This window comes from Delphinus delphis, chromosome 16, assembly GCF_949987515.2.
Source record: "Delphinus delphis chromosome 16, mDelDel1.2, whole genome shotgun sequence".
In the NCBI taxonomy this organism is placed as follows: Eukaryota; Metazoa; Chordata; class Mammalia; order Artiodactyla; family Delphinidae; genus Delphinus; species Delphinus delphis.
The window spans coordinates 26231486-26371158 of NC_082698.1; the positions used below are offsets into that span (position 1 = coordinate 26231486).

At 47.3% G+C, this 139673-nt stretch overlaps 8 protein-coding genes, 3 non-coding genes and 2 pseudogenes across 26 annotated transcripts in view; 7 read left to right on the forward strand and 6 right to left on the reverse strand.

The window, feature by feature from the left end:
• Positions 1 to 1712: 1712 nt before the first annotated feature.
• Positions 1713 to 3362, forward strand: PITX3 (paired like homeodomain 3). The gene is made up of 3 exons (XM_060033580.1): positions 1713 to 1842; positions 2016 to 2218; positions 2775 to 3362. The coding sequence occupies exons 1-3, from the start codon at positions 1725 to 1727 to the stop codon at positions 3360 to 3362; spliced, it is 909 nt and encodes a 302-aa protein (XP_059889563.1). The 5' UTR covers positions 1713 to 1724.
• Positions 3363 to 4608: 1246 nt separating this feature from the next.
• ELOVL3 (ELOVL fatty acid elongase 3) lies at positions 4609 to 7448 on the reverse strand. The gene is given in 5 exon segments (XM_060033581.1): positions 4609 to 5036; positions 5295 to 5396; positions 5399 to 5445; positions 6084 to 6215; positions 7162 to 7448. Coding segments are annotated over 5 exon segments (810 nt in total). The 5' UTR covers positions 7263 to 7448.
• Positions 7449 to 10810: 3362 nt separating this feature from the next.
• LOC132439164 (formylglycine-generating enzyme pseudogene) lies at positions 10811 to 11921 on the forward strand (annotated as a pseudogene).
• Positions 11922 to 28093: 16172 nt separating this feature from the next.
• NOLC1 (nucleolar and coiled-body phosphoprotein 1) lies at positions 28094 to 59752 on the reverse strand. Of its 9 annotated transcripts, none has more exons than XR_009522399.1 (16): positions 59608 to 59752; positions 57361 to 57416; positions 57107 to 57246; positions 56880 to 57010; positions 56313 to 56478; positions 54845 to 54975; positions 54571 to 54715; positions 54126 to 54254; positions 53746 to 53856; positions 53012 to 53653; positions 52722 to 52828; positions 52455 to 52547; positions 52095 to 52280; positions 50597 to 50642; positions 37821 to 37953; positions 32717 to 33483 (listed from the first exon to the last, which is right to left on the reverse strand). XR_009522399.1 is itself a non-coding variant. In XM_060034200.1 (13 exons), the coding sequence occupies exons 1-13, from the start codon at positions 59725 to 59727 to the stop codon at positions 52122 to 52124; spliced, it is 2130 nt and encodes a 709-aa protein (XP_059890183.1). In that variant the 5' UTR covers positions 59728 to 59752; the 3' UTR covers positions 49846 to 52121. The 9 variants fall into 9 exon arrangements, 1 of the variants encoding a protein (XP_059890183.1); XR_009522394.1 differs by adding an exon at positions 42585 to 42687 and having other exon boundaries at positions 32718 to 33483; positions 50597 to 52280; XR_009522396.1 differs by lacking the exon at positions 32717 to 33483 and adding an exon at positions 28094 to 28328 and having other exon boundaries at positions 50597 to 52280.
• LOC132439676 (ubiquitin-ribosomal protein eS31 fusion protein-like) lies at positions 54983 to 56268 on the forward strand. The gene is made up of 2 exons (XM_060034202.1): positions 54983 to 55251; positions 55547 to 56268. The coding sequence occupies exons 1-2, from the start codon at positions 55029 to 55031 to the stop codon at positions 55819 to 55821; spliced, it is 498 nt and encodes a 165-aa protein (XP_059890185.1). The 5' UTR covers positions 54983 to 55028; the 3' UTR covers positions 55822 to 56268.
• A 1558-nt stretch (positions 59753 to 61310) lies between the features above and the next one.
• Positions 61311 to 75927, reverse strand: PPRC1 (PPARG related coactivator 1). Of its 4 annotated transcripts, none has more exons than XM_060034205.1 (14): positions 75737 to 75927; positions 71693 to 71881; positions 71003 to 71149; positions 70790 to 70882; positions 67732 to 70666; positions 67389 to 67442; positions 66510 to 66567; positions 65665 to 65735; positions 63939 to 64662; positions 62824 to 62973; positions 62647 to 62713; positions 62402 to 62523; positions 62006 to 62157; positions 61311 to 61701 (listed from the first exon to the last, which is right to left on the reverse strand). In XM_060034205.1, the coding sequence occupies exons 1-14, from the start codon at positions 75887 to 75889 to the stop codon at positions 61598 to 61600; spliced, it is 5019 nt and encodes a 1672-aa protein (XP_059890188.1). In that variant the 5' UTR covers positions 75890 to 75927; the 3' UTR covers positions 61311 to 61597. The 4 variants fall into 4 exon arrangements, with proteins under 4 accessions (XP_059890188.1, XP_059890187.1, XP_059890186.1 ...); XM_060034204.1 differs by having other exon boundaries at positions 65665 to 65732; positions 70781 to 70882; XM_060034203.1 differs by having other exon boundaries at positions 70781 to 70882.
• A 1785-nt stretch (positions 75928 to 77712) lies between these two features.
• Positions 77713 to 77832, forward strand: LOC132440113 (small nucleolar RNA SNORD22). Its single transcript, XR_009522518.1, has one exon. It is a non-coding gene; the product is annotated as a small nucleolar RNA SNORD22 (small nucleolar RNA).
• A 1318-nt stretch (positions 77833 to 79150) lies between these two features.
• TRNAR-UCU (transfer RNA arginine (anticodon UCU)) lies at positions 79151 to 79223 on the forward strand. The gene has a single exon. It is a non-coding gene; the product is annotated as a tRNA-Arg (tRNA).
• An 8076-nt stretch (positions 79224 to 87299) lies between these two features.
• Positions 87300 to 100723, forward strand: LDB1 (LIM domain binding 1). Of its 3 annotated transcripts, none has more exons than XM_060034208.1 (11): positions 87300 to 87710; positions 95672 to 95774; positions 95900 to 95944; positions 96053 to 96128; positions 96224 to 96326; positions 96500 to 96672; positions 97207 to 97329; positions 97564 to 97647; positions 97740 to 97863; positions 98068 to 98216; positions 98928 to 100723. In XM_060034208.1, the coding sequence occupies exons 1-11, from the start codon at positions 87686 to 87688 to the stop codon at positions 99156 to 99158; spliced, it is 1236 nt and encodes a 411-aa protein (XP_059890191.1). In that variant the 5' UTR covers positions 87300 to 87685; the 3' UTR covers positions 99159 to 100723. The 3 variants fall into 3 exon arrangements, with proteins under 3 accessions (XP_059890191.1, XP_059890192.1, XP_059890190.1); XM_060034209.1 differs by having other exon boundaries at positions 98068 to 98210; XM_060034207.1 differs by lacking the exon at positions 87300 to 87710 and adding an exon at positions 92600 to 93106.
• Positions 100724 to 118540: 17817 nt separating this feature from the next.
• On the reverse strand, positions 118541 to 118990 carry LOC132439165 (large ribosomal subunit protein eL32-like; annotated as a pseudogene).
• Positions 118991 to 125984: 6994 nt separating this feature from the next.
• On the reverse strand, positions 125985 to 128554 carry HPS6 (HPS6 biogenesis of lysosomal organelles complex 2 subunit 3). The gene has a single exon (XM_060033582.1). The coding sequence runs from the start codon at positions 128552 to 128554 to the stop codon at positions 126143 to 126145; it is 2412 nt and encodes an 803-aa protein (XP_059889565.1). The 3' UTR covers positions 125985 to 126142.
• Positions 128555 to 128860: 306 nt separating this feature from the next.
• ARMH3 (armadillo like helical domain containing 3) overlaps positions 128861 to 139673 on the forward strand; it is a 176497-nt gene continuing 165684 nt past the window's right edge. For 2 of the 3 annotated variants that reach the window (XM_060034210.1, XM_060034212.1), the window contains exon 1: positions 133322 to 133419. The gene's annotated coding sequence lies outside the window, so the exon portion shown is untranslated. Of the gene's footprint in view, positions 128944 to 133321; positions 133420 to 139673 lie in introns of those variants that run through there. The other variant, XM_060034211.1, reaches the window with a different exon arrangement.
• On the reverse strand, positions 135228 to 135300 carry TRNAR-CCU (transfer RNA arginine (anticodon CCU)). Its single transcript has one exon. It is a non-coding gene; the product is annotated as a tRNA-Arg (tRNA).

The following is a 139673-nucleotide window of genomic DNA, read 5'->3' on the forward strand; positions in this document are numbered from 1 at the left end:
AAGCCTCTGGCTCCAGTCCTCATATCTGGAAGGGGAGGGAAGCAGAGCAGCCCCACCCCTGGCCTGACTTCTCTCCTTCCTTCCCGGGGTTCCATTCAGCCCTGCTTCTCCAACCCTAGGAGAGGGTCCAAGGTCTAGTCCTCTCTGCCTGTGGAAAGAACAGGGACTGTTTCTCAACCTCCTGCCTTGACCTCTGACCCATCCCCAATCTAGCTTGAGAGGTGGAGAGGTGGGGGGACAGCTGTCATCTCTGAGCTTGTTGAAGGGGGCATTACCATGTGCAAATACAGGCCGCTGCCCATCTGCGCCTCCCTGAGAAAGGCTCCTAATAAATTCAGAGCAGCCAAGTGACACACGTCTCAATCTAGGCTAATCCTCCACATTAATGCCACCTTGCACAGCCTGCATTAAGTCCCTGTTAATGGGGAGGCAGATGGACCCCTCCTACCCAGCTTTTCATCCCTGTTTCTCTGTCCCCAGCCTCCTTTGGTTCTCCTCTGACCAAGAGGCATCTGGAGTCTTGAGCCCCACTAGTGCCCTTTTCCCTTCCCCCCACCAGAGGGGGCCTGGGAGAGCCAGAAGGAAAGGGGACCCTGCAGGGGAGACTTGGAGGGGGACCCAGGCAGGCTCCTGGGCAATGTCAGGTAAGGTTTGGCATAGGGAGTAAGGGTAGGAAGGGGGTTTTAAGAAGCCCACATCCACAGCCTGGGGTGGGCCAGCAAGAAGCTGTGCGTGACAGTGGTGACTGGTAGGGTGCAGTGTGTGTCTGGGCAGGTATAGAAGCAGAGAGTGATTTTCAAACTTGTTTTTGATCATGGAAGACTTTCTTCAAATGAAATCTCTCCAGAAAGCATAAACAAAACAGACAAAAGCAGGGCTGCCCTAGTTGAAGTAGACCCGAGTAAGATCAGGCTAGATCTCTGTCCCTGAGGTTAGCCCTAAGTTCCAGTCCCTGAGGGGGTTTGTGAGGAGGGCCCCAAAGAACACAGTCTGAAAAAGCAAACCAAGAGAAGCAGTTTAGGAATCTCCCAGACCTGGTTCAGATCCCAGCTCCACTGCTTACAAGCTCTTTAACCTTAATCATTACTTCAAGTCTCAGTTTCCTCACCTGAAAAAGGGTGATCATACCTAATATTGATGCATTCTTGTGAGGGGAGAGATAATGAGGTGAAGACACATAGTAAGTACTCATAAATGATAGCAGTGATTCTCCTTATGGGAGACATATAAGGCCTGGTTCAAAATCAAATCTGTCCCACTGGAGAGTGAATAACACAGGTTCAGACTGCGTCTCAGGTGTGACTGGCTGAGAGGCATGTTTGAGTTTAAGGGGATATTGGGCACTCGTGTGAGAGGGAATTTAATTTTTGAGTATGTGGTGTATGGTATGTGGTATGCAACAGTGTGGTTTTCATTAATTCAATAAATATCTGTTGAACACCAACAGTGCACCAGGCAGGGTTCTAGGTGCCCAACACTGAAGAAATCAAAGTCTAGTGTGTATAACTGTGTATAAAATCTCTTGAGTATACACCTCTCCCCGCCTTAGGCTGCTGTTTCACCATTCTATCCTAGGGCACCCTACACAGGGGTAGCTTTATGTCGGTGGCAGAGAAAAGGGGCAGAGAACTAGTGGGGAAACACTACTGGGAACCGGATAACCCGGAGATTTTCTACCCATTAACCAGGTCTGTGTCTTCGCTTCCCTCCAGAGTCCTCCCCCCATGGAGTTCGGCCTGCTCAGCGAGGCAGAGGCCCGGAGCCCCGCCCTCTCGCTGTCAGATGCGGGCACCCCCCACCCCCCAATCCCGGAACACGGCTGCAAGGGCCAAGAGCACAGCGGTGAGCGCGCCACCTTCTGGGGGGTGGGGGAAATAACAGCTCCATCCCTAACGAGGGTGGGACCCGGGAGTGCAAGCCCAGGTGGGAGTGAGGGGCCCCGCCGAGGAAGTCCCCGAGCCCGGGAATCCGCACAGGCAAGAACGCGCTGTGACCGACCCCACCCCGGCTCCCAGACTCGGAGAAGGCCTCGGTTTCGTTGCCCGGCGGCTCCCCCGAAGACAGCTCGCTGAAGAAGAAGCAGAGGCGGCAGCGCACGCACTTCACCAGCCAGCAGCTGCAGGAGCTGGAGGCGACCTTCCAGAGGAACCGCTACCCCGACATGAGTACGCGGGAAGAGATCGCCGTGTGGACCAACCTCACCGAGGCCCGCGTGCGGGTACGCCGCCCCCCACCCCCAGAGCCGCCACCCTCACTCCATCCCGGGCCTCCCTCTCGCGGGCCGCTCCGCAAGTAGCTTCGGAACCAGCATCCTGTAGTTCTGCCCTGCCTGCCCCATCCTCGGACCCAACACCCGACGTCCCCCGGCCCCGGCCCCTGCCCGCACGGCCTTCTTTCCGCCAGCCTCCAATCTCTGCTCTTCCTGCATCCTTTCACTCCAGACGGCGCGCTCCCTCTCCCCTGGCACTGTCTCTGGTTCCCCTCTTCACCTCTCCTAGACCCGATCCTGCTGCCCACCCCCGCAGCCCTGTCGCCCCCGACTCAGTTCTGCGGCAGACTGTTTCTTTCTCAGCCCGCTGACTCCGTGAGCTCTTCCCTCACCCCGACCGGCTGCTCTACCACCCCATTCCCGTTTCTGGGTGGTTATGCTCCACCACCTCCTCTCGCTTATGCTCCGCCCGGCCCCGGACCCCGCTTGGTCCCCTGCCTGGGCGACCCACCCACCAAACAACTGCGAGGGCCGGGCCCTGACAGCCTTTCTCCCACGCCCACAGGTGTGGTTCAAGAACCGGCGCGCCAAGTGGCGAAAGCGCGAGCGCAGTCAGCAGGCGGAGCTGTGCAAGGGCGGCTTCGCGGCGCCGCTAGGGGGGCTGGTGCCGCCCTACGAGGAGGTGTACCCCGGCTACTCGTACGGCAATTGGCCACCCAAGGCGCTGGGCCCGCCGCTCTCAGCCAAGACCTTCCCGTTCGCCTTCAACTCGGTCAACGTGGGGCCTCTGGCTTCACAGCCTGTCTTCTCGCCACCCAGCTCCATCGCCGCCTCCATGGTCCCCTCGGCCGCGACTGCCCCGGGCACTGTGCCAGGGCCCGGGGCCCTGCAGGGCCTAGGTGGGGGGCCCCCCGGGCTGGCTCCGGCCGCAGTGTCCTCCGGGGCAGTATCCTGCCCTTACGCCTCGGCCGCCGCAGCCGCAGCAGCAGCCGCCTCCTCCCCCTACGTATATCGGGACCCGTGTAACTCGAGTCTGGCCAGCCTGAGGCTCAAGGCCAAACAGCACGCCACTTTCAGCTACCCCGCCGTGCCCGGGCCGCCCCCGGCCGCCAACCTCAGTCCGTGCCAGTACGCAGTGGAACGGCCTGTGTGAATGGCCCCGCCCGTCGATCATCCCTGAGGGCGGGGGCGATAATTTACGGCCTCTACGGACTGGGGTCGTCTTGCCTGGCTTGCCCCCGCCCCGGGGTCTGAGAGGGGTGCTGGGGCAGTCGGGCTTGGGGAGGCGGCCGGTTCAGGAGAGAGCCTTCCCCCTCCCAGGCCTGAGGGGTGGACTGGGCCCTTAGTCCGCGCCCCTGGAACTGAGGCCAGGAACAGGGACCAGTTCCCCGGGGGGCCAACTCACCCTTGGTCCACCCCGCCTTCTCCAGACTCCCCTTCCCCGGTTTTCAAAGATAAATGAAATAAACGTGCGCGGACTGTCAAAGGCCTGATGATTCAGAGTTGCGGTTGAGCCTTCTCCCCTTATCCTTCCCCATGTCTAAAGGAGAGCTGGGTGTACAGGAAACAGATAGGGGTCCAGGCTTCTAGGGCTTCAGTCCTCCCCAGGCCACCATCACCAAGACGGGGAAGCCTGGGGATTCCTGGAGCTGAGCGGCGCACGCATGCGTGCGTGCGTGTGTAGGTGTGTATGGCTTGGACAAAGCTGGTACTGCAGCGCCACCTCGTGGTCTCATGGAGGATAACTGGAAGGTCTGATCTCGAATGCTTACTTAAAGATGTCAATTCTGCAGCTTAGGAAGCCTATGACTTTAGAAAAAGTTACTCCACCTTTCTGCAGCTGTTTCTCACTGTTCCTATGAGGGGCTTGGGCCTCTAACAGCAATAAACTTCTGGTCTGTAACAGACATTTATTAAGTGCCTACCAGGCCTAGTATTCTTATTGAGTGTCTGTGTGTGACTCATCCTTCCACACACCACACCCTCTTAAGCTTCTCACCCACTGCCGGCAGCCCTCCTCCATCACAGCAGTCCCCTTCATCCTCAAAATCCCCAAACCCCAAAAACCTTGTTGAAATCTTTAATTTAAAAAATAGAGCAAGAAGAAGAAAGATTTCTGGAAATATAGATCACTCAGCTCTGGGGAGCCTCTTCAGTCCCACTCCATCCCAGGGACTGTTTGGCCTTCACATTAAAAACAGAAACAGCAAAGTACTAGATCACACCCCCACCCCAGGGGTGACACTTCTTGACTGTCATAACCTCCTGCCACCTTGGGGTACACATCCCGTGGGGAAACCATGCAGAAAAGGCATCCTAATTATTTTCCCAAACCTAAGCTCAGCCCTTCAGTGCCCTGGGGAGGAGAGAGCTCAGGGCTCCTTCTTTTCTCCAACCCTTCACTGGCTCTTGGTCTTGGCCTTGACCTTGGTAATTACATAGTTTTGGTGGAAGAACTGGACAAAGAGGAGGAAATAGGTTGTATACAAGATGAAGGACCAGAAGAGGTGTTCCTTTGTTGTATGGCATCCCTGTTCCTGTCTCCAGATGTAAGTCAGGATACCGACCGTAGCTCCCATAAACATCTGCAGGATTTGCAGGCTGGTGACGAGCATGGGAAACCACCTGGGGGGCTTTACTTTGGCAGCCTTCAGAGTATAGTAGGTGTACATGATGGCACGTACACCGTAGTTCATGGTCATGAACCAGCCGCCTGCAGCCACCTTGTTCTTGTATCCAAAGCTCTTGTACACTAGCTCTGTGCTGTGGTGGTACCAGTGCACAAAGATGAGTGGCCATTTATACAGGATGATGAAGGCTGTGTCTCCTGGGAGATGGGGAGTCATAGCTGGCATACCACCCAGTGTTGGGACCACCCTCCGCACTGGACGTGGGGGCATATGGGGAATTGTCAGGGCAGGGAGAGGGGTTTTTGTGGCAGAGAATCTAAGGAGGGGCTTGGGTGAGAGGTGTTGTTAGGACCCAGGGGTGGGGAAGGGACTTTCCATGTGATGGGTAAGGCGGGGGGGCCCTGAGGAGGGGTGCAGTTGACTGGACACCAGAGAGACGAAGCCTTGCCACTCACCAAGTTCAATGATCTTGCTGAGAACAAAGTGGCAGGATCAGAATTTGATTATGGGATTATCGGTGAAGATGAAGAAGCATACAGTTTTCTTTAGGCTCCCCTAAGTAGCACAGTCCCCGTATAGCCCCATGTCCTCACTGCCCCAAGGATACTGAAATGGGACAGAGGAAAAGGGTATAAGGGTCATTCCCAGGCACCAATCCACGCTTCACCTGGTCAAATTCCACCACCTCCCCCCGCTCCACAGGGGATGGGTCACAGCTTCTGAGATTCTGTGGCCAACCTGGTAGAGCCAACCAGTAATCTAGAAGACATGAAGGCTAGAGAAGGACCAGGGAGTGCTGGAGGTTGGGACTGAAAGTTGAATTAGGGAATAGGGCTCATGGGATGGGAGGAGATGGGTGGCAGGATGGGGGGTGATCGAAGGAGTTTGGGGGGGCGGAATATGGGAAGAAGGGGCTGGGGAAGTTATTGGGAGGTCTTGGGATAGGGTATTAGATGCAGAGAGTATTAGAGGCTGGGGAAAATGTTGGAAGTACCAAGACTCCATGAGCACAAGAGGACTTGTGAGAGAGAGCAGAGACAGCTAGTTCGGGGACTGGAGAAGGAAAACGGGAATATGGGAGGAGGGTGGAACCTGAGGAGAGAGTTAGAGCTGAGAGAATGGGATAGGAAGAGAGTTAGGGGGCAAAACTTGGGGAGTTGATACAATTGAGGTTTCTAGAAAGTTTTTAGGGATAGAATGTGGGTCTAGGGTCTATAAGATGGGTTGTGGGGGGGGGGTCTTACCTGAAGATTGCAAGGCAGAATGACCAAAGGATGAGAGGTCCCTGCAGGTTGAAGCCCTTCCGTGCCCTCATGTAGTTCTGCCCCACAAAGATGAGCAGCAGGTAGATCAGAGCTATGGTGAATGAGGTTGCCCTGGCAGGCAGAAGGGAGAGGGGATGGGCTTATGGGTAGGTGCTGGTTAGAGGAATGCCCACTCATATCCCCAGGTGAGTGCTCTGGGTTGGAGTCCTACTTCTGCCATTTACTAGCTGTGTGACACTGGAAAAACTACTTAGTTTTCTGAGCATTAGTATTCCCCTTATTTTGTAAGAGGGGAATACCACTCCTTTCCTGACAGTGTTAATATATACAAAGTACCTAGCACAGGGCAGGGGCTATGTCCAAGGTTTCTTTGATTACTGCTCTCTCAATGGGGTTGGGAGCAGGTGACAGCTGCTGACCCATGCCTAGAAGCAACCCAGGACTGTGGTGTAAGAAGAATGTGGCAACAGCTTCTGCCTGGTTGGGTCATGACAAATTGGAGCACAAAGTCAACCCACAAACACCTCTGAGGAGCTCTTGGGCAAAGCCCGAGGAAATTTTGGAAGAGTATCTAGATTTTGTCTCCTTCTCCACAGCAGGGATGATGGAGCATTTGAGGAACAAGATGATAACTGTGAAGGGAAGGCTGTCCCCGGGTACCAGCACTATGCACGCATGCGCACACATGCGGCCACAAAGGATGGAGAGTCATCTATAAGGTGGGTGCGAGTAGGAGTTCAGATCAACTCCATTCTTCAGAGACCAGTTCTCACTACACTCTTTCCTCTTGGTTTCTGTCTCCTCCCACATTCCTCACCCCATCCTCTTATTTCTGCCTTCCTTTCTTCCAGACCTAACCTCTCTGAGGTGCCACACTACCTGCACCTTGGACAACGGGTACGTGAAGCCAGTACTGGGGAGCCCGATACCTTTGCTCTTTAGCAAAATCACTGTGGGTATTCTGTGTATCGCCCTCCCCCTCTTCCGCCAATCCCCCCAAATAGCAATCATCAGAGTTGGGCCCCTGACACGGCTCTTCCCCTTCTCCAGGTCTCACCAGTACTCCTCCAAAACGGGCCTTATGTCCTGGAACAGCTCGAAGTTGTAGGGCTGGAACATCTGCTCTACTTCATCTGAGACATTCATGGCTGTGACCATTTCGTTCTGCAGATGCTGAGGTCGGGAGCTTAGGGAGCCGGACGAGAGTTAGGGGACCGAGGATGGAGCGAACCTTGGGGCAGGACTGACCAGACCCAGAACCCAAGGTACTACGCGGCAAGCCGAAGAGCGTCAGATCCAGGCACGTGCGCTGCAGTCCAGCCGGCTTCCACCACCGCCGCCACTGCGGTATATAACGCGGAATTGCCAAGCAGCAGGCCTCGGAGGCTCGCGGCCCCCTCCCTGCGCCCGGCCAATCTCGACCAAGATACGCCCCTGTCCCACCCCTGGGCCGCAGCCCGCTCTCTGATTGGTCATTCAATGGATGAGGCTCCCCCCAGAAGCCTCGCACTACAGTTGGCCTTCGCCACGCCCACCTTCCCATCTTTTTCTCCCGGCAACACTTCCACTCCCACCTGTTTGGCTTAGCCATTGTGGCCTTGCTAGTTACCGAGACAGGCCAGGCTTCCCCTGGCACTGCGGACTATAACTTTGGCTTCAGTTTGCTTTAATCCTGACCTACCTGGCAGTGAACAGAGAATGGAGGTGTCCTCAGTCTCTGGTGCCAGACATAGGGGTGTCAGTTTCCCACCTCCCCGAGACGCTGGGAAAACCAGGCCTGGGATGAGGCTGGGTCAGGCTGGGGAAGGAGCAGCAAAGAGCCCCTCCCGTAGTCCCACCTGCCTCCCTCAGGTCTGTAGTTGTGGGTGGGAGGGAGATGAATTATAATGAGTTTTATTGTGGAGGTAGGTGATGTTTGTTGAGGCTGTTGTGGTTTCTTTACAGTTTCCTGAATTCCTGAACTGCTCCAGCCTGACACCCAGTAATAACCCTGGGGAGGGAATGGGGTCACCCTCTGGACTTCTGGGATTATTGTCTTCAGGTTTCCTGGAGACCTCCTGCGATTTATAGAAGAGGAGATGCAGTGCATCTCCCAGTGTCCTGCGTTCACCCCTAGTCTGTGCTTATCTAATCAAACCTACTTTTTCCTTGCCTGTATACCCAGCCCCAAGCAAATAAATATTTTAAAACTTTTAAGGCCTTATTTATTTCTCTCCTAGTCTTTATGAGAGTGAGGGAGAAATACAAGGCTTGAAGGCAGTTTGAGATAAGATGGAGATTTGCAAAACAAATGCTAAGATAATTAAATGTAAAATATTTAAAACCACAAAGCTGCTATAAATGGCTCTGTGCAGTAAAGCCCACAGGCTCTGTAGCCAGAGGACCCAGGTAGGAATTCCAGCTCCACTTCTCAGCTACTGTCTGAGCTGAGGGTGGAGTGAGAAGTCCTGCCCATGCTATCTAAATGACTCTCAAGTGCATCCCTTTGTCTCTGTTCCTCATCACTTCTCACCGGGTTACTACAGCCACTACCTTAGTCACAATAACTGGTTGCATCACCACCTTCTCTAATATAGTGCTTTCTATTGCATTAGAATCAAAAAAGAACACCCAAACCTGGCTGATCATAGCATTCCTGAGCCCCAACCCCAGAGCCTCTGACCCAGTATGTGGTCTCGGACCATTCTTTGAAAACCACCACTTTCTGTCCTCTCAGCCAAAAGAGGGTTCTCAAACGTAAATTGGATCAAGCTGCTTTCCTGCTTAAAAACTTACTGGCTCTCGATTGCTTCACACATAGCCTGACACTCAGAAGGTGATCAGCACATGTTTGATGGATCAATGAACAAATGAAAGAATGAACATTGCAAGAATAATACCAGCTAGGGACTTCCCTGGCAATCCAGTGGTTAAGACTCTGTGCTCGTAATGCAAGGGGCACAGGTTTGATCCCTGGCTGGGGAAATAAGATCCTGCATGCTGCACAGTACAGCCAAAAAAATTAAATTAAATTTAAAAAATTAAAAACATAGGTGTGGCCACCTGTTGGGATCTTTAATAATTGAAAAAAGAAAAACAAAACAAAACAGCTTAAAAAAAAATAATTCCACCTAGGTGTTACAAGACCTGGATTCAAATGTCAGCTCTACCATTAGTTATGCGATTTTAGGCAAATTACCTAACTTCTCTGAGACTCAGATTCTTCAATAAAATGTAGATAGTCATACTTGCCTGCCTACCTCACAAGGTTGGGGTCAGTATACAAGTCAGATAATATCAATGAAAGGATATTATGGACTAGACACATGGAAATGTCAGGGTGAATCATTTGGGGAGGTTTACAAATGCATATGGGTATGTATACACAGTCCTGGGTTTCTCTCAAATAAAGATATTTTACATTGCCTTTCCCTGTGAAGTTTAATGGTGAGGCTTGAGGGAGGGGTGTGTGTAAGAAGGGAAGAAGAAGAAAAACCTCCAGAAATTATTTCCTAGGGGAAACCTTCCGTGACATTTGGACTTGGTCTGCTACTCCTGTTATATATAAATTGCTCTCATAGCATGGCATTTCTTTCGTTCAATGAGAGTTTATAATTATGATTTCTTGATTAATACTTGTTTCCCCTACTAGTCCTTGAGCTCCATAAATGCAAGGAATATGTCTACCTCTCATTAGCTACCAGAAAGGTCTTTCTAAAACATACATTAGATCATGTCATTCTTCTTTAAGAACAAAAAAATCTTCAGGACAAAGTCAGATTCCTGAGGTTAGCCCTAACTCTTTCTTTATAGCCAATGTCCCACCATCCTTCAGCCGCAGCGTTCCACATTTTAGCTATAATGGAAGAGTTGCAACCCCATAACACAGCACCATATTTTCAGACTTTTCAGCTCCTTTACCTCTCTCCGTATTGTTCCCTCTCCCCACACATCATTTTCTCACCTGGACAAATCTTATTGTTCCGCCCTAGCTCTGAAGTCACTTACCCTGCAAAGGCCTAATCTTTTTCAGACAGGGACAACCCTTCTCTTCTTTGTCTTCCACCCACAGGACTTTGCCCAAACAGCCTTCCAGGATTGTGCTTCTACCGAGGGAGTACAGTTAACCATATATTTCCTATACTATTCTGGCTCCCACACCCTATCTCAAAGGGTCGTTTTTGTTAGGTCACTCCCCCTCTGAGGGATGCACACAGCTCTTGGCACAGAGTGGGCACTCAAAATATGTCTGTTGCTTTGAATTGAGTAGGCACCTAAGAGGAAAAACAAACAATAAACATGTGTATTTTAAAAAAGACTCAATTCCTTAGTAATTAGGGAAATGCAAATTAAAGACTGTAAGCATAGTATGGTTCCAATTAACAGCCATTAAACAGAGTAAAAATTAAATACCCAGCGCTGGTCCAAGCTTTGGGTAACAACAGATACATTCACACCTGGCTAGTGGCCAGGTAAACTGCCATAATCCTTCGAGAGGCACACTTAGGTCACACTTAGCAAGAGCCAGCTAGTTTGCTTTGACCCAGTCTCTCATCTAGGAACTTAAAACCCAGAAACAGAACAAAAGAAAAAAAATATCTATGTGTACTAAAATACTTACGTCATTGGGACTTAAAAGGGCTGCAAACAATCCACTAATGAGTGCTTAAATTATTAAATACTATACTACATACTAAGATTACAAAACAGCTTGCAGCTACCAGAACATGGAGAAACGTGAAACCATGTTTGTAAAATAACGTGAAAGAAAAACAATATTTAAAACTGTATCTAGCTCGTCCTTCTGCCGCTGCTCTTGGGCCGGGCAGCGCGTGGGGGAGGGGGGCGAAGGGGCCGGGGAGAGGCTTCGGGCGCGGCTTCCCTCGCAGGCTCCTGGGGTTCTGGCACTCCCCAGCGGCCCGGGGCCCATGGCAGCTCGGCGGCAGCGCACCGGGAGGCCAATGTCCGGGGCTCGGTCCCCAGAGAGCCGCCGTTCCTACGCTCCAAGGTGATCCCCATCCCTGCCGGAGTATTTACAGTGGGCACCAATGATCCTCAGATAAAGTAGGATGGGGAAGCACTTGCGAGGAGAGTTGCTATTGATGTCTTTTACATGGATGCCTATGAAGTCAGTAATGCTGAATTTGAGAATTTGTGAACTCAGCTGGCTAGCTGACAGAGGCTGAGAAGTTCGGTGACTCCTTTGTCTTTGAAGAAATGTTGAGTGAGCAAGTGAAGTCTAATATCCAACAGGCAGTTGCAGCTGCTCCCTAGTGGTTACCTGTTAAAGGCACTAACTGGAGACACCCAGAAGGGCCCAACTCTACTGTTCTACACGGGCCAGATCATCACGTCTCCTACTGCACGTGGATGGGGAAGTGGTTGCCCATGGAAGCTGAGTGAGAATACAGCTGTCGACGAGGCCTGTAAAATAGACTTTTCCCCTGAGGCAACAAACTGCAGCCGAAAAGCCAACATTATACCAACTTCTGGCAGGGTGAGTTTCCTGTGACCAGCACCAGAGCGGACGGCTTTCCGAGGAACCGCGCCTGTTGACGCCTTTCCTCCCAATGGTTATGGCTTATGCAATATAGTAGGGACGCCTGAGAGTCGACTTTAGACTGGTGGACCGTTCACCATTCTGTTGAAGAAACGATTAACCCAAAAGGCTTTCCCCTTCTGGGAAAGACCGGTTGAAGAAAGGTGGATCCTACGTGCGCCATAAATCCTACTGCCTATAGGTGTCGCTGTGCTGCTCGAAGCCAGAACACACCCGACAGCTCCGCTTCGAATCCGAGATTCCGCTGAGCAGCCGACCGCCTGCCCACCACCGGCTAAGAGCCAAGAAGAGCCTTCCCGAATCCGAGAAGTCGTGTGTAACCTGCACACGGCTTCCATCAGAACGCTGAACAATCTCGTGTGAAGAATTCCCGCCCCGAGGTGGGTTACATGCCTGCCCGATGGCCAAAGGAACGCCATTGCCAGACCAAATCGCTGACTTGCATCAGCATGTGTGGTTTATCGTGTGGTGTATTTCACGTTACCTTTGAGAGTCTTTAAGAGGAAGGAAGTGGAGGGCACCCTGAGCTAGGCTTCAGGAGGCCTGCCTTCTCCCCCTGCGGTTAGACCCCAGAGTCCCACACTTGACCTTCCTGGGCCTCAGTGACCTCATCTGTCCAGTGAAGGGATACATAACACGATTTCTGAGGCTCTCTCCCGCTCACAGATTCTCTGAATATATCAGATTCTGTTGTGATTTCATAGTGAGAATTTATGACTGATGATTTTTTACCTATTTTTTTCCATTTGTGAACCTTGGGTGATACTAACCATGTACAATAACTGTTCTCTTATGTATTATTTTCAGAAAAGGATGGGGGTGGTGGTGGTGATGAGTCTTTATATTCATACTGCATTTCTTTTTGTCAAGGAAATCAGGGTCTTTTACATTGTTATGATGAATCCCACTTGGGTCAGTGATGGTATGCTCAAGTTCAGCAATCTAAACACACAGGAATGTCTGCGGGGTGACTCTACTGTGCTTTATCCTTTAACATTAAATGCCTGTGGTTCAGGGGGGCAGTTACAAGCCCCATTTCCCCCGTCCCCAAAGCCTTTGGTGAATGTGAAACGTGTGCTACACGGAGAAACCTGTTTAATTCCAGACGTACGAGAAAAGTAACAAGCACCTTGAATTAACTGTTTTCAAGGTATCCAATGTTTTGTAATAGGGAAGCAGGAAATCTTACTGGCTGTGGAGTATCAGATGATTTGGATCATGCACTGTCAAATAAGCTGGTATCTGCTAAATAAGAAAAAAAATTTAAAAAAGAACTCTCTATCCTATCACCTCAGTTATCTAAAAGTGATGATGTCCGTAAAGTTTGAAGTCAAAAAGAAACACTAAAATATGAAATCATTTGATGGGATGGGTGAGATTATAGGAAAGAATTAGAAGCATTTAAGGTTTTTTTCCATGATATTTTAAAATTGATCTCATAACATTTTTTAATGCTATGCACCCAGGGAATTATGCTTTTAATATAGGAAATGATCAGATATAATGTTAAGTAAAAAAATGTAGGATATAGAATGTACATGTAATATGGTCTCAAATTGGTGGAAGAAATGTAGATGGAAAGAATATTTGTAAACTTTTTGTAGAGAAAAAATATGGAAGAAAACTATGTTGAGAACCAGTATTGGAAGGAAATTCACCAAAATGCTAATAGAGTTTGTCTGAATAGTGAAATAATGGGTGATTTTTATATTATTTTTAAAATCAGTAAATGTTCAAAACTAAAATGAATGTATTGAAATTCCTTGGATTTCAGTCTTTGCCATGTGTTCTGTCACTAATTGGCTTCTCTGCTTCTACCTTCCCTACTCTAAGGTCCTGCATGTCCCTATCAGGTTCATCTCCTTTCCCCAGTATTTTTACTGACTTGGTTTGGCTTCTAGATTTCTGCTGTGCCTTTACTGATGCTTCTTCTCATACTTCTCACTTCTTTAATGATGTTCTTTCTTTCTTTTTTAAAAAATATTTATTTATTTGGCTGTGCTGGGTCTTAGTTGCAGCATGCAGGTTCTTCGTTGCGGTATGTGGGATCTTTTAGTTGTGGCATGCAGGATCTTTGAGTGGCGGTATGCAGGATCTAGATCCCTGACCAGGGATCAAACCCATGCCCCCTGCATTGGGAGCACGGAGTCTTAACCACTAGACCACCAGGGAAGTCCCAATGCTGTTGTCTCTTAAAGTCCTGTCCCATCTCTTTCTCTCTCACTCTATACTCTCTTTCCTGGCTATCTAATTCCCTCTTAGGGCTTTACCTGTTCCTTCTACTTGGATGACCCCACATTACTTATCTTCTATATTGACCTGTCTTCTCTATTCTTGCTCACATTTGCAGCTGCCCATTGGACTTCTCCACTTGATGACTTGAGTTACAGACAGCTCACACTCAGGTGTAGAAACCCAGCTCATCTTTTACCCAGACCTGCCTGTTCATTTCGCTAACTTATTTCCATTAAAATCACCACCGGGCTCTAGGTTCCTAGGCAGGATTGGCTACATAATTTGCAGGGCTCGGTGCAAAATAAAAATGTCAAGTCCCTTGTTCAAAAATTATTAAGAATGTCAAGTTGGCGGCAGCAGAACCTCAACCAAATGCAGGGCGCTTCTAAGTGTGGGGCCCTGTGTGGCTGCACAGGTGGCACACCTAGGCTTAAATCTAGGGGTCATCTTGGACTCCTCTCTCTCCTTTATTTTTATTATTTTTTATCATTTAAAATTTATTTATTTTTTTATAGAGCAAGTTCTTATTACTTATCTATTTTATACATATTAGTGTATATATGTGAATCCCAATCTCCCAATTCATCTCACCACCACCCCACCACCCCCGCCACTTTCCCCCCTTGGTGTCCATACATTTGTTCTCTACATCTGTGTCTCTATTTCTGCCCTGCAAACCAGTTCATCTGTACCATTTTTCTAGGTTCCACATATATGCTTAATATATGATATTTGTTTTTCTCTTTCTGACTTACTTCATTCTGTATGACAGTCTCTAGATCCATCCACGTCTCTACAAATGACCCAATTTCATTCCTTTTTATGGCTAAGTAATATTCCATTGTATATATGTACCACATCGTCTTTATCCATTCATCTGTCGATGGGCATTTAGGTTGCTTCTATGACCTGGATATTGTAAATAGTGCTGCAATGAACTTTGGGGTGCATGTGTCTTTTTTTTTTCTTTAACATCTTTATTGGAGTATAATTGCTTTACGATGGTGTGTTAGTTTCTGCTTTATAACAAAGTGAATCAGCTATACATATACATATATCCCCATATGTCCTCCCTCTTGCATCTCCCTCCCTCCCTCTCTATCCCATCCCTCTAGGTGGTCACAAAGCACTGAGCTGATCTCCCTGTGCTATGTGGCTCCTTTCCACTAGCTATGTATTTTACATTTGGTAGTGTATATATGTCCATGCCACTCTCTCACTTCGTCCCAGCTTACCCTTCTCGCTTCCTGTGTCCTCAAGTCCATTCTCTACATCTGCATCTTTATTCCTGTCGCGCCCCTAGGTTCTTCAGAACCTTTTTTTTTTTTTAGATGCCATATATATGTGTTAGCATATGGTATTTGTTTTTCTTTTTCTGACTTATTCACTCTGTATGACAGACTCTAGGTCCATCCACCTCACTACAAATAGCTCAATTTTGCTTCTTTTTATGGTTGAGTAATATTCCATTGTATATACGTGCCACATCTTCTTTACCCATTCATCTGTCAATGGACACTTAGGTTGCTTCCATGTCCTGGCTATCGTAAATAGAGCTTCAATGAACATTGTGGTACATGACTGTTTTTGAATTATGGTTTTTCTCAGGGTATATGTCCAGCAGTGGGATTGCTAGGTCATATGGTAGTGCTATTTTTCATTTTTTAAGGAAACTACATAATGTTCTCCATAGTGGCTGTATAAATTTACATTCCCACCAACAGTGCAAGAGGCTTCCCTTTTCTCCACACCCTCTCCAGCATTTGTTGTTTGTAGATTTTCTGATGATCCCCATTCTAACAGGTGTGAGGTGATAACTCATTGCAGTTTTGATTTGCATTTCTCTAATAATTAGTGATGTTGAGCAGCTTTTCATGTGCTTCTTGGCCATCTGTATGTCTGCTTTAGAGAAACGTCTATTTAGGTCTTCTGCCCATTTTTGGATTGTGTTGTTTGTTTTTTTAATATTGAGCTGCATGAGCTGTTTATATATTTTGGAGATTAATCCTTCGTCCATTGATTCGTTTGCAAATATTTTCTCCCATGCTGAGAGTTGTCTTTTCATCTTGCTTATGGTTTCCTTTGCTGTGCAAAAGCTTTGAAGTTTCATTAAGTCCCATTTGTTTATTTTTGTTTCTATTTCCATTACTCTAGGAGGTGGATCAAAAAAGATCTTGCTGTGATTTATGTCAAAGAGTGTTCTTCCTATGTTTTCCTCTAAGAGATTTATAGTGTCTGGTCTTACATTTAGGTCTGTAATCCATTCTGAGTTTATTTTTGTGGATGGTGTTAGGGAGTGTTCTAATTTCATTCTTTTACATGTAGCTGTCCAGTTTTCCCAGCACCACTTATTGAAGAGCCTGTCTTTTCTCCATAGTATATCCTTGCCTCCTTTGTCATAGATTAGTTGAGCATAGGTGCGTAGGTTTATCTCTGGGCTTTCTATCTTGTTCCATTGATCTATGTTTCTGTTTTTGTGCCAGTACCATATTGTCTTGATTACTATAGCTTTGTAGTATAGTCTGAATCCAGGGAGTCTGATTCCTCCAGCTCCGTTTTTTCCCTAAAGACTGCTTTGGCTATTCGGGGTCTTTTGTGTCTCCATACAAATTTTAAGATTTTTTTGTTCCAGTTCCGTAAGAAATGCCATTGGTAATTTGATAGGGAATGCATTGAATCTGTAGATTGCTTTGGGTAGTATAGTCATTTTCACAATATTGATTCTTCCAATCCAAGAACATGGTATATCTCTCCATCTGTTTGTATCACCTTTAATTTCTTTCATCATTGTCTTATAGTTTTCTGCATATAGGTCTTTTGTCTCCCTAGGTGGCTTTATTCCTAGGTATTTTATTCTTTTTGCTGCAGTGGTAAACGGGAGTGTTTCCTTAATTTCTCTTTCAGATCTTTCATCATTAGTGTATAGGAATGCAAGAGATTTCTTTGCATTAATTTTGTATCCTGCAACTTTACCAAATTCATTGATTAGCTCTAGTAGCTTTCTGGTGGCCTCTTTAGGATTCTCTTTGCAAACAGCAAAGTTTTACTGCAAACAGCAACAGTTTTACTGCAAACAGCAACAGTTTTACTTCTTCTTTTCCAATTTGTATTCCTTTTATTTCTTTTTCTTCTCTGATTGCCGTGGCTAGGACTTCCAAAACTATGTTGAATAATAGTGGCAAGAGTGGACATCCTTGTCTTGTTCCTGATCTTAGAGGAAATGCTTTCAGTTTTTCACCATTGAGAATGATGTTTGCTGTGGGTTTGTCGTATATGCCCTTTATTATGTTGAGGTAGGTTTCCTCTATGCCCACATTCTGGAGAGTTTTTATCATAAGTGGGTGTTGAATTTTGTCACAAGCTTTTTCTGCATCTATTGAGATGATCATATGGTTTTTCTTCTTCAGTTTGTTAATATGGTGTATCACATTGATTGATTTGCATATATTGAAGAATCCTTGCATCCCTGGGATAAGTCCCTCTTGATCATGGTGTATGATACTTTTAATGTGTTGTTGGATTCTGTTTGCCAGTATTTTGTTGAGGATTTTTGCATCTATATTCTTCAGTGATATTGGTCTGTAATTTTCATTTTTATAGTATCTTGGTCTGGTTTTGGTATCAGAGTGATGGTGGTGGCCTCATAGAATGAGTTTGGGACTGTTCCTTCCTCTGCAATGTTTTGGAAGAGTTTGAGAAGGATGGGTGTTAGCTCTTCTCTAAATATTTGATAGAATTCACCTGTGAAGCCATCTGGTCCTGGACTTTTGTTTGTTGGAAGATTTTTAATCACAGTTTCAATTTCATCACTTGTGATTGGTCTGTTCATATTTTCTATTTCTTCCTGGTTCAGTCTTGGAAGGTTATACCTTCTACAAATTTGTCAATTTCTTTCAGGTTGTCCATTTTATTGGTATAGAGTTGCTTGTCATAGTCGCTTAGGATGCTTTGTATTTCTTCGGTGTCTGTTGTAACTTCTTCTGTTTCATTTCTAATTTTATTGATTTGAGTCCTCTCCCTCTTTTTCTTGATGAGTCTGGCTAATGGTTTATCAATTTTGTTTATCTTCTCAAAGAACTAGCTTTTAGTTTTATTGATCTTTGTTATTGTTTTCTTTGTTTCTATTTCATTTATTTCTGCTCTGGTCTTTATGATTTCTTTCCTTCTGCTAACTTTGGGGTTTTTTTGTTCTTCGTTCTCTAGTTCCTTTAGATGTAAGGTTAGATCATTTATTTGAGATTTTTCTTGTTTCTTGAGGTAGGCTTGTATAACTATAAACTTCCCTCTTAGAAGTGCTTTTGCTGCATCCCATACATTTTGGATTGTCGTGTTTTCATTGCAATTTGTCTCTAGGTATTTTTTGATTTCCTCTTTGATTTCTTCAGTGATCTCTTGGTTATTTAGTAACGTACTGTTTAGCCTCCATGTTTTTGTGTTTTTTACGTTTTTTTCCCTGTAATTGATTTCTAATCTCATAGTGTTGTGGTCGGAAAAGATGCTTGATGTAATTTCAATTTTCTTAAATTTACCGAGGCTTGATTTGTGACCCAAGATGTGATCTATCCAGGAGAATGTTCTGTGTGCACTTGAGAAGAAACTGTAAGCTGCTGTTTTTGGATGAAATGTCCTATAAATATCTATTAAATCTACCTGGACTATTGTGTGATTTTAAAGCTTGTGTTTCCTTATTAATTTTCTCTCTGGATGATCTGTCCATTGGTGTAAGTGAGGTGTTGAAGTTCCCCACTACTACTGTGTTACTGTGGATTTCCTCTTTTATAGCTGTTAGCAGTTACCTTATGTATTGAGGTGCTCCTATGTTGGGTGCATATATATTTAGAATTGTTATATCTTCTTCATGGATTGATCCCTTGATCATTATTTTGTGTCCTTCCTTGTCTCTTGTAACAGTCTTTATGTTAAAGTCTATTTTATCTGATACAAGTATTGCTACTCCAGATTTCTTTTGATTTCCATTTGCATGGAATATCTTTTTCTATCCCCTCACTTCCACTGTACGTGTCCCTAAGTCTGAAGTGGGTCTCTTGTAGACAGCATATATATGGGTCTTGTATCCATTCAGCGAGCCTGTGTCTTTTGGTTGGAGCATTTAATCCATTCATGTTTAAGGTGATTATCAATATGTATGTTCCTATTACCATTTTCTTAATTGTTTTGGATTTGTTTTTGTAGGTCCGTTTCTTCTCTTGTGTTTCCCACTTAGAGAAGTTCCTTTAGCATTTGTTGTAGAGCTGGTTTGGTAGTGCTGAATTCTCTTAGTTTTTGCTTGTCTGTAAAGCTTTTGATTTCTCCATTGAATCTGAATGAGATCCTTGCCGGGTAAAGTAATCTTGGTTGTAGGTTCTTACCTTTCGTTGCTTTAAATATATTGTGCCACTTCCTCCTGGCTTGTCGTGTTTCTGCTGAGAAATCAGCTGTTAACTTTATGTGAGTTCCCTTGTATGTTATTGGTCGTTTTGCCCTTCTTGCTTTCATAATTTTTCTTTGTCTTTAATTTTTGTCAATTTGATTACTATGTGTCTCAGCATGTTTCTCCTTGGGTTTATCCTGCCTGGGACTCTCTGCACTTCCTGGACTTGGGTGGCTATTTCCTTTCCCATGTTAGGGACATTTTCGACTATAATCTCTTCAAATATTTTCTCAGGTGCTTTCTCTCTCTCTTCTCCTTCTGGGACCTCTATAATGCGAACGTTGTTGCGTTTAATGTTGTCCCAAAGGTCTCTTAGGCTGTCTTCATTTCTTTTCATTCTTTTTTCTTTATTCTGTTCCGTGGCAGTGAATTCCACCATTCTGTCTTCCAGGTCACTTATCCGTTCTTCTGCCTCAGTTATTCTGCTATTGATTCCTTCTAGTGTAGTTTTCATTTCAGTTATTGTATTGTTCATCTGTTTGTTTGTTCTGTAATTCTTCTAGGTGTTTCCTCTTTAATTCTTCTAGGTCTTTGTTAAACATTTCTTGCATCTTCTCGATCTTTGCCTCCATTCTTTTTCTGAGGTCCTGGATCATCTTCACTATCATTATTCTGAATTCTTTTTCTGGAAGGTTGCCTATCTCCACTTCATTTAGTTGTTTTTCTGGGGTTTTATCTTGTTCCTTCGTCTGGTACATAGTCCTCTGCCTTTTCATTTTGTTTGTCTTTCTGTGAATGTGGTTTTCATTCCACAGGCTGCAGAATTGTTCTTCTTGCTTCTGCTGTCTGCCCTCTGGTGGATGAGGCTATCTAAGAGGCTTGCGCAAGCTTCCTGATGGGAAGGACTGGTGGTCGGTAGAGCTGGGCGTTGCTCTGGTGGACAGAGCTCAGTAAAACTTTAATCCAGTTGTCTGCTGATGGGTGGGTCTGGGTTCCCTCCCTGTTGGTTGTTTGGCCTGAGGTGACCCAGCACTGGAGCCTACCCGGGCTCTTTGGTTGGGTTAATGGCAGACTCTGGGAGGGCTCACGCTAAGGAGTACTTCCCAGAACTTCTGCTGCCAATGTCCTTGTCCCCATGGTGAGTCACAGCCACCCCCCACCTCTGCAGGAGACCCTCCAACACTAGCAGGTAGGTCTGGTTCAGTCTCCTATGGGGTCACTGCTCCTTCCCGAGTCCTGATGTGCACACTACTTTGTGTGTGCCCTCCAAGAGTGGAATCTCTGTTTCCCCCAATCCTGTCAAAGTCATGCAATCAAATCCCGCTAGCCTTCAAAGTCTGATTCTCTAGGAATTCCTCCTCCCATTGCCGGACCCCCAGGTTGGGAAGCCTGACATGGGGCTCAGAACCTTCACTCCAGTGGGTGGACTTCTATGGTATAAGTGTTCTCCAGTTCGTGAGTCACCCACCCAGCAGTTACGGGATTTGATTTTATTGTGATTGCACCCCTCCTACCATCTCATTGCGGCTTCTCCTTTGTCTTTGGATGTGGGGTATCTTTCTTGGTGAGTTCCAGTGTCTTCCTGTCGATGATTGTCCAGCAGTTAGTTGTGATTTTGGTGCTCTCACAAGAGGGAGTGAGCACATGTCTTTCTACTCTACCATCTTCAACCAATCTCCTTTATTTTTTTTAATTAAGTTTTTTTTTTGGTTTTGTTTTTTTTGGCCATGCCACACAGCTTCCAAGATATTAATTCCCTGACCAGGGATCAAACCTGTGGCCCCTGCAGTGGAAGCACAGAGACCTGGACCGTGAGGGAAGGGTAGATAATGCATCCACTCACAAAGATGGGAAATAATGGGAGAGGAATACATTTGAATAGTGAGGTGAGAACGGAGATGAGTTCATTTTGGGTCCTATGAATGCAAGGTGCCAGTGGAACTTCCAGGTCAGAAGATCCAACAACCAGTTTCTAGATATCAGGCTGTCAGTAGAGGCTCAAGGTAGAGGGTATCACTGAACTACTGTTTTGAATGAAATTGGCCATGGAGTGAAGGTCAAGCAGGGCTTTTCAAAGTGGGGTCCATGGATCATTTATATTGTAATCTGAAGCTTGTTAAAAATGAAGTCTCTTGGGCCCAACCCAGCCTTCTGAATCTGAATATATCTGGAGGTAGAAAGGGCTTGGGAATTATAGCTTTTACAAGCTCCGCTGGTGATTCTTATGCTCCTTAGAATTTGAGAACAATTGATGTGAGTGAGAAGACTAAAGCAGCTACAACACCAGAGGAAATGTCAATATATAAAGTAGTGGCTTTCATACTTTTTTGACTGAGACATGGAAGGAGAAATACATGTTGTATTGTAATTCTGTACATATTTGACACAAAAAATTTTAAAGCATACGTATCTTTACCATATTGTGTCTGATATTTTTTTCTATTGTATTTCATTATTTATTTTATTTTATTTATTTATTTAGGTTGCACCAGGTCTTAGTTGCGGCATGCATGCGGGATCTAGTTCCCCGACCAGGGATTGAACCCAGGCCCCATGCATTGGGAGCTCACATTCTTACCCACTGGACCACCAGGGAAGTCCCTGTATTTCATTATTTTAAAATGCCCATCATGACCCACTAATAGCCTGCATCCTATAATTTGAAAAAAAAAAATCTGGTTAAGGAGTTATCAGAGGGAGAGGATGTTGCTAGTGAAAGGGAAAAAATAAATCTAAACTCTCCACAGGTTCTTCAGAGTCTAAACTACATTTCAAAGCTTTTGAGAGCAGGCCTGCATCTGAGTCATCTTTGAAGAACTCTCTGTGCTTCACATGTGGTAACTGTGACTGGATGAATGAATTCACAGAAGCCATGGCTCTGCCAAGAGCCCACAGTGACCCCCGCTGTCCATGTCAGCAGCCCAGGTCACAGGGAGGCTGGTGCCTACTAGATGTAGTGGCTAGAGAAGCTGCCCTGGCTTTGGCTCTGCCAGCTGCTCACCAGTCCTGCTAGGATTGCTTCTGTCTTCTGGGTGGCACCTGCCTTCCTTCTCAAAGGCCTCCGTGACCCCAGCCTGTCTACATCATCACCTTCTCTGATTAAGAGCCCAAGAACTAGTTTGAGCCTAAGAAAGAAAAAGGAGGTCCTGAAATCCAGGAATTAGTCTGACACTTAAAGCTAGATCTCAGTATTGTTAGAAGCCGGCCTGGGGCTCACAACTGGGCCAAGTTATTCTGCTCGACATAAACAATCTCATAGGCTATTGAACATTAGGCAAAGTCAATCTGAAGTCATGATAGAGTGAGGCAAAACAAAGCTACTACATAATTGTGTCTAAGCACAGGGACAAGGTCACTGTGCAACCCACAAAATCCTAAACATCCCCCTCCCAGCTTATGTGAATAGCACCTGCTTCTTAAACAGCTACAGCTTTATTCCCACTCGTTTGTCCTCCCCATAAATAAGATCTATTGGGATGAAGATGAAAGAGTAGGAGGATGTGGAGTTCAAGTCTCCTTACAACCAGGGCACCTACCAGGCATTGGTGGGGGACCTCGGACACCTAAGGGGACAGGAGGAATCCCCGTGTGACTGGGTAGGACGTGGTGGGGAAGGAGGGGAGAGGAAAAGTGGAGGAGGGATGGGACCAGCGCCCCTGAGGGGCGGCTGGGGGAGGGGAGGGTTTCCCATGCTCAGAGGGGCCCACTCATGGTGAGGGGATCAGTAGGGAAGGGGAGAGAACTTTGGGGGATCGGGGGAACAGAGGGGAATGCAGTCAGTGTCTCCCCCACCGCTCAGGCCCTCGCCAGCCTGCTGGGGTCCTGGACCTGAACCTTCGCCCTCCAGGAACCCCTCCAGCCACGCAGGTCCTGAAACTAAGCCCCCCTCTGGGTCTTTTCTGGCCCCATGGGTGCTGAGCCTAAGCCCCCCTCCCCCCACCAAGGCCTCTTCCGGCCCCAAGGGTCCTGGCCCTGAGCCCCCACCCCCACAGCCAAGGCTTTTTCTGGCCTTTTTTTTTTTTTTTTTTTGCTGTCGTGGTTCTGTTTTGCTTTGTTGTTGTTTCATTTTTATTTTTTATATTATACTTTTTATTTTTCTAATTTTATTTTACTTTTTATTCTTTGTTATTGTTCTACTCCTTTTTGTTTGTTGCCTTTTTTTTTTTTTTTTTTTTTTTTTTGCTGCTCCACACAGCTTGTGGGTTCTTGGTTCCCAGGCCAGGGTTCAGGCCTGAGCTCCTGTGGTGGGAGTGCCGGATCCAAACCGATCCTCTGGACTAACAAAGAACCTCAAGCCCCAGGGAATATTAATTGATGTAAGCTCTCCCAGAGGTCCTCAGGCCAAGCAACCAGCAAGACAGGAACACAGCCCCAGCCATCAAAAAAAATGAGATGATGAAAAAATACCTTACAGACGAAGGAGCAAGGTAAAAACCTACAAGACCAAATAATTGAAGAGGAAATAGGCAACCTACCTGAAAAAGAATTCATAATAATGATAGTAAAGATGATCTCAAATCTTGGAAACAGAATGGAGGCACAGATGGAGAGAATAGAAAAAATGTTTAACAAGGACCTAGAAGAACTAAAGAACAAACAAACAGTGATGAGCAACACAATAACTGAAATGAAAAATACACTAGAAAAAATCAATTGCAGAATATCTGAGGCAGAAAAATGAATAAGTGAGCTGGAAGATGGAATGGTGGAAATAACTGCTGAGGAGCAGAATAAAGAAAAAAGAATGAAAAGAAATGAGGACAGTCTCAGAGACTTCTGGGACAACATTAAATGCACCAATATTCAAATTATAGGAGTACCAGAAGAAGAAAAAGAGAAAGGGCCTGAGAAAATATTTGAAGAGATCATGGTCAAAAACTTCCCTGACATGGGAAAGGAAATAGCCACCCAGGTCCAGGAAGCACAGAGTCCCATACAGAATAAACCCAAAGAGAAACACGCCAAGATACCTATTAAACTAATAAAAATTAAATTCAAAGAAAAAATATTAAAAGCAGCAAGGGAAAAGCAACAAATAACATACAAGGGGATCCACAAAAGGTTATCAGCTGATTTTTCAGCAGAAACTCTGCAAGCCAGAAAGGAGTGGCAGGGTATATTTAAAGTGATGAAAGGGAAAAACCTACAATAAAGACTACTCTACCCAGCAAGGATCTCATTCAGATTTGATGGAGAAATCAAAAGTTTTACAGACAAGCAAAAGCAAAGAGAATTCAGCACCACCAAAACAGCTTTACAACAAATGCTAAAGGAACTTCTCTAGGTAGAAAACACAAGAGAAGAAAAAACCCCACAAAAACAAACCCAAAACAATTAAGAAAAGGTAATAGGAACATACATATCAATAACTACCTTGAATGTAAATGGATTAAATGCTCCAACCAAAAGACACAGACTGGCTGAATGGATACAAAACTAGACCCGTATATATGCTGTCTACAAGAGACACACTTCAGACCTAGGGACACATACAGCGAAAGTGAGGGAATAGAAAAATATATCCCATGCAAATGGAAATCAAAAGAAAGCTGGAGTATCAATACTCATATCAGATAAAATAGACTTTAAAATAAAGACTGTTACAAGAGACAAGGAAGGACACTAACTACCTTATGATCAAGGGATCATTCCAAGTAGAAGATATAACAATTATAAATATTTACGCACCTAACATAGAAGCACCTCAATACATAAGGCAAATGGTAACAGCCATAAAAGGGGAAATCGACAGTAACACATTCATAGTAGGGGACTTTAACACCCCACCTACACCAATGGACAGATCATCCAGCCAGAAAATAAACACTTGGGCTTTCTCTAGTTGTGGTGAGCAGGGGCTACTCTTCATTGTGGTGCGTGGGCTTCTCATTGTGATGGCTTCTCTTGTTGCGGAGCACAGGCTCTAGGCATGCGGGCTTCAGTAGGTGTGGCGCACGGGCTTAGTTGCTCCACGGCATGTGGGATCTTCCCAGACCAGGGATCAAACCCATGTCCCCTGCACTGGCAGGCGGATTCTTAACCACTGCACCACCAGGGAAGTCCCAAAACACAAGCTTTAAACAACACAATAGACCCAATAGACTTAATTGATATTTATAGAACAATCCACCTGAAAGCAGCAGAGTACACTTTCTTCTCAAGTGCACACAGAACATTCTCTATGATAGATCACATCTTGGGTCACAAATCAAGCCTCAGTAAATTTAAGAAAATTGAAATCATATCAAGCATCTTATCTGACCACAACACTGTGAGATTAGAAATCAATTACAGGAAAAAAAATTGTACAAAAACACAAACACATGGAGGCTAAACCATATGCTACTAAATAACCAAGAGATCACTGAAGAAATCAAAGAGGAAATCAAAAAATACATAGAAACACATGACAATGAAAACACAATGACCCAAAACCTGCAGGACAGAGCAAAAGCAGTTCTAAGAGGGAAGTTTACAGCAATTCAATCTCACCTCAAGAAAAAAGAAAAATCTCAAATAAAAATCTAACCTTACACCTAAAGCAACTAGAGAAAGAAGAAGAAGAAGAACAAGAAAAAACAAAGTTAGTGGAAGGAAAGAAATCATAAAGCTCAGAGCAGAAATAAATGAAATAGAAACAAAGAAAACAATAGCAAAGATAGTAAAACTAAAAGTTGGTTCTTTGAGAAGTAAACAAAATTGATAAACCTTTAGCCAGACTCATCAGGAAAAATAGGGAGATGATTCCAATCAATAAAATTAAAAATGAAAAAAGAAATTACAACTGACACTGCAGAAATACAAAGGACCATAAGAGACTACTAGAAGCAACTATATGTCAATAAAATGGACAACCTGGAAGAAATGGACAAATTCTTAGAGAGGTACAACCTTCCAAAACTGAACCAGGAAGAAATAGAAAATATAAACCGACCAATCACAAGTAATGAAATTGAAACTGTAATTAAAAATCTTCCAAGAAACAAAAGTCCAGGACCAGATGGCTTCACAGGCAAATTCTATCAAACATTAGAGAAGAGCTAACACCCAACCATCTCAAACTCTTCCAAAAAATTGCCGACAGGGCTTCTCTAGTGGCGCAGTGGTTGAGAATCCGCCTGCCAATGCAGGGGACACGAGTTCAAGCCCTGGGCCGGGAAGATCCCACATGCCACGGAGCAACTGAGCCTGTGCACAACTACTGAGCCTGTGCTCTAAAGCCTGTGCTCCACAATGAGAGAAGCCACCGCAATGAGAAGCCTGCACACCTCCATGAAGACCCAATACATCCAAAAATAAAAACAAATAAATAAATTTAAAAAAAAATTGCAGACAGAGGAACACTCCTAAACATATTCTACGAGGCCACCATCACCCTGATGCCAAAACCAGACAAAGATATCACACACACACACACACACACACACACACACACACACACACACACACAAATTACAGACCAATATCACTGATGAACATATATGCAAAAATCCTCAACAATATACTAGCAAATCAAATCCAACAACAATTAAAAGGATCATAGACCATGATCAAGTGGGATTTAGCCCAAGGATGCAAGGATTCTTCAATATATGCAAATCAATTAATGTGATACCATATTAACAAATTAAAAAATAAAAACCATATGGTCATCTCAATAGATGCAGAAAAAGCTTGTGACAAAATTCAACACCCATTTATGCTAAAAACTCTCCAGAATGTGGGCACAGAGGGAACCTACCTCAACATAATAAAGGCCATATATGACAAACCACAGCAAGCATCATCTTCAATGGTGAAAAACTGAAAGCATTTCCTCTAAGATCAGGAACAAGACAAGGATGCCCACTCTTGCCACTATTATTCAACATAGTTTTGGAAGTCCTAGCCACGGCAATCAGAGAAGAAAAAGAAATAAAAGGAATACAAATTGGAAAAGAAGAAGTAAAACTGTTGCTGTTTGCAGATGACATGATACTATACCTAGAGAATCTTAAAGAGGCCACCAGAAAACTACTAGAGCTAATCAATGAATTTGGTAAAATTGCAGGATACAAAATTAATGCACAGAAATCTCTTGCATTCCTATATTCTAAAAATGAAAGACCAGAAAGAGAAATTAAGGAAACAATCACATTCACCATTGTGACAAAAAGAATAAAATACCTATGAATAAACCTACCTAAGGAGGCAAAAGACCTGTACTCAGAAAACTATAAAACACTGATGAAAGAAATCAGGATGACACAAACAGATGAAGAGATATATCATGTTCTTGGACTGGAAGAATCAAAGTTGTGAAGATGACTATACTACCCAAAGCAATCTACAGATTCAATGCAATCCCTATCAAATTACCAATGGCATTTTTCACAGAATTAGAACAAAAAATTTTACAATTTGTATGGAAACACAAAAGACTGAATAGCTGAAACAATCTTGAGAAAGAAAAACGGTGCTGGAGGAATCAGACTCCCTGACTTCAGACTATACTACAAAGCTACTTTAATCAAGGCTCAAAAATAGAAATATAGATCAATGGTACAGGATAGAAAGCCCAGAGATAAACCCATCCACTTATGGTCACCTAATCTATGACAAAGGAGGCAAGAATATACAATGGAGAAAAGACAGTCTCTTCAATAAGTGGTGCCAGGAAAACTGGACAGCTACATGTAAAGGAATGAAATTAGAACACTCCCTAACACCATACACAAAAATAAACTCAAAATGGAATAAAGACCTAAATGTAGACCAGACACTATAAAACCCTTAGAGGAAAACATAGGAAAAACACTCTGACATAAATCACAGCAAGATTTTTTTTTAAGTTAAGATGTACACATTTATTTTATTTTACTTATTGATTTTTGGTTGCGCCAGGTCTTAGTTGCGGAAGGCGGGCTCCTTAGTTGCGGCTGGTGGGCTCCTTAGTTGCGGCATAAGAACTCTTAGTTACAGCATGTAGGTGGGATCTAGTTCCCTGACCAGAGATCAAACCCACGTCCCCTGCATTGGAAGGAGGATGCTTAACCACTGCACCACCAGGGAAGTCCCAAGATCTTTTTTGACCCTCCTCCTAGAGTAATGACAATAAAAACAAAAATAAACAAATGGGACCTAATTAAACTTAAAAGCTTTTGCACAGCAAAGGAAACCATAAACAAGATGAAAAGACAACCCTCAGAATGGGAGAAAATATTTGCAAAAGAAGCAGTTGACAAAGAATTAACCTCCAAAATATACAAATAGCTCAGGCAGCTCAATATAGAAAAAACAAACAACCCAATCAAAAACTGGGGGGAAGACCTAAATAGACATTTCTCCAAAGAAGATATACAGATGGCCAAGAGGCACATGAAAAGATGATCAGCATCACTAATTATTAGAGAAATGCAAATCAAAACTACAATGATGTATCACCTCACACTGATCAGAATGGCCATTGTAGATCAAAAAATCTACAAACAGTAAATGCTGGAAAGAGTGTGAAGAAAAGGGAACCCTCTTGCACTGTTAGTGGGAATGTAAATTGATACAGCCACTCTGGAGAACAGTATGGAGGTTCCTTAAAAAACTAAAAATAGAACTACCATATGTGACCCAACAATCCCACTCCTGGGCATATACCCTGAGAAAACCATAATTCAAAAAGACACATGCACTCCAATGTTCATTGCAGCACTACTTACAATAGCCAGGACATGGAAGCAACCTAAAGGTCCATCAACAGATGAATGGATAAAGACGATGTGGTACATATATACAATGGAATATTACTCGGCCATGAAAAGGAACAAAATTGGGTCATTTGCAGAGATGTGGATGGACCTACAGTCTGTCATACAGAGTGACGTAAGTCAGAAAGAGAAAAACAAATATCATATATTAAATCATATATGTGGAATCTAGAAAAATGGTACAGATGAACCTATTTGTAGGGGAGGAATAGAGACAGAGACGTAAAGAATGGATGTGTGGACACGGGGGAAGAGGAGGGTGGGATGAACTGGGATATTAGGATTGACATATATACACTACCATGTGTAAAACAGATAGTTAGTGGGAACTTGCTGTATAGCACAAGGAGCTGAGCTCAGTGTTCTGTGATGATCTAGGTGGGATGGCGGGAGGGTGGAAGGGAGGCCCAAGAGGGAGGGGATATATGTATACATATAGCTGATTCGCTTCATTGTACAGCAGAAATTAACACAACATTGTAAAGCAATTACATTCCAATCAGAAAAAATTCTATTGGGATACCCAATCATAGAATTGTCCTTGTTTTCTGTCAGCACCCAATCTACAGCAAACCTCTGTTTCCTTGCCCTCCCCCACCCCACTGCTCCAAATCAACCAACAAAGCCCACATCTTAGAACAGTCTTCCTTCTAACACCCCCTTACCGAGACATCCTGTGATTCTCTTGGTGTATGTTCTCCCTCACTGTGACGAGTAGTAAACTCCACTTATTCAACTACAGCTGTGTTCCTGGAGGTCTTTGGCTGGATTGCAATGACAAGACTACACAGAAACCACAAGACTTCCCCATGTCCCTGTCTCCTCCTTCTCCTCCTTTTTAGCCTGCCTCAAGTATTCTCAGGTGGCTCTGCTGTGACTCTTCTCCAGCATCATCTTCTGCCTCTCATCCCCTTTCACCTCAGAACTCTGCATTTTATTTTTCTGCTGCATGGTTTGCGGGATCTTAGTTCCCCAACCAGGGATTGAACCTTGGCCCTCGGCAGTAAGAGCACAGTGTCCTAACCACCAGACCACCAGGGAATGCCCTCTGCATTTGGTATGTTGTTTTTGGGTTTTTTTGGTGGTACACGGGCCTCTCACTGTTGTGGTCTCTCCCGTTGCGGAGCACAGGTTCCAGACGCGCAGGGTCAGCGGCCATGGCTCACGGGCCCAGCCGCTCTGTGGCATGTGGGACCTTCCCGGACCGGGGCACGAACCCATGTCCCCTCCATCGACAGGCGGACTCTCAACCACTGTGCCACCAGGGAAGCCCGTTGTTTTTGTTTTAATTAATCTCAAACTATTTTCTAATTTCTCTTGTGATTTCTTCTTTGACCCATTGGTTATTTGAGATTGTGTTATTTAATTTCCACATATTTGTGAATTTTCCAAATTTCTTTCTGTTATTGATTACTAGTTTCATTCCATTGTGGTCAGAGAAGACACTTTGTACAATTTCAAATGTATTAAATGTATTGAGATTTGCTTTGTGACCTAACATATGGTCTGTCCTGGAGAATGTTCCATTGCAATTGAGAAAATTACGTACTCTGGAGTGTTCTGTAAATATGTTAGGGCTTGTTCATTGTTCAAGTCCACTTTTTCCTTACTGATCTTCTGTTTAGTTGTTTTATCCATTTTTGAACATGAAGTACTGGAGTCTCCAACTATTGTTGTAGAAATGTCTATTTCTCTCTGCAATTCTGTTTGGTTTTGCTTCATATATATTGGGGCTCTGTTGTTAGGTGAGTGTATGTTTATAATTATTATATATTTTTGGTGGATTGACCCTTATCTATAAATAATGTCCTTCTTTGTCTCTGATAACACTTTTGGGTTTAAAGTCTATTTTGTCTGATATCAGTATAGCTACCCCAGCTCTTTTTGGTTACTATTTGCATGGAATATCTTTTTCTATCCTTTCACTTTCAACCTATTTATGTCTTTGGATCTAAAGTAAGTCTCTCGAAGATGGCATATAGTTGAATCATTTTTTAAATCTATTCTGCCAATATTTGCCTTTTAATTGGAAAAATTAATGTTTACATTTAATTACTGATAATGAAGAACCTACTCCTGCCATTTTGCCATTTGTTTTCTACACATATGTTTTAATCCTCAGTTCCTCTACTACGGCCTTCTTTTGTGTTTAATTTTTTTCTAGTATGCCATTTTGATTCTCTTCTAATTTCTTTTTCTGTTTTTGTTTTTAGTTATTTTCTTAGTGGATATCTGGGTGTTACACGTAACAGCTTTGGTTGATAACAATCTAGTTTGAATTAACCCAATTTAGCTTCAATAGTATACAAAACTCTGCTCTTATGCAGCTTTGTCCTCCCTTTCTTATGTTGTTATTGTCACAAATTACATGTATATACATTTTGTGCCCATTAACATAGATTTATAATTATTATTTTTGTGTTTGTCTTTTAGTCATATAGGAAAAAAAAAAGAGTTACAAACCAAAAATACAATAGTACTGGATTTTATACTTACCTATGTAGGTACAATTACTGGTGTTCTCTATTTCTTCATATGGTTTCTAGTTACTGTCTAGTGTCCTTTCACTTCAGTATGAAGAACTCCCTTTAGCATTTCTTGCAGGGCAGGTCTACTAGCAATAAAGTCTTTTGGCTTTTTTAAAATCTGCGACTACCTTAATTTCTCCTTCATTTTTTTCATTACAATTTTTATTTTTTTGTTATTATAAAAGTTCTATGCATTTGTGCTTTAAAATGTTAAAAACTGTCCTGTGTATATATTTTCCATTTTTTTTATTGTGATAAAATACACATGACATAAAATTTACCATCTTAACCATTTTTAAGTGCACAGTTCAATGGTATTAAGCACATTCATATTGTTGCACAACCATCACCACCATCCATCTCCAGAACTCTTTTCATTTCACAAAACTGAAACTCTATACCCATTAAGCAATAACTCCTCATTCCCTCCCCCACCTCCAGACCCTAGCAACCACCATTCCATTTATGTCTCTATAATTTTGACTACTCTACTCTAGGTAGTCACCAACAAGTCACACCAGGAACATGGGCCACTATTCCCAAAGCTGACACCAAGTTTTACAATCCTTCTTTCCATGTCCAGAATGTCTTCTGAAATTATCAGAAGAGAGGACACAATGGTATTTTTTTCCCATTACAAATACACACACACACACACACACACACACACACACACACACACGTGAGACTGAAGTAAGTAGTAAAAACTGAAGAGGAGGGACTTCCCTGGTGGTGTGGTGGTTAAGAATCCACCTGCCAATGCAGGGGACATGGGTTCGAGCCCTGGTCCGGGAAGATCCCACATGCCAGAGCAACTAAGCCTGTGCACCACAACTACTGAGCCTGTTCTCTAGAGCCCGCGAGCCACACCTACTGAGCCTGTGTGCCACAACTACTGAAGCCCACGCGCCTAGAGCCCGTGCTCCGCAACAAGAGAAGCCACTGTGATGAGAAGCCCGCGCACAGCAACAAAGACCCAACACAGCCAAAAATAATCAATTTATTTAAAAAAAAAAGTGAAAAGGAATAAAAAGTAAACCGAGAAAATCAACTCTGTCTCCCACTCCTATCCTTAGTTCTGTTTCCCAGAGGCAACCACAATTATCAGTTTCTTGTGTATCCTTTCAAATATGATCTATGCATAAAAAGGTATATGTTTGTGTAACCAAAAGTGGGGTCTGGCTGCTCATCGCTCAAAAGCCAATAAAGAGGCAAGGTTGGTGGAAAGGAAAGTTTGCTTTATTTTGGGTGGGGGGGTGGGGTGGGGGTGGGGGAGGGCAGACTCCTGTCCAAAGGCCAACTCCCCCCCACAACAACTGAATGATCAGTGGGCAAGAGCTTTTATAGACAGAGTGAGGGGGCTACATGCAGAAACAGCACAGTCAGCTCTGACAGTCATCTTAAAATTGGTCATGCGGTAGTCTGATCAGCGTCATCTTGATTGTTTTAGGTACAGTTAGTCTTCAGTTCCAGGGTCAGTTTGTTCCCATTTCCTTGAGGCCAATCCTTGGAATTGTGGCAGCTTATGTCATGGCCACAGTCTGATCATCATGTAGTTAACTTCTTCCACCTGGTGGGGGTTTCTGTATCTACAAGACAGCTCACAGTATATGGCTCAGAATATTATCTATAGCCATTGAGAAGGAAGTAAAGGTCCTTAATTATGCTTAATGACTAAACTATTATTATTTAGTTTTTTTTTTTTTAACAAATTTTGTTTATTTATTTAGGCTGTGTTGGGTCTTCATCGCTGCACGCGGGCTTTCTCTAGTTGAGGTGAGCGGGGGCTACTCTTCGTTGCAGTGCACGGGCTTCTCATCACGGTGGCTTCTCTCGTTGTGGAGCACGGGCTCTAGGCACACGGGCTTCAGTAGTTGCGGCACGCAGGCTAAATGTTGTGGCTCATGGGCTCAGCTGCTCCACGGCATGTGGGATCTTCCCGGCCCAGGGATTGAACCTGTGTCCCCTGAATTGGCAGATGGATTCTCAATCACTGCGCCACCAGGGAAGCCCTATTATTTAGCCTTGTTGGACTGTTTTCCTTTGTGTCTGTATTTTCTCACTTCTCTGATTAAACTTATTCTTTGGCTAAAGGTTTTTTTTTTGTTTTCACAGACAAAAGGCAGGCAGAGGACATGAGGGGGAAGGACCATAGGGTCCTGCTCCATTTCATTTGTATTTATCTTCTTAAAGGATAGCACTTTTTCATATTATTTTTTTACTTTAAATTTATTATTTATTTATTTATTTACTTATTTATTTATTTGGCTGTGCCATGCAGTTTGTAGGATCTTAATTCCCCAACCAGAGATTGAACCTGGGCCCTCAGCAGTGAGAGTGTGGAGTTCTAACCACTGGACTGACAGGGAATTCCCTTCATATTGTATGTTGCCTTTTAAATATGTCTTGGGGAGTGTCGCATATTGGTACATCTAGAGCTTCTGCATCTTTTTGAATAGCTGTATACTATTTCATTATCTTAGTTGCAGCATGCAGGATCTCTGTTGCAGCAAGTTTAGTTGCAGCATGTGGGATCTTTAGTTGTGGCATGCAGACTCTTAGCTGCAGCATGTGAACTCTTAGTTCCATCATGCATGTGGGATCTAGTTCCCTGACCAGGGATCAAACCTGGGCCCCCTGCATTGGGAGCACAGAGACTTAACCACTGAACCGCTAGGGAAGTCCCAATTTTCCAATATTAATGACAGAACCAAACTACAGATCCAGGAAGCTCAGAAAACACCACATAGGATAAATACCCAAAATCCTGTACCTGGGCATATCATATTCAAACCACAGAAAACCAAAGTCTTGAAAGAAGCCACAGTGGGGTGCAGGGAGACCTTACACATACAGGAAAAAGATAAGAAATATGTTGAACTCTTCAGAAACCATGCAAGCAAGAGGTGCGTAGAGTGAACTATTTTAAGTGCTAAAAGAAAAAAACCATCAGGAATTCCCTGGCGGTTCAGTGGTTAGGACTCAGCGCTTTCACTGCTGGGTCCAGGTTAGACCCCTTGTCGGGGAACTAAGATCCCATAAGCCACACAGCACTGCCAAAAAACAAAAAACTATCAATCTAGAATTCTGTATCCAGCAAAATTATCTTTAGAAGTGAAGGAGAAATAAAAACTTTCCCAGACAAAAACTGAGGGAATGTGTTGCCAGTAGACCTGTCTTACAAGAAACATTATAAAATGTTCTTCAGAAAGAAGAAAAATGATATAGGTCAGAAACTTGCACCTATGTAACAAAAAAGAAGAGCGTTAGAGAAGGTATAAATGAAGATAAAATCTTTCATTTTATTGATCTATTAGTTAATTGTTCAAATAATAGCACAATGTATTGGGAGATTATAGCTTATAGATAAGTGAAATGAATGACAACAATGTTATAAGGGACAGGAAGGAGGGATTCATAATACTTTTATAAGATACCTGCACTATTCATGAAGTGGTATAGTGTATTTGAAAATGAACTTAGATTTGTTGTAAATATATATTTCAAACTCTAGGGAAACCACTAAATATTTTTTAAGTATAATTAATATGCTAAGAGAAGAGAGAAAATGGAATTATATAAAATGCTTGTTTAAAACTAGAGAAGAGGGCTTCCCTGGTGGCGCAGTGGTTGAGAGTCCGCCTGCCAATGCAGGGGACACGGGTTCGTGCCCTGGTCCGGGAAGAGCCCACATGCTGCGGAGCGGCTAGGCCCGTGAGCCATGGCCGCTGAGCCTGTGCGTCCAGAGCCTGTGCTCTGCAACGGGAGAGGCCACAACAGTGAGAGGCCTGTGTACCGCAAAAAAAACACAAAACAAAACAAAAAACACTGCATATTGTACAATGCCATAAAAATGAAATTCTAGAAAAAGCAAAACTAGAGTAGCGAAAAGCACGTCAGTGGTTTCACAGAGCTAGATTTTAGGTGAGGAGATTGATTACAATGGAGAAAGAGGGGACTTTTTAGGGTGATGGAAACATTTTATATCTTAATTGTGGTGATGGTTACATGACTATATACAATTGCCAAACTTATTAAACTGTACTGTTAAAATGGATGAATCTTATTTTATGAAAATTATACCAAATTTCTAAATTGGGGGGAACCTAATCCCCAGAATTCCCCCCTAATCTAAAAATAGGAGGGAAATCTTTTTTTTTTTTTTAAAAAAGGAAGAATTAGGCAACTCAGTAAGAACTGATTTGAAAAGCTCTCCAAAATACATTGTTATGGCTAGTATTTGTACAAGGAAAAAATGGCCGAGTCTGTGACTGTAATTGCATAGAATATCCTTGAAGTTTAACGAAAGAATTGGTATAAGGGCTGTCTGTGGGGAGGGGAACTGGGTGGTTGGGATAAGTGGTGGGCCTTTTTACTTTTTTGGAATTTTTTCTGGGTGCACATAATATCTAGGTAAGAAATAAACAACTAAAGTAAAATAAAACAGTTATAAAAATAAACTGAATTCAGACTCAGAATTTTAAAAAGAGAGAAATGTGACCATTTTTAACAGTCAAATTTGGTAAAGTGGGTTGTACCAGTTATATGAACATACTGCTATGTTAATAATAATATAATAATAACAACAACAACACTTACTGAGTTGTGTCATGTGCCAGGAATTGTTAAGAACTTAATAACAACTTGAGACATACAGAAGTTAAGTAATGTCTCTAAGTTCATACAGCTAGCTGGAAGACATAATGATAAATGTCTAAAGGATGCCTGGATCCTTACAGCATAGAAGGGAGTAAGATGAAGCACAGTGCTTCTCGTGGGAGTAAAGTAAGTGTGACAAAAAAAGAAAGTTTACAGTACTGGCCACTCAAGAGGCCCTGGTCTGAGAGGCTGGGCTGGTACATCTAGCAGGCCCCAGAGGACACGTCCAAGGGCCGAAGACCTAAGGATCATGTCGTGGAAGTTACGCCCCAATCAGAGTTCTCTATATTGAGTCAAAGGGAACTACTCCAAGCAGGAGTTTCCAGTCTGACTCAGGAAAACCTGAAGTATGCAAATAACACCTTGATCTCAGATGCTCTGCAATCTAGCAGGGATGTAAGTTTGATGTGTACCTTTCAGCATTTGGAAGAGCCAGGGTAGCAGAGCAGCATTCAGGGAAAAGAGAGAAAGTGGGGGGAAAACTGGGAGGTATAAGTGAGGTAGGGTCTGTGATGGAGTAATCGCCCCCATTTTATCCTGTATATGGCTTCAGGATGGAATAGGACAGCTACTGGGTATAACAGGGTTTTTCTTCATGAACCCTGAGAATATCTCCCTGAATATCTCCACAATCTGTTGTCCTCCTTTATCTCCAGACCATCTGGTTGGGAAGCTGAGCTATTTCAAGCCAGTGTCTGGTTTTTGACACTTCACCCAATTGACTAGACCTTTTCCTGGAATCGTTTCCAGGAATCTCTATTTCCACTGCTTCCTTGGGAGACCCCCACTTTACTGATACCTCTGTGGAAACCAACCAATTCCCTCTAATTTCTCTCCTGCATACCTGAGGACTTGGAGAAGAGTCAATTCTGTCCCCAAGGCAAGGAGATAAGGGGATAGATGGATTAGTGCATTGAGTAGCTGGCTCCAACCATTTTGCAACTTGAGGCTATACCTGGACTACAGTTAGTTAGTATGCACCTGTGTTTTTTTCTAGACTGTACGTCCTTTCTCCTCCAATTTATGAGAACTTTTCTAAGAGCCAGGATCCATGTCTGTCACACCATCCAATCCATCAAAACCGCAAGGCTCTACCTCCAAATATATCCATTGCTCTCTCTACTACACCCACCCTGATCAGGAAGGCAGGAAACTGATAGCAACTCAAATTGCTAAAATTAACCTTTTTTTTTTAAAGGTTAAACTGCTCAAATTTCCATGAGCTCTTTACAGTAACCCCATTTCTTTTTCTTTCTTTTTTTTTTTTTTTTGGCTATGCCATGCAGCTTGCGGGATCTTAGTTCCCCGACCGGGGATCAAACCCATGACCCCTGCAGTGGAAGTGCGGATTCCTAACCACTGGACTGCCAGGGAATTCTAGGAAAGTTTAATAAAAGAACTATTAAACTAATAAACTGGTATAGGGAAATACAAGTGCACTAGTGGTGGCCACTATAGGCCTAGAAGGAATGAGGGAGGGGGGCCATTACTAGAATACAGAGACAGAGAGAGCTTTGTGGAGAGGGCTGCCTGGCAGGAACTGTGGCCTTTCATCAAGGGATATAGGTGCCCACAGCAACCCTGCAGATGGGGAACCAGGAGAGTACCCTGATCTCATTCTCCCCTCACCCTCTGATCTCTTACCAGTCCTCCACGTTGGCAGTGCTCCACACTGGCCAAGTTTAATCAGAAATCAGAGGGTCTAGCAGCTGGTTAAACGGTCAACACAGGTCGGCTTCCTGGAGCACAGAGCAGGGTAGAGAATGATAGAGTGGACCTGGAAAGGTAAACAGAACATCATCTTTAACCTGGATTCTTGCAGTAATCTTAACCTATAGTCTGATTTCTTCACAGCTGCCAAAGCAGTCTTTTTTTAAAAAATTGTGGTGAAATATATATACATCACAAAATTTGCCATTTTAACCATTTTTAAGTGTACGATTCAGTGGCATTAGTTATATTTACAATGTTCTGCAACCATCACCACTATTTCCAAAACTTTTTCATAACCCCAAACAGAAACTCTATCCATTAAGCAATGATTTTCTATTACTTGCACTTCATGCTCCTGATAACCTGCAATCTACTTTCCAACTCTGTGAACTGGCCTATCCTAGATATTTAATATAAATGGAATCATACAATATTTGTCTATTTATATCTGGCTCCTTTCACATTGCATAATCTTCACAAGGTTCATCCATGTGGTAGTATGTATCAGAACTTCATTCCTTTGTATGGCTTATTAATATTTCATTGTATGCATATACCACATTTTGTTTGTCCATTCATCATTGATGCACACTTTGGTTGTTTCTACCTTTTGGCTATTGCGAATAATGCCGCAATGAACATTATCATACAAGTATTTGTTTGAGTCTCTATTTTCAATTATTTGGGGTTTTATACATAAGAGTGAATTTTCTGGGTCATATGGTAATTCTATGTTTAATTTTTTGAAGAACCCCACAACACAGTCTCTTAAAAATATAAACTGATGTTGTTAGTCCCCTCCCTAAAATGCTATATTGCTTTCCAATTTCAAAACTTATTGTAAAGTTACAGTAATCAAGACAGTGTAGTACTGGCATAAGGGTAGACATAGATTAATGAAGTAGAACTGACAGCCAGACATAAACCCATATATTTATGGGCAACTGATTTCAGACAAGAGCCCAAAGACAATTCAATGGGAAAAGAATAGTCTTTTCAATAAATAGTGCTCGGACATCTGGACATCGACATGCAAAGAATGAAATTGGACCCCTTACTTACATACACACAGAAAATTAACTCAAAATGGATCATAGGCCTAAATGGAAAAGCTAAAAGCATAAAACTCTTAAAAAAAAAAAAAAGGAGTAAATCTTTGAGACCAAGGGTTAGGTAAAAGCTTCTTAGATATGACACCAAAAGCATAAGCAACCAAACTAAAAATAGATTAAACTTCATCAAACTAAAAGCTTCTGGACTTCCCTGGTGGTGCAGGGAAGAATCCACCTGCCAATGCAGGGGACACGGGTTCGAACCCTGGTCCGGGAAGATCCCACGTGTCGTGGAACAACAAAGCGCATGCGCCACAACTACTGAGCCTGCGCTCTAGAGCCCACGTGCCACAACTACTGAATCCCGTGGGCCTAGAGCCCGTGCTCTGCAACAAGAGAAGCCACTGCGATGAGAAGCCCGCACACTGCAACAAAGAGTAGCCCCCGCTCGCCGCAACTAGAGAAAGCCTGTGTGCAGCAACGAAGACCCAACGCAGCCAAAAGTACATAAATAAATAAATTTATTAAAAAAAATAATAAATTTATTAAAAAAAAAAAAAAGACTCAGGATGTTCCTTGACACTACAGATCCCCCCTTCACCAGAACACACAGGTTCTCTGAGAGGCTGTCAGAAAGTGGTCAGGTTTCCTGACCACCACAAGTCCATGAAGTCTAGAAACACCAGCAAAGAGACATTATACCATCAGGAATTCTTCCACTGGAAAATAATAAATACTATCATCTATGTTTCCAGACTTTGTGGACATCCTGTATACAGACTAGGACCACTGTCCTGAACAAAATCCAGTTCTGCTCTACTGTCCAGCCCACTCCAGGAGATTCCAGCAGACAATTTATCTTTCAAGGTTTCCAGTGATTCTGACTTTTTCAGAAACCCTCAGGCTATCTGGCAGCTCACATTTGAATTCTAAAGATGGGCCAGGTTCCAGTTCTCGCCTTACATGACTCCTAGGCCTCTGCATAACTCATGTTTCAGTGCCTACCAACATCATAGGACCCTTTAAAAAGCTCTATAGTACACTGAGTTATTTGTAGTGAGGTGGATGGACCTAGAGTCTATCATACAGAGTGAAGTAAGTCAGAAAGAGAAAAACAAATACCGTATGCTAACACATATATATGGAATCTAATTTAAAAAATGGTTCTGATGAACCTAGGGACAGGACAGGAATAAAGACACAGACTTAGAGAACTGACTTGAGGACATGGGGAGGGGGAAGGGTAAAGTGGGACGAAGTGAGAGAGTAACATTGACATATATACACTACCAAATGTAAAATAGCTAGCTAGTGGGAAGCAGCTGCATAGCACGGGGAGATCTGCTCGGTGCTTTGCAACCACCTAGAGGGGTGGGATAGGGAGGGTGGGAGGGAGACACAAGAGGGAGGGGATATGGGGATACGCGTATGCATATAGCTGATTCACTTTGTTATACAGCAGAAATTAACACAACATTGTAAAGCAATTATACTCCAATAAAGATGTTAAAAAAAATAACCATCTTATGAATGGATAAAGAAGATGTGGCACATATATAAAATGGCATATTACTTAGCCATAAAAAGGAATGAAATCGAGTTATTTGCAGTGAGGTGGATGGACCCAGAGTCTGTTATACAGAGTGAGATCAACTCGATGCTTTGTTATGACCTAGAGGGGTGGGATAGGGAGGGTGGGAGGGAGACGTAAGAGGGAGGGAACATGGAGATATATGTATACATATAGCTGATTCACTTTGTTGTACAGCAGAAACTAACATAACATTGTAAAGCAATTACACTCCAATGAAGATGTGAAAGAAAAACAATGAAATAACCATCTTAAATGTGTAGGTACCCAATAACATAGCTTCAAAATACATGAAGAAAAAGCTAACAGAACATAAAGGAAAAATAGACAAGTCCACCATCATAGTTGTTTCAATTTTCCCCTCTCAGTAATTGAACAAATAGAAAAATCAACAAAGATGTAGAAGATTTGAGCAACACTATCAATCAATTTGCCCTAGCTGACATTTATAGAACATTCCACCAGCAACAGCAAAATACATATTCTTTTCAAAAGCATGTGGAAGAGTCACCAAGAGAGACCATTTGCTGGGCCATGAAACAATCTCTATAAATAAAGGATTGAAAAATCAATATCAGGTCAACTATAGACCTAAACAAGGAAAACAAATAATAAAGCCTTTAGAATATAATATAGAATATCTTTATTATCTCAGGATAAGGAAAATTTTCTTAACACACGAAAGTACTAATTTTGAAAGGAAATATTAATAAATATGTTATATGAGTCAGAAATCCAATAGGAAACAGATGACACACTCAAATTAAAATGGTCTGAGAGGGACTTCCCTGGTGGCACAGTGGTTGGAGAGTCTGCCTGCCAGTGCAGGGGACACGGGTTCGATCCCTGGTCCAGGAGGATCCCACATGCCGTGCAGCAACTAAACCGGTGCACCACAGCTGCTGAGGCCCGTGCGCCCGGAGCCGGTGCTCCGCAACGGGAGAAGCTACCGCAATGAGAGGCCCACGCACCACAACACATAGTGGCCCCCGCTCGCCGCAACTTGAGGGGGCCCGCACACTGCAACAAAGACCCAACACAGCCAAAAATAAATAAATAGATTAAAAAATAAAATTAAAAATAAAATAAAATAAAGTGGTCTGAAACAATCTATAAGGATGTTACCATCACTTGGGCAAAAGCAATGAGAGTAAGGAGCAGGTTCAGAATCCCCAAGGGAAAGTTTATATAGGAGACTGTTATTTATTTATTTTTTTTGGCCGTGCTGCATGGCATGTGGGAACTTACCCCAACCAGGGATCGAACCTGTGCTCCCTGCAGTGGGAGCACGGAGTCTTACCACTAACCACTGGACTACCAGGGAAGTCCCGAGGAGACTGTCTTGAGGGGAGCAGTGACTTTTGATTTGAGAACACAGCAGTTTGGGGCTAGGAAAAATAAATACCTACTCTCGTTCTCCACCTTCTTCTGATTTCCTGCAGGGGCACCCCATTGGCCAAAACCCAATCAGGAGCCAAAAAGCAGAGAGCCAATGATGCAATTCCTAGAGGTCAACCTCCCTAGGCAAAGAGCCAGTGGAGAAAGGTGGATAGTGTATATGGAGAGACAAATGCAAGATATCTGGCATATCTGACTAAATAAAAAGTAAGCTCTCTTTCATCAAAAAAAAAATACAATAAAGTAAGGCAAGACAGAACTGAAGAAAATATCTATACAGCATAAAACCAACAAAGGAACTGTATCCAAAATATATAAAAAAGTCCCACAAATCAATAAGAGAAAAACAGAAAACCCAACAGAAAAATGGATGAAAGACTTAAGTAGACACCTTCAGAAAAGGAACTCCAAACAGTCACTAAATATATGAAAAGGTGTTCAACCTCATTAGTAGTCAGGGAAATTCAAATTAAAACCACAATAAGATATCATCCCACACCCAGAAGACTGGAGAAAATTTTGATTTGACGTGACTTACCTAGTGCTGGAGAGACTATGGAACAAAAGGAACTCTCTTGAGCTGCTGATGGGAATGTAAATTAGTAAATACCTTTGGAAAATTGGCATTACATGGAAGATTGAAGATGCACTTACCCTATGACCAGCACTTTCCCTTCTAGGTTTAAATTCAGGGAACTCTTGCACATGTACACCAACAGATACAAGAGTGTTCACAGCAGCATCACAACTTGAATGCCTGTTAATAAGTGAATTAGTAAAGAAATGGAAGTATACAGTGAACTACAACACATCAGAGAAATAAGCAAGTCGTAGGAGAATAGATACAGTGTGGTACAATTTATATAAAGTTTAAAAACAAGACTATATATTCCTTAGGGATATATATATATATATATATATATATATATATATAAAAGGCCCCTCTGTGCCAGGCATTAACCCTTTATTTGTTGGATTATGGAACAGTTCAAGGGAGGTGGTGTGTGTGTCTTAGAAAGAGGTCAAGGATTTGGAAATGAGAGGAGATATTCAGAGGGTACAGGCCAGCAACTATTTCCCAACCAGTATTAATATATTTCAATATTTTAACAATTGGTACTTATTAATGTTAATACTGGCTTAACATTCGGCCTTAACATACATACAAAGAGGGAATTTAACTGTGCTGGCAACATTCTGCTTATTAGGCTGAGAGATGGGTATGCAATTTTTCAATAAATTATTCTTTATACCTTTTTACATTTCTTAAATATTAACTAATACATTTTAATTTCACTTAAAATATATGTCACAGTTTACAGTAGTAAAAATAAGACGCTTTGCACGGCTTGAGGGATCTCATTTCCCCGATCAGGGACTGAACCTGGGCCATGGCAGTGAAAACCCAGAATTCTAACCACTGGCAACTAGGGAACTCCCAAGACACAGTTTAAAATTTAAAAATGTTATTAATTGCATCATGTTAGTGAGGAGTTATGTGCTTTGTACTCGTTCATCAAGTTGAGATCTAGCTTGAAAACAGAATTTGAGCTCCAGTTTAAGTTAGGTTTTTTTTTTAAGCACTTTATTTCTTCCTAATCACAAAAATTCTAACTCACAAGAATAAGGCATCTGGAAAGACAGCAAGCGTTGAGTGGCTGTCAGATGATTCTCTCTGGTTAAATTAGACTCAGAAATTATAGACTAATTTATCAACAATGAAAGACTACTTTGGGACTTCCCTGGTGGCGCAGTGGTTAAGAATCCGCCTGCCAATGAAGGAGACACGGGTTCGAGCCCTGGTCTGGGAAGATCCCACATGCTGTGGAGCAACTAAGCCCATGAGCCATAACTACTGAGCCTATGCTCCAGAGTCTGCGAGCCACAACTACTGAGCCCGTGTGCCACAACTACGGAAGCCGGCACACCTAGAGCCCATGCTCCGCAACAAGAGAAGCCACTGCAATGAGAAGTCTGCACACCGCAATGAAGAGTAGCCTTTGCTTGCCGCAACTAGAGAAAGCCAGTGCACAGCAACGAAGACCCAACACAGCCAAAGATAAATAAATAAATAAATAAATATTTTTTTTAAAAAAAAGGAAAGACTACTTTGAGTTCCTTAGTATGTTGATGAGCATATCCTAAATTCTCAGGTTGAATATTTCAGTTTGAGAGATGAAAAACGAATAATTGGAAGAGTGTTTTTTTATGTTCTGGTACAGCATTTGACTATAGTTTTTAAATCCCCCAAAAAGAAAAGGTCATCAATTTCTTATCCTTGAGTGAAGCAAATCATCAAGTGCTAGGAAAGTGTCAATCTCGTGGCAATAGAGACCTAATCACCAATTTGATCTTCTTAAGCATCTTGACATATTAGCCAGTACTTTTATAGTTCCAATATTTATTTATTTTTTTGCGATACGGGGGTCTCTCACTGTTGTGGCCTCTCCCGTTGCGGAGCACAGGCTCCAGGCGTGCAGGCTCAGCGGCCATGGCTCACGGGCCCAGCCGCTCTGCAGCATGTGGGATCTTCCCGGACCGGGGCACGAACCCGTGTCCCCTACATTGGCAGGCGGACTCTCAACCACTGTGCCACGAGGGAAGCCCCCAACATTTTTTAAAATTGAAGAATAGTTGATTTACAATGCTGGGTTTAATTTATGCTGTACAGCAAACTGACTCAGTTATACATATATATGTTCTTTTTCATTCTGGTTTATCACAGGCTATTGAATATAGTTCCCTGTGCTATACAGTACAAAGTTGTTGTTTATCCATCCTGTATATACTAGTTTGCATCTGCTAATCCCAAGCTCCCAATCCTTCCCTCCCCTACCCGCTCTCCCCCTTGGCAACAAGTCTGTTCTCTATGTCTGTGAGTCTGTTTCTGTTTCATAGATATGTTCATGTTGTGTTTTAGATTCCACATATAAGTGATATCATATGGTATTTTTCTTTCTGACTTACTTCGCTTAGTATGATCATCTCTAGGTCCACCCATGTTGCTGAAAATAGCATTGTTTCATCCTTTTATATGGCTGAGTAGTATTCCACTGTATATATACACCACATCTTTATCCATTCATCTATTGATGGACACTTAGGTTGCTTCCATGTCTTGGCTATTGTAAATAGTGCTATGAACACTGGGGCACATTGTATCTTTTTTTTGCCACATGCACACAGCATGTGGGATCTTAGTTCCCTGACCAGGGATCGAACCTGCGTCCCCTGCAACGGAAGTGTGGAGTCTTAACCACTGCACCCCCAAGGGAAGTCCTGTTTTTGAATTAGAATTTTCTCTGCATATATGCCCAGGAATGGGATTGCTGGATCACATGGTAACTCTATTTTTAGTTTTTTAAGGAACCTCCCTACTGTTTTCCATAGTGGCTGTACCAATTTACATTCCCACCAATCGTGTATGAGGGTTCCATTTTCTCCACACCCTCTCCAGCATTTATTATTTGTACGAGAGTCACTTAATGCCTTACTCTTCCTCACTGCTCCCCTACCTCCACCCCACCAACCAAGTTCTAGTTTTTTTCCTAAATATTTCTCAAATCTATCCACCTCTCTCCATCTCTCTATCTTGGCACCACTTTAATTCAGGTCACCAAAATGATCTCTCTCCTGGCCTACTGCAGTAGCCTAACTGGTCTCAAAATATCCGCTCCAAATCCCTTCAGTCTATTCTCATGCTAACCACATTTGGCTTTTCAGCATGCAAATCTGTCACCAGCCTTTAACACATTCGGTGATACTGATGGAATGTTTAATGTTAGTTGATTACTGTCTGTATTGGTAATTCTTTTATATATTTGAAATTTTCCCTAATAAAAAAAAATGATACCCACACATACACTCACTGTTATGGACTGAATGTTTGTGTTCCTCTGCCCCCCAGAATTTATATGTCGAAGCCCTAACTCCCAACATGATGGTAACAGTAAGCAGGGCCTTTGGGAGGTAATTAGGTTTAGATGAGGTAATGAGGGTACAGCCCCAAGATAGGATTAGTGTCCTTGTAAAAAAGAGACCAGAGGGGGGCTTCCCTGGTGGCGCAGTGGTTGAGAGTCCGCCTGCCGATGCAGGGGACACGGGTTCGTGCCCCAGTCTGGGAAGATCCCACATGCCGCGGAGTGGCTGGGCCCATGAGCCGTAGCCGCTGAGCCTGCGCGTCCGGAGGCTGTGCTCCGCAACGGGAGAGGCCACAACAGTGAGAGGCCCGCGTATCGCAAAAAAAAAAAAAAGAGAGAGACCAGAGAGCTTACTCTGTCTCTCCCTGCCATGTGAGGACATAGCAAGAAGCCTTCTGAAAGCCAGGAAGAGAGTTCTCACCAGGAACCAAACAGGCCTGCATCTTGATCTTGGACTTCCCAGTCTCAAGAACTATGAGAAACACATTTCTGTTGTTTAAGGCACCCAGGCTATGGTATTTTGCTATGGTAGCCCCAGATGACTAAGACACGCACACACTCTTCAACAGCTTCCCACTGCCTTCAGAATAAAACACGCCTTACAAGGCTCTACATGCCCCGGTCCCTGCCTCCCTCTCAAGCCTCATCTTATACTGCTCTCCTCCTTCCTCTGCCTTTCAGCTGCACAGACCCCTTCTGGGGTCTCCATCATGTTCCCTCTCACCAAAAGGCCTTTGCACATGCTGTGTCTTCTCACTGAAAAAAACACACAGCCCTGCTCATCTTGCACCACTGAGACAGGCTGGGACCTGGGACCCTTTACTGGAGTGCTTGCACCTAGACAAGCAACAGAATAACAAGAAACTATAAGGGACTATGAACAATAAGATATTAAAAGACAACAAACCAACTGCCACTTCTGAGGAGCCAGGAGCAAAAGCAGGGTACTCTGCATGATCCCAGCACCGCCAAGCGGGTGGGCAGACCACCTAAGCCACTCCTTCAGCCTAACCCACCCATCCACCCCCACCCTCACACCGCTTAAGGAACAAGCCCACCCTCCTCGGAGAGCGAGCAAGGGAACCCATTACTTGTTTTCCCTCCTTTGTGCTACAGCGTGGGTCCCAATAAAGCCTTGCCTGAATACCTCGTATGGTCTCTTATCAACTTCTGTTGATTAAAGAGTCCAAGGACCCAAGTCAGTAACATCAACACCTTCACCTAATTAACTCTCACCTTCAAGTCTGGGCTGAAACATCACTTCCTCAGTGAAGACATCTATTACCACAGTGACCCTATGTCCTGACTTGCCTGGGAAAGTCTCAATCCACACCTGCTCCTCTCAGCATAATTATCAATCTCTCTCCCTTCATTCTCAAAAACAATCCCAGTTTAGGGACTTCCCTGGCTGTCCAGTGGTTAAGACTTCGCCTTCCAATGCAGGGGGTGCAGGTTCGATCCCTGATCAGGGAGCTAAGATCCCACATGCCTCGAGGCCATAAAACCAAAACAAAACAGAAGCAATATTGTAACAAACTCAGTAAAGACTTTAAAAATGGTCCACATCAAAAAAAAAAAATCTTTAAAAAAAAAAAAAAGCATCCCAGTTTAGATGATAGATTACATGGCTACCCAGTCCGTGAGGGAGTATCACCACTATGTGGGCTACTTTCCCCTGTCACATGTGCTCGCAGCTCTTTGTACCTTGCCCTCATTGTACTGAAGTTTATATTTATACATTTATTTGTGTGGATTAATATCTTTGCCCCTCATTAGACTGGGTAAACTTTGGTTGCTGGGACTGTGTCTGGTTTTTTGTTCATTCATGATTTTGTTAACATCTCTCACAAATTACGTGCCTGGTAGATAGTAAGCACTCATATTTACTGAATGGATGAATTTCTGTGTCTGACAGGCTAATTTATTGAAATACTCTGTACCCTACCTACCCTCCAATACACTTAGAAGATGGAAGCCTGGCATATGTTCTCCTCAATCCTGCTGGGAGAGGAGGGGAGACAGAGGAGAGAGCACCAGGGCCTCTGAGCTCCCAGGCATAGGAAGGACACAGGTCTGCAGTTTCCATAAGCAGTGGGACCTGTGGCTGGCCCCCCTTATGGGAGCTCCAGTGCCCTGTTGGACCTGAGGGGAAAGTTGGGAGTTCCACATGAACATCAGGGTTCCTCTATGAGCCATGTTGCCTGTTGCTGGTTTTCAGGTAACAGATGACCTCTCATAGATGACAGACTCTCCTCTCCACTCTCCAGAACCAAGGGTCCTCAAGCTAGGACCTACGTCTTATTCATCTCTGTATCCAAAAGCTCATAGCAGGTGCTCCGAATTTGTTGAATGTTAAGTGGGGTAACACAATGCCAAGCTTCAACTATAGAGTCCAGCTCCCTGCAGTGTGCAAGGGCCCCACCTACTGGCCTCTTCAGTAATTGCAGACAGCTTAAGCCAGCTTTGCATGAGGCAGGGGGATAAGAACTCAGTTGTCAGTAGGGGCTTTGCTTTCCCTGCAGCTGTATTTAGTGCCAGGAGCACTGCATTGGACTAGCAATCCCCTAACACACTCAGGAGAACAAAATAAAGTATTAACTCCTCACTTGGGTACAAAAGGCCATTGCTACTGAATCCTCAGACAGTATTAACCTGCCCCTACTTACCACACATCCTCCACCTGATCCATCCTAAAGGCTCTCTTCTCCCACTGGGAACATTTCTTCTTCCTTTCATGGTATGTGCCTTCTTCCCCCCTGGCAGCTGCTACTCTCCTCAGAATCCTGGGCCAAGGTCAGTCTTTTGTTGCTGTCCCCTTGGGGGTGCTACTCTGACCCTTGGTGACAGGACTCAGCATGGTGTACAGAACTGTTCCCATCTCTGACTTCCCCTATTAGACACTGAGCTCTCAGGGAGTTCTATGGCTGGTACATAGTAGGCATTCAAACACTCTTAGTATTTCAGAGCCCCCAAATACTAAGGTTGAGACACCATGATCTAGTTAATATCCACCTAACAGGATTGGGTAGTAGTGAGGATATAACCTGTGAAACATAAAGCCACAAAAGGATATTGGAAAGTCTCCTGCTTTGTGTCCATATGAGGTACACTGCAGATGGGCATGAGCCATCATGTGTGTGATTCACTTAACGTGTGGATTTCAGCAACACTGCCAGAACCCATCAGCATAGGTAGGAATTCAGGTCCCTGAAACTAAACAATGAAATGGATAAATTAAATGTGGTATATACATACAATGGAATATCACGCAGCCTTGAAAAAGGAGATCCTGCCACATGTTACAACATGAGTAAACCTTGAGGGCATTATGCTAAGTGAAATAAGCCAGTCACAGAAGGACAAATGCAGTCTGATTCCACTCATGAAATATCTAAAGTAGTCAAAATCATAGCAATCTGTTGCACAACAATGTCAGTGCTAACACTAATGAACTATACACTTAAAAGTGGTTAAGATGGCAACTTTAATGTTGTGTTTTTTTACCACAATTTTAAAAAACTGAGCATTTTCATTTACCCAAGTGGCAAAGATAAACTTGTTTAAGTGTTGGCAAGAGGGCAAGCAAAGAGGTACTTTCATAAACTGTTGTTGGAACTACAAGTTGGTACAATGGTTTTGGAGAGCAATGATGAACAAACGTTAAATGTACACATCCTCTGACCCAACAATCACTCTTAGACTATTTCCTATAAAAATACCCACACAAATACTCAGTCTCACATATAAAATATCCACTATGGCACTATTTATAATAACAAAACACTTAAACAACCTGAACAGCTACCAATAAGGTACTACTTAAAATAATTTATGCTACTTCCATACAATGGGGTCATTAAAAATGAGCTCCAAAGTTATGAAACCCTGCATATAGCAAGCTACTCCATATGTGTGAGGAGAAAGGGGAGAGGATTCATGTAGTAGTACACACAGTGAAACTCTCTGGAAAGAGACAAAAGAATCAAGTCCCAGAAAACGGGGATAAAACGGAAATTTAATTTTTACTTTATACTATTAGATTTAACAAGTACATTTGAAAATGAAAGTATAAGGGGAGGAAAGAAAAATTACCAACTCATTTCTTTTCAAATGCTCTTAGATTAGTGGTTTTCAGCTCTGGTTGCTCTTTAGAATCACCTAGGAGCTTTAAAAAATCTTAACTCCCAGAATCCACCAGAGAGCACCAGGATCTGACTCAACCGATCAGCAGATGGGTCCCTGGGTATCACTGTTTTTAAAAGATCCCCAGATAATTCTAATTTTGAGCCAGTGTTGTGAAATCACTGATTTAGGCCAGGGTTTTGCAAACTGTAAAACGCCAGATAGTAAACATTATATCCTTTGTGGTCACATAAAGTCTGTCACTTTTTTTTTTTTAAACCCTTTAAAAAATGTAAAAGCATTCTTAGCTCCTGAGCAACACAAAAACAAGCCATGGACTGGATCTGGCCCATGGGCCACTTTGCCAATTCCCCAAGTTAGACTACGCACAGGCTGGTCTATTACCTGGACAAGGCACCATGAGACAAGGTATCATGAGATAAGGAATAGTCAAGAAGGCTCCACACTGAACCCACAAGTCTGGGCCCCAGCCCTCCAACTAGCAACCAAGTTGTTCTGTTTTGAGTGGAGGTGGGAGAGCTTTGGACTCACATTAATAAAACTCCCAAGATACATTATAAACCAGCCAGCTTATTACTTTTTAGTAAGATGTAGAACTTTTACCATGCAGACTGAATACGTATGTCAGCGTGAAGAGCACATTTTCTTCCTAGAGGCAGTGACACAGAAAACCAGGTTATCTGTGGAACCCAAACAAGGGGAAGCTATCCTTAAGTTACAACTCATCCATAAAGCTAGGGCACACTTTCCCAACACAGGGACAGACCAGCCCCAGAGAACTTGGAGAACTCGTCGACTTTCCTCCCTATCTTACTCTGGCTGAGCACTGCCAACAGTCACCTCCTACAGCTTTATGATCAGCCTGCTTGGCCTAAGAGTCGTATCTCTGCTCACTGTTTTTTACTGTTATCTCCACTGTTACTGAGAATCAAGGTTCTGAAGGGGGCACATCAGTTGCTCCCGTGCACCAACTACAAGACACAATAATCCTGTTAGGATGCTCTCCCAACACCAGTCTAACTCAAGTATTACCAGATAAAATGCTTTGTAATGATTCTTCTCATCCTCCATTTACAGGTTACCTATAAATTCACTTGAATAATGTAACCTAATTCCTACTGAGGATTAAGGTTTTTAATTATAGGTTTTCTCCTTTCACTTTCTTGATCAGTGATCCCCAACCATGTAGGAGTTAATGAAACCAAGAAACTAATTTTGTGTCACCACTGCTACCAAGACAGAAATACCAAGTGATATGTGCTTTTCAGATTAAATTAACGCTATTTTGTTCTCTAAAATGTAAAAAAATAAGATGTAGCCCTCAATTTAGTATTCGACACTCTTAAAGGTCAAGCCAATCAAAAATTGTCTTTGAACAATAAAAAAGTTTATGCTTTCAAATTAAAAAACACATATCGCAAACATTATGTAATAAGAAAATTATAGCAAACGAAATATTCAGACTGACCCCACGGCATTCACACCACACCAGAATTTTGCCTGAAACAAAACAGTAAATTTTATCCGCCAAAGTAGGTAAGTCCATGCTGGCTGAAAACTTCAGTCCTAGACCCCACGAATGAGGTACATAGTTCATGCTTAACAGATAAATACATTAACCAGTCTTAGCCACCCCTCACCAGGGCCCTGAGGGGTAGAAAGGATGAAATGTGGACACAAGCACTCCCATAGACAGAATTCTCCAATTGTAAAAATTCATAATGTGACCTTTACCACATCTTGGAAGATAGCTGAGATTTTAATCTGTGAACCCACCTCTGAAAACCACAACAAAAATCAGTAAGAAATAATCTAATGTAAAATATACAAATTTCTCAGTATGAGAACTTCCACAAAACAGGGAGAATGACAACTAAAACAATTTTTCTTAAAAAAGAACACTCCCCTTACCTTGTCCTTGCTACCCAACACTCAAAAACAAATCTGTACAAAACCACAAACACAGAAAAGGACCTTAGAGGATGTTACGACGCAAAGCCTTCAGACCTAATCTAAACTGCTCTCCTCACTGAGACCCTCCCCCGATAGAGCTGAGGGTTCCCAGGTCCACTGGGGAAAGTGAGTGGTCTCAGATCATCACCCCTGCTGTGCTACAGATGGTCCACGGTCACTCGCTGTCAAACTTAACAGAATTGACTTGGACAGAGATGGAGCCTCCCCGGTAACTGCCCCGCTTCTTCTTGGTTTTCTCATGCCGGAAGGATTTGCCTTTGGTGAACTTCAGAACTTGATTGGCTCGCTCCCCCCAGTCTCCGGTTGCACCCCGCTGGTAAGTAGAGACAGGTGGTTAGCACACAGAAGGACAACGCCAGGGCCCTGTCAGTTTCTTCTCCCTGCTCCAGGCAACCCGAACCCAGAGAACCTCCTACCAACCAGAACCAAAAGCTACCCTCTCTCACCCCACCCCCTCAAGAATGGTGAAGACCCTCTCTCTCCTCACCTTGGCGTCAAAGGAATTGTCTGCCACTCGAGCATCCACCTCAATCTCCTCCTCCCTGATCCTTCGGAATGGGGAGGATCCCCTTCGTTCTCCCTGAAGAAGAATGAAGCAGGAAATTCAGGATGGAGTGGGCTTCTGGTCAGGAAGGCCCTCCGGAGCTACACCCACAGCACGTATGCCAGGCCAGGCAAAGGGCTGTCAAGGTGCTTTGCAATTTTTCTTTCTACTCTAAACGCTGGCTCCTGAGAGGAAAATAAGGCAACTTACTTTCTTCCTTTTAGGAAACGTGTTGGGGGTCTGGGGCTTTATCTTCTTGGCTAGAGGAGTCTCTGCCTCCTTAGCAGCCTCATTCTGCTTCCGCTTCTTTCCTGAACCTACAAAACAAAAGGCCAGACTCAGGAGACCAGTTTCCTGTCCCTCATCCCAGGGTCCCACACTGAGGGCCTCCAACTAACTGGAAGCCAGTCATGGGCCTCGGCTCCCTATCCCACCCCCAAGAGTAGAGTCCATCCTGATCTGGGGGACAAACCCAGGAGGCAGGTTCTTTGGATACAGACCTGGCTTAGCAACTGCCACTGCTGCCTTTTTCTTGCCCCGCTCCTCCTCGTTGCTGTCCTTGTCTGCTTTTCCATTCTGGGCAGTCAGTGCAGAGGTGCCATTGGCCTTGGCGGTTTGTGGTCTTGGAGTGCCCTTGGCCTTGGGCTTCTCCTCTTCCTCCTGCTCACTGGAGTCCTCAGAGGAAGAAGTGCTGCTGCTCTCGGCCTTTGCTTTCTTCACAGAGGCTGGTTTGGAAGGGGCTACAGTTCCCCCTGCCTTCTGTGGCTTCTTTTTGGCTGGGGGTTTAGGCGTCTTCTCGTCCTCATCTTCCTCGCTGCTGGAGCTGTCTGAATCAGAGCTGCTGTCCCCACCACCCTGAGAGGCCTGCCTGGCAGGCAAAGATGGAGCTGCTTTGGCCATCACCTTGGACTCAGGGGTGGCTACAGTCTTCTTCGTCTTCTCCTCCTCACTAGCACTGCTCTCCTCCTCGCTGGAGGAGCTATCAGCCTTTCTGGTCAGAGGCTTCTGGCCAGTGGCTGCAGGCTGCTTGGGAGTTGTAGCTGGCTTAACCGCAGACTGCTTGGGAGTGGCAGCTGGCTTACCTGAGGAATTCTTGGTGGTACTGGCTGGCTTAGCAGGAGCTTCATCAGAACTGTCGGAGTCTAGACAGAGAGGATGGAGTGAGTATCTCCCCACATCAGACTGAGGGGAGCCCTTGGAGCTCCCACTGCCCTGAGGGCCTCCTATGCCTTACCTGAGCTGTCTGAAGAGCTCTCTGCTGCCTTCTTTGCTGGAGCTGGTTTAGTAGTTGCTTTGGAGATGACTGCCTTAGCTGGGGGTCTCTTTTCTTCCTCAGAACTTGAATCTGGAGAGAACCTATGGCATTAGGCTGGGTCCAGAGTCCCAATCCAACCAGGGGCAACGAAAAGAAGGATGCAGGGAGTTCCCTGGTGGCCTAGTGGTCAGGATTCCAGGCTTTCAGCGCTGTGGTCCGGGTTCAATCCCTGGCGAGGGAACTGAGATCCCAAAAGCCGCGCGGCACAGCCAAAAAAAAAAAAGCAGAAGGGACAGAACCATTTCCCTCCCTACTCCTCATACGCTCCCCAGACCCACTCACCACAGGTGATGACTCACCAGACTCGTCGCTGCTGTCCTCACTGCTCTCCACAGGCTGCTGCTTCTCTGCAGCTTTCTTGGGAGCCTGAATTCCCAGGGACTTCTTGGGTGGGGGAACAGAAGGCGGGGGAACTGAACTATAGGGACCTGTTTAAAAGGGACAGTGTGGTGGTTTTAAAATATATACACAAATTCTTTGATACTGCTTCCTTCTAGAAATGGAGCTTAATTCCCTATCCCTTGAGGGTGGGCTAGGATTAGTGACTCATTTCTAACAAATAGACTACGGCAGAGATGATGGCATGCCATTTCTGAGTCTAGGTTATAAAAGGCAACGTGGCTTTCTCCTTTCTCTGGGAGAAGCTGGCTGACACATGCCAAGGTCCACGTGGTGACTGCAGAGGTCCTCCTGCCATTGGGCCCTGGTCACAGACGTCCAGCTTGACTCCCCGTGTCCAGTCACCTGGTTTTTTCTTCATGGGTTTTTTCTTCTGCTCTTCCTCCTCCTCCTCCTCACTGGAGGAGTCCTCACTGCTGGAACTCTTTTGGGCAGGAGTGGCAGCTGCTTTCACTGGGGCCTTGGCCACAGCTTGCTTTTTAGGTACAGTCTGCATCACACAGAGAAAATCAATTACCACAGGAAAATACTGACCCAACCAATCCTGCCATGCAGTGGAGACCCCCCAATTACCAACGTCCCCAGTCCCTTCTTTCCTGCTAGATATTAAGGTCCATACCTTCTTAGATACGGCTGCTGCTTTCCCCTCCTCTGAGTCATCATCACTGCTGCTGCTGCTACTGCTGCTGCTGCTGTTACTACCAGCTGCTTTGCCATTGACTACTTTAGGTGCTGGACGAGCTGGTATACCTAAGAAAAAAGAAATAATGTAAGCGAGTACAAAGACATCTTTCGGATCCACCATGGGCAGTGGTGCCGCCGCCAAGATGCAGATTTTCAGGAAGACCCTGACAGGGAAGACCATCACTCTCAAGGTTGAACCTTCAGATACAATAGAAAATGTAAAGGCCAAGATCCAAGATAAAGAAGGAATCCCTCCTGACCAGCAAAGACTGATCTTTGCTGGCAAGCAACTGGAGGATGGCCATACTTTGTCTGACTACAACATTCAAAAGGAGTCCAAAGGCTTCCCTGGTGGCACACTGATTAAGAATCGCCTGCCAATGCAGGGGACACGGGTTCGAGCTCTGGTCCGGGAAGATCCCACATGCTGCAGAGCAACTAAGCCCGTGTGCCACAACTATGTGCCCGCTCACCTAGAGCCCATGCTCTGCAACAAGAGAAGCCACTGCAATGAGAAGCCCGCACACCACAACGAAGAGTAGCCCCCGCTCGCTGCAACTAGAGAAAGCCCGTACGCAGCAACGGAGACCCAACTCAACGAAAAAAAAACTAAATAAATTAAAAAAAAAAAAAAGAGTCCATTCTTCATCTGTGTGGAGACTTCGTGGTGGTGCTAAGAAAAGGAAGAAGTCTTACACCGCTCCCACGAAGAACAAGCATAAGAGAAAGAAGGCTAAGCTGGCTGTCCTGAAATACTGTAAGGTGGATGAAAATGGCAAAATCAGTCGCCTGCGTCAGGAGTGCCCTTCAGATGAATGCGGTGCTGGAGTTTCCACGGCCAGCCACTTTGACAGACACTATTGTGGCAAATGTTGTCTGATCTATTGTTTCAAGAAACCAAAAGATAAGTAATCGTATACTGGTTAATAAAAGACAAGAACTAATGAACAACAATAAAAAAGGAGTATCAAAACATTAAAAGGCCATAAAAACCTCCTTCCTATTAGCACAGAACTTGGGAGTCTGTCAATTCTCTTGCCTCTGGAGGAAGCATGAAGGAGAATGCTGTGGTTTACTACATCAAAGGATGAATTTCTTGCCCAATTTCAGGAATAAACCTGTCTTCCAAAAAATGATATGATGCAAATTATTTGAATATGCCCTCTGAAGTCTTTAAAACATGTTTTCCCTCACTGTAGACTATTTCTGTAGTTACTAGTCCCTAACAATAAAACTTTTTACTTACTAGGAAAATGTTTCTTTTTTTAAAAAAATGACACCAGTCAATACTTCTAGTTCAACATCCAGTGCCATTTCACTCCTGTGCTGAATTAAGGAATTTTCACATCAGTCCCCAGGGCAACCTGGTCCCCAGTCCAGCCTCCTAGGAACATAAACAATACCTGGTTTGGCTAGGGCTTTAGCCTGAGCTTTAGCTGCCACGGGTGTTGTCTTTGGTTTCTGGTTCTTTGGCACCTCATCTTCTGAGCTTGAGTCAGAATCAGAATCAGAGCTCTTGGCCTTCTTAGGAGGAGCTTTGACTGTCTTGGCTTGGGGCTTAACTCCCTTCTGTGAGAAAACACACAACCAGGAGAATCAGCAAGAGTTTCAGGGCACCCAAAGGACAACCTAAGGTAGAAAAGCTTCCTAGGTGCCCCCTTTTTTAGGCCTTGTCGCTGCCACTCCCTGTCTAGAGTTCCCTGTACCTGTCCATAAAACATATTCTCTTACTCTTGGAGTCCCTGACAGTATCCCAGAGAAACCCAATACTGCCAGGCAAGCAGAACGGGTTGAATTTCCTCTAGATTCAGGGCTCAACTTCAACCTCACATAATCCTTCCCAAACCTCATACTTCTACAACCTCCCTGAAAAACCATGTAATCACCTGTTGTATACCTAACACCATCAAGCTAAAAACCAAGATTTTAGTTTCTTCTTTCCAATCCCTTTCCTTCTCAAAGTTGCAAACCTGGACAGGCTTTTTCTTTTTGTCCTCCTCCTCATCATCACTGGATTCTTCACTGCTGCTGCTGCTCTCTGATGCCTTGACTGCAGCCTTTCCAGGATGCTGAAGCAGACTGGCCCGCTTGGCAGATACAGCTGAACAAAAGTACAGGTCCCAGTAAGAACCAGAAATTTAGCACAGACAGCCTCCAAATCCTTTTCCTGGAACCACAACTCCCTGCTGGGTCTTACCAGCTTTCTTAGCGGGAGGCCCTTGGGTTTTTTCCTCCTCACTGCTGTCCTCACTGCTGTCACTGGATGAAGTCTTCTTCTTAGCCTTCTTAGTCACTGGTCCATTTGCCTGTAACTTCCGCTTTGGGGCCTTGGTGGACCTGTTGGGGTAGATTAGGCTAACTCCTGGGGAATCAGGACCTTCCCAAACCAAAGAACACAGTCCAGCCTACTTGGGGGGAGAAAACAGCCACACTAGCACAGAGGATACTTACTTGAGCCAGAAACTATAGATGTCCAAGAGGGAAGAGGCATTGGCATCCTGCTGGGTCTGTAAGAGAAAAGAGAGCAGAGTAAGAAATTTTTAATTTGATATAAATGTTACATCTCTGTAAGACTTCTCCTACTTGCATAAATTAGGAGAAAAATATTCTATTTACGTATTTCCCAGTTTTTGGTATCAAAAACTTGGGCTATCCCTGTAGTCTCTGGCACCATCTATCTATTCCCCCACCTGTCAATCCTATTTATCAAAGCCTTTAAAAACATACATTCCCTTTACTCTATCAGTGTACTATCTAAGAATTTATCCTTACCCATGAAACAAACATCTACACAGGAGGATGATTGCAGCAACGTGGTTTATAATTCCAAATCACTGGAAACCATCCTCCAAGAGAAGACTAGTAAAAATCTATGTTACGTATTCAGTACATAATTGCATTCAGCTATTACACTGATATAGATTATAAGTTGGTAACCAAAAAGTGGCAAGGCGTTACAGTATATACAAAAATACTGGCTCAAAGTTAGATGAGTAGATGTGAAACTCACCTCTGCCAATTATTAATGTGTGACCCCGAGCAAATCACTTAATCTGGGACTTCCCTGGTGGCGCAGTGGTTAAGAATCCACCTGCCAATGCATGGGACATGGGTTCGAGCCCTGGTCCAGGAAGATCCCACATGCCACGGAGCAACTAAACCCATGTGCCACAACTACTGAACCTGTGCTCTAGAGCCCTCAAGCCACAACTACTGAGCCTGCATGCTACCACAACTACTGAAGCCCGTGCACCTAGAGCCCGTGCTCCACAAGAGAAGCCACCGCAATGAGAAGCCTGTGCACCGCAACGAAGACCCAATGCAGCCAAAAATAAATACATGAATAAAAATTAAAAGAAAAATAAGTCATTTAATCTTTCTGAGACTGTTTCCTTCCCTGTAAGATAGATGACACTACACATCTTATTAACTTGTTGAGAAAATAAAAAATAATGCATATAAGGGGCTTAGCATCTGGAAATAGCATCTTGCCCTTAGTAAACCCTCCAGAGATTAGTTTTTGTCACATAAAAAAGATTTCTGATTCTGAAAGGCCCAATTCCATCCAGCCCACTCTCTGCAGCCTCCCTAACAGTCAAAACAGTTCCAATATGAAAGCAGCTGTATCAGATCACATGGCAGGCTGCCCCAGCTTAAGGCAGCCCTTTCTGAGGCCGATCTGACTCTCAACTTGCATAGCCTGATTCTACCACAAAGAACAAGCCTACCTTCTTAGTCAAAGACTAAGACCACTAAGGACTACCATACCACTCCACTCTACCCTCAAGGTGTTTTCTCATGCAGTCATGTCTTTCCTTGAGATGTAGATTCCAAACCTTTCACATTCCTGGTCATCTTCCTTTTACTTGTTTTTTGGAACATCCTAAGGTACAATAACTAAGATAACAGCTTTCACTCACTGATGCTTCCTGAGCACCAGGCATCGGTACTGCCACTTTGTATATGTACATATCATGTTACTCACAAAAATCCTATAAAGTGGATGATGACATCCCCATAGAAGTAGAAACAGATTCAGGGACGTTAAGCAAGCTGCCTGGATTATACATTTCAAAAATGGCAGAGGCTGTTCCCAAACCTAGACTTGTCTGATGCCATAAGTCAAAGATTCAAGCCAACAGCTATGCCTGCTTTGTAGAGAGAACTATGATGCTCAATCCTGCTTCAGTAAAACGAAAAGCAGAACCCTGCCTCTACTCGTTCATTTTCTTCTTTAATAACAAAAATCCCAGCCTTCATTATTTCTAAAGCAATTTTACTTATCTTTTGAGTCCCGGGTAAATTCGATTGAGAGTTAAGGTCAAGTCACGCTCGGCATCAGCCAACATAAAGCCCAAAGAAAGAACCAGGAACCTCCAATGCCTCCGGTGGGGCACGACGCTGCCGCCTCGCCGCACTCCGCCAGCCACGTGACCTAGGCCACGAGGTTCCCACGCGGCCACCGCCGCCCCACTCACCAGAAAAAAGCAACAAAGCTCAGCGCCACATAGTCAGACATCGTGGAAGAGACGCTGAGACTCCAGGCTTTCCGGCCACCGCCGAGTGCTCGGCACAAAGGCCTGGCAGACACTGGGCTGGCGAACCCCACAGACCTCCCTACCTGCAAACCTAAGCATGTCAGGGCCCGGAGCCCTGTGGTCATCCCACCCCAGCCCACGAATCATGCCCGGGACTCACAGCGCCTGTTGCCTTGGCGAACTTGTTGGCCACGTCCGAGAGCTGGTTATCGCGCAGAAAGCCGAGCACGAGGGGATACAGGTCGCTGGGAACCACGCGGCGTAAGCCGGCGTCCGCCATCCTCTCGGCAATACGCGTCACTACCGTTGCCGACGCACGCGACTCAGGAACCCGGAAGAGGAGGGGTAGGGGCGGACCCGCGTGACGCCATCGTGCCGCGCAGGGCACGGCGGAAGGGGCGGGCGCACTCCGCAGAGCAGCCCCGCCCACACCTCGGAGACAGGGTAAAGACGAAATCTACTAACGCTTTCCGGTCCCGCGAGTGTCGCCATCTTGGTAAGGGTGGAGCCCGCCGGTCTGCTTTGTGAAGGCGGAACCCTGACGTCAGGGGCCACGCCCTCAGCCACGGCGGGAAAACTTCGGATTTCCCGCGCCCTGCCTTTTTGATGGAGCCACCTTTTCTCAGTGCTGCGGTTACCCGCGCCCCTGGCATCTGGATGCCAGAGTAATGAGTGGGCCGGGGGGCCCGAGCTGACCTTGAATTCCTCTAAACTTGCTCACATGATCTCCCAACCTACCCTATTCGCGCTGCCCGTGGACTCCCACTCTTCATCTTCACTGCCTCCAACACCCTGGGAGGCCCTTTCTCAAGATACCACCCCAACCTCTGCATTCCCATCTCTATTACAGCGGACACTTCAGATTATCTGTGGTAGTGGTGAGGCGCTGACCTTCAAAACTGCCCCTACCTCAATCATGACTTGCCCATGAGACAACCCTTTCCTCTTACATAACACAGCCTTAGGTCAGCTCCATGAAGGGAAAAAGGGGTTGTGCACCAAACCTGAGTGACAGCAGCAATCTCTTCAAACCTATAATCCTGAAAATAACCCTTCTACCTCCTGGGGACAGCCCACACTATGAACCCTCCCTGTGGAAAAACTAGAAAACCCCTCAGCTGCCTCTCCTTTTGTCATGAGTACTCAAATTTATCAATCAATGCTCAGGCCTGCCAAGTTAATTCCAAGTTCTATCTTATGTCAGTTCGTATTAGCAAACAGCAATCCCTTCAGTCCTATGCACTACCCCTTGACTATTTCCCATTCATGCCCCTCAGGGAGGTAAGGATCCACTTTCTCAAGGGACACACCTCTCCTTTGCCTTTCTCAGGCATTCCCCTGTCCTTGGTATATAATTCCTACAACTCCCTCTTCCCCAAAGGTCTATCCACCTGCATGCATTCTTTAAACATCTGAGAACCTGCTGAATGCCAAGCATTGTGCTCAAGCTATTATGGTCCACATACACACAAGTCTCGGTTTCAAAAACCATTATTTGCAACAGTGTGAGCGTCCTCTGGGTCCTTGATATTAAAATTCCTTCCTGGACCAGTAGCACCACCTTTGTTGGAAATGCAGAATCTCAGGCCCCATCCCAGAAGTCAGAATCTGCATTTTTAAAAGATCTCCAGATGATTCAACTGCTCTTTTAAAGTTTGAGAGGCACTCCTAGATGACTGATTTCACTTACAACACTCTTGAGGAGCAGTTTCAAGTGGTCAGGATTCTACACCTGACCAAAGAGGGGTCCTAGGAATTAAATGGAGGTAAGCATGTCCCTGTTGTGTTCAGAGAGGAAAAGTGACTTGTCTGGCACTACCACCATAGAAAGAAGCACAACAGCACTTGGCAGTTCCCTCTAGTTCATGTTTATTAGTCTGCATAGTGACTTCGATTTTCCAAACACTGGGGGAACCCCTCAACCCCATCCTTCTTACATAGGAATGCAAGTTAATGTGTTTCAATGCCTATTATAAAAAACAAATACCACTTTAAAAAAATCTGATTTAACACATTTTTATTTCACTTTTTTCCATTTCTTTATAAAACAGTCATCTCCTCACTAGCAGCTGTCTCCCCTAGACTGGGGGAGGGAATGGAGGAGGTTGGGCACCTCCAAAGAAAAGGGGGTGGGGGAGAAGGGCCCAGGGTTACCTCCTGAGGTTCTTCTGGGCCTGTTTCAACAATGTGTCAAAGTCAAGAGAATCAAATTTGCTCTTTACAGGAGCAGGGTCAAAGTCTTCCCGGTTGGAGTCTATAAAGGTAAAGAGAGACAAACATCAAGGTCTCTGAGTACACCTCCCAACCACAGCGTCCTCAAATGGCCAGCTACCTCTCATGTCTATAATGGATGGAGCTAAAATCACCTGGATATTAAGTCAAAAGACAGGTGAGCACCCATTTCTCCTCTCATCCCACCCCTTAGGCTCTTCACGTGTCAGAGGAAGACAAGTCTGCCTAGCTAGCGCCCCTCTCAAAAAGGGGCGCCCCTCTCAAAAGCCTGGGGACCTTTTGAGGGAGGAGATGATACCAAAGGCTCAGGGCCTCCCTCCACTCACCAAGATCAGAATAGCTTCTCTTGCAGAACTGCCTGCGGCCCCCAAAGCAGAGATCAAAGGGCTGTTCATCTGCTTGCCTCAGCTTGTGGCCACTCTCAATGGCTGCAAATGCCTCCTCAGCATAGCGGTAAGTGACGAAGCCATAGTTGTCACTGGTGGGGAGGGTGAGACAGAGGCTGACATGGCTATTTGGGCACATGCCATGGAGAAGAGACAGCTCGCCAGGGTACAGTAATGGACTGGGGTGGTTCTTCTCATTCCCCAAATTGCCAACCCTCTAACTGTAGAAATGAAGGTGCCTATATTGCCTAGGACACCAGAGCAAGGGGGGAGAAACAAAGAAGCATCAAGATAGATAATGAGACAGGACATCCTGACCTTAGGGCCCAACCTCACCCTTGGACACGGAAGTGGATGGTGCACTCCTCAATCTCTCCGAAAACAGAGAACCTCTGTTTCAGCTCTGACCTAGTCATGCGACCAGGTATCTTCCCAATGAAGACCACTCTTCTCTCTTCCTATGTTAGGTCAAGGAAAATTGACACACTATGAGCCAAGGCCATAGCTGCAGACGGCTCTCTGAGCTCATGTCATGGCTCAGGGACAAGCCCTCTCCTCCCAGGAGCTGTTCCTCTACTCACTATTGCACGCTCCTTCTGCAGAACTCTCTGCCTTTGGTAATGGTCGTGTGAACGATAAGAACTGTACCTGACAAGAGAAGAAGGTGCCATCAGTGCCCCAGACATTACGCAGCTCAAGTCTCAGAACTCTTAGGCACCTGCACCCCAGATGCACCGACTCCCTGAAAACACGCTCACCGCCGCCTCCTGTCACTTCTCCGGCGAGGAGATGGAGAGCGGGACCGACTTCGGGAACTAGATGATGAGGATGAGGAAGACGAGGAGGAAGATGAGGAGGAGGAAGAGGAAGAGCATCTTCGGGAACGTCCAGAGGAACTGCAACTGGACCTGGAGAACAAAGGGGCACACAGGAATGCTGGGAGCAGTGCAGGTATATTCTACTTACCTCACCTTGGCCCCAGCCCTGCCTCCCTGTCAGGAAGCTCAGGACCAAAGGCAAAGCAGAGCAGAGGAGATCTAGAAGAACTCTTCGCAGATGACCAAACTGAGAACCTCATGAACTTTAGATGTTCTAGAGTATTTGGGCACAGATCATATTTATTTTCAATTATGCAATTAAAAATAGAAAAATATTTAACAAATCAGAAAGAATAAAAATAACGGAGACTCGGAGATAAAAGGCTGGGCCCTAGGTCTTACAATTAGCTGCGGGTGGGGAGGGGGGCAGGCCTGGGTCTCTGGGATCCTGCTCCCCTCATATGTCTCATAGGAGTACTATGAACACGGCATTTAGGGGATGTGCTAGACCTGTAGTAGGGGACATTTCTGAAGATAAGCTTCACCATCAAAAACCAAGAATTCTTCATTGATTAAGTGGAAAAATTTGGGTCTATTACTGAGAAAAAGGTACTGCCAGAAAATAGCTGAGGCCACAGTGACACTCAAAGGAACTGTCCCAGACTGTTTCCTCAACAGATGATTAAAGGAAGGACTGTTTGCCATTAACAACCCACTAGACCACCATCCCACATACTACCGGGAAAATAGCAGAAATAAGGACTGATACAGTATGCAAAGGAATCAACGTGGTCAAGATCAAACCCTAATTGTCTCCCCAAGGCAGGTCTCCAGGAAGGAGGAGACCTCAGAGATATCCCAATCTCCAACAGGGGATAGAAGCTATCTTCTCAGAGCTTGCCTCCTTCGAATCCAGTAAAGGGGGAGAAGACAAAAGCCAAAGACAGAAATAGAAGCCTTACTGCCTGAAAGTATCGATGTGCTAAAGCTTTCAGAGTAAACCAGAGGAGAGAAATTCCAAAGTGGAGAGAACCTAACAGGCCATCAGAGCTCACCTTCGCCACCTCTTGTGTGGGGGGGAGAGGGACCGGGACCGGGACCGGGATGAGGAAGACGACGATGAGGATGAGGAGGAAGATGCTTCGCTGGTCCGGTTGGACCCAGAGCTGACAGAACGGTTGCTGCGGCCACGGCGGCCTTGCCAGCCCCGGCTTGGGGGGCTGGCTGACCTGCAGGCTTTTCGATAACAGCGCATTGACTGCTGCTTGGCTGAGGGATCAGGGAGAGTCCTAGTGTTCGTGTCATTCCGGCAGGGTGAGGCCTCAGGGGACAGCAAGGTGGATGGGGCAAGGCAAGGGGCTGGGGGATCTGCCTGATCATTGCTAGTCCTGTGATCAAGTGGCTTCTGGGAGGCAGCTGTGCATGGGGGCAGCGGGGTGGCTGGGCCCAGGGACAAGACAGGTTTGATGGTGATATCCTGATGGCGTTTGACATTCCATCGGGAGCCCACCTCTGGAATGACTAGGGCAGGCGTCTTTTTTGGGGGGGTCCTGCTCCGGACACAATAGTCATGGTCCCCAGAGCCCACATGGACTGGACTAGGGCCATGGACCCCTTCTTGGAGGCAGGCTGCAGCTGGATGTTTGGCCTCTGTAACTCCTTCAGGCTTCAGGGTTCCCTCCTGGGCGGTGGACTTAGGAGATTTGGCTTTGGCCAGCAGTGAGACAGCAGCCAGGGGCTTCCATAACTGATGGGGAGGGGTAGCTGGAGGGGTGAGCCCTGTGAGGGGAGGGAGGATGGAGATAGCAGGATGAGATCCGATTCTACACTTCTAAACACTGTGAATATAGGCTCCAGGGATCCCCACTTCATCTCACAGAGTATACTAACAATGATCAACAGCCCAACTTCTCCCACTGTTAAAACTGCTCCTTCCCCTGAGTTCCCCATCTTGGAGACCAGCAGTAGACACCCAACCAGCTTTGGTCCTCCTGAACTGTTCAACCTCTCACTGCCCAAACCTAGCTGGTGGCCAGGTCCTGTCTGTCCTACCTCTTCATTCTTAGACTCACCCCCTGTCCTCAGAACTGCCTGACTTCTGGGCTGCATCTTGCCTGAACTCATGTAATTGTCTCCTAATAACCTCCTACCTCGGGCATCACACCTGTCCACCTGTCTTCTACATTCCTGCTGGTGGGAGCACCCAAAAACCAAACTGGTAACGTTTTTACAATTGCTTCTTCACTGTACAGTATAAAGTCCAACCAGCTTAACATGGCAGTCAAAGTTCCCAGAACCTGACCTCCTGCTTTCCACTCCAGCTTTCTCTCTTCCTTTAGCTCTGCCCAGCACCCTGATCAACCACTACACTCCAGCCAAAATGAACCACTCACAATTTCCCAAAACATACCGGGCTGGCTTTGCTTCTCCAGCTCACTCAAACCATTCCATCTACCTAGAATGCCCATAAACCTACCTGATTGGTATCAGTGATTTTCTCAAGCCTCCACTTTGAGGATTACCTTCTATATAACCCTACCCTGACTGTCCCTCTTCAGACCCCACTATAAGCCACACAGGCTTCTTTAACACACAACATCTGATACTCAACATGCTCATTTGTTTACACATCTGACATCTGCCCCCTGGACTGTGAGAACCTCAAGGACGAGGATCAGATCTCTGTATCCCCAACACCTACACACACTTGGTGCAGAGCAGGCTCTAAAAACATTTGCTGCATAAACTAATCAAAGGCAGAGTTCCCCACCCTGAACCCACCTGCCACGTTGGCCAGTTCTGGGGCTTGTAACCGGTCTAGGGGCCTCTTCTCCTGGGGAGTGTCAACGCTGCTGGCGGGGGGAAAAGGGAAAGCCTGGTTCATTGCCTCCTCAACATCTTGTACATCTGCTTTGCTCACAAAGCAATGGGAGAGGGGTGCGTGCAGAGAGGAATGGGGGGCACAAACTGCCCCAATCATTCTCCTCCAGCACAAAAGGGGTCTTAGTGACTGAACTTTATGTAGGTTGGGTCTCAATTCAGCTCTGCCCAATTCCTGGATGACCTTGAATACCCCCCACCTCCTCCAAGCCAGGAGCCTCTCGTGCCCGGCTCAAACCAACCCAAAATCAATGTGGAGGAAAATATGCTTGGCAAAACAGGATGGGGTATTGTGAACATGAAAAAAAAAAAAAAGGCCTCTTGGTGCTGGAAGAATGGGGAACAAGGAGGTCCAGGATGCCTGTGCCCTCCAAGGAGTCAGGGGAGCCCTAGCCATGAATATCCTCCCCCACTTTTTCTTACACCATTACCAGTGCTGAGCAACCTTAACGCCTGTTAAATAAAGGAAAGAAATCCCCAAAAGCACGAGTTGCCAGAAAATAAAAGGCATCACCATTTGGAACCCCAGACTGGAATAAGCCAGAAAATGGTACATATATATCCTCCTCCTTCACCACTCAAGACAGTACGCTGTAGTGATGGGCTGAACCGGGGGTGGGGAACAGGGAAAGACTAGAGCGGACTAAATGTCCCTGTAACAGAGGCATCCAGTTGACAGTCCTGGAGTACCGGCCGGCTGCTGACCAACAGCTGGTAGGGTAACTCACTCATGTCCCCATACTTACCCTGAGTTTCCTACAGCCAGGCTGTCAGCAGGAGCCGGGGGAGGGCACTCCTTTTTGGCTGCAAAGAAACCATACTAGTTAAAAGCCCAACCAGATGTTCCATACTGAGGAGGTGCAGAAGGGCTGGCTCTGAGACCCAAAGGAGGAAAATCCATTTTGCCTACATACTCCATTTGGGTCTCCCCTGAGAGATCCATTCTCCTCCAGTGGGTACCCAGGTATATTTTTAATCATGTCTCTTCTCTGCTCAGAAACAAGCACACTCCCCACTGAATCTGGGGAGTCCAAACTTCTAAGCCTAGCATTCCAGGCTCTACATAACCCACCTAACTAACTTCCTAGTCTTATAACCTACTCTTGATCTACACTTATATTTTCTATTTTGCCTTGTACTACCGATACCTGTTACCAATTCAGCAGTCATTTCTGCAAATTCTTCTCCCCAGTCAGACCATAAGCTCATCTGAGAACAGGACATAATAACTCCCGCAGCACCTAGATCCATGCCTTGTACTGAGAAGCTGAGCTATCCATTGCCTTTCAAATACATGCGATCTTTCCTATACCTCTGCCTTTACTCATCAGTCTCTGAATTCCTGTCTTCCAAGGCTCACCTGGAGAGCTACCTCCCCAAATAACCCAACACACTTGAATCTCCCGATCCATCTACTCTTTATAGTTCTTGCCATGCTGTACCCACCACTCTCCCTGGCTTAGATTGTGTCACAGGTAAATCTTGTCTTCCCATTCCAATTAGGGGGCTACTCTAGTGGCTGAGACTCCCCTTCTCCTTCCCCCCAGTTTAAGCAACTACAGGGCTAGGCCCAAAGGAAACATCAACAAAAAAGGGTTGGAGCAAAGCTACCCAGGTTTCCTCACCTTCTGATTTCTCAAATTGCTCCAGCAGACTGGACAGGTCCGATGCCTCAATTCCTGTGGAAGCGTACAACACAGCCCCTATCAACTGAGTACACAGGTCCCAGAAGTCCCAAATCACCTCACTTCTTCCCTAGGCTCCCCATGCTCACTGTACTAAGTAAACCAAGGCAGCAACACAAAGCAGAAAGAATCAAACCAACCCAGACTTCTACCTCTCAAGAACTCTCCAAAGAAATCCAACAAAGGCCAGCCCCATCAAGGTAGTTTATCCTGTTTTATGGAGGACACTCCTCACACAACCCCCATGCCATTCTTCACACCAACGGAACTGTGTGGCACTCACCAATCTCACTGATGAAAGCCTGTACCACATCCTCAGGACCCTGGGTACGTGGGGTAGGCAGAAAGGACAGTGTCCTTAGACGCGCTGGGTGGACAGCAGGCAGCTTGGTGGTAGTGCTCTGCCTTGGTGCAGATGTGGGAACAGCCTTGGCAACAGGAGAGGGTGCCTTCTCCCTGGGCCTAGCTTCCTGGGGCTCAGGCTTTAGCCTCTCTGATGCAAGCTCCTCAACAGCCACACTCTCAGCAGGCAGACACGGTGGAGCCTTGATCCGAGGGCTGTGCACCGGGGAGGACACCTTGTGTTTCAGATGGGGAGATGCAGGCACTGGCTTGACCTCCACCTTGGTGGGCTCTATCTGTGGAGCTCCCTGACCAGCTGCCCCAAGACTGAGGGGAGGAGCCATCGGCACAGTCAGTACACTATCAGGAGGGCCAGGTGGGATGCCACTGGGCTCCACCTTGGGTGAGGGAACAGCTCTTCCAACAGAGGTTAGAGGCAAAGGAGGTGGGGGAACAGCAGGCCAGAATGGAGGGTGTTGCAGCCCTGGGCCCCATCCCAAGGGCCCATAGGTACAGCTGGGGCTATAAGGTGGGACTGGGGCAGGAGGAGGTACCCAAGGCACATTGCAAGTGGAGGGCACAGCATAGGCACCTGGAGTACCAGACACTAGGGGCACCGTCGGTGGAGGGGGCAAGCAAGGATAGCCAGAAGGGGACAAGGGGGGATAACAAGGCCAGGGTGGCACAGGGGCATAGTGAGTAAAGGGATCAGGTGGCACTGGCCCCACAGACATCGGAACACTAGGAGGCTGCAAGGGTGGTGGGGGCAGACTGGGGACACTTTGCCCATTTGTGGGAAGGGGCAGCATGGGGGTCATGCCCAGCCCACCCGTGGGAAAAGGCAGGGCAGTGGGCATTGTGGGGGGCATGGACTGCACAGCAGGAGGTGGAGGTCTTGCTGGCAGTAGCATCTCTTGGGATGGCACCTGCTCAGTGGGAGTTGAGGCCACAGGTTTGCTTGCAGGTGGCTCAGGACTAGGAGAGGCAGGGCTGGGACCCATAGGAGCAAAGCAAGCCTCAGAAGGAGCCTCAGGGCTTCTCTGCAGAATTGTCTTCTTGGCTGTGGCTGGTGGGACAAGACAAGGGATGTCTGCCAGCCCTGTGGGAGTTTCTGGGAGGCTGGGCCACTTCCCAGCTGGGGGATGGGGGTTCCTCTCTTCTGCCTCTGCTTGGCGCTGCTGCCTTCGTCGCCGGTACTCAGATAGGCTAAGAGGCCGAGGCCTGGCTTCCTGGGCTGTTGCACTAGTACCAGTTTCCCCCTTCAGAGGACCCATGACCTCCTTGACTTCAGGATTGATGGCCTTTGGGGGGTCTGAGGACTCTGCTTCCAGGAGGAGCTGGGGGGCTGGACTCCCCTGGGCTGATGACACTGCGCCACGTCTGGGATCAGTTGGCCTAGACTTAACTAGTACAGGGTCAACTGGAGCCAGGTCATTGGGAAGAGAGTCAACTTGTACTGGCTTGGCTAGGATAGGGTCAACTGAAGGCAAGTCATCTGAGATGGGAACAACCACTGCACGGTCTACTGCTGCTGAGTCAGCCAGAACTGGGTCAATCAGCACTGGGTCAGCTGGGAGAGGGTCAACCAGCTCTGAGTTCGCTAAAGCACGGTCAACCAGTTTAGGGTCAACAGGTACAGGGTCAGCCACAGTGGGATCAGGGTCAACTGCAGTGGGATCAGGGTCAACCGCAGTGGGATCAGCTTCAACAGAGTCAAGTGGCATGGGGTCAGCTTCAGAGTCAACCAGTGAGAGATGGGTTGAAACAGGGTTGGCTTGGATGGGGTCAACCAGGCTGGGGTAGAGGTCTAGAGGACCTTCTTTAGCAGGACTAGCTTGTCCAGCACTACTCTCCAAGTTCCCAGAGCCAGGCTTCTCCAAGGCAGCTGCCCAGGCCCGAGCCCAAGCCTGGGGCTTCCCTCTACCACGGGGAGGCACAACCTCTCTTTGAAGGTCCTCCTGAGGCAAGCTGCCTCCCTGAGAGGTCAGCTCTGTAACTGCTGTAGACTGCCCACGAGAGGCTGACCTCAGCCTCCTGGCATAGCCTTCTGCACAGGCAGCTGGCTGCTCCTTGCTCTTCTTCTTCCTGCCCTTTCGAGCTCTCTGGGAACTTAGCATTGTGTTGGCTGGTGGGTTCTGAGGGCCCTTGGGTGCCATTGGCTCCATGACCTCCCTGGGCTCCAACAAGCAGGCTGACTCCAGCTTTTCCTTTGAGTCCAGTGACAACCCCTCTTTCTCAGGGCAGAGGGCTTCCCTGGGCACAGCAGCCTCTGTCTCTGCCTCTAGTGTAGGCATGAGCAGCTGCAAGGCCGCACTGGCCTCTAGCGAGTTATCCAGGAGGACAGGCTGGGGTCCAGTAGGGATCTGTCGCACCACAACTGGGATCTCCAGGTCGTTGCCAGCTGTGGCCGCCTGGCCCACAATTTCCAGCACCACACAATCCTCAGGCAGTGTCAAATCACCTGGCTGCTCTTGAAGCTCATCCTCAAGTGCCGTCAGGTGGGTGAGGTTAGGCAGGCAGTACGGGTGCATGGCCCGCACCAGCTCACTCAGGGAGGAGATGCTCTCATCGCCAGCTGCCTGCACTGCCATCTCTGCTGCTACTGCTGTTTTATCTTCCTCCTCGGGACAGGCCAGGTGCATGGGGAAGTCTGCGATGCTGCTCACAGAGTTGTTGAGCTCCCCAGCAAGCATCTCGCTGCTGAAGCCGGCCACCTCCTCCTCTTCTTCCCCATCACTACGCTGCTGGGGAGGTGGGGACTGGCCCCAGCGGGGTCTTGACCTTGGGGGTCTCCAGCTAGGAAGCTTGGGGGAGGAGGTCTCCAAGAAAGAGGGTGGAGAGAAGTCCCAAGGAGGATCTGTGAGAGACATCTCAACCTACAGGAGAGAAGATAAGACATAGGAGTTTTCTCCAGGAATATCTTTTTCCAGACATGTCCCCATATATTCCTCCCCATTGGGAGTCCATGAGGCTCCCTAGGTCAGGCTTACCCCACTCACTCTACTACTGCCTGTGCTGGGCCCCAATGGGTCAGTCGGGGTGATGAGGTCACGTTCTGGGGGTGTCCGAGAGAGGCTGAGCAGCCTGTGCAGCTAAAAGGGAGAAAAAGACCTGAAATGTGTTTGTGCTTCAGAACTTTATGAGTAGGCTCATGGATGTGGTTCTAACCTTTGCACCAACCACACACCCCCTTCCCCTCATCCCACACTTACAGAGGAGCCCTCCCGAGGTGACACAAGCAGCTCTGAGTCAGGAATGCTGTCAAATGGAGACAGGTTCTCGGAATCTGCATTGTCCAAGATCTCTGTTAGAGCTGTGAGCAGTGACACTTCATTCTGGTCCTCCAGAGATAACCTGCTCTGCTCAGGAAAGACAACAGGAAGGTCCCACCACCATCCCTATGACCTACCAGGCCACTGAGAAGGACTGGATGCCAAGAGAATCCCTCTCCCAGGCTCAGTTCAGCTCAATTTGCCAGAGAGAGATGTTAGTACCAGGAGGCATGGGTTCCAATCTCATTTACTACCATCCACCATCTCTCTAGTGTCAACAGAGACCTGGCAAAACTGAGTCTTGAACTTATGTTTCATACTCCCTACACTCTCAGGTAAGATGTGGGATGCTCAGCAGACAACCCTTGGCTAAGCTGGAATTGGACTCAAAACACAGATCAGAACCCTCTGAACATGTAAGTCAGGGGCCCAGGCAGGGTGAAAGGCCTTGGATGATAATCCAAGTCTGCCAGGGCATCCTCTTACATGGGATGTAGCCCAACTCTCACTGAGAAACAAAAACACACTTCAAGGACTCAGATTGAGTATCTAGGAACCAAGGTGCTAGGAGAACAGAGCCACTGAGCCAAAGCTCCTGCCTGAAGACCTCCAAGCTCAGCCCCAGCTCACCTCTCCAAGGCCACCAAAATCTTCAATGAGGGAGATGAGGGAGGCATCCATATAGCTGTGCATGGTCCCCAGCAGTGTCCCATCCTGCAGTATCAGCTCCTCCATCTCTAAGTCCTTGTCCCTCAAACAGGGGCCCAGCCGAGATAGACTGACAAAGCCAGAATCATCCCCCTCCTCATGCAGCAGCACCTGGGGCAAAAGGGAATAAGGTCAGGAAGGCACAGTGAAGGCTGCAGGGCATGGGCCCTCGGGGGCAGCTGATTTACACACTCTGTAAACCAGGTACCGAGCCCTCCACCAATGGCCTCAGACTCAGCAGGAGCCCCAACACACTCTGGACTTGCTGGGCAGAGAGAAGTACAAACTATGAGCCACAGCCACAACCAGATGGCAGTGTTCAAGAACCTTCTGGGAAAAAAAAAGTTTAGACTCCATCCAGAAACACTTGGAACCACACGAGATTGATAAACTGGGGAATAAAAACATCAAAAAGACCAAGATTGTTGAGAAGAGTTATCTGCTGGCAGTGATGAAGACAGACACTCTCAGGGGCACACCAAAGGAGAGGAGGTCAGTAAGCAGGCAATTCCAATTACAACCACCCTACCTCCCTCAAATCCCACTTAGGCCTCTCGTCTCTGCTTAGCTCAAATCCCACCTTCTCAAGAAGACACCTCAGCCCTCCCCAACGCATCTCTCCTCACACCCCGAATTCATACGTGTTCCTGTACCGCTCACTTCTCTGGCAATCACATCCTACCCACTTCCCTACCCCATGACATTCCTTGCATCATTACTAAAACTATATTCCAAGTTCCTTTGGGGCAAATAACCCTTTGTATTCTATTAGCTTATATCTTTCTTGGCTCTTGGAAGGGTTTAAACTGTGCTTATACTTCCTGGTCACCCACCATGCCTGGCACAGTGCATCACAGTATACACAGCTGACAGTCACACTTATTTCGAACTTCTATTTTGAAGGCTCTACAATGTGCCACCCAACCTCTCAAAGGTAGTCCCAAGGGACAAGTCTCTTCCCTACCCCAACCAGGTTAGAGCAAAAGAAGAGAAAGCTTGATTCTGTGGACGGAAAAGCCCCGCCCCACCCCACCTCTTCCCTGAGAACTAACATCTTCAGCCTTGTCAGGCAGGGAGCCATCCGCCCAGGCCTGTCAAGAGTGTGGGCGTGGGCAGGGCCAGAAGTGGCTAGAAGGGCTGGCAAGGCCAGAGGCAGGGGTATCTCCACTATACGAAATTATAGATGATGCAAAGGCCAGAGAACAGGAACAAACACGGACAAGCCAGTCTTACCTCTCCTTTGGCAGCAAAGGGAAACTCTGTACCTCTTCCAAAATAAAAAAAAAGCAACAGGTGTGACTGCACCCCCCCCCACCCTCCTAATCAAGCTGAAGAGTAACAATGCCCAACGAGAGAAAAGGATAGATAGGGACACTTTAGGAGGCCAGGCCCAGAGATGAAGTAAAAGGTGGCAGGTTTTAGGCACTAACTCCTCCCAAGCCTTCACAATCCTGTAATTACAACTAGCAACTGAATAGCACCTCGCTCAGCAAACACTCCCAGGTGAGCAAAGAGGCTGAATCTCCTGCCCTGCCACCTACCTGACCCAGCTACTAGGCCAGAATCTCGAGACAATGTCCAGCTTTATGAACCACTCATCACCACTTCCATCAGGCAGGTACTGGAGCCCCAGTCAGAGAAGCCCCTCTTTACCTGACCTCACCCATCCCTCCCCTCAAACCCCAAACAGCACAGCTCCCAGAGTACCAAGATCATGGAGAGGATAAGCCCAGGCTAAGAGTGTGCCAGCCACCAGCATCTCTTAACTTTAACAACCTCCCGACTGGCTTTCCCATATCCGGCTTGTCCCTGCAGGGTTCAAAACCAGCTACAAACGTGAAAATACACATTTGATCACCTCTTGAGACACTCTCTAATCCCCTCCAAGGGCATCTTCCCGCTCTTAGCACTAGGTTTAAAGTCCTTAAATGGCTTACAGTGGTCCTGGTATTCCCCACCAGACTCCTCCAGCGTGTCTTCTCTCACCACTCTGTCTGTCTCTGTATACACCAGCCATACGGGTTTCTCCAATAAGCCATGTCCTCTCCCACCTCAAGGCCTTCACATACTGTTCCCTCTGAGGAAAGCTCCCCCTCCTCTCCGCCCCCCACAATCTCACCTTAAAATGTCTCTTCCCAGACCCTGCAAGGTAGATTACTACTGCTGATTATATAATATGCTGCACTTTCCTCTGTCCTCATCATTATTTATTGTCTGTCTAAAACATAAGATCTGATAAAAACATAAGATCCTGGAGGACAGGGACCATGTGTGGTTTACCACAGTATCCCCCTATGTCTAAACATAATGGAACCTCAGTAAGTTCCTGGCTGATTGACTAGCTTCCACATACTCATCTTTGTGTGTGTTTGTGGTGAACAATCTCTCCACAAGACCCTCTCCAACCCCAAATGACTACCTAACTTGGACTATAGCTGGATCATGGATACTTCCTGCCTCTCCCCCAAAGGGTGGGCAGCACCAGCCCCACAAGATATGGCCTCTGAGAAAATAAGGGAAGAGCAGGTGGGCAGCTCTCAAGTAGAGCCCCAGAAGCCACTCCCCACCCCCCACCCCCAGGGCCTGGATTGGTCTGCTAGAACTGATATTACCTGGCAACCTGCAGCCCAACTCCCACCTAGAAACCAAAAAAGAAAAAAAAAGCTTTCAAGGACTCAGCTTAATTGCTTAAGCAAGATAACAGTTCAAACGAAGTCTTGCCGACCTCCACTCTGGGTGGGAACTTTTAAGAAGCCCTGGTGAGGAATGGGACGATAACACTTTTAAGTATGGAGAACTGAAGACCAGGAAAAAAAGAGTATGACAGAAAGAATGTCCCCCCCGCATTTAGTAAACGTTCAACTGGTGTTGAGTAGTTCTCAGATCGCCTCCAACTTTTGCCATCCCCAGCACAAATTCCAGAGAAGCTTAAACACAGACCATCTCAAATTTGTCTGTATCAATTCACAGGAGCAGGCCTTAGCTGCCTCCTCAAAAGCGATACTTGAGAAAAGTGAGGGAAGGAGAGGACTCCCTTTCCTTACTTAAGCCTGTGCCATGTAAATGTTGAAACCTCCCATGCCCCTTGGATCACGAACGAGGCAGGACTGCAGGCAACAAAAACGCCAGTGCCCATGCCTCACAACCCACCCCAAGCCGGTCGGAAAGAGGCCGCCACTCCACAGCCCTTCAACCTCAGCCCTCTACCCTCCCCAACACACTCCGCCATCCGCAGGGCACAGACTACCCGCACACCTGTAAAGTCCTTTACCATCCGTTGTCGAGAAGCAACGCGGATCAAAGCAAAAAGAAAAAAACTCCTCCAAGGCTCTGGGCAAAGTTGATTCTAGCAGCCCCTACCTTCCTTCCTTCCCAGCCTGGGGCCCCCAGCGCCGATCGGAGATGGCGGGACCGGCTGAGACACACCCAGTTCCCGGCAGTGCGGCTCCAGCGCCGATACGAGATGCCCAGCAGCCTGGAGCGGGAGCCACGTGGACATCCCCTCCCCGCCCCCACGTGGACCCGAGGGCCTCCTCCCCCCCGCCCAACCCACGTGGGTGCCGGGGCCGCCTAGAGGGGGAGGGGAAGCAGACAAATTATCCCGGGAAAATCGCTCCCCCCACCCCACGTGGCTCCGAAAAAGCACTGCGGCGCTGGGCTACAGACAGCCCCCACTCGGCATCCTTAGAGGGAGGTCTTACTCTAAGTCCGAGTCCCCCCACACACACAGGGGCCAGGTTTCCGACACCCTGCTCTGCCCCTCCGGCGTTCCGGAGGAATGGCCATAAGGACCCGCCTCTGCCCGCATCCCCCCAGCAAACGACCCAGGTCCGGTCGGTCCAATCCGTCTTCCGCAGCCACCCGGCATCGACTCCCGAACGCTTCTTCCCTTTCCTGTGGCGTCCACGTGTCACCGCCCGGCACACGCCGCTTTGCTGCCAGCCGCGGGCCGCCCGCCAGTCTCACCTGCTCCCCGCCACTCACAGCGCCCACAGTGCCATACGGCGCTTGGCTCCGACTCCCCCAACCGCTGCTGCGCACTCCACCGCCAGGGTCGGGGCCGGAGCCCCCACTCAGAAGCGGCGCGACTCCGTCTCTCAGTCCCCGGCGCGCCGCCATCTTGGCCCCTGAACGCCCGGCGCAGCTCTGATCGCCGGCGCCGCCTCGCCCAGCCGATTGTAGGAAGGAAACTACAACTCCCGAAAGACACTGCAAGACTACGAATCCCAGAAGACTGAGCGGCGATACCCATTTGCACACGGGAAGAGGGCACTGGCCTCACGAGGGAGCCTGGGAGTAGTAGTTGCATTCAGCAGAGCCTGAGTGGCACGTGCTAGAGGCATACTGTAATGCATAATTTTGTGTTGCGCGCGGGGACCTAGCTGGGGAGCGCGAGGTAATAAGGGGATAATTACCTGTTGCGTATCTTTTTATTTTCCCAATTTGTCCAACTGTCAGAACCCCCTCTTTGTCTGACGTTTTACCTGCTGCACGTTCCTTTCTCCTTAGTCCAAGCGGGCCTGTGTTTTGAAACAGCACCTCCTCGTGGGCACCAGCACTCCAGGAGCTAAGCCTCACCCGCTACACTGCGGCACTACCGCGAGTTTAATCTTAGAACACAGCATTATCGGTGTCTCTCTGAGCTACTCAGAAACCCACGTTCGTGTCTCATCACCAAATTTACTTCCTGCTACTGCAGATCATCTTGCTATCTTCCAAATACAACAGGTGTTTTCCTGCCTTGTGGAAAACTTTAGCCTCAAAACATCTTTGAGGCCCTGTTTTATCCGGGAAAGACTTTTTGGTTATCCCAGCCAACCTTGATCCCTCTCTGTATTTCCACAGTCCATCACTATGTCTATTATTTACTCATTTGCCATTTAGAAGCTACTTCATATTGTTTTCTTTTTCTTTTTTTAAATATTTATTTATTTATGTGGTTGTGCCGGGTCTCTGTTGCAGCAGGCGGGCTCCTTAGTTGCAGCTTGTGGGCTCCTTAGTTGTGGCACACGGGCTTCTTAGTTGTGGCACGCGAACTCTTGGTTGCGGTATGCCTGTGGGATCTAGTTCCCTGAGCAGGGGTGGAACCCAGGCCCCCTGAATTGGGAGTGCAGAGTCTTAACCACTGTGTCACCAGGGAAGTTCCTGTTTTCTTTTTTTTTTTTTTTTTTTTGCGGTACGCAGGCCTCTCACTGTTGTGGCCTCTCCCGTTGCGGAGCACAGGCTCTGGACGCGCAGGCTCAGCAGCCATGGCTCACAGGCCCAGCCGCTCCGCGGCATGTGGGATCTTCCCAGACCGAGGCACGAACCTGTGTCCCCTACATCGGCAGGCGGACTCTCAACCACTGCGCCACCAGGGAAGCCCGTTTCCTCTTTTTTTTTTTTTTTTTTTTTTTAACATCTTTATTGGGGTATAATTGCTTTACAGTGGTGTGTTAGTTTCTGCTTTATAACAAAGTGAATCAGATATATATATACATATGTTCCCATATGTCTTCCCTCTTGCGTCTCCCTCCCTCCCACCCTCCCTATCCCACCCCTCCAGGCTGTCACAAAGCACCGAGCCAATATCCCTGTGCCATGCGGCTGCTTCCCACTAGCTATCTACCTTACTACGTTTGTTAGTGTGTATATGTCCATGACTCTCTCGCCCTGTCACAGCTCACCCTTCCCCGTCCCCATATCCTCAAGTCCGTTCTCCAGTAGGTCTGCGTCTTTATTCCTGTCTTACACCTAGGTTCTTCATGACAATTTTTTTTTCCCGTTTCCTTATTTTTAAAAAAAGTTTTGTATTACAAAAATTTAAAAATCACTTCAAAGAATACAAAACTATTTAAGTAAGAAATATACTTGGCCTACAAATTCCAGTCCCCAGATTTAACCCTTGTCACCTTTGGTGTGTATTCAGCCACACTTTTTCTATGTATATAAAAACGTATAGGTCCCAGTGAAGAAACATTCAAACATTACTTCCTGTCCTAGTCCCAGAGCCTGTAAAGGTGAACCCACTGGGGCTGGCTGGAGAAGAAGAGGAAAATTTGTTCCAGAAGGAACTGAGGGATCATAAGGATTTCAAAACATGGGAAAGGGAGGAATAAATTATTCGTCAAAAATCAGTTGTGTAGGGCTTCCCTGGTGGCTCAGTTGTTGAGAGTCCACCTGCCGATGCAGGGCACACAGGTTCGTGCCCCGGTCCAGGAAGATCCCACATGCCTCAGAGCAGCTAGGCCCGTGAGCCATGGCCGCTGAGCCTGCGCGTCCGGAGCCAGTGCTCCGCAACGGGAGCAGTTGTGTATATTTTTTCCAGGCCCAAAGAAAGAACAAGTCACGTGTAATGGAATCTAACTCTTGGAGAATATCAATAGGGAATTTTCAAGTTATTTGTTATACAACCTAGCTGTTTTAATTAGCATACAATCATTCCAGCCCCTCTAAATAAAAAAGTTTTGTTTTATTTTGTTTTTCTTTTGGCCGCTCCGCGCGTGACTTGTGGGATTTTAGTTCTCTGACCAGGGACTGAACCCAGGCCCTCGGCAGTGAGAGCGTGGAGTCCTAACCACTGGACCACCAGGGAATTCCCAGAAGTGTTTTTTTTAACCTTAAAAAAAATGTATAGGGACAGACATTGACCTTTGTTCAAAAATGGGACCATCCCACATGTATGGTTCTATAACTTGCTTTTTTTTCATGTAACAATATGTTTGTCCATTCATTAACCAATATATACTGAGATCTTGGTGAGTACCAGTTCCATTAAAAGAATATATCATTATTTAAATGAATATATAATTTAATATCATTATCATTATTTAAATTATATTTGTGATTTCTAGTTTTTCACTATTACAAATTAAGTTACAGTGAACATTCTTTTTTTTTTTTTTGTGGTACGCGGGCCTCTCACTGTTGTGGCCTCTCCCGTTGCGCAGCACAGGCTCCAGATGCGCAGGCTCAGTGGCCATGACTCACGGGCCTAGCCGCTCCATGGCATGTGGGATCTTCCTGGACCGGGGCACGAACCCGTGTCCCCTGCATCGACAAGCGGACTCTCAACCACTGCGCCACCAGGGAAGCCCTACAGTGAACACTCTTGTACATGTATCTTTCCTTTTTTTTTTGCCGTGAGATCTTAGTTCCCTGACCAGGAATGGAACTCACACCCCCTGCAGTGGAAGCACTGAGTCCTAACCACTGGACTCCCAAGGAATACCCTTTTTTTTTTTTTAATCTTTGCCTTTTTGTACACTCTTTCTATGGAATACTTTCCTCGAAAGGAGATTGCTGAGTTAAAGGGTATATATGTATGTACATTTGAAATTTCGGTGGACAATGCCAAATTGCCCTTCAGGAAGGTTGTATTAATACACATTCCCAGGGAATTCCCTGGTGGTCCAGTGGTTGGGACACTGCGCTTCTACTGCAGGGGACACAGGTTCAATCCCTGATCAGGGAACTAAGATTTTACATGCCGTGTAGCACAAAGTATTAAAAAAATAAAAAATAATACACATTCCCACAAAAAATTCATGAGAAGAGAGGACCTCTTGTTATGGACTGAATTGTGTGTGTCGTCCCCCTTTCACCATGGGCAAAATTCATGTGTTGAAGGGCTCCACACCCAATATGACTATATTTGGAGATAGAGCCTTTAAGAAGGTAATTAAGGGTAAATGACATAATAAAGGCAGGGGGTCTAATCCACTAGGAATGGTTGCAGAAGAGGAAGAGACACCTGCAAGCCAAGGAAAGAGGTCTCACTAGAAACCAGCCCTGCCAGCTCCTTGATCTTAATCTTCCAAACTCCAGAGCTGTGAGAAAATAAATTTCTGTTCTTTAAGCCACTTAGTCTGTGGTATTCTGTTAAGGAAGCCTGGGAAGACTAATACAACTTTCTTTTAGTTAGTTTCTTTTTTCTAATTTTTTAAAAAATTTATTATTTATTTATTTAATTTATTTTTTTGGCTGCGTTGGGTCTTAGTTGCAGCACGTGGGATCTTTGTTGAGGCATGCGGGATCTTTCATTGCGGCACCCTGGCCCTTCGTTGTGGTGTGAGGGCTTCTCTCTAGTTGTGGCGCAGCACGCATGGGCTCTGTAGTTGTGGCGTTCCGCTTCCAGAGTGCGTGCACTCTCTAGTTTGTGGCACACAGACTCTCTAGTTGAGGCCCGCGAGCTCAGTAGTTGTGGCACCCTGGCTTAGTTGCCCCGAGGCATGGGGGATCTTGGTTCCCTGACCAAAGATCAAACCCATGCCCCTTGCAGTGGAAGCACAGGGTGTTAACCTCTGGACCACCAGGGAAGTACCTTACTAACCTTTTGGGTGAAGTGAATCTGTTCACAATTCTCCCTATAAAATAGAGAGGGCAACAATAAAGTTTATTTCCAATAAACTTAGAAATAATTTGCCAGTGAGAAATCAGTAAGAACCAATACAGGGTGGCACAATTCTTCCTCTGTTGAAGAAACATTCTCTAAGAGATGCTCTGTAAATGCTGGTGATTTGGGCACTAATTATGGTCATTATTATAAGGATTAGACTCTGGGAAGAAGATTAATGTTAAAGAAAGCAGAAAGCTGTGCCCTTTTTTCTTTATTCAGCATATGATAAAAAAATATTCACCTACATGTGGTGTCTGCATGGAATCTACTAAAAAAGATACGAATGTATCTCTAGGTCTCCACTGCCACCTAGACAGGAGTGTTGTGGCTACTAGTCTCCTTGGCTGGTGCATTCCTAAGGGCTAGGAAGGAAAACCTCAGAGACACAGGCCACCAAATATTGGGTGTCAATCACATCTTTGCCTGACTCCACATTCACCAAAGACTCATCTGATTATAATAACTGATTTCCCATATCATTTTCTATGGGGAGAGTGAGATGATCAAGTGAGACAAAATGCCCAGTTCACATGACATATATTTCTCAGTGTGAATTAACAAATCAACATTCTGGTTTACTTATTGAGTGCCTACTATGCACCAGGCAATGTTTTAGGCACTGAAGATACAGCAATGGCAAAACAGACCAACAAACACACAGAAACAAAAAAACCCTCCCTAACAGAGCTCACATTCTAGTGGGGAGACAATCTCCAAGTAAACAAAGAGTCAAAATAATTTCAGAGCACCAGAAGGGCTATCAGAAAATAAATGGGGGACTTCCCTGGTGGCACAGGGGTTAAGAATCCGCCTGCTCGCATGCCACAATTACTGAGCCCGCATGTCACAAATACTGAGCCTGCGTGCTGCAATTATGGAAGGCCGCACGCCTAGAGCCTGTGCTGTGCAACAAGAAGCCACCGCAATAAGTCTGCGCGCTGCAACTAGAGAATGCCCACGTGCAGCAACGAAGACCCAACACAGCCAAAAATAAATGAATTAATTAATGAGAAAAAAGAAATGGGATGGGACTTCCCTGGCGGTCCAGTGGTTAAGACTCTGTGCTCCCAATTCAGGGGCATGGGTTCAATCTCTGGTTGGGGAACTAAAATCCTGCATGGGGAAAAAAAAGAAAATAAATGGGATGGAGACTGTAAAAGGTAAGAGGGGACAATTTTATTTTATACGGTGTGATCAGGTAAGGAGGAGGAGATATTTGAAGTAAGACCTGAATCACAAGGAAGACCTAGCCATTCAAAGAGCATTCTAAAGAGCATTCTATGGTAAGAAGAACAGCCAGTGCATGGGCTCTCAAGTGACAACACGTTTTTTAAAATAAATTTATTTTATGTATTTATTATTTATTTTTTGGCGGCATTGGGTCTTCGTTACTGGCTTTCTCTAGTTGCGGTGAGCAGGGGCTACTCTTTGTTGTGGTGTGCGGGCTTCTCACTGCGGTGGCTTCTCTTGTTGTAGAGCACGGGCTCTAGGTGAGCAGGCTCAGTAGTTGTGGCGCATGGGCTTAGTTGCTTCACGGCATGTGGGATCTTCCCGGACCAGGGCTCAAACCTGTGTCCCCTGCATTGGCAGGTGGATTCTTAACCACCGCACCACCAGGGAAGTTCGACAACACTTTTTTTGTGTTCAAAAGGAAGACTAGTTTAACTAAGGAGTTCTAGAAAAGAGGCAGAGTAGTACCAAGATAATGTTTCATGTGTATTTAATTTGTGTGAATCAGTTTCCTGAATCTGATGAATTCTGATTAACTTCCTAAATTAAACCTCCAGACCTGCAACACTAAGGACCAGACCTGTTGTCATTGAAAACCCCCAGGATGGGTCCCAATAACCTCTGCCTCCTGTTATTCACACTCTTATGTAGTTCTCTCCCCATTTGTACCAGGGTTGGTCTGTGTAACCAATAAGATAAGGCAGAAGTGATGATATGTCACTTCCAAGATTAGATGATAAAACGACTGAGGCTTCAGCCCAGGTGTTTTTGTTTCTCTCTCTCTCTCTCTGATCTCTTACTCTAGTGACAGCAGCGTGCCATATTGTGAGCAGCCCCATGGAGAGTCCCATGTGGCAAAAAATTGAAGCCTCTGTCCAACAGCCATTGAAGAACTAAGGCCTGCCAATAACCACTACAGTGAACATGGAAGCTTATTCTCTAGCCCCAGTCAAGATGACTGAAGACCTGGACAACAGTTTGACTACAACCTTGTGAGAGACTCTCAGCGAGAACCAACAGCTTACCCACTCCTGGATTCCTGACCCTCAGAAACTGAGGGAAAAAAGATAAAAAATAAAAAGAAACCAAGGGAGATAACAAAAGTTTGTTGTCTAAGGTGCTGAATTTGAGGGTATCTTGTTGCATAGTAATAGATAATTAATATATCTGGTTTACAGTTATTCTTTCAGGGAGATGCAAACTTTCAGGCAATATTCCTTTTAGTGCTTTATTTTTAGCCCCAAACAACCCACAGTTGAGGAATGGTTTACAGTCTTGAGCTTGCTCTCTCCTTGCAATATCCCTGGAAGAATTAGAAAAGTAGGGATTATTGTCCACATTCTACTGAGGAAGAAATTGAGGCTAAGGGAGGGTTAAACAATATGCCCAGGGGCACACAGTGAATAGAGTAGACTGTTTTCTTTGGTTCCTCTGTTCTTAGTAGTGTATCCCCCACTGTACTAAGCAGTTGCTTATGGAATGAATGAATAGGTTTCATCCCATTTGGTGGCATGCTCTGAAGGGGCATGGACCCTTTTAGAAGGAACTATTCCCAAATATTGGCATGTGTAAGAACCAACTGAGGCACTTCTTTAAAATGCAGATTCCTAGATCCCTTTCCTCCAGACGTAATGTTTCCTCCACACAAGGATGGGGCCTTCTACATATTTATTTGGCCAAATCTGCCAAACTGATTTGACAGAGAGAGGGATGGTAATGGTAAATGGTGATGGTGATGGTGATGGTAAATGGACAAGAAGGGAAGGAGTCACTTGTTGGAGCAGGGAAAGATAAATCCTATCAGAATTCTTATAATCATTTAGTAAGTGTTATAGGACACATATCAGGTTCTAGGCACCTTCTTAGGTGCTGGGGACAGAACCATCAGTAAGACATATTTGCCATCTTGATGGAAAAAGAAGATTCGTCCTTGAAAGAAAGAGCAATACCAATGAGTATTTGAGGGAGTTTCAGGGCTAAGAGAAATGTGGGAGAAAATAGAGAAGGCCAAGGTCAAGGTCAGGAGAAGAAGTTGGATGGGACAGGTTCTAGGAGCTGGAAGAAGCAGGGAACCCACCTGTCCTAAAGCAGTCTAGCTCATTGCTTCTGCTGTCTGCCTCTCTGTGGGGCTCCTCTTCCCTTCTCCTTTCCTTACCACCTCATCTCTTCTCACTTCCCATTTTGCTTCATCCCCATGTCTAGAGTCCATCTTGCACTAATGACTGTATTTAAAAATATTGGAATGCCCCTGAATTATTCACTTTTTTTTTTGCCACGTCACATGGCATGCAGGACCTTAGTTCCCTGGCCAGGGACTGAACCCACGCCCCCTGCAGTGGAAGTGCAGAGTCTTAACCACTGGTCCCCCAGGGAAGTCCCTGAATTATTCACTTTAAAATGGTTAATTTATGTCATGTGATTTCACCTCAAAAAAGAAAATATTGGACTTCCCTGGTGGTGCAGTGGTTAAGAATCCGCCTGCCAATGCCAGGGGACACGGGTTCGAGCCCTGGTCCGGGAAGATCCCACATGCTGCGGAGCAACTAAGCCCATGCGCAACAGCTACTGAGCCTGCGCTCTAGAGCCTGTGAGCCACAGCTACTAAGCCTGCATGCTGCAACTACTGAAACCCACAATGCTGGAGCCCGTGCTCTGCAGCTAGAAGCCACCGCAATGAGAAGCCTGCTCACCTCAACGAAGAGTAGCGCCCGCTTGCCGCAACTGGAGAAACTCTGCGCACAGCAACGAAGACCCAACGCAGCCATAAAAAAAGAAAATACTGGGTGCTCAAATCTATCCATCCACATCAGCTAAGCCTGCCACCCTGCAGGACCTTGTCATTAAAGACCTTCCACATAGATTCATTGCCTTCCTACCACACCCCAGGGCTATCTGCCAGGCATCTGTGACTTCTCCCATTTTTGCCTGCAGCACAGTTTCCAGAGCTGCTCCAATGATGGTTTCCTCTTCTTCCCCAGGCCTAGTCCAAACTAGAAGTAAGGCAGAGAAGAGCACTGGGTCAAGTACTTGTTAGCTGTGTGACCTTGGGCAAGTTCAGGGAGGTGAATCGACTTAACTTAATCACCCATTCAACAGTACTGAGATAATATTCCCTTAAAGGAAACAGGACCAATAGATCAGCTGGGGTGGAAGTGAGAGGAGTACCTCCCCAGAGGAGGTGAAGGTGTAACTGAGGTTTAAAAGGCATTAACTAGTTAGTAGGCAAAGAAGACAGAGAAGAATGTTTTACAGAAAGTTTGAATTTATTAGCCTTCCTGAATCTGTTTTCTTGTTTGTTTAATGGCCAAAGGTCATTATTAAAAGTAAATGAGATCTCAGGTGTGAAACACCTTGCACAGTACTGGGCACATAGTATATACTCAACAAATGCTGTTTTTCTTCTTCCCAGCCTTCCACCTTCCACATGTGTAATCTAGGAGAAGGGAGCCTTAGATTGAGAGGAGGCAAAGTCCCCTATAGGGTGGGTTATAAGCCCCTTTGTCCACTCAAGTGATTGGTGATCACCGTGGAATCTGGCCAAGCTAGTTATTTGGAATGAGTGGCCTTAGGGGTGAGTGGTTACAGGATTGGGGGAAGGCAAATTCGTACACAGTAGAGAGTGAAAGGGGTCCAGCCAATTCAGCCCACTCCTGAAATTTTTTTTTTTTTTTTTGCTGTATGCGGGCCTCTCACTGTTCATGGCCTCTCCCATTGCGGAGCACAGGCTCCGGGCCCAGCCGCTCCGCGGCATGTGGGATCTTCCCGGACCGGGGCATGAACCCGTGTCCCCTGCATCAGCAGGCAGACTCTCAACCACTGCACCACCAGGGAAGCCCCTGAAACTTTTGAAATAACCGATAACCTCAAAGAAAGCAGAAAGGAGCTAATGTATATTGAGTACTGACTACATGGCTGGCATTGGGCTAGGCGACTGGGCATACATTGTCTCATTTGACTTTCATCAAGCTGCAGGTACCAATTACAGAGGGTAAAGCTAGAGTTCAGAATGGGGAAGTCAGTTGTCCCAGGTAATTTGCTAGTGAGGGGCAAAGCTGGAATTCAAACTGAGGTTTCCAAAATTCCAGGCTAAGTTTCCATTGCTTTAGGTTCCCTTTACTCCCTGTAGTGCTGACCTCTGCCCTGCGGAATGTGGGGAGGAGGTGGACACAGGCAGGGGATGCTGCCAAGGAAATAACTGTGTAAGTGTGGATGGCTTCAGTCACATCCCTCTGCAGGCTTCTATCTCGCCCCTCCTTGCCCCCCAGAGGGTGGAGGTAGGGAAAGCTAGGGGTGGGGGAATCCACAATGTGGACGGAATGCTGGAGTTAGTGAGAGGCTATGCTTACAGTTCCCTTCCCCCACCCTCTCCTGAGCATAAGGGAGGGGATGCCCATCCCTGGGCAGGCCCTCTTTTCAACTCCCAGACTCTGCATCTGCCCTTCGTTTCTTGCTCCCTCAGCAAAAGCTTAAGGGGTCTCATAAACACTTAAGCTTCCACATCTATAACCCTCCCCCAGCCAGTCAAGCCAGCTGTGCAGACTCTGGGCAGGGGTGAGGGAACCTTCACAATCAATCCCCACCTAAGTAACAAAGGGAAGGAGGACCCTTCACCCAGTCTGGGGCAGACGCCCTAGGAAGGGGACACCAGGCCAGGTCCCCAGCATCTACTCCTGTAGCCCACCCTGAAGCTTAAAGAAGAGAAGCTAGCAGCTGGGGACCCCCCAGAAGGGAGGGGTCCAACTCTCTCTTCCAGACTTCTCCCCTCCCCTCCCTCCTCCCAGCTAATAGGTATTTCCTGTTTATGAGGCAGCTAAGGCTGGGCTTTTGGGAAGGGATGGAGATGGAGATGTTGCCCCCCACCCCGGCTGGGTTAGGGAATCCTTGAGGAGCGCCTGAAGGTTGGGAAGCTCCTCCCTGGGGAAGGAGTGTTCCTTACGTTGACCATCCACATCATCCTCCCTTCCACCCCACCCCCTCCAACTGAGGCCACAGCCCCTGCGGGTAGGGGGCACTGGAGGGGTTTGCTTCCTGTTCTTCCCAGTCTCGGAGGCCCTCAAAGGAAAGCAGCTTCCAGGCGATTGGGGGTGGGGGGAGCGGGGGGAGGGAGGCTGCAACTGGATGGAGAAAGGGGGAAGGGAGGTGAGCATCTTGACTGATGAGTCAGAGTCTGCAAGGGTAAAGGACAGCCTACGGATTCTCCCTCCCCAGACCAACCTGGCGGTCATTTCGCTGCCCGCCCTTCTCCCAGCAAAACACAGATCGCAGGCAATTAGGCGAGGGAGCGCCGGGACCTCACCTAATTAACCCTTTTAGGGCCAGTCCCAACTGGTTTAGCAGGCAAGGGAGGGGTAATTAATTTAGGGGGGAGGTGAATTCAGGGGTTGCTACTAGAATTAAGATAGTGCTGCTTTCCCCACCCACGTTGGGGTGGAAGCGCATAACCAGGGGCCTCCAGATTAAGATTGGGGTTTCAGCAGAGAGCATGGGCGGGGGGTCGGCAGTCGCGTTTCCCTCCCAGAGCGCGGCCGGGGGTGGAGAGAGAGCTACATCTCAAAGCCCACCCTGGCCCCGCCTCCCCCAGTCCCGGCTCCCGCTTCGGCTCCTCTAAGCTCCCAACCCAGCGGCGCCCGGAGGACGGACACCCAGCGTGAGGCTTCGCTTCCTCTCCCTTCCCCTCGCCCGCCCTCTCCCGGGTCTCTGCCTCGGTCTCCTTTTTTAAAAGCTGCGTCACAAGCACGCCGAACTCGGAGCGCTGCCGGCCCCTCGCCGTCCGCCGCCGCGCGGCGCACGCAAGTCGCCGCCCGCTGCGCCCTCGCCCGGGTCACTTTGACACTGCTCTCCCCGCCCACTAGCAGGCAATTAGCATATTAATAAAGCCCGGCCCAGCCCGACTAGGGCTGGTGAGCGGGCGCCTACGAGAGGGAGAGCGAGAGCGAGAGCGAGAGGGAGCGCGAGAGCTAGAGGGGGCGAGCGGCAGCGGCGGCGGCGTTGGCGGCGGGGAGGGCGGCGGGAGCGCACAGACACGCACACGCACACGCGCACACACAGACACACACTCCGGGGACGCACACCCGCGCGCACACACGCAGAGACAGCTCGCCTTCCTGCCTGGCTTCCTTCCTGTCTGCTCCACGCCTGACAGGCCCCTCACTGCAGCCAGGGGCCGCCCGCACCGGGCCGAGGCCGGGCCGGGCCGGCGGCGAGGACAGCGGGGGCCGCGGGCGGCGGCGGCGGCTCATGCCCGGCCTGTCCCCGCGCGGGGCGGGCACCGTGACTTGGCTGGGCCCCCAGCGGCGGGCGATGTGAAGATGTCAGTGGGCTGTGCCTGTCCTGGTGAGTGGGGCGCGCTGCCGCCCGGCCCCTCCCCGAACCCTCCCTGCCGATCCTTCACCCCTTGTTTGGTGAGAACTTGTGTGTGGGGCGTCGATGGCATGGCTGTGGTCGGAGGCTTGAGGGGTGTGTGGGGCCTCAGTCGGGGGAAGGTTTTCCCCAACTGTGTAAATGCGCAGCAGCCCAGAGGCACGGGTAAGGGGCGCTGGGGTTAGCTTGTGTGTGTTTTTTGGTGGAGGAGGCTACTTAGGGAGGGGTTTTGGGGGGGCTGAAATTCCCAGAATTCCAGGGTGTTAGCCAATCAGAAGTGAGTCTGGACTTTTGACCCCCCCCTCAGGTCATCATACAGTTGTGATTGGCTGGTTTGGGTTGCCCCCCCTTCCCTGCTGCCTATTCCCTCTTACCTATTCTGTGACACCTCCCTCCAGGCTGTTTCTGAGGACCCTGTTTGGGGGGAGGGATTGATTGGGGGCCGTCTTGCCCCCCTCCAAATTATCCTGCCTGTTGCCAGGGAAGGTTGGCCCTCCTGAGGGACACGAGGTCCTCCTGGGGTGTGGGGGGCAGATAATTGGGCCCTTGGGTCTGGCATCTTCGCCCTAGTGGGAGGGGGAATGTGGCAGCCCCAGGCAAGCTAGGAAATAAGAGTGACTTGTGAGAATTGAATTGAGGGGAGCGATGCTTGACCCCAATGAGAGGACTTAGGTTCAGATACCTGCTTCCCCCCAAACACATCAGCTCTTGCCAGTGACAGACAGCCTGGGTCTGAGTTCTTTCCTAGGGAGGAGGAAGGCCTGGGTCTGAGTTCTTCCCTGCTGCCAGGGAGAAGGAGAGGGGCCGTGTGACTGGAGAGGTGGTCTTCAGAGGGCCTCAGAACACGGTTTATATCCATCCCCAGGACTCTGGGTTCTTGAGTTATCTGCAGGACCCCCTTCTGTCCCAGGCAGGAGTTAGCTTTCTCTGGAAAGTCAGGTATTCCTGAATCTAGCCTGGTTTGGATCCTTAGCCCCTCCAAATGCCCTGTTCTCTGGGAGGCCCATACCTCACAACTGGAAACCCCCCTCCCCCCAACACACATCCCCAAGGGAAGCTGCCAGTGCGGAAGCTTCCTTGAAAATCATGTGACCCGGGCCAAAGCTCTGCTGGGCTGGGCACACATTAAAGTGCCTGCTGAGGCTGACGTTTAAGGGGCATGGGGCCCAGAGGGAGGGCTAGTAGAGCCTAAGAATCCTGGGATATCCAGGTGTGGGAACCCCTGGCTCCTGCTGCAGAGGGTCGGGGAGAGGAGGAGAGGGAAGAGCCTGCCAAGCTGGAATCCTTCCTGGCCCCATCATTCCTCCTCCTACCAGCTTGGTGTGTGTGTTTGTGTATTTTCTTTACAATTGCCCCATGCTGAGTACCCTGTTCAGATCCATCCATTCTCTGAGTCCATCCCATGGCCTTGATCCTCCATCACCCTACATAAGCATAGCTAAAGCGCTGAGTCTTAAATATGATTATTAGTGCCTACAAATAGCGAGCAGGAGGTGAGTATGGAAAGGTTGTCAGGCTGGAGGTAGATGGGAGGTTGATCTTGAAGTTGAGGTAGGGTGCCTGGTCCTGTAGGAGAAGGGAGAAAGTTTCCCTCTCAGTCTCTCAGGGAGCAGCATGGGTACAGAAGAGGACCTGTATGTGTGAGGGGGGACAACTTAAGGCAGTGCCCTAAAAGGTATGTTCCTTTTGTGTGTCTGGTGATCTGGTTGGGGAAGAGGGGGCCTAAGATGGCCGAGAGTGGGGAATCTTTTTCCTGAATGTGAGGAAGTCTTACGGATTGGTGCCACAGAGGATGGATGGAGGTTAGTCTTCAAGAGAACCACTTGGGGAGGGGCATGAGAGTGGCCTGGGGGTTAGAAATGGTAGGATTCGGGGTAAGGGAGGGCACCACGCTTGCATGGGTGTGTGTGAGCACATGGCTGAACACAGGGACCCCGTGGCAGCATGTCCAGTCCAGGCCTAAAGACCATCCCCCGCAACCTGAGCAGCCCTGGGGTGGGGGCCCAGGCGCCCTGGCAGGCTGCCTGCCTGCCGCCTGCCTGCCTGCCTGCCTGAGTCTCTCCTTTGTGCTCTGCTGTCTCCCGGCTCCTCCTCCCCCAGCCCGGCAGAGACAGCACATGCCCCACACATGTGACTGAGGGAAGCCAGAGCACACGCAGACCCACACACATGCACATGCAGAAGGAAACACTACAAGATACACACATATACACATCTAGCTCTCATAGTGCTCCTGGGGTGTGTAGTAGCTTCTGGGGCTTTGGTCAGGAGCAGGGAGGACCTCTGCTAAGGGACATCATCCTGGGCAGGGCAGGTTGCTGAGGGGGCCAGGGCCTGTCTGGGGCAGCATGTGACTCAGAAGGGTTAAGGTAGGGAGGAGTAGGGGGAGGGGAGGAGGCAGCAGTGGTGGCGGCTGGGAGCCAGGAGAGGAGGATGGCAGAGCGCCAGGCCAACGGGAGGCCGGGCACAGACAAAGGAAGGGGGGCAGGCACACTGGAGGCCTGGGTCAGGGAGCCCCAGGGGCCCGGGCAGGGGGCAGTGCTGGTACCTTATCCTGTGGGCTGGGGCGGGCTGCTCCCCTTCAGAATTCCCACCTCCAGCAGGGGTGCTCTTGCTCTTCCCTCCCTCATCACCTTTGTCAGTCTTTGCTGCTCCCTGCTTTCTCCCCACCCCACCTCCCACCAATTTTAGAGCCTTCTAACTCTGAGTTGCTCTCTTTAGTTGGACCTCATCTGCCCCTGTGCAAGTGGGAGAATTAAGTCTGAACTGAGAGAGGACTTGCTGGAGAAGGGGAACTAGGAGAGGGCCCGTTTTGAATGATATGCCAGGGTCTGGATACATCTTGGTATTTAGGGGCCCTTCTCCCTGAAATTTGAGGAGACAGACTGGGTGGGGGTTCTGAGTTCTGAACTGGATGCTGAAGCCAGAGCACACAACCATCTCCTCTCCCCAAGTAGATAGTCATTTGGGGCCTGGAGTGACCATTCCTTGGAGGGGGCAGGCAGTAGGAATGGCTGCAGTGCCCCAGGGCTGGGCTTGTGTGAGTGGGGTTAGAACCAGGGTTCCAGCCTCAGGCCCTCCTGTCTCACTGTAATCTGTGCAAGTTCGGATAATAGGCCCTGGATGCTATTAGGATCTCTTGAGGTACTGCCTGTGAATGTGCTTTGGAAAGTTTAAAGGCACAAAACAAATGACAGGAATTGTCCTGTCAGTGGGGGAGGAATGTAGTTATCCCAGAGTTGGGCTGTAAATTTGGGAGTCAGGACAAGTATCTCAAGTCCTGGTGGTAGGCAGTATGATGGTAGGCATTCTGGCTGAAGAGTATAGATTTCGATAGGTTTATGAAAGCCAGGATATATCATATGGCCAGGCCTTGATGGAGAATGGTGTGCAGATTTCAGAGGGGGGTGGGGTTAGTCCCTGGGTAACAAATGGTCAGGGTATGTGTGTAGCAGTCTGTCAAAGGTTCAGGAGGTATAATGCAGTTTTGGGGTGTGTCTTGGGGCATGTGCGTCACAGGTCCCACTGTGTATGTGTGTGTGTCCTGGGTTTGGGTTTATTTGAGGTTTGAGGTATATCACAGGTTGAAGTGTGTATCAGGTATGGATTTGTGTGAGAGTGAGCTGTGTTAATTGTGTGTGGAGGATGTTCACAGAGCCAGATGCAATAGTATTATTATTGCACAGTCAGCTGGTGTGTATGCCATCCTGTTGTGGGGCTGTGTGTGAATCTGGTTGGGGGGGGTGGGAATACAAAGCTGAGACTCAAATTGCAAAGAAGAAGGAAGTCCTTACTGCCCCCCACTTCCCATGTGAGAGAGAGAGAGAAAGAGAGAGAGAGAAAGAGAGAGACTGTGTGTGTGTGTGTGTTTCTGTCCAGGTAGTAGGGCCTGGACCACTATCCAAGTTTTAGAAAAGCCCCCTCTCTTGGGCTTCCCCCCTTGCATTGGAGAACAGGTTCCTACCCTGGTAACCATATACCATTTTTTCCTAGGGTTTGGGGGAGGATTCAGCAGCAGACTAGACCCCTTCTGGGGACCCTCAGATGGGCAAGTTTGCCTTCCTGAGCTCTAACAGAGCCCCTTTCCCTTACACCCACGTGCCTCCGGTGGTGGTGGTGGTGGTGGTGGTGGTGGTGGTGGTGATGATGGGTGGGTGGGGGAAAGGGGGCTTCCTGCAAAGGTAGTCAGCATTTGGAACTAAGCTGGGTTGGGGGCAGGGAACCTGGAGTGTCCCCCTCCTTCCAATCAGTGTTTACAGGCTGAAGTCTGAGAGTGTCTCTGTCAAAAATAACCCCCTGGAGCCTTCCCCCCAGCTGCTCTGGGATTTCACCAGCCACGGGTGGCTGCTCAGGCCAGCCTTCAACCCGAGAGATCACTAGGGAGAGGAAGAGAGATTTGGGGGATGTTTGGGAGACCGTTAGAAGATACTGGGAGTCTCCAGAGAGGACGAGTGCCCTCCTCCATCCCTGCCTGTGGCTTAGGCTCCCCAGCTCACCCCTGAGCACCCCGCTTGGGGCTTGGGAGCGGCATTCCAGTTCCTGGCTCCCACAGCCCTCCCCTCCATCCCGGTCTCTCCAGACCCAGTCTCTCTGTATCCCTCTCTCCGGCCTGTCCCCTGTCTCTCCCAGTCTCTGTCTCTCTTTTGTTTTTCTCAGCAGCCCTCCCTGCCTGCCTCCCTCTCTCAAGCTCTCTCCCTCCCCTCTCTCCCTCTTCCTCTTTCCTCGCAGGGAGGGGGCGGGGCCGGTGGGGGCAGCTCCACCCTCCGCCCGCCCTGGGGCCTCATTCTGAGAGAGGCTCTGAGAGAGCCAGCGGGGAGGGAGGGAGAGAAAGGGAGAAAAGGAAGGGAGCCGGCGGGGCGCTGTGTGTGTCTGTGCGTGAGCGAGTGTGAGCGAGTGTGAGTGCCGGGCCCTGCCTCTGCTGGTGCCCCGGCGGAGGGGCCTGCTGGCCTGGGGAGGGCGGGCGGGCTGCTTGGAGGCAGAGGCAGAGGCGGCGGCGGGGAGAGCAGAGGAGGAGGAGGAGGAGGAGGAGGAAAGAGCGGAGCAGCCATTGTTGAGGGAAACCTTGCAAACAAAGAAGGCTCCGGACTCCCCGCGGCCCCCCGCCCCCCAGGCCGGCCCCCTGGCCCCGGGTCCCCAGCCCAGTAGCCATTGTAACTTTCTCCCGGGGCTGTGGCCGCCGTGGGGCGAGCCGAGGCCGTGCGTGCGAGTCTTTGTGCAGCCCGCGGAGTGGAACTCCCAGCCAGGCCTGCCTGTCCCACTCGGGACATGAGCGGCTGAAGTTGGCCCCCCCTCAGGCCTCACCCCTGCCAGGGCCCCTCTGGGCTCGCAGCCGCTCCCCGCACCTCTCCTGGCCCCCTCAGTTCTCCCAGGTAAGTAAGTCTGGGCACCCTGCAAGCCTGTTGGGGGTGGGTGGAAGGTCCTCCATCTGGCCCGGGCCTGGTATGCTGGCTGTGAGAGAGGTGACCCAGCTCATAGAGGAGAGGGCTCTCGGGCCTGCTGACCTCTGGTCAGCCCCCAGAGGGAGGGGGCCTGCCCTCGGGTCAGGCTGGTTACCATGGAAATACCCAGCTGGAGGTGCCCCCCTAGGCCACAGGATGCAGCTTCCATTCTGAGAAAACTTTACTAGTTCTGGGCTCTTCCTCTCTCCTCCCCCTTCCTAAGGGCTCCTAGGTTGCTAGAGGTGGGAGACGGGACTCTGCCTGACTCCAAGACTGGATGACACATCCATCCCCTCACCCCCACCCCCACGTTGCTCCCTCTACCCCTGCTGCTGGGGACAGGCAGCAGCAGGGACAGATGGTCTGGGTGATGTTCCCTCCCCTTCTCTTCTCACTCCCCAGCCCTTGTGCTGGGGCTACTGGGAGTTGCTATGGCTCTGGAGAGATGCTGAGTTTATTTGTGTCCATTCACTGGTCGTGTAAATAGAGGCCCCAGAGCTTTGGGCTTTAGCTCCTCAGTACTGTTACCTAGCCCCAGGCAATGCCTGTCATTTCTCAAGTGAGAAATTGAAGCTCTGAAACTTTTTTCAGAGTTAGAGAGGAACCCTGGTGTTTTGCCTCCCTTCTCTTTAGGGTCTTGAGCTGATACATTTCAAGTGGTCCTGAAACTGAGGGGCAGGGGCAGTAATGCTTTTGGGGAAAGGAGGGCCTAGGTAGGGGATGAGGGCCAGGTCTAATAATCTAGACTACTGGGTGCATTGCCCAGGCCTGGCTTCTGGTTGCTAATGTGAGCTTTGACTTCCTACATGGCCTTGTCCACCTGTCTGTGGAGTGGGGGGACTTGGGGTTGGGTGGGACTGCCTCTTTCCTGAGGACACATGCTCCTCATTCAGTCCTGACTGGCATGTGAAGGCTGTGTATGTCGTGCTGGGAGCATTTGGATGTGGCCTATGAGAGCTCATGCGTGGGGCAAGGGCCTGTTGCAGGCACCCTGATCCTGCCTGGGGCTGCTGGGTTCCAGCCCTTGGTAGACATGTTGGGGCGAGCTGAGGGTGCAAGCCTGCTAGGCAGGATGAGGCACACGCGTGTGCAGGTACACACAGGCTCTGAGTCTTGGCACTGAGTCTTTGGGGACGGTGGAGGGTAGGCCTCTCTGGGACCCTCCTTTGGCCCATATTGTGAGGAGGGGACCCAGGGGAGAGAATTAAATGATACATGTTGGTACAGGGTCTTCCTTTGTCTCTTCCTCCCAAGGAACAAAGTAGATTTTGTATCTAAATTGGAGATGGGGCTCAGATACAGCCGATACAGCTACCCTTCCAAATGCAGTCAAGTTTGGGGGACATGAGGAAGCAGCTGTGACTAGGACTCTGCTTCACGATCTCCTCCTGTCTGGTGGGGAGGGGATAAGTGGCATTGTGAGGGTACCTGGCTCTTACCTAGCTATGAAAGTAACACTTCTTCCAGTCAGGTAATAGTAGAGCAGGAGTAGAACTGTGTATGCTTCTGAGTGAGGTGGAGAGGGGACACATGAGCTCATGCACAGATACACACAAGCAGAGACCCTGTCTAGTTACCACTTGCCTCCTAGACTGAGCCCCTGAAACCTAGGCTCCTTCCCTGGGGCTGTTTATTTTCTATATGTAACTAGAGTGGGACCCATTGGAGGCCCGTCTACCTCCCTCCCTCACTGCAAGTCTAAGGAGAGAAAAGGGGTTGAGGCTTTGGGTTTCTGGTTTGGAGACAATACTAGACCCATGGTGGGTGTGTGTGTGGGGGGCTGGGCTGATAAGGGAGTGGCCGTTGGTGTCAGAGGCAGAAGGCCCAACTGGTTATCTGGTGGGCGGCACCCAGCAGGCACTACCCCCCCCCCCTTTATCTTTCTATCCCCTGCCCTCCTGAGACCCTGGGGGTGGAGAAGGAGCAGGGAGTTGGCAAAATCCCCCTTTACCCTCCCCCAACCTGGTTTCCAGAGGGCAATAGAGGGGTAAATACTATAGGATATGGGAATCGGAAGACTAGGCTTGAGCCCTAGGACTTGAGTTCTAACTCTGCCAGTTAGTAGCTGTACGATCTTGGTAAGTCCCTTTGAACTTTTAGTTGCTTCATTTATAAAATGGGAATGTTACACTCGACCCTGCTACCTCACAAGGTTGTGATGACGATTAAACAAAACAATGTAGATGAAAAGGGAGTTTATCAAAATTTTAGATTCTGATATTTAGATATTTATTTATCTTGTGGTGCTGACATTTCTTCCCAGGTTCAATTCTGTCATCCAGGGCTCAGCCACATGAAGAAATGGGGTCTTGGGTATTAGGGCTGAGAACTTCTAGTTTCTTAATAAAAACTGGGATAGGTGCTCCGTAGGGTAGTCTCCCTCCCCTAGTGCCCTCGGGGGCTCCAGAAGACCAGTCCCTGTGCATACAGTCTAGCAGACTTCCAGGAGCACTGCCAAGAGGGACTCAGGAGACCCCTTCTTTCTTTCCCTTCTAGGTTGTTCCTCAAAGTCATTCAAGCTGTACTCACCCAAGGAGCCCCCGAACGGCAACGCCTTCCCCCCCTTCCATCCCGGCACCATGCTAGATCGGGATGTGGGGTGAGTTTCTTGTCCACTTCCTGTTCCTTCCCCAGATGGCATCCTGCCTGAAAAGGGGAGGGAGTGACACCCCCCAATAATTCCTGTCTTCCACCCCCATTCTCATAGCCTCTTCCCTTACACAGCCCAACTCCCATGTACCCGCCTACCTACCTGGAGCCTGGGATTGGGTAAGTGGAGCCCAGTGGGGAGGTTGGTGCTTTCCATTACAGGAGTGAAGGCGGGGGTGGTGGGGGGAGGCTCTGCTCCTACTGATCTCCCTTCTTCACTTCCCCCAGGAGGCACACACCATATGGCAACCAAACTGACTACAGGATATTCGAGCTTAACAAACGGCTTCAAAACTGGACAGAGGTATAGCCAAGGGAAAGGAGCTTGGAGGGAGAGGGCCATCTGGGCACCCCTGTGGCATGTCTTCTGACACACACACCCTTCCCTGTGCTTCTTAGGAGTGTGACAATCTCTGGTGGGATGCTTTCACGACTGAGTTCTTTGAGGATGATGCCATGTTAACCATCACTTTCTGCCTGGAGGATGGACCAAAGAGATATAGTGAGTGACCTCTGGGGGTCCTGCCAGTGCCGCTGTAAGAGCGTACATCTCCTGTGTCCTTCTAAGATCTGGGCGTGGGTATTTGTCCCAGGGGATCTGTCTTGGCAGGGATGGTATCTGCCTGACCACTTTTGAGATCCTTCTGTTCTGAAGAGTTTGTCCCATCTCTGCAGCCATTGGCCGGACCCTGATCCCACGCTACTTCCGCAGCATCTTTGAGGGGGGTGCTACGGAGCTCTACTATGTACTTAAGCACCCCAAGGAGGCATTCCACAGCAACTTTGTTTCCCTTGACTGTGACCAGGGCAGCATGGTGACCCAGCATGGCAAACCTATGTTCACCCAGGTTAGCACCCAGTTGGATGTGGAGCACTGAAGTACGTGGGTTTGATTCCCCTTCTGGCTCCCAAAAATGTACTTGGCTTTTCCCCAGGGAGACATAATGGGAAGTGGCAGGATGCACAGGGATGGCAGGCATGCTGCAGTATTCAGCAGACATGTATTGAGTTTGTACATGACAGTTTTCTGGGCCTCAGGGAGACACCAGTGAACAAGAGCCTGTCCTCATGGAGCTTATGGCTGACGAGTGTTTTACTAGCTACAAGAGGAGAGGACAAGAATCTGTTAAGCGTTTCTACTGTGTGTGTCTGTGTGTGTGCGTGTGTCTGTGTGTGTGCGTGTGTCTGTGTGTGTGTGTCTGTGTGTGTGTGTGCGCCAGTGTGGCAGGTATATGAGGAGATGGTCCATGTCAGTTATGCACCCAGATTTCTGTTCAGGTGGCAGGAGTGTATGTAGTGGGAGAATCATGAGGAAACAGGGGAACCGGTATACTTTTGCGTATGTGGGGAGGTGAGCAGACTTGTGACAAGCTTGTTTCCAGGTTTGTGTGGAGGGCCGGTTGTACCTGGAGTTCATGTTTGATGACATGATGCGGATAAAGACGTGGCACTTCAGCATCCGGCAGCACCGAGAGCTCATCCCCCGCAGCATCCTTGCCATGCATGTGAGTTGTGCACAGAACCTAAGCCACAAGGCTGAGGGCAGGCAGCGGGAAGGGTGGAACGAGGTCTGCCATTACCCACCAGTGGCCCTAGACAGAGGGTTGAAGTTTATCCGTCTGAAAAATGGGTTTTTATATAGTAGTCCCTCTTCTCTTGGGTGTCACGAGGCTAAGATGATAGGGCAGGTGAGCAGATGCAACCCAGGTACTAGTATTCTTACTTTTCTCCTCCTCTAGGCCCAGGACCCCCAGATGTTGGATCAGCTCTCCAAAAACATCACCCGGTGTGGGCTGTCCAATTCCACTCTTAACTACCTCCGAGTGAGTCTCTGATCACCCAATTTCTGCCCCATCCCATTTGGTCTCCACTCCACGTCTGTCCCCTGACAAGCCACTAACTGGTCTCCCCCCAGCTCTGTGTGATACTCGAGCCCATGCAGGAGCTCATGTCCCGCCACAAGACCTACAGCCTCAGCCCCCGTGACTGTCTCAAGACCTGCCTCTTCCAGAAGTGGCAGCGCATGGTAGCACCCCCTGGTGAGTGCCTTGCACCTGCACCTGCTCTTACCAGTATCTGATGCTGCTTCCCCAAGACTGTATCGCTGTCTCCTCACAAAGCCCTTTCCTCTTTCCTGGGTCTGCGAGATTGGGATCAGGGTAGGCTCAGGCTCCTTAGGAGCCAGAATGGGGAATAAGGGTCCCAGGGTGCTACCCCACCTGAGTCTCCTTTCCCTGGCACAGCGGAGCCTGCACGGCAGCAGCCCAGCAAGCGGCGGAAAAGGAAGATGTCAGGGGGCAGCACCATGAGCTCGGGGGGTGGCAACACCAACAACAGCAACAGCAAGAAGAAAAGCCCAGCCAGCACCTTCGCCCTCTCCAGCCAGGTACCTGTAAGCATCTCGGCTTTCTTCTCTCTTCTGGGCTGCCCCACTGCTGGCCCCTGACCCTTGACCCTGTCCCATCCTGAGCTCACTAGCAGACGTAGAAACAAAGACAGTTTTTCCCAGTGTACTTTGCCATCGTGGGCTGACTCTTGTCCCTGATGACAGTCCTTGTCAGTCACGTGCATGATTGTGATCACACAGACTCAGACGTAGCAACGTACGACATCAAGGGACGGAGACAGCCATGGGAACGTATGGACATAAAGGACAGACAGCTTAGGGGCACACAGACCACCAGAGAGACACACACGCTGACGGAGGGACACACAGACTTGAATGTGTGCAAATCTAGAATACATACATGCACATACGTTTCCCCACCGGTGTTTTTGATCTGCTCCTTCTCTCTTACATTGGACAGAAGTTCAGGAGCCCCCTAAAATTTTGGAGAGATGGACTAGGGAGCTAGAGGAGTAGACTGACTTCTCCCAGAATCCAGTGGATATAGGTTAAAGGCTGTGATGCTTTGCAGTCATTCAGTGGGAAGTATTCCAGGGGCGGAGGGTATCAGAGGAGTTGGGGTTTTAAATTGGGGTATAAGTTGGGGGGTGTGGGGTTGAGTTTCCCGGGTGGGTGTTGGGGCTCTGGGGGTATCTGCTGCCCTGGGCTGGGCGAGCCCCTGCCCCGATTATGTTTGGGGACCTCCGCCACTCTCAGGATGTGATGGTGGTGGGGGAGCCCACCCTGATGGGCGGGGAGTTCGGGGACGAGGACGAGAGGCTCATCACCCGTCTGGAGAACACCCAGTTTGACGCGGCCAACGGCATTGACGACGAGGACAGCTTTAACAACTCCCCTGCCCTGGGCGCCAACAGCCCCTGGAACAGCAAGCCTCCGTCCAGCCAAGAGAGCAAATCGGAGAACCCCACGTCACAGGCCTCCCAGTAAAGGCTTTGCCATGGCCACCGCCACCCAGCGCTCTGCCTGTCTTCCCCACCCCTCGAAGCCCCAGGGAGCAGAAGACAGAATGAAGAGACTGAGCATCTAAAATGGGCAGCCTCATCCACCCGCTTCAGGGAGGAACTGGACTCACTGGGGGCAGGTGCCAAGATTTGCCCCCCCAGTGGCCCTGGGCTGGGGCTGGCCTCTGCAGAGCCTTTTGGGGAAGGGGGTACTCATGTGGATGCCTGTGTGGACCCTGGGCCTCTGAGAAATGTCCTGACCACCTCCCAGGGCATTTGCCTCCATCCTCACCCCAGGTTCTGGGTTCCCTCATCCTCCTGACTCCACCCTCTTCAAGCCTGGGGTTGTCTATGCCCACAGCCCTTAGGGACTTAAAAGTTATGGGGCTTGATTGAATGCCCCTTCTCCAAACCCTCCCCTTAGGTGGCTGGTAGTAGAGGGGTAAAGCTTTGGGCTCCTCCCTTATGCCACCTATCCCAGCTCCAAGTTTTTTAAAAAATAATATTATTAAAGATGTAAGTTTAAATAAAAAATCACTCATGTCCCCTATTTCCCCTTATTAAAGGTCCAGCTACCTCCCTATGCCTGGCAGGTGGAGAGCTTAGGGCCTATGTGGAGGTAGTGGGGTATGCATCACCGTTTTACACAGTTTGGAGAGCTTCAGACCAAGGAGACACTTTATCATCTCTCTTCTCTTTTCCTCTGGGGTGACTGGAGTTGGGGAAGGCATGCCATGGGGGTAGGGCGCCATTGATGGCCTCACTTTTGTGACAGCCCCCTGCTGTTGTCTCTGTCTCCCCATCTTCTAGGACTCTGGCCTGCCCTCCTAGTGCTTGTGACTCCTCCTATCCCAGCCCCCAACCCCCTCCCTCCACGGTGTGTATATTCTTTACAAGTCCTCCACTAGAGCAGCTGTCTTGGACGGGGTGAGGGGGAGGCTCCCTGCCTTAGGGAGTGTGGAGGGAAGGGAGCAGCCTTGTTTGTCACTGTGTTTTTTGTTTTGTCTCAGTTGGGCAGGCATGGGTGGAGGAGGGGTTCATCCACTCTCCAGTACTCTCTTTCCCCAACTCCTCAGACTGCATATCTAGTCCTCCCCTGCCCTTCAAGGAGGGGGAGAAGCCACTGAGGGTGTCCCAGCTCTGAGCCCACCAGGGAGCAATAGGCTTTTGTCCTCCAGCTGAAGTAAAGGCCCTTCATCTCCCAGTATCTCCTCTCTCCCCTTCTTCATAGAAGGACAGGGGAGGCAGCCAGGATCCTCAGCTCTGTTTCACAATTGGACATGTGGAGGCTCCAGGCCCAGGGTGAGGCCGAGAGCAGGGTCCCATGAGTCTGGACGCAGCTCTGTGGCTTCGCTGCCTTCTCCTGTGGCCAGTTCCAGAAGTGTTAGCACCACCTCTCTCCCCACTCTTCCTTCTGGATTCTGGGGTCCCCCACATCCTGTTTCCTCTACTCCAGCTGCCACTTTTGGAAGGATATTGTGTCAGGAGCTGAGGGAAGGGGTAGGGAAGGTGGATGTCCCACCCCGCCCGCTGTAATGCCTTTTTTTTTTTTTTTTTTTTTTTTTTTTTTGGGCCATTTGAGTCATGTATGGTACCGCTCAATAAAGAGACTTTTTGGTTTGAGAGTGTCTTGGTTGGTCATTGATGCCTATAATGACTCAGTCCAAGGCAGTCTTTTTCCCCTCCTTCCTGCAGTCCCTAACACCAGTCATTGGGGAAGAGGCATGGATTGGGCTTGTGAATTCCCCCTCACTCCCATCTCACATTTCCCCTCACTCTTCTGGTGGTGTTCTTGATGTGTCCTAGGCTGCCCTGTATTCCTCAAAAGTTGACTTCCCAGCCCCTCCCAGGACTATTGTTCCTCACCCCTAACTGTCATGGGGCTGCCAGACAGGTGGTGGCCCTCTGCAGGCTGGGTTCCTGGGATAGATAGACCTGGATTAAGCTGTTGGGGGAGGGGTGGAAGAAGGGGTCCTTGCCTAGGAGGGGACTTGGATTGGAGGAGCTTTGGGTGGTTAAATTCTTGGGAGACTCAGTCCTGTTTTTGTCAGATTCCTACCCCTACCTGGCCTCTAGCTTACCAGCCCAGCTGAGATCTGAGCTAGTCTCCTCTGGTGTTAGGTCCCTGGGTGGGGAAGTGGGAGAGTAGTGGGGTTGTCTCCTTGCTGACTTTGGGCTGAGGCACAGAGAGAGGAGGATGCTTAAGCACTATTGCTAGGGGACAGCCTGAAGCTCCACAGAGAGATGGTAGAACGAATAGGGCACTTCTCAGACTCCTTTCCAGGTATTCTCCCTGATTCCCCTCCTTCCCCACTATTATAGAAGATTGGCAAGATAGGGAGATACTGCAGTGGGTTGGGGAGGGGTATTAGCACCTGCAAAAACCCCTACCCAGTCTCCCTCATTTTCTTTTTTTTCTTTTCTTTTTCTTTATTTTTGGTTGTGCCGCGCATCTTTCAGGATCTTAGTTCCCTGACCAGGGATTGAACCCGGGCCACGGCAGTAAAAGCGTCAGGGAATTCCAAGTCTCCCTCATTTTCATCCCAGACAGGGGAATCTGAGGCCTCAGACTGTTCCCTCACTAAGGTCTCTGGATCTCAAGTAAGGCCTCATAGACCTGCACCTCTGCCCCCACCTCCCAAGCTGGCAGGAAGAAACCAGAGGAAAGGACTGCATGGCCCACCCCACACCCTTTCCAGTCCATGCAGTTACCTCGGCCCTGCCCTGCTGCCAGCCCAGCTCCTCGTTGCTCCAGGACCTCAGAACTCCAAGGCCTGCATTTGTACACACACACATATCCCACCCCTCTGCAGGCCTGATCTGACTGAAGGACATTTACCAGCCAGCTGTGACCACTAATTCGCCCTGGAAGTCCTAGGTAACACCTATCTGCAGTGTGTTTGTGTCTGGCGCTAGGTGTACAACTGACCTTTTTGCCCGGGTGTGAGCTTGTGTATGTAGTAACTTCTGATCTCAGAGAGGGCTTGGATATGTGTATATAAGGGACGTATACATGTATTAATAGGCATGTGGGCTTGTATATGCATTTGTTTATGATGTATGTCTTGGTGGATTCATTCATTCAGCTAATATTCATTGAGCCCTCTCCAGGTGCCAGTCCCAATTCCATGTGCTAGGGATGCGGTGCTGAACAAGGCAGAGGAGGCATGACCACTGGGTGTGAGTTGGCAGCGAAAGGTACATAAATGAGGATGTGTTGTTGAATGCATGGCTTGGCAGTACGATTGTGTTGGGTTATGGGGCTGCCAGGGTGGGCATGTGACTGGGTTTCAGCATTTGCAGGTTCACATTGTGTGTGTGTGTATGTTTCTGAAAGGGAGGTGGGGGTCCAGGGGAGAGGTAGATTGCTAAGCCTGGACTCTGCCCTGCTAGGCCTGGACTCTGCCCTGGGGGAAATGAATGGGCCAGAGAGACAGGGGAACCCACTTTTTGAACTCAGGAAACCTGGTGGCCAGTGACTTCCTCTGAAGCCCCAGATCTGGCTCCTCCCTGTTTGCCCCAGTGGCCCCTCTGGGGAAGGCCCTTGTTCAGGAGGAATTGCTGGGGTGGGGGAAGTAAACCCTTCAAAGCCCTCATGTCCTCTGTTTCTGGGTGCAGGGGAGGGCCCAGTCCCAGGCCCAGCATGATGCTGAAAAACTTGTTTCAGCCCAACTGTGTATGCCAGCCAGGCCCCACTGCAGAGGTCCAGGCCTTGACCCCCAGGCCCCCAGCTCATCCTGAACCCAGCTCCTTCCCCATGTTTCCTAACCCAGTCCAATCCAGCCTGGTTTCTAGCCCCTTTCTTAGGACTGCTAGTCTAGTCCAGCACAATCTCCAGCCCCTTTTATACCAGTAGCCCAGTTCAGCCTAACCTCTAACCCCTTTCCTAAAGGTAAGAGGCCAGCACAGCAAGCCCAGCCCAGTTCAGTCTGACCTTAAGCCCCTTCCCTAAGGTGGAAAGTTTGAAGCTGCCCTCCCAGAGCTTCCCCCCAATCCCTTTTTTCACAAAGTAGGGTCTCATTTTGGGGGTTGGTAGAAGTAGAGGTGAGAGTACAGGATTAGGAGCTACAGTTAGGATGAAGAAGGAAAGGGCAGGGAAGACTGGGAGATGAGGGGCAGGGGGTGCTTAGGATGGCCCAGGCGTGTCCTGGGCCAGGCTGAAAAGAGGGAACGTGTAAAAAGTTGTGAGTCAGCTGCCCCGTAGTTCCAAACGGAATTTTTTTTTAATTAATTAATTTATTTTTGGCTGCGTTGGGTCTTCGTTGCTGTGTGCGGGCTTTCTCTAGTTGTGGCGAGCGGGGGCTACTCTCGGTTGTGGTGCGCGGGCTTCTCATTGCGGTGGCTTCTCTTGTTGCGGAGCATGGGCTCTTGGCGCACCTGCTTCAGTAGTTGTGGCTCGTGGGCTCTAAAGTGCAGGCTCAGTAGTTGTAGCACACGGGCTTAGTTGCTCCGCGGCATGTGGGATCTTCCCGAACCAGGGCTCGAACCCGTGTCCCCTGCATTCGCAGGCAGATTCTTAACCATTGCGTCACCAGGGAAGTCCCCAAACTGAAGTTTGAAGATGGTGGTTTTGACCTCCACTGGACCCAGCTCTCCAGTACCCAGAATGCTTACAACACTCTACCATGTGGCCACAGTACCATTCTCTCAGGACGCACCTCTTAGGCTTCTTTCCACTCCATCCGGAGGTCTTCAATGAAGAGCAGGAAACGAACGACAGACTACACACCCTGTAGTTCTTAGCCTAGGGAATGGGGGGAGCTGAATGGTAATGGAAGCTGACCCACCTCCAGGTTCCTACTCCACCAATTCCAGGACACTTTTCCTGAAGTAGCTAAACCCTGTATTACTCCTCTCCCTGCTGCCCCACCTGCCACCAGCTCACCTCTCCAGGAGGAGAACCTAGAGAAAAGTCCCAGAGAGGGTTGGGAAGGAAGAAACTTTTCCCCCTCTCCCCCCAAACAAATAAGGCTACCTGGAGAAAGTAGGCATAATTTCTCTCCCTTGCCGTTAATGGATGTCAGGTGCACAGAATTAGATTAATCATACCCTTGTTTCATGGCACACTCTTTTCATTGCCCTGTGCACAGGACACATTTATTTAATTATAGTACTGTCATAGAACTTATCACATGAAAGCTAGGACCTTGGCAATAACTGAAATGCATCCTCCTCCTGAGGTATCCACCATTCTCTTCTCCTTTTTATAAATTTATCTTAGCTTTATGTATTTCCAATTTTTTTTTTAGTTTTTTTTAACCTTATTATAGAGGAATACTGCTGTATGTAGTTTTTGGCTGCTTATTATTTTTACTTAATATTACTAAGATTCATATTGCTGCAGTTCATGCATTTTGAGGGCTGTGTAGTATTCCACTATGTGACTATACCACAGTTCTTTATTCTCCTGTCACTGGACATCTGGGTTGTTTCTATCATGGTTTCTGCTCTCTTGAAGAGCCTTCCTATGAACATTTTTATTCCTTTCCCCTATTTTATGTGTGCAGAGTTTTTCTTGGTTTTATATTTCGGTGTGATCTCTGCAAACTGATGTTCCCACCTCTGAAGCCCAGGTCTGAGTGCGTTTACTATGGCAGAGGATCTAGGGTTAACTTGAATTAAAGTTCAAACATTTATTGGGAATTCCCTGGCGGTCCAATGGTTAGGACTCGGCACTTTCGCTGTGAAGGGTCCAGGTTCTATCCCTGATCGGGGAAACTAAGATCCCGCAAGCCACGTAGCCCAAAAAAAAAAAAAAAAAAAAAAAAAAATCCAAACATTCATTGAGTACCTGCTATATAAAGTACTCTGTCCATTCATTCATTCAGCCAGTCAAGCTACATTTAGTGAGCATCTACAACATGCCAGGAACTGGAGATGGAACAGTAGATAAGAAAACATGACTTACAGAGTTGGGTAGGGAAATAGATGTTAAACAAACAGTTACATATATATGCAATTACAATTTATATATAACTGAATAGTGCAGGTTAGATATATAATAGAGACCTTTTTTTTTTTTTTTTTGGCTGTGCCACACAGCGTGTGGGGATCTTGGTTCCCCAACCAGGGATCAAACCCATGCCCCCTGCAATGGAAGCGCAGAGTCTTAACCACTGGACTGCCAGGGAAGTCCCAGAGAGAGACCTAATTTAAACTGGTGTGTTAAAGAAGGCCTCTCTAAGGGAGTGATGTATCGGCTGAGACTTGAAGGATTAGGAGGACTCCACCAGGTAATGTGCATGGGGAGGGGGATTTCATGGGGAGGAAATAGGTCCTGTTGCTGGGAAGTGCTTAGTGGGTTGGAAGAATAGAACACCAGTGGGTTCTGGGCCTGGTGAGCAAAGGAAAGTGGTGGCAGGAGAGAGGCTGAGGCTAGATGGGACAATGCCATGGTGTCAATAACGATGATGACAATAGCAATTAATATTCATTCTGCACCAGGTATTGTGAGAAATGCTTTATATCAATTATTATCTCATCGAAAGCTGAGCACAGCTCTGTGTTGTGGGTCCTGTTATTATCTCCCATTAATATGAAGAAACTAAGTGCCAGAGAGGCCAAGCAACTTGCCTAAGATCACAAAGATAGCAAGGTGTTTGAATTTCATCCAAATGTAATGGACTGTCACTGCAGGGTCTAAGGCGGTCATGGTTAAGACCTGGTCCCTGCCCTCCTGAAACTCCCCAAACGGGAAAGTCAGACATAGCCACATGTTGAGTAAAAGCACACATCAGGGAGCAGGATTAGAAACCTGCGAAGTGCTTTAGACTTACAGGGAGAGAAATTCATTTTGACCAAAGTGATCTGGGAACACTTCTTGCTGAAGGTGAAATTGGTTGTGATTGTGGAATGGAGGTGGACCTGTGACAGGTAATTTTGTCAAGGATCGACAGACATTCTAAGTAGAGGGATGGCTTTAGGAAAGGTACTGAAATGGGATGGTCAAGGGAAGGAATGGTGGGTACTTTGCTGGATAGGAGAGAAGGAATCAGCAAAACTGCCCTCCATAGTCTTTCTAGATTGTAGAGAGTTTTGAATGACAAGCTGAGAAGTTTGTTTATTTTATTTTTTTTGGCCGCACTGTGCGGCTTGTGGGATCTTAGTTCCCTGACCAGGGATCAAACCCAGGCCCTCTGCAGTGCAAGCTTGGAGTCGTAACCACTAGACGGCCAGGGAATTCCCAAGCTGATAAGTTTAGACTTAATTTTATAGGGAGTGGGAAGCCACCAACTGTTTTTGAACAGAGAAGTGACCTAGTTAGATACTTCTTTTAAAGTGAGATTGGTTTAGTGTGGTGTATAGAACTAGAGAAGGGGGACCAAGTATGGGGCCGAGAAGCCCATGCTACTAGCAACTTAAAAAACCAAAACAAAAAGATCCTATCTTATCATAAAATAAATTGTATAAGATTAAAGAATTAAATGTAAGCAAATAAAATTAGATGAAAATAAGATGAAATACTATTCATCACCTTTCTAGAAGTATGTGTGGATAGGATAAACTTGTAAGATTTTAAATACCATAGAAGAAATCAGAAAGGAAAAGAGTGAATAATAAAAAAAGAAAAAAACCCAAAAAGAGTGATCAATTTTGCTACATATAGACTGAGTTTATAACTTTGGTATATGTGTGTGTAAATAAAAAAGTAGATCCTGACTCTCTACCCCTTATACCGGCCACAAAAAAAAAAAAAAAAGCAGGTGTGCTGGGAAATATATTTGTAACAAATATGATGAGTTACAATCTTTCTGTACAATTAATTAATGCAAAATAAGTTTAATAAAGAGGCTCCTCACTAGATAAAAGGGTAAAGGACAATTTCAGAGGAGGAAGCACTAAGACTAAAACACATAGAAATATAGTAATCGAATGTATATTTAAATAATATGGCTCTTGGGCTTCCCTGGTGGCACAATGGTTAAGAATCCGCCAGCCAATGCAGGGGACACGGGTTCAAGCCCAGGTCCGGGAAGATACCACAAGCCGTGGAGCAACTAAGCCCATGTGCCACAACTACTGAGCCTGCGCTCTAGAACCCACGAGCCACAACTACTGAAGCCTGTGCATCTAGAGCCTGTGCTCCGTAACAAGAGCAGCCACCGCAATGAAAAGCCCAAGCACCGCAACAAAGAGTAGCCCCTGCTCACTGCAACTAGAGAAAGCCCGCACAGCAACGAAGACCCAATGCAGCCAAAAATAAAATAAATTTTAAAAAAATTAAAAAATAATAATATGGCTCTTTTTTGTCTATTAAACAAAGATTTCTTTTAGTAAATTAAAAAAATATGTAACAGCTTTATTGAGATATAATTTACACACCATACAATTCACCCATTTAAAGTGTACAGTTCAGTGGCTTTTAGTATATTTCTTAAGTGTTGTGCAAACATCTCCAAAACCTATTTTAAAACATTTTCATCACTTAGAAAAGAAAACCCATACCCAGCAGCAGTCATGCAACATTTTCCCCCACTATCCCAGCCCCAGGCAACTACTAACCTACTTTGTCTTTTTTTTTTTTATGTTTATTTATTTATTTATTTGGTTGCGCCGGGTCTTAGTTGAGGCTTGCAGGCTTCTTAGTTATGGCATGCGAAGTCTTACTTGTGGCATGCATGTGGGATCTAGTTCCCTGACCAGGGATCAAACCCCGGCTCACTGCATTGGGAGTGTGGAGTTTTAACCACTGCACCACTACTTTATATCTTTATTAATTTGCCTATTTTAGACATGTCATATAAATGGATTCATACAGTATATGGTCTTTTGTGCCTAGCTTCTATCACTTAGCAGCATATTTTCAAGTTTCATCCATGTCGCCCCATGTATCAGTATTTCATTTCTTTTTATTGCCAAGTATAATTTTCCATTGTATGAATATACTACATCTTATTTAGCCATTCATCAGTTGAGGGACATTTGGATTGTTTCTACTTTCTGTCTGCTATGAATAATGGTGCTATGAACATTTGGGTACACGTATTTGATTAGATACATATTTTGATTTCTCTTGGGTATATACCTTAATTGTACAAAAAGATTGTAACTCATCATATTTACGCAAATGTATTTCCCAGCACACCTGCATTTTTTTTTGGCGGGTGTAGGGGGTAGGGAGTCAGGATCTACCTTTTTATTTACACAGACATATACCAAAGTTATAAATTTAGTCTATATGTGGTTAACTTGATCACTCTTCATTTTTTTTCTTTTTTTATTGTTCACTCTTTTCCTTTCTGATTTCTTCTATGGTATTTAAAATCTTACAAGTGGAATTGCTGGGTCATATGGTAACTCTATGTTTAACCTTTTGAGCAACTGCCAGACTGTTTTCCAAAGTGACTGCACCACTTTACAGTCCCATGAGCAATATATGAAGGTTCTAATTTCTCTATATCCTCCCCAACACTTGTTATCATCTGTTTTTTTTTTTATCATAGCCATCTTAGAGTGTGCAAAGTAGTATCTCATCATGGTTTTGATCTACATTTCCCTGATGACTAATGACATTGAGCATCTTTTTTCTTTTAATTAATTAATTAATTTTTATTTTTGGCTGCATTGGGTCTTCATTGCTGTGCGAGGGCTTTCTCTAGTTGCGGCGATCAGGAGCTACTCTTTGTTGTGGTGTGCAGGCCTCTCATTGCGGTGGTTTCTCTTGTTGTGGAGCATGGGCTCTAGGCGCGCAGGCTCAGTAGTTGTGGCTCGCAGGCTCTAGAGCGCAGGCTCAGTAGTTGTGGCACACGGACTTAGCTGCTCCGCGGCATGTGGGATCTTCCTGGACCAGAGCTTGAACCCATGTCCCCTGCATTGGCAGGTGGATTCTTAACCACTGCGCCACCAGGGAAGTCCCCACTGAGCATCTTTTATTAGCCATTCGTATACCTTCTTTGGAAAAATGTCTCTGCAGATCCTTTGCCCATTTTTTAATTGTCTTTTTATTGTTTTGTTTTTTTTGAGGTATAGTTAATGTACAATGTTGTGTTTCAAGTGTACAGCAAAGTGATTCAATTATATATATTTTCTTTTTCATATTTTTTATTGTGTTTTAAGAGTTATTTATACATTGTAGATGCAAGTCTTTTATCAGATGTATGGTTTGCAAATGTTTTCTCCCATTCTGTGGGTTGTCTTTTTGCTTTTATGATAGTGTCTTTTTTTTTTTTTTTTTTTTTTTTGCGGTACGCAGGCCTCTCACTATTGTGGCCTCTCCCGTTGCGGAGCAGAGGCTCCGGACGCGCAGGCTCAGCAGCCATGGCTCATGGGCCTAGCTGCTCCGCGGCATGTGGGATCTTCCTGGACCGGGGCACGAACCCGTGTCCCCTGCATCGGCAGGCAGACTCTCAACGACTGCGCCACCAGGGAAGCCCGAGAGTGTCTTTTTTTTTTTTTTTCTTTTCTTTTTTGCCAATTTTAAATACAGAGAGTGTCTTTTGAAGCACAAAAGTTTTAAACTTTGATGAAGTCCAAATTATCTATTTTTTCTTTTGTTGCTTATGCTTTTGGTGCGCTTGGTAAACTATGCTTTGAAGTGTAACATACGGAAAAGTACACATACCATAGAAATACAACTTGACGAATTTTCTCCAACTGAACACACAAACTGAACCAGCACTGAGATCAAGAAGTAGAACATTACCAGCACCCTGAAGTCTTCTCATGACCCTTCCCAATCATTTTTCCCCTGCAAGGGTAAGCACTGTCCTAATTTTTAACACCATGATTGATTTTGCCTGGTTTTTGAAGTATGTAAATAAAATCATACTAAAGCGGCAAAGATTTTCAATGATCCTACTCAATGCTGAAAAGGATGTGAAGAGACTAGAATCTCATACACTTTAAGTAAACTAATCTCTCAGAAAAGCAACTTGTATTAAGGTGCACAACATTTGACCCACTAATTTCATTTCTGGGAATCACAGCATTACTTATAATACAGAAAATTTGGAAACTCCTGAAAGTGATGGATAGGAGAATGGCTTGGTTGACTATGGGACATTCTAAGAATGGAATGCTATACAGCCATCAAAATGATATTTACCAGGCTTCCCTGGTGGTGCAGTGGTTGTGAGTCCGCCTGCCAATTCAGGGGACGTGGGTTCGTGCCCCGGTCCGGGAAGATCCCACATGCCGCGGAGCGGCTGGGCCCATGAGCCATGGCCGCTGGGCCTGCGCGTCCGGAGCCTGTGCTCCGCAACGGGAGAGGCCACAACAGTGAGAGGCCCGTGTACAGTGAGAAAAAAAGAAAAAAAAAAAAAAGATATTTACCAAGAGGTTAAAAGAATGTGAAAAATACACTTACGATCAATGTTAACTGAAAAAGTAGGATGATAAATTATCATACAAAATGTCTGCAATTATGTAAAAGGTCTTTGCCTGGGGAAAAAGTATCAATACATGGGAAGAAAGTACAATGGTGGGAATAAGATGATTGGATTCTGGGTGGATTTTTCTTCTCTTTGCCATTTTTCAAACTTCCTTTAATGTACTCACACTACATTTATAACAACCAATACTAACCATAAGAGAGACAAAATCCTGGTGGGAAGTAATAAAGACCTGAATTAGGGTGTTTGTGGTGGGCCTGGGGAGAGAAGCAGGAGTATAGATACCATTTGGCAGTTTATTGAATATGGGGAGTGAGTAGGTGGGAAGGATGGAAGGCAATGTTAAGGTTTGGAGGAACTGGGAGGACACTGGTGCCATGAACTAAAATAGGGACTCCTGAAGTAATCACCGCACAGTGGTCCAGAGCACGGGCTCTTGCTAGAGACATACCTTTTTTGAATCCTGGCCCAACCACTTATAGGTGGATAACACTGAACAAGTTATTTAACCTCCTTGAACTTGTTTCCTCATCTCTACAATGGGGGTAATAATAGCACCTGTCTTAGAGGATTGTTAGGAGGATGAAATGATATAGAGAGTTTAGAGAATGCCTGGCACAGAGTAAGCTTTCAGTAAGGATTAACTATTGTGATATGCCAAGAGGCCCTGGGAGGTTGGCGGGGGGTGGGGGGGAGGGGGGCAGGGCTAAGACGTCTCACTCCCCAGCCACCTGTTAGACCAGAAACAGTCCTTCCATCTCCCCTTTCCCAGCTTGCTCACTGCCAGGAGGTCACCCCAGGAGATGCTTCAAAGCCCACCAGGGTTGGAGTGGCCGGGACTGTGAAGTAGGATGTGTGGGAGGACTGGTTTGGAGGAATGGAAGGACTGGTTTGGAGGAACGGGAGGGTTAAGAGCTAGGAAACTGCAAATTAAGTAGGCCAGTCTAGCAGCAAAGCAGAGAGGCTCTGGAGTACCCCACTGGAGCCTTCCTGTCCCATATCGGTATATCATGATGCTTTCTGGATAGTATAAGGAGGGGCATGGCTAATTGGGTCTCTTCTGTCTCACCACTCTGCCTCTACTCCCACTTAGACCTAGACTTGTGAGAGCAAGGTCTCTTGGTCTCTAAAAAACAAGGACAGCCAGTGGGACATCTTCAAGAAGATAAGGCGAACTCCATGTGTAAGTTTGTCCTCCAGAGGCCACCCTGCCACCACCCCTCCCTGCCCTGCACACACGGGCGGGAGGTAAGACGTGTGAGTAGCTACCTGGATGTCTGGCAGAAGCCTAAGACCACATTCCCTCCAGGCCCCCTCCCAGGTCTTGAAATATGAGGCTGGCTACATAACTGTACCTGCTGCTTGCCTTCATCTTCAGTCTGGTGCTCTTTCTGTCTGGCTTCAGCCTGTAAGGCTGCCTGTGTGAGTTCTGCAGGGGCTATTCATTTTATCACTCCAGTTCCCAGCACCACCTATCTGCCTGCTTCCCGCTGGGTGTGACCACGCTCCTCTTGTTTGTTGCCCTTCCCCTACCCAGTGCGCATGCCTCATGTCTGAAAGCTAGTCACTCAGGCCAGGAGCCACCTCTGGTCTCCTCAGGAAGATCCTATCCTAACCTGTAACCCCTCCCCACCTTATGCAACTTGCTCCCCACTATGACTTTCTGGGCCCCATCCCTCCAAGAACCATCCCCTTTCATTACCCAGAACTCCCCAAACCCAAGCCCTGCCTATACCCTGGTTCCTCTCATCTGCCTCTGACCCCTCTTCCATTTTTCTCTCTCCTCCCTGACCCCTCATCTCCATCCATCTTCTCTTAATTTCTACACCCCCACCTGTCCTCTACTGACTCGCAACCTTTCTGCACATTCTGACCTGGCCTTGAGTTCTTTCCCACTCTCCCCCCTGCTTTTTCTCCCCAGGGGCTGGAACATCTGCAGCTTCATAAGCAATAAGCAGCTGTATGAAGCCATTTCCTACAGCAGCTACTCCGTTGGAAATAACATGTACAGCCTTCACTCTTTCCTTAAGTCCATCCTTCAGGCACAGAGGGGACTTAACCCTCCCTCCACCCCTGGGAATTTCTCTCTGAGTCCCAGACTCAGATCCTACCCCCACTCCAGAATCCCAGCCTCCCAGAGAACCTGAGCCACACCCATGGGAGTGTCAGATTCCAGGCCTTACAGTCACAGATGTGAGACATCAGTCTACCCAATCTCATTTCTCTGTCCCTTCTCCCTAGGATTTCCGGGCAGGAAACCCCCTTCCCCTCAAATTTTAACTTACTCCTAGTGTCCTGACCCTGCTCCCTCTACCTCCCAGGACATGGATGTAAACACTATCTATGGATAGGAGACCAAAAGAAAAATCCAGTCCAACCTGCTGGGTGAGGTGGAAGCAGCCTGCAGTGGGACTAGGAGGAACTGGGAACTCTGGTGGCTCATTATCATCCTGTCTCCCCCAGATTTCAGGCCCTTGCTGGGGATCAACATGTGGATCACCTCCGTGGGTATCTCCATTATGTTTTTTTCAACACCACCAAGCAATTCTCCAGTACCAGCTGGGTGTCCTACAATTCAACGCAATTCTGACACTATCTACCTGGAGAATAGCATCAGATCCTATGGGTTAAGGGCTTGGTCCCACAAGACTGCCCCCTACTTCAGATGCCAATCGTAAGTCCAGGTTGTTACCTGTGCTTCTGACCGACTGGCTAATTAATTGGACATTCCCATGCCACCCCTCCCTGGTTTGATTAATTTGCTAGAGCAGCTCAGGGAACTTAGGAAACCAGTTTACTTACTAGATTACCAGTTTATTACAAAGGATATTAAAGGATATGAATGAACAGCCAGGTGAAGAGATACATAGGTAGAGGTCCGGGAGGGTCCTGAACACAGGAGCTTCTCTCCCTGGGGAGTTTGGAGTACACCACCTTCTGCCCGGTGGATTCATTCTGGTTCACCAACCTGGAAGCTCTCTGAATCCAGTCCTTTGGGGTTTTTATGGAAACCTCATTACATAGACATGATTGATTAAATCATTGACTATTGGTGATGGATTCAACCTTCAGTCCCTCTCCCTTCCCTGGAGGTCAGGTGGTGAACTGAAAGTTCCAACCCTCTGATCACTAGGTTGGTTCCCCTGGCAACCAGCCCCAACCTTAGGTACTTTCCAAAAGTCACTTCATTAACATAAACTCTGGTGTAGTTGAACGGGTTTATTTGTTATGAATATCAAGACATGTTTCTCAAGACACATTTATCAATTATGAAGCTCCAAGAGTTTTAGGAGCTCTGTGCCAGAAATGGAGACGAAGACCAATTACATATTTCTTATTATATATCACAGCATCAAAAGCCCATGCTGGAATCCTTTTCTGAGCAGATTGAGAGTGAGAGGGATGGGTTGGGGGGGCGCTGTGGGCGGGCAGCCCAGCCCAGGCTCAGGTAGAAGCAGGCCCACAGTGACAGCAGTCAAGACCTCCTAGCTGGATGAACAAATGCTTGGGAGGAAGGCCCAACTATTAGGTTTGAATCTTGCTTCCACCTCTACGGAGCCGCACCATAGACACGTTTAACTTAGGACCAGTACAGCCGTCTGCACTCAGCAAAGAGCAACTCCATTTTAAACAACTGGCAGGTTGAGAAGGGAGATGGCATCTCAGTTACACTAAGTGTGAGTTCAATGATTCAAGCATTTTTCATGCAACATGGACCCTAAAAGCAAGCCAGCTGCCAAATCTGGTGCTCAACCACTGAAACAACAATTGGTTCCCAACTGGCTGAGCTGGACTTATTGAGAGGTCAGCTCTACCTTATTTTATGGATGATTTAAGGTGTTATCATGTTTTGACTATATGATTCAATTTTTGACCTATGTGTTTACTTTAAAATCTAGTCTCTTTGTATGATATAATTCTGTTGTACTTACTTTGTGACCCTTTCTCCGTCATTTATCCTCTGATCCTCAGTTTCCTTAAGATCAGAGAAACTGATCTTAAGAGATTCCTAACTATTAGTGCCCTCCAAATGACATGTATAGAACATACAAATAAGTTCTTCCACAGTCATTCTCTCTTTTAATCCTCAAAATTGTTCTATCATGTAGATACTATTCCTTTTCCTCTTTTATGGCTGAGGAAATTGAGGTTCAAAGAGGTTAAGAAAGTTATTCAAGGTTACACAGACAATAGGTGGTAAAGGCAGGATTAAATCCTTGTGAGTTCTTATCCAGTGTGTCTCCAGGTACCCTTCTAACACTTGGGAGGAATGCCCCAGATCGATGGGCAGGCAGGCCCTCTTGAAGGGTTGGGGCTAATTAAAATAGAAGGATGTTTTATTTAATTAATTAATTAATTAATTAATTTGCTTGTTTATTTTTGCGGTACGCGGGCCTCTCACTGTTGTGGCCTCTCCCATTGCGGAGCACAGGCTCCGGACCCGCAGGCTCAGCAGCCATGGCTCACGGGCCCAGCCGCTCCGCGGCATGTGGGATCTTCCCGGACCGGGGCACGAACCCGTGTCCCCTGCATCGGCAGGCGGACTCTCAACCACTGCGCCACCAGGGAAGCCCCGGATGTTTTATTTTTACATGTACCTCCTTTGCCTTATAAGTTTCAGTGCTCTTGGTCCTTTGTTCATATGCCTAAGTACTAAGTTAAACTCCCACTGCTAGGGTAGTCCACTCATGCCTGGGGGTCCTATCCTTGAGCTGAGAGGGGTTCCCCAGGTCCACACGGGAAGGGGAAAGGTGCTGGCCTAAAGCCTGTAGGCCTGTCTCCTTTCTAGTCCCACCTTTCTCACCTGCTGGCCAAGGATCCAGCTTGCCTGTTTGCAACTTAGTTTTCTCTGTAATATGGGCATCATAACTGCTGCTCTGTGGGCTTCAGAGGGTAGGAGGATCAGATGAAGTAGATGACAGGGAGTTACTTCTTTTTCTTTAATTTTTGGCTGCACGCGGGCTTTCTCTAGTTGCGGCAAGCAAGGGCTACTCTTCGTTGTGGTGCGTGGGCCTCTCACTGAGGTGGCTTCTCTTGTTGCGAAGAACGGGCTCTAGGCACACGGGCTTCAGTAGTTGCGGCGTATGGGCTCAGTAGTTCTGGCTCTCAGGCTCTAGAGCACAGGCTCAGTAGTTGTAGCACAAGGGCTTAGCTGATCCGCGGCATGTGGAATCTTCCCGGACCAGAGATCGAACCCATGTCCCCTGCATTGGCAGGCGTATTCTTAACCACTGCGCCACCAGGGAAGTCCAGGGAGGTACTTTGAGGTGTGAAATGCTCTTCCAGTGTGTGTGTGTGTGTGTGTGTGTGTGTGTGTGTGTGTGTGTGTGTGTGTGTTGGGGAGGGGTGGGTGGAAGTTATACAAGGCATGGCCTGGCAGAGCAGTTTCTTCCCAGGCTAAGGTCAAAGCCAGGTCCTCTTCCCACCATCAACACCAGAGCCTGGGTCCTGTTTGTTGTTCTTGGCTCCTCTCCTAGCAACCAAAGCAGCGTTGAAGAAGGTATTGCCAAGCAATGCGGACCTTGCCTCTCAGCTCTCTAGGAAGAGGGGTCAGAGCTCCAGACCCTGGCCACAGCCTTATAGCACCCTGGGCAAGTGCAGGGAGCTCTACCAGCAAGTGCAAGTTCATGGCCTAAGGCCTTAGCTTGGTGAGGGGCCCTCCCGAGACCTTCAGCTCTTTACTGCTACCCTGAGTTTGACCCAGAAAAGATAGCTTCCACCCAAGATATATACCCCATCCTTAGGGAGACCTGATGAGGGAGACCCCACCTCATTCTTGGGGTCTGTATTAGCTTTCTAGGGCTGCAGTAACAAATTATCACAAACTTGGTGGCTTTAAACAACAGAAATTTATTCTCTCACAGTTCTGGAGGTCAGAAGTTCAAAACTAAGGTGCCCACAAGGTTGGTTTGTTCTGGAGGCTCTGAGGAGAATCCATCCCATGCCTCTTTCCTAGCTTCTGGGGGCTAGCAGCAATCCTTGGCATTCCTTGGCTTGTAGACCCATCACTCCAATCTCTGCTCTGTCTTCACATGACCTTCTCCTTCTGTGTCTCTGTGTTGTCTCCTTTTCTGTCTTATAAGGATACTCATTCTTGGATTTAGGACCCACCCTAGTCCAGGATGACCTCTTTTTGAGATCCTTACCTTGATTAACTCTGCAAGGACGCTGATTCAGAATCAGGTCATATTCTGTGGTTCTGGGTGGACATATCACTTGGGGGCCATGATTCAGCCCACTACATGTGCCTCCAATTGGATGGAGGAAACCTAAGCCCACTCTTGGGGAGTCATTGACTCTGAGAGGAGAAATCTGTCCCTACTTAAAGAAGCCCCTCTTTTTTTTTTTAGCCACGCCCTGTGCAGCTTGTGGGATCGTATTTCCCTGACCAGGGATAGAACCTGCGCCCTCAGCAGTGAAAGCACAGAGTCCTAACCACTGGACCGCCAGTGAATTCCTAAAGAAGCCCCTTTATGATGGAGAATTTGATTCCCAGCCTAGTCCCCAAGAGCCTTCAAATTGAGACAGGCACACAAATGTTGGTGGCGGGGAAGGGTCAGCATTGGCAGAATCCAGACCACTGTTCTCTATAGAACAACGGGAGGGTGTTGTGTCTGTCGTGTGAGGATTTGGAAGGGGACCAAGGGGGAGTTTCCGCCTCCATGAGGCCAGTGAGGCAAGCCAGACACATCTTAGTCTTTGCCCTCCCCCTTTTTCTTTCTCCAGCTCCCAGATGTTAATGAGCTGATCTCAGTGTTAAATACATTTTTGAAAATGAACCCCTATATGATCATCAACAAAGTAGGACTGTTCCCGAGGGTGGTCTTAATATGCTGGGGTAGCCATCAGGGTTAAGCCCCCATAAGGGTCTTTTTGCCAAACCAAGCTAGCTCCCCGATCCCTGTTTCTTCCTTACTTGCCAGAACCTACCCATTCAGCTGGGTTCTTTTCTTTCCCACTCTGGGGATTCTCTTCCTGAACTGGGAGCCGTAGAAGCCTTGCAGCTGGTACTACCTCATGCCTCCTTTCTTTTTTCTACAAACTGCAAGAGCCTCAGGCTGCTTCCTACCCATTCAATCTCTGGGGGTCCTCACGCCTCTAGGCTGGATGCTGAGTGAGGCACCAGTTCTCCTCACACCTCTTTGCCCCCCCCCCCCGCCCCGTTAAGATTTCCCTAAAGACAATTGCATGGTACCTTTTCCTTTCAAAGCTTTTACAGTTGGTCGCTATGTGGAAGGAGGCCCAAAGTCTGAGGAAGGTTTGAAAATTTCAGAAACCTGGGAAACTTCTGCCAACCCTGGTCCATGGAATGAAAGGGCAGCCAGCCTCTCCACTTAGATCTGGCCTGAAGACACCAACCAGGACAACCATTCATGTTCCCCTTTACCTCTCTGTATGGCTACATTTGAGCACCTCCCAGTTGGCTTTTCTCACCTCTGTATTTCCTCAGCCTCATGCAGGAATAGCCCCTTTATAGAATGATTTTTTAGGAGAGTCACCAAAGAAGTCTCAGTAGGGCCAACTCCTAATCCCCCCTTTCCTAGAATTAGTTGCATGGATTTGGGGTTAGAGAAAGTTGGAACAACAGTAGGGGACCCACAGTCTCTCCATGGTATTCCAGAAAGAGTGGATAAGAGGGTGCAGACATTGTGGCACATATGGGATGGGTACCCCCCAGCTCCAGATCCTTCTTTGGTACTACCACTCCATTGCCACCACTCCACCCAGATGTGAATACCCAAGTAGAGGATATTGGGATATCAACAGAGTTTATAATACAGAAGATTTGTTGAATTCAACCTGTTAAGAATTTCAGTGTATTGATGGACTCAGTGGGTTTGTCCACTGAGTGGTCAATACACATAAGCTGAGAATCCATTACTTTGAGAGATGGATGTGAGAGATGTGAGGAATGAAAAGAGATGACCAGAGCTTGACAGGATTGTGATGGGGAATTGAAGCTGGGCACAGTGATGGGAGAGGCAGGGCAGAGTTGACAGACTGACAACTGCTCCCTCTTTTTTTTTTTTGCTGAGTTTTATGGTCTTATTAACACAAACAAAATGTGTGCATGAGCTGTCTGTTCATTTTCTTCGCTGCACAACCTGGCATTGGGATTGGTGACTCTGATGGCCAGCTGGGCTGCTCTCTCCACAATGGCTTTGTGGTTCTTGGAGGAGACGTTGTGAGCAATCTCATCATAGTAAGATTTGTTGCACATCAGCAGCACTTCAAGCTCCTTGACCTTGTGGACCAGGAACTTCCCAAAGCCGCTGGGCAGCATGTGCTTTGTTTTCTTGTTGCCCCCATAACCTATGTTGGGCATCAAGATCTGGCCCTTGAATCTCCTGTGCACTCTACTGTCAATGCCTCTGGGTTTCCGCCAGTTCTGCTTAATTTTGACGTATCAGTCTGACTGGTGCCAGATGAACTTCTTGGTCCTCTTTCTGATAATCTTGGGCTTTGTGAGGGGTCTGAGGGTGACCATGACGCCTAGTAGGAGATGGCTGCCACCTCCACAGGCAGTGCTGAGGAGAAGAGCTCCCTCTTGTTTTCTTGATGGCTCCTCAGCCGTTCCCACATACATGACCCCTTGGAACTCTGCTTCCAAAAAACTATTCATAGGGGAAGAAATGGGTTAACCACAGATTCTCCTCCTGGCTTTCCCTCATGCCAAGCAAATGAGCCCTCTTTGAGTTAAGGGTCTGACTGATATAATTAAGGGGATGATGGACAAGGCTAACAAAACTGACACAGAATCAAGAGCCTACTCCCAGGTCCAGTTAAGTTTGTCATTAAAACAAAAAACACACCTCTTCAGGGTCTCAGTAGCGAGATCTGGGACCAGCTGGGAAGGTGCTGCTGTCTACAAGGAGAAACTATATCTTTTACTGGAGAAACTACAAAGGTTTAGGAAATCCAACCAGTGTTCCCCACTCTGTTTTTCTGACTCTTCTTCTCTGGTTTGATCCCTCTTGGCCATCCACTTCCAAACTTTCTACTCTGGAGCCATTCCATTCCTCTCTTTTGAAGCAGCCATTCCCTTATACCCCATAAAGCCCACCTTATGTTTTCTGCCCCAACATTTACAGGGGAGACCTACTTGCTGGGGAACTCACTAGGGCCTGACCAGTTGGTGGAGGGAGGAAGTGGGTCACTGATGTGTCCATCCTCCCTCTCCTAGGCTTCCCATGAATCACCTCTTGCCCATACTGACCCTCCACTATCCCCAAAGGGCTATGAGAACAATGAACCAATCTAGTCAGTGATGAGCAGTCACTTGGTTTCCCCTCTGGATAACTCTCCAGTGATATCCAGGTCAGTGTCCCCCCTGCCTTGGCCCAGGACACTGACCTGGCTATGCTTGGGTCCCCTCTGCCTCTATGCCTCCAATCAGCCTTCCCTTTCCTTCCCCCACTGTAGCCTTCCCACGTCCAGCATCACGGCTCTGTGGGAAGGGCTCTATGCTGGGGAAGGCTCTATGCTGGGGAGGCTCTGCCCCCCAGTTCTGGGGCTCTAGGCTCCTCCTAGAGCCTCTGTGGGGTGGTTAAGGGTGGGACAATGCCCACTTCTCCCTGGTACAAAACAAAAATAATAGAGACTTTGACAAGACTGCATGTCACCTTGGAATCTGAGTGGCTGCCAAAGCCTGAGGACTTGACACCTATGAAAGACCTGGACAGTCTGCCCCTCCAGAACCTTTAGCTCAGCGAGGCCCAAATGAGGTGGACTGACCTCATTCTTGGTGCAGGCCACCCCCCCCCCCCTTCCTCAGCTCTTCACAGCTCCTTCCTTTTTCCTTCATTTCTCAGATAATGGAAAGCTCTAGGAGACCAAATCTAGATGAGCTGTCCCACTGGCTCTATGCTCTGGCTATAATTCTGGTGAGAGGCCCCAAGGGACCTCTGCTCTGCTCTGTCCTCCATCCTCCAGCAATCACACTTGAGAGAGTCCTCTGCTCTCCAGAGTGAGAGCATTTCCCTGCCTCCCCCAGGTCCCTCTTCCCGTTCCCATCTGTCTGTCTCCTCTCTTCTCCTGGTCCAACCTCATCCTCTTACTCATCTCTCTGCCTCTGTCTTTCCTCACCTTTGTTCTTGCTCCTGTGTAGCGACCTTTGGAGCCAGGCCCGGGCTCTCCCTCTGGGAAGTAGAGGAGAAACCACTCCAAGGCTTCTACCTACGACTGGTGAGTGACCCTGGTCACTCAGCCCTGACCTCACAGCCTGATTCAGCCTCCCTCCCCACCTGAATTTTTGTTTACCAGCAGAAATGGGGACGCATGCAGTAATAGTGTAAGCAGTTTACAATTCACACAGTCCATTAGCCTTGAAATTGTGATTCTCAAAAAGTTTTATATTTAGGAAGATTCACCTTCATTTCACATTTTGTGCATAAAGTGAGACTATTGATTTTGAATAAAGCCCAGCATCTTATTCCTATATTTCAAATTCATGTAAAATATGACCTCACTGTGCCTTCCCAGAAATCTCTGCTGTGCCCTCAACTTCCTCCTCAGTTGGCTCAAATTATCCAGATCAGTCTGGTAGCTAGGGCAGAGTTCCAACCCTGGAACTTCCTGGAGAGGAATCATCCTGGCAGCTCAGGTCCCTCTTTCTTCTGGGTGATACTGTCCTAGTACAAGACCAGGGTCACTTTGCCTCCCCTTGATTTGCTCCCTGAGTTCTACCCTGACTTCTTCCTCTCCTCCTCTCTTGCCCTCAGAGAACCTTAATTTACCACCTTCAAAGGCTTCTTCAGTCTTAATCAAGAAATGGGCAAGTGTGTGCTTGTTTAAGGGTAATGGTGGAGCTGGCGGTGATGACAGTAACCACCAGGGGGAGCCTGTGCCTAAGAAGAGATTGAGTGGGGCCCTGGGGAGCCACTCTGAGGATTTTTCTTCCTTTCTTCCAGGGCAGGCATTCCAGCCTGAGGGGGCTCCCTCTGGAGCTGGGGGTCTAGAGCTGCACCCTCCCCACTCTCCAACTTCCTCTCTTTCCCTGACCACCAAGGGGAAGTGTGAACCAAGTTCTGGTACATTTGTACAGTGTGGAACACTTCCTAAGGACAAGTTCCCTTGATGGCTGGGTCGGGGTATGGGGGGAAAGCAGAGTGGTTTGGATACAGCCCACTCTGGCCACCAGTTTCCTACAGGAGAAAGGGGTGGGCTTTGATCTCTGGCCTTTGCGGGTTGGGGAAGACTTGGGTTGCTGTAGTCTTTTTTTTTTTTTTTTAATTATTTTTGTCTGTGTTGGGTCTTTGCTGCTGTACGCGGGCTTTCTCTAGTTGCGGAGAGTGGGGGCTACATTTCTTTGAGGTGCGCGGGCTTTCTCTAGTTGCGGAGAGTGGGGGCTACATTTCTTTGAGGTGCGCGGGCTTCTCTTTGCGGTGGCTTCTCTCGTTGCGGAGCACAGGCTTTAGGCGCGCGGGCTTAGTAGTTATGGCTCGTGGGCTTAGTTGCTCCGCGGCATGTGGGATCTTCCTGGACCAGGGCTCGAACCCGTGTCCACTGCATTGGCAGGAGGATTCTTAACTACTGAGCCACCAGGGAAGTCCTGGGTTGCTGTAGTCTTGTGTTCCAGTCATTGGGTGGCATGGAAACCATGGTCTGTGTCTAAACAGTGAATCTCCTGGTGAGGGAAGGGAATATGGGTGGGCAGTAGGGAGATGATAAAGGGAGGATTGGGCTCCATGGCCATATAGGCAGGTAGAGGAGCCTCAGGATTTGCTTCCTCTCCTTTGCCCAGACTGCATTCTGGTCTTGTGTAGCTTAGCTTCACCTTCAAGCTTTCCAGAGACTACTACCAAGTGAACCTGAGAGTAGTATGCTCCAAAGATGAGGCATACCTGTGGAAATGCACCTACCCAGGGACCTCAGGCCTTCCTACCACCTCCTGCCCAGGGACTTTGGACCTGGGATCTTGTCCACTGCTCAAAACCTTCAGCCCCAGAACTTCGCCCTTTACCCAGGCACCCAAGATCAAGGACCTCAGAGCTCCCAGATCTCCCATATCCCCAGGTCCCAACATCCTGTCTAGGGACCCTCTCTACTTTCTGATCCTAGAATACTCCCTGCCAACCAAAGACCTCAGACTTGGGATCTCCACTCACCTATTTGGAGCCCTCTGACTCAGGAAGACCACACTGGGCCAGCTCTCTGATGGTCCTCTCACACACTCCACCAGAACCCAGTCACACAATGATATCTATATCCCCGAGCTGTTCTCCAAAGTCCTGAGACATGGTTGGGGGTCACTTTATCCTCCTCACTGGAGCTGGAGCATGAGCAAGGACAAGAGGAATCAATCACCAAGTCTGTAACAGCAGGTGAAAGTTCCCATCTAAGCTCACCTGCTCTCCTCAGAGCTGCCAGGCTGGGTGGCTCCCCTACTTGTGGGTGGCCCTGAGGAAATTCCTTGAGCCAAACAAGTCCAAGGAAAAACCTGGCCCCCTTCTTTTGCCCATGCCCCAGAGACCCACTGAATACAATTCTTTTCCCTCCAAGCACAGAAAGAGGCCCAAGCCAATCTCAGGCTGAGAAGAAACAACAATGAGGAACTTCCCTGGCTGTCCAGTGATTGGGACTCTGTGCTTCCAATGCAGGGGGCGCGGGTTTAATCCCTGGTCAGGGAATTAAGATCCCACAAGCCACCCGGAGTGGCCAACAAAGAAAACCCAAAAAACAACAACCATGATTCAGCAGGATCATGAACAGGAAACAGATTCCTCCTTTTGTCCATCCCCAGCTTCCCACAGAGGGGCCATAATGGGCCCAGCCTCCAGACTAAAGAGGAGGATGAACCCCACCCAAACCAGGGCTGAGGTAGAGGCCAAGGGATGACCTGTCCCTAGTTCTGGGCCTCTGGGAGGAGCAGAAGCTTAAGGGTCAGTAGCTTGACTCCTGATATTGGTAGACAACCTGGCTTAAGGGCCAGGACAACAGCCATCCAAATTCTGGATGAGGTCAAGGTACCATCCTTAGACTTTCATGAGGCCGAGGAGTAACACAAGCCCTGTATAAGCCTGAGGTGCTGCCCCCTTCCTCGAGACTGAGGAACTGTCCCTAGTCCCATATGAGCCTAAAGGGCCACCTTAAGTCCGGGATGAGGCTGAGCAGAACCCAAGCTGCAGGTCCTAGCTGAGGGCAAAGCTAAGAGGTAGTCCTTACCTTGGGCCCAAGCCTTGGACAAGGGATACCTGGGGGCCCAGGGTGATGCTGAGGAGCAGCATCCAGAGTCCTACCCTAAGCCCAGAACCAGCCTGAGGGGTCACTTGGGTAGAAGTGGGCAGAGGGCCTAGGCCTCTTCAAAGGTGGTCCTGCTGACTAAATCCAGATGAACAGAAGTATGTTCTGGAGACGCTCTTTTTTCTTAGTTTTGGGAGTTAGCCTCCAAGCAACCCTCCTCCAGTGACTCTTGTTACCAAGCCAGAGGGCTCTGCAGGTAGCTCTCCTGTCTGTGGTAAATCTTCCCCTTATCCAGTGGCTGCTCCAGAAATCCTGGGGGAGACAAGCATGGGCTCAGGGCCGGCACAGTTCCTACTCAGGAACAGAAGAGTCTTGAGGAAAGGAAGTGTGTACCTCTGCAGATCCCCCTCCTCACAACAGGCTAGAGAAGCTAGCATTGAGCCAGGAATGAGAAGTGCTTCAAGCCCAAGCCGGTAGAAGCTATTGGGCTGTACAGTGAAGTGATTCAAATCTTAGAGCTACTACTTTCTAGCTGACTGACCTTGGTCAAGTAATCTTTCTAAATCTCTGTTTCCTCACCCGTAAAATGGAGATAATATTAGTACTTTCAGGATGGGGTTATTAGAAACATTAAAAGAGGGACTATTTAAAGACTAACAGAGTGACTGGTATACTTTAAATGCTCATAAATGTAAATTATTTTCATTATTGGAAGTGGTCACTTTAGCCAACAGATTCAGATTTAACCACTCCCTCTATAACCAACTCTATGAGGCCCTCAGCTATTGAAAAACACACCAACCGTGTATGCATTTCTGGACTGTTTTCCAACACCAACCATCAATTTTCTGTGGACATCAATTGGGTGTCCTGCAAGTCAACTCAATTCTGATACTAACTACCTTGAGTTAGCACAGATCCCACAGGTTAAGGGCTCAATCCCACAAGACTGCCCTCACTTCAAATGCCAGTCACAAGTCACTGGTACTTCTGATCAGCTGGCTATAAATTGGGAGTTCCCATGCTATAAATTGGTTTGATAATTTGCTAGAATGGCTAACAGAACCCAGGGAAATACTTATGTTTACCAGTTTTTTAAAGGATACAACAGTCAGATGGAAGAGACGCATAGGGCAAGGCATGGTGTGAGGGGTGTGCATGGGGCTTCCATGCCCTCTCTGGGTGCATCAGCACCTTAATGTGTTCACCAAGCCAGAAGCTCATCAAATTTCCCTGTTCAGGAGCTTTTGTAGAGCTGTCTCTAGCCCCACTCCCCTCCCAGGAGGTTGAGGATGGAGCTGAAAGTTCCAACCCTTTCATCACTCGGGTCTTTCTGGTGACCAGCCCCATCCTGACGCTAGGGGTTCCCACTTTTAAGTTACCTCATTAGTGTAAATGCAGGTTTGGTCTAAAGGGGCTTGTTATAACAAAGACATTTCTTTTTTTTTAAATTTAATTTAATTTTATTTTTATACAGCAAGCTCATGGACTGTTAAATTTTATTTATTTTTCCAACACAAAGCATAGGGAGCTGGAATAAGTCCCACCACCTCAAAGAGTTTCCCTATTTAATTTGTTTTAATATTTCTTGTAGGCAACTTTTTTCTGTTGAAAATGAAAACTTTGACCTTTGGGAAGTAACAATTCAAAACTTAAAAAATATTTGGATATAATATTAACTAAATCTCCAGTTTAAATCTGAAATTTTCTGGTAATTTTTTTTAGCTTTTTCTCTCCCCCTGCATCTGTGTTCATTTTTATGATAAAGCACACCTTAATTTATCTAATAAATATGTTCCCAAAATAGGAATCAGATCATATTTAAAATGTAGTGAGGATTTGCTGTTTAAATGGCTTCTACTGTAAATTTATTTGCAGTGTAAGTTATTTGACCTTAATTTATCTTTGAGGTATGCTTGGATTTTAATCTATTAGGTTTGTCTAAATCAAGGCACATCAATTAACCATTGGATCTATTCCTGTTTATTACTCTCATAAAATCTAAAGCTATCACTTTGAAATTTAAAATCCAGAATCTCCTGTGGTTAGCACCATTACTACTACCAGCAATGTAGTTTTTCTTTTTTTTTGAATTTTATTTTATACAGCAGGTTATTAGTTATCTATTTTATACATATTAGTGTATATGTGTCAATCCCAATCTCCCAATTCATCTCCCCGACCCCTACCCCCCCGCCAGTTTCCCCCCTTGGTGTCCATACGTTATAACAAAGATATTTCTATCACTCAGGAAATTCCAAGTGTTTTAGGAGCTTTGCGCCAAGACAGAAACCTGAGGATAAAGACCAAACATATTTATTATACGCACACACACACATATATATATATATAAATTGCTCCAGAAGAGTATTGTGAGTATTGCACACACAGGTCCCCACTCTGGTCCCCTCCAACTCCTAGACACCTTTCCCTGATCACTGTGTCCTAGAAACAATTTTCAGCCTGTGTCAGTCACACAGAGGCCCTGTCCAGATGGTGCCCATGCCTCCAGGCCTGGGTGGTCTGATGCCTGGAGGGCTGACATAGGTCCCCGAGGTGGGGTAGGGGGTGGAGTGCCTGGGTCCCATAGAATGTCCTCATATTGGCTTAGAACTGGGCCAGAGGGTCGTCCTTGAGTCCCAGTCTGCTCCAGCAGGGCTCTGAGCAAGCCCACAGTGAGAGGGGGCTCTGCCCCAGGCTCAGGGAATGGGGCGGGGGGCTCCAACTCATCTGGGAGGTGTGTCCGCAGTAGAAGCAGGAGCTCAGTTGGAGCTAGGTCTGGTGGGCACAGGCGGCAAAGGAGGGGGAGGTGAGCATCAAGCCGGCGGTGCCGGGCAAATTCGGCCAACAGCAGTTTGAAGATCTCACTTCGAAGCAGGGGGCTGGAGGAGCTGAGGGCCAAGCCAGCCTCTAGAGCCCGCTCCCACTCTTCCTTTTGCACCAGCTGCCCCACAGCTTGGAGCACAGCTTTGGGCCGCCCACTGCCCAAGAGCAGGTCTAGCTCCAGTGCTTCAGGCCTAGTCCCCTCCTCACCTAGTACTTCCAGGGCTCGGCGATAGAGGGGCAGCCCTGGGCCCCCTGATCCCCAGCCAGGCCCGCCCTGCTGCTGTGCCAGCTCCACAAAGGGTGGCAGCCATCGTGGCTCCAGCCGGCAGAGGCATCGGCACAGGAGTTCAAAGAGGGGCAGTATCCCACTGGGTGGCTCCTTTCCACCTGTTGTAACACCCAGTACCTTCTTCCACACGTCAGGGGGAGCTTGGGACCTCAGCCTGCCATTCCCATCTGGCTGGAGCTGCAGGGCCCTGAGGATGGCACCCCAGGCCGCTGTAGGGAGGGCTTGGAAAACGGTGTTGAGCTGGGCCAGCTGGTCTCCCATCAACTCAGTCCTCAGCAGCCGTGCCACTTCGTGCTCTGCCAGCTCAGTCCAGCCAGCCTCCTCCTCATCCCCCGCCACCAGCTGGGCTTTAAGCTGCTCTAAGCCCCGGTAATCCCGAAGCTCGGCCCTCAGCGTGGTCAATAGTGTTGATGGGGACACGTGGCCCTGGAGGATGGAAGCCAGGGCCTGAGGTGCCCGGAATGTGCTGTTGTGTCTCAGTTCCTCTGGGGTGAGCCGGGCACCACGCAGGCTCCGCCGCTGGTAGTACTCGCAGGCCTCCTCAAACACCAGATCTTCAGCTGAAGGCAGCTCAAGGCCTTGTGGGGCTTCCCAGCCTACTCGAAACAGACCCACGGCTGAAAGCAAACGAAGACCCCCTCGGGTCTCCAGCTCTTCCTCATTTTCCATGCCAGGGGCTGGGGGTTCCAGCAGATGTACTCGATCTGTACTTAGGACCTTCCTTTCTAGCAGCTGCCCACTGCCCATGTCCAGCAGTTCCAATGTGGAGCCCAGCACACAGGCCAGAGTGCCATGAAATGCGCCCAGTGCTGCAGACCCTGCCAGGCTGGCAGGTGCCTCCTGAAGGGTGCCAACAGCCCGGGTACCACCGTGGGGCTGCACCAGGCTCACAGTGCCCCTGAAGTCAAGCCACAGCAGGCCCTGGGGAGTTGGGGCCCAGGTGTGTACAGTTAATGGCTGCCTGGGGGACAGCAGCCCAGGAAGGCCTCGGAGCAGGGTCCTGAAGTCCCACGGGTCCCCTCCTCCAGGATTCAGGCTCTTACTGTGGGAGAGGCCAAGACATGGGGCAGCCACCACCACCTTGCCCTTGCTTGGGCTCCAGATGAGCAGAATGTGGCCCACGCCAGGCCAGGTGGTGGCAGTGGGCACCAGGAACAGGTCCTTGCGGGAGGTCAGCAGCCCGAAACGGGGGCAGTTGTGCAGCAGGATGTGTGTACGGCCCAGGTTGGTGCCGGCCTCCCCGCTGGGCTCCAGGGTCCGGACGCACACACAGTGGCTGAAAGCCACTGCGGGAGGCCCTTCGCGGCCCTCAGCGCCGGCCTGACGCTCCTCGCACCACACCAGGCGGCCTCGGGCCGCCGCCACGGCCACCACACGGGCTCCACCGCCAGTACACAGCTCGGTGCTCTGCAGCAGCCGCCAGCCGGGCCCCACCCCCGTGCCCCACACCTCGGCTAGGCCACTCTCCCACACTAGGACTAGCGCCGGTCGTGACGGCCACGATAGGAAGAAGGCGTCTAGCGGTGAGGGCTGGCCAGCTGGCCAGGCACGTTCCAGTTCCGCGCCGGGTCCACGCACCGCGACCAGCAGTTGCGGGCCCGGTGCCCCCGGAGGTCGCAGCAGCAGCAGGTGGCGGCCGTCCGGGCTGCAGCGAACTCGGACGGCTGGGTCCCCGGCCAACAACTCCCGGAGCCGGGCCGCGCCGCTGAAGTTGTTCAGGTCCGAGAGCAGGCGCAGAGTTCCCGCACGCTTCATGGTGCCGCCCGCGCCAGTGCACGCCCAGGCCCGCCGCCCCGTGGGGCGAGGCCCGACTCTCGGTGCCGGGTTCCCAAGGGAGGTCAAGACTGGGGTTGAGACTTCCGCCCTTCTTTGATGAGGTGAGCCAAAGCCGGGCTGAGTCGGCCCCGCCCAGCCCGGCCCCGCCCCTCACGGCTAGCTCGCGACTGGAGCCGGTATACTCCCTGCCGGCACAACACCGCCCACCAGGGGCGGGGCCGCAGGAGCCTCGCGGGGGTGGAGCCGCGGAGCACACAATCGTCTCAGCGCTCCGACCTCGCGAGTCCTGGGCAAGGTCTCAGAGACGGGATGTAGGCCCGCTGCTTCAGGCCCCAGGAAACCGCGGAGCGGCACAGAGTATGACTAAGGTATCTGGCTTCCAGCCCGCCCAGCATCCAACTACCAAGTCTTCCCTTCCCTCCACGCCTCGCTCTCTCATCCCAGTTTATTCATGAAATTTTTATTGAGCACCTACTAAGTGCTAGGCTCTGAGTAGACAACCCTGAACAAAAGAGAAAACCTCAACTTCAGGGAGATGACAAACTAGTGGAAAAAATAATAATGGCTAGTACTTCCATAGCCCTTACTGTGTGACTCCCCCACCCCACCCCGCCTTTTAAAGATAAGGAAAATGAAGTACAGAGAGATAAAGTAAACTGACCAAGATCACACAGCTGTTAAGCAGTAGAGATACAGGTGGGATTTCAACCACAGGCAATCTGGGTCCAGGGTCAATGCACCAAACCACTGTATCAACAGGTCACCCAAACTAACATTTTGCTAGAAAACAAAATGAACACATACTTTAATGGCACTGAGTCTGTGTGTAATCTCTTTAGCACCTACAAATTGATATGCAGGAGTCCTTTCCACCCCAGATTAACCTTCTCAGGTGCTGTGGTATTCCTCTCTCCTCCTCCAGTCCCTCCTTCATTAGCTTGCCCCTCCCTCCCTTTCCACGCAACTTCCCTGAGAAGCATCTGTTTCTGTTTCATCATCCTCATTCTGTCCTCTTGCTCTCAGCATAGAAATACTCCCCAGTCTGTCCTGTCCTGGAAGTCACTCTTTCATTCTCATCTCCCCCAACCTTTACTCCTATCACTCCCTCTCCCTTTCATTTCACAGTCAAGTTTCTTGCAAAGATCTAGTATTTGTTGCCCCTACTTTCTCTCCTTCCATTCATTTCTCAAACCAATACTTACCCGAAGTAGATTTTCCTGAAGTCTTCAAGGCATTTTAATTTCCTTTTCTCTTTTGAGACATTTGACAACTTCCTTATTGAAAGTCTCTCCTGTAGTTTCCACAGCATCTTTCTCCTCTAATTCTCCTCTTTTTTAAATAGTGCTGTCTTCAGAAATTTTATTGCCATTGGTTCCTCTTTCTCCACCATCCTTTAAATACTGGTTTTAAATTCCATTTGGGGCCCTTTTATCTTTTTTCCTCCCCATATTATTAATATTTTTTTAGCCTTCTTCCTAGGCCATTTATTCCCTGCTCATGGCTTGAACCGTTACCACTAGGACAATGGCTCCAAAATATTTATCTACACTCCAGAGATCTCTGCTGAGTTCCAATGAAGGTATCCAAATGTCTACTAAATATTTCTGCCTGGATGTCTCATAGACATTTCAGTCTCAACATGTCCTAAACATCATCTTCCTCCCCAAATTTGCTCCTCTTCCAGCTGTTCCTAGTTGCCATGGGATTTCTTTCATTGTTATAGCCTCACTTAAAAACACTACATTTAAAAAATTGAAGTATTGATTTACAGTATTGTGTAACACTACATATTTTTTGAGTATTTTTAGCCATATTTCTTTTTTTTAAGTTTATTTATTTATTTTTGGCTGCATTGGGTCTTCATTGCTGCGCACGGGCCTTCTCTAGTTGCGGCGAGCAGGGGCTAATCTTCATTGTGGTGCACGGGCTTCTCATTGCGGTGACTTCTCTTGTTGTGGAGTACGGGCTCAAGGCACACGGGCTTCAGTAGTTGTGGCTCGCGGGCTCTAGATCGCAGGCGCAGTAGTTGTGGTGCATGGGCTTAGTTGCTCCGTGGCATGTGGGATCTTCCCAGACCAGGGCTCGAACCCACGTCCCCTGCATTGGCAGGTGGATTCTTAACCACTGTGCCACCAGGGAAGTCCCTTTAGCCATATTTCTGATGGATACACACGTGCATATTTCTGATGGTTACAAAAGCATGCATATATGTATATGCCACTGTATTTTAAATTTTTTCTTCCCGTTTTACTGAGACATGATTGATGTACAGCATTGTATAAGTTTAAGGTGTACAGCACAATGATTTGACTTACATATTACCACAATGAATTTAGTGAATATCCATCATCTCATATTGATACAAAATTAAAGAAATAGAAAAAAAAATCTGTTTTCCTTCTGATGAGAACCCTTAGGATTTACAGCAGTGTTAATTATACTTATCGTGTTGTACATTATGTTGTATCCTCACTTTTAGAGTAGAGCCTGGCACAAAGAAAGACTTCAATAGATGTTTGGTGAAAGAATGAGTAAGCTTGAGTAGGCACATGTTTGTGTGTGTGATATCACTTAGGAACCTTTTAAGAGTTATAGAATAGTTACAGAAATATGGAAAAAAAATGAAATTTACTAGAAGAACATTGGTGTGGGGAGGGTCACAGAATCTGCAGGAGACAGGAAGAACAGGCTTAGAAAATGTGCAGGAACCCAAACTCTCTGAAGACCAGGAAATAGGAAGCACAACTATTTTTCTGCAGGAACCATACAGCCAGGACACCACAGCCCCTGGTGCTGCATGACTTGGTCACTGCATTTGTGGACAGCACCTGTTATGAATGAGTTCTGACCATCTTTTCATCTCTGCATCTCTTGATCAAGAGCTGAAGCCCTTGGAGGTTGCACCTAGTGGCCAAGCCCAGGTCACATGAGCTCACTTATCTTGGTTGCCCAGGGCCTGGTTTTCCATCAAGACTCTACCCAAAGGGGCTTCCCTGGTGGCGCAGTGGTTGAGAATCCGCCTGCCGATGCAGGGTACACGGGTTCGTGCCCGGGTCCGGGAAGATCCCCCATGCCGTGGAGCGGCTGGGCCCGTGAGCCATGGCCGCTGAGCCTGCGCGTCCGGAGCCTGTGCTCCTCAATGGGAGAGGCCACAACAGTGAGAGGCCCGCGTACCAAAAAAAAAAAAAAGACTCTACCCAAAAGAAAAGGCCCCCAGAAAAGGAGGGGAAGGGCTCAGTGCTGGATAACCAAACCAATATAACATAGGCATTTTATTATCCCCATTTTCCAGATAGGAAACTAAGGCTTAGAGAGCTCATTTAATTGTCCAAAGTCATACATCTAGTAGGTACCCAGCCTGGGATTCATTTCCACAGTATCCCAGAGGTTGCGCTCTTACCTACTCAGTCTGTGGACTTATAAGCTTACCCTCTGCTGAATCTGTATTTAATTCAATTCCCACCAGTGTATTGTGTTTCTTCACCTTCACACTTTCACCTTTCCTTTTCTTCTCTCCTCTAAGACTTAATTTCATCTTCATCTTCCCCCAAAAAGCCTCTGAAGATTGACAGGGAATTTTCCATTCTCTGAATTTTCAGGGCATTTACAGCTTGAGCTTTTCTAAGCTTACCTTCGATAATTCACTGTTTGATATTTAAAACATTTAATTGTATATCTATTTTTCTATCTATCATCTGTCTATCACTTTCTTACAATATAATCTCAGAATTGTAACTGTTTTTCTTTTTACTACTCCCAGAATTGGGTATTCAGTAGGTGCTCAACAAAGATGTGCTAAAAGGAAGTCAGGTATGGAAGGGGTTCTTTCAGCTGTACAGGAGGCTTCTAACTCATGTTCAGGAACAATAGTTCTTGGGGTTCACCTCAAGATGCCTTCCTATTACCACTTCTCTTTTTTTATATCCTGTTAGGGTACAACTTTTTACCACTAATCATGTTTTATGCCACTGTGTAAACAGACAAGAAAAATTAAAAGTTACCTGGGCTTTTGGGCTATTAAGACCTCTTTCCTGATAGATCTGGGTTTAAACTTTCCTTCACCTCTTACTAACTCTAGAACATTAAGCAAGCTGTTTAATCACTCAAAACCTTTTTTTTTTTTTTGTTATCTGTGAGGTACCAACTTTATAAAGTCATTATAAGGAGACACATACACACACGCACACACTGCCCGGCATGTCTTTTTTTTGGTTTTTTTTTTCCAGATTCTTTTTTTTTTTTTAATTTTATTTTCTGCATGTCTTTTTTTAATCTTCCATTTTGCGTGTGAGAAAACTGAGACTCAGAGAGGTAACTTGCCAAGTTGACACAGATTTACACGGTGCTTTGTACATAGCAGGCATACAATTACATATATGTTGATTGAATGAGTTTGTCTCCAATCTTTCACTTACAGAGTTGCAATAAAGAGCTTGGAACATATATCTTTCCAAACTTTGCCAGTGTTTTTAGAGGATGTATTTACTGCTGGAAGTGGAATTGCCGATTTCAGGGTCTGCCATATTTAAAGAAACTGCTAATTCAACTTGCATCCAGTAGACTCTTGATACATGTTTCTTTTGCTAATTTCTTTCTCGTGGTGCATTTTGGGAGTCGTAGTCTTTGTGATGGTTGCTGGGAATCGTGGTCCGAGCCAGCCTCAGGCAGTCGGCGCGGGCGAACGTATCACGCGGCAGGCTTTAGGATCCTGCGGGGCACGGCGGGCCGGGGGAAGGGTCTGGGGAGGTCGGGAGCGCGTCCGTGAGCCCGGAGCAGCTGCGGCGTCGGTGGCGTCGGGAGCGAGCCGGTCCGGGAGCGGCGCGGGTGGTGGAGGAGGAGGCAGGGTAAGCGGCGCTCGGTAAGCGGCGCCGGCCCGGGCCGGTCTCCGAACCTGGCCAACCTCTGCGGGTACTGCCATACTAGGCCTTGGCCCTGAGGCGGCCCTGGAGGCGGGGCCTGCGCTCGCTAGGGCACGACAGGGGTTATGCGGGGAGAGGGAGGGAGGGCAGCTGGTGAGGAGCGCAGAGGCTGCGTGCGGCGGAGCGGAGAGAGAAGCGGCTCGCTACTCCAGCTGCCGGTCCCTCTAACCCTCCAGTGCCGGTCACACGCCTCTCGCTCCGGGTCCCTGCTGGGCCCTCCTGGCAGCCGAGGCGCCGACCTTTGACCCAGCAAGAGGCTGACTCCGACCCCTCAGGCTACCTTGAAAGCTTTCCTCCCAGGTGTTTCCCACCCGAGTGGCCTTCTTCCCAGCCTGTTTCTGGGGTGAGGGCGTGGGGCAAGACCTCGGAGAAGGGCTAGAGGAAGCCCTGTCTGCCCGAAGTCATCAGGCGTCCCGGAAGGTCCCCGTCTCCTCTTTACAGTCTCTGATCGCCGGGCTTCAGCCCGCCCTTTACACACAATCATTGAAGCTACCGTGTTTTCTCTGGTTACTCTGTGTGAACCTGGGAAACGAACCTGTTTCCAGGCAAGTGTAGGGAAGAAACAGGAGATAAAAACTGGTTCCCTGGGGAAGAACTATCAGAAACTGAGGAGTGCTGCCTTTCGACATGGGGAAGTAGAAACTTGGGCAGGCCCGAATAAATGTGGATCATCCGACCCTCCCCAATTCTTCCTCTCCAGAAAAAGTTTTGAGTTCAGTGAGAGCTGTTTCTTTGCTATTCTATACTCTCTCTGACTTTGTAAACCAGGGCAAATAGGATTTGTGTCCCTGCTCTTAATTTAGCACAAGTTAATTGGAATTATTTTGGGTGTACCTTCAGTTGGTCTTGTGTGCACAGTAGTTCCTATGTGAGGGCTTTTCCGGATATCAGATCAATCAGTCTAGAGAAAGGTGGATCCTTCTAGTTAGGATTGTGAAGGGGGACTCTCATTCGTTCCTTAATGAATAGGGGAGCTTTTAACGTATTTTCATTGGATGTTTAGGCATTATAATTCCTACACTTGTTTGACATTTGAATAATAATAATAAAACCTCTTGAAAACTCAAAGCAGTGTTATGAAAGTTGGACTTTTACATAGAGCCAAGTTCAAGAATCCATAAAATTTTGGGAAAATAACCAAATAACAAATTGATCCAGGATATATGAGGGCACACAATTTATTAAACACACATTTATTGAGCACTTGTTAAGTTTTCTTTTTAATGCATTTTTGGCTGCACCGGGTCTTAGTTGCGGCATGTGGGATCTTTGTTGCGGCATGTGGCATCTTTCATTTTTATTTTTTATTTTTAATTAATTAATTTATAGCTGCATTGGGTCTTCATTGCTGCACGCAGGCTTTTCTTTAGTTGCGGCGAGCGCGGGCTACTCTTCGTTGCAGCGCGCAGGCTTCTCATTACGGTGGCTTCTCTTGTTGCGGAGCACAGGCTCTGGGCACGCGGGCTTCAGTAGTTGTGGCACACGGGTTCAGTAGTTGTGGCACACGGGTTCAGTAGTTGTGGCTCACGGGCTCTAGAGCGCAGCTTCAGTAGTTATGGCGCATGGGCTTAGTTGCTCCATGGGATGTGGGATCTTCCTGGACCAGGGCTTGAACCAGTGTCCCCTGCACTGGCAGGTGGATTCTTAACCTATGTGGCATCTTTTAGTTGCAGCATGCGGACTTTTTAGTTGTGGCATGCGACTCTTAGTTGCGGCATGCATGCGGGATCTAGTTCCCCAACCAGGGATCGAACCCAGGCCCCCTGCATTAGGAGTGCAGAGTCTTACCCACTGGACCACTGGGGAAGTCCCTATTGAGCACTTATTATGTAACTGGCACTGGGGTTAGAAATATGAATATCTTTCTTCAAGAACATCAGAGAGACATATTCACATGAAAATTGTAGTGTTGTGTGTTACATATCCGTTAAAAGGAATTTATATGGTGTGAAGGAAGTATTACCATTGCCTGGAAAGTCAGGGAAATGTTTGTAGGGAGGAGATACTTGAGTTGGGTGTTGGAAGATGGGTAGGAGGTTGCACAAGTAAAGAAAGGCATTCCAGATGGAGACAACAGCATGAGTAAAGGCATGGTGAAAGTGTGAGGAAAAAAAAATAACATGATGTTTAAGTGTCAGAAATTTGTCCAAAACAGGATGTGTGGTGGGGAAATTGCCAGGTGAGACTGAAAAGAGAGTAGGGAGGTATTGGAGCGTTTTAATGTTAGGGAGTGACAAGTGCAGATTAAGGTAATGAGAAATGAGGCAGTGAGACTAATTAGAGTTGTTGCAGTTGACTGAGAGTCTGAATAAAATGTGGCCATGGGAGTGAAGAGGAGGGGAATGGATTTTAGAAATATTTCTAAGATAGCTGTAATATGATTTAGTGACTGGGGAGAGACAGTGGGCTAAGTTTTCTAATTTGAGAAATTGGGTAAATGGGAATTTCATTGACCAGGATATGGATTAGTAAAAGTAGAGCAGTTTTTTTTTGCGTTATGTGGGCCTCTCACTGTTGTGGTCTCTCCTGTTGTGGAGCACAGGCTCCGGATTCGCAGGCTCAGCAGCCATGGCCCACGGGCCTAGCCTCTCCGCGGCATGGGGGATCTTCCCGGACCGGGGCACAAACCTGTGTCCCCTGCATCGGCAGGCGGACTCTCAACCATTGCGCCACCAGGGAAGCCCTAGAGCAGATTTTTTTAAGGTTTGGGTGGCTATAGAAAGAGGTATAGGGGAGCTAGTCTGGTATGCTGAGATCATGTTGTCATGGGATATGCACATGGAGATGTTACTAGGCAGCTGGAAGTAAGGAGGCCTGGTGAGCTTGATATCTTGGCAATAGCTTGGAGTAAGTGAGGACATATTTGAAAAAAAATCCTGGGAAAATAATGTTTATTTCTTTATAAGGAAATATTAGAATATGCCCTTCTTCCACTTAATAGTGAGCTTCTCAAGGCAGGGACCATATACCTCAATAATTTTGCATCCCTTTTCCCCTTATACAATGCCTGTGTTATTATAAGCTCTCAATAAATGTTAGTTAAGCTAGCAGGAAATCAGTTTACTTTGCCAGGTCGAAGTTACCTTTTGGGCTTTCTTTAAGAAGATTATGGGAGTCTGTCTTACAATTTTCATTTTATACTTAGGTGGTATTCATGAGGCTTGTATGGGTCAACAGGAAAGGAAATGAAGAAGATATGAGTGATGTGTTGCTGCTTGAGGAAGTTCAGGGCATGAGCAGGAGATAGACAGTATTAATTTATAAGAGGCTGCTGCTCATTGAGAAGAGGATCTTACAATGAATTCTCATTCTGGGAGATGTCAGAAAAATGTGATTTTCAATCAGAGTTTCCTGAAATCCTGTCAATTTGAAGTTGGTTCCTCCTTCTGAAGGTGCAAGTGCATTCCTTCTTGTGTAAAATCATTTGAAAGGGAACCTGAGGTGGTCATGTTTATTTAAACCTCTTCATCTGTATTATTAGTTTGTGAAAGTTGGCAGACTTAGTAGATTCTGATGGGACCAGACTGAATTCTCTTCTGTGAAGCTAGTTCACTTCTAGTAGGTACAGACTATGGCTGATATCCAGAGTAGAGACTGCAGAAGTCCTGGTTTTGCCACTTGCTGTTTAGTTTTGGGAAAGTCCCTGAGTTAATTCCACTTTCAAGTGTAGCCTAAATACTCACTCTGAGGTGAGCGCTGTTCAGAGCACACACAAGATATAGACGCTGCCCCATAGTGGCACATGTGCTTATTACTGAATCAGGCTGGTTCTATCCTAGCATCTAGAAAATAGGGATGATGCTTGTCAGATGATGTCCTGAGTTGACTGACTTTTCTTGGATCAAGTGGGAATGTTGATATTATGGATATCAGTTTGGAGTTTCCATAGAATTTTAACTGAATCTGGATTTTGAATGTTCTACTAGTTAGCACCTGCTTTTTTTGCACTAACAAGATATTCTCATAGGGAGAAGGGCTACCAGACAGAAAGATTTAGTGGCTGTACCACTTAAAATCTGTTACTTTGGGCAAAGTAACATCCTCATTGTAAAATTATGGTATTAGTACCTACTTCATTTGTTTATTGTGAGGATTAAGTACAGCATATTTAAATCACTTAGAATAGTGCCAAGTACATAGTGACTACTCAGTAGTGTTATTTATTATTATATACCACCTTGAGTGGGAGGCTGTGCTCTGAAATATTTGGAGGAATGAGTGATGAATTCCATCCCCAGTAATTAAAAAAAACAGAAATGATAGAACAAAAGGGTGGACAGTTCTGGAGCCTGTGGAAGGAAAACCACATTCACAGAAAGATAGCCAAAATGAAAAGGCAGAGGACTTTGTACCAGATAAAGGAACAAGATAAAACCCCAGAAAAACAACTAAATGAAGAGATAGGCAAGCTTCCTGAAAAAGAATTCACAATAATGATAGTGAAGATGATCCAGGACCTCGGAAAAAGAATGGAGGCAAAGATCGAGAAGATGCAAGAAATGTTTAACAAAGAACTAGAAGAATTAAATAGGAACCACCCAGAAGAATTACAGAACAAACAAACAGAGATGAACAATACAATAACTGAAATGAAAAATACACTAGAAGGAATCAATAGTAGAATAACTGAGGCAAAAAAACGGATAAGTGACCTGGAAGACAGAATGGTGGAATTCACTGCCATGGAACAGAATAAAGGAAAAAGAATGAAAAGAAATGAAGACAGCCTAAGAAACCTCTGGGACAACATTAAATGCAACAACATTTGCATTATAGGGGTCCCAGAAGGAGAAGAGAGAGAGAAAGAACTGGAGAAAATATTTGAAGAGATTATAGTCAAAAACTTCCCTAACGTAGTAAAGGAAATAGCCATCCAAGTTCAGGAAGTGCAGGATAGACCCAAGGAGAAACACGCTGAGACACATAGTAATCAATTTGACAAAAATTAAAGACAAAGAAAAATTATCGAAAGCAACAAGGGAAAAATGATAAGTAACATACAAGGGAGCTCCCATAAGGTTAATAGCTGATTTCTCAGCAGAAACTCTACAAGCCAGAAGGGAGTGGCATGATATATTTAAACTTATGAAAGGGAAGAACTTACACCCAAGATTACTCTACCCGGCAAGGATCTCATTCAGATTTGATGGAGAAATCAAAAGTATTACAGATAAGCAAAAGCTAAGAGAATTCAGCACCACCAAACCAGCTCTACAACAAATGCTAAAGGAACTTCTCTAAGTGGGAAACACAAGAGAAGAAAAGCACCTACAAAAACAAACCCATAGTAATTAAGAAAATGGTCATAGGAACATACATATTGATAATTGCCTTAAACGTGAATGGATTAAATGCTCCAACCAAAAGACACAGGCTCACTGAATGGATACAAAAACAAGACCCATATATATGCTGTCTACAAGAGACCCACTTCAGACCTAGGGACACACACAGACTGAAAGTGAGGGGATGGAAAAAGATATTCCATGCAAATGGAAATCAAAAGAAAGCTGGAATAGCAATACTCATATCAGATAAAATAGACTTTAAAATAAAGAATGTTACACAAGACAAGGAAGGACACTACATAATGATCAAGGGATCAATCCAAGAGGAAGATATAACAATTATAAATATATATGCACCCAACATAGGAGCACCTCAATACATAAGGCAACTGCTAACAGCTATAAAAGAGGAAATCGACAGTAACACAATAATAGTGGGGACTTTAACACCTCACTTACACCAATGGACAGATCATCCAAACAGAAAATTAATAATGAAACACAAGCTTTAAATGACACAATAGAGCAGATAGATTTAATTGATATTTATAGGACACTCCATCCAAAAACAGCAGATTACACTTTCTTCTCAATTGTACATGGAACATTCTCCAGGATAGGTCACATCTTGGGTCACAAATCAAGGCTCAGTAAATTTAAGAAAATTGAAATCATAGCAAGCATCTTTTCTGACCACAACGCTATGAGATTAGAATTCAATTACAGGGAAAAAAAAGTGAAAAACACAAACATGGAGGCTAAATAATACGTTACTAAATAACCAAGAGATCACTGAAGAAATCAAAGAGAAAATCAAAAAATACCTAGAGACAAATTACAACGAAAACACGATGATCCAAAACCTATGGGATGCAGCAAAAGCAGTTCTAA

Excerpts from the sequence above, each read along its gene's own strand:
- PITX3 (XM_060033580.1), top strand. The coding sequence starts at position 1,725 with ATGGAGTTCGGCCTGCTCAGCGAGGCAGAGGCCCGGAGCCCCGCCCTC. Across the intron at positions 1,843-2,015 it reads CAAGGGCCAAGAGCACAGCG|ACTCGGAGAAGGCCTCGGTT; the intron begins GTGAGCGCGCCA and ends CCCGGCTCCCAG. Across the intron at positions 2,219-2,774 it reads TCACCGAGGCCCGCGTGCGG|GTGTGGTTCAAGAACCGGCG; the intron begins GTACGCCGCCCC and ends CCACGCCCACAG.
- LOC132439676 (XM_060034202.1), top strand. The coding sequence starts at position 55,029 with ATGGGCAGTGGTGCCGCCGCCAAGATGCAGATTTTCAGGAAGACCCTG. Across the intron at positions 55,252-55,546 it reads CATTCAAAAGGAGTCCAAAG|TCCATTCTTCATCTGTGTGG; the intron begins GCTTCCCTGGTG and ends AAAAAAAAAGAG.
- NOLC1 (XM_060034200.1), bottom strand. The coding sequence starts at position 59,727 with ATGGCGGACGCCGGCTTACGCCGCGTGGTTCCCAGCGACCTGTATCCC. Across the intron at positions 57,417-59,607 it reads TCGCCAAGGCAACAGGCGCT|ACCCAGCAGGATGCCAATGC; the intron begins GTGAGTCCCGGG and ends TTTCTCTTACAG. Across the intron at positions 57,247-57,360 it reads ATCTATAGTTTCTGGCTCAA|GTCCACCAAGGCCCCAAAGC; the intron begins GTAAGTATCCTC and ends CTACCCCAACAG.
- PPRC1 (XM_060034203.1), bottom strand. The coding sequence starts at position 75,889 with ATGGCGGCGCGCCGGGGACTGAGAGACGGAGTCGCGCCGCTTCTGAGT. Across the intron at positions 71,150-71,692 it reads ATTTTGGTGGCCTTGGAGAG|AGCAGGTTATCTCTGGAGGA; the intron begins GTGAGCTGGGGC and ends TTTCCTGAGCAG. Across the intron at positions 61,702-62,005 it reads GAGAAGCTATTCTGATCTTG|ACTCCAACCGGGAAGACTTT; the intron begins GTGAGTGGAGGG and ends TTACCTTTATAG.
- LDB1 (XM_060034208.1), top strand. The coding sequence starts at position 87,686 with ATGTCAGTGGGCTGTGCCTGTCCTG. Across the intron at positions 97,648-97,739 it reads CCACTCTTAACTACCTCCGA|CTCTGTGTGATACTCGAGCC; the intron begins GTGAGTCTCTGA and ends GTCTCCCCCCAG. Across the intron at positions 97,864-98,067 it reads GCGCATGGTAGCACCCCCTG|CGGAGCCTGCACGGCAGCAG; the intron begins GTGAGTGCCTTG and ends TCCCTGGCACAG.
- HPS6 (XM_060033582.1), bottom strand. The coding sequence starts at position 128,554 with ATGAAGCGTGCGGGAACTCTGCGCCTGCTCTCGGACCTGAACAACTTC.